Below are 144,179 nucleotides of genomic sequence, written 5' to 3'. Positions count from 1 at the left end.
TAGAGGAGAAAAGCTGAATGAATGATTCACTGGTGTTTTCAGTGATATACCGTTTTCTGATTTAACTTAGTTTGAACACTTTTGGACACAGAGATAGTGCCGTTAAAGAAAACACAGGAATGATCAGAGAGAGCAACATCAGTCACCACAACCTTGGAAATGTTCAGACCCTTGGAGATAATCAAGTCCAGTGTGTGCCCCTTATTGTGCGTGGGCTGTGTCACATGCTGAGTCAGTCCATAGCTCTCAAAAACACAACACAGTTCTTTGGTCCCTCGGTCCTGGGGGTTGTCAACATGAATGTTAAAATCACCAGCAATAATTACACGGTCAAAGTTAATACAGGTAACAGACAGCAGTTCATTAAAATCGTCAAAGAAGTTTGCACAGTATTTAGGTGGTCTGTAGATATTTAGAAGTATAGCTTGAGGGGAGGATCTTAGCTGAAGAGCCACATATTCAAAAGAAGCAAAATAAGATAATTGCGTACATCGGAATGAGTCATTAAACAAAATGGCGACTCCACCTCCTTTCTTATTCACTCTATTCTCACTCATACAACTGAAGTTAGGGGGGGCTGACTCAATGAGAACAGCAGCACTGTTGTTATGGTCCAACCAGGTTTCAGTTAAAAACATAAAATCAAGATTGTGCTTAATAATAAAATCATTGATTAAAAATGATTTTCCCGCCAAAGACCTAACGTTTAGTAGTGTTTTCATTTTTTGGGATAGACTGTGGCTGATGAGGAATGGATGCTAAATTTGCAAAGTTTGCAGTTACGTGCTTATTCCCCATTCTTTTTCGAATACCTATCACAACATAAATTCTGGTAGAATCTAATAAGCAGGGCCCATATCCGTTAATGCTTGCTGCATTTTGCACATAAGCATCCTTATCCGTTTGGGGAGAAGGAGTTACAGTAACTGCCGTCCTTGAGGGGGGATAGGTGCCTGGCGTTTTACAATGGGAGAAGGAAGGGGGGCATACTTGGTTCCAGCATTTACCAGCTGCTTCATCTGGTCAGTGAACTCCAACATGGGGATGGGGGAAAGAGGGGAGAGCGATGTATCCTTAAAGAGGTCCTCAAAGCTTTCGTGGTCGTCAGAGGGGTTTGAGGAGTGTTGGACGGGTGAGATGGGGGGTTGAGATTTCTCATCTCCGCTCTGTAGTCTCCCATGGTCAAATCTTTGCTCAGTGGGGGGCTGTAGTGGATCACTGCCGCACTTTGTTGTGTCTTCCTCTTGTTTTGGTTCATCTTGTCTCGTGTCCTTTGCAAAGGGGGCAGATGTGTGGCGCAGAAAGTAAAGTAGGCTAGAGGTGAACAGCTTTACTCCTGGCTTGTTAAGGAAGAGTCCATCTGCTTTAAAAAGATGTCTGCAGCCCCAGAAAATATTAAAATTGTCAATGAACTGCAGAGAATGGTTGGTACATGCATTTGAAAGCCATCTGTTCAGTGCCAGCAGTCTGCCGAATCTCTCAGCTCCTCCTCTGACTGGCGGTATAGGGCCACTGATAAACACCTTTGCGTTTAGGGAGCTGACTGCGTTCAGCAGATTCATAAAGTCACGATTCAGCACTTCAGACTCTTGCTTTACCACATCATTTGACCCTATATGCAGTATAATTTTCTTCACAGTTGGGTGTGCTGCTATGATATCCTTGATTCTTTGGGTCAAGTCAGACACCATGTCTTTGGGAAAACAGAGTATTTTGGTGTTTTTACTGCTTTTTATATCTTTCACAGCAGAGTCACCCACAATCAGAGTTTGGGGCCCAGTCATTAGCTTTCCCTGTAGCTTTTTACTTTTAGAATTGTTCTCAGTCCTTACCCTGCTGTGTGACGAGACGTAATCCAGGTCATGTCCAGGGTCCTGCAGCAGAGGAGCAAATCTGTTCTTCACCTGCACACTCATTTGTTGGGGAGGCATTTTGTTGGTGGTTTTCCCTTTTTGCAGTTGTCCACGGCTGTGTCCTAAGTACAGGGGTTGAAGAGGCACTCTGCCTGGGTGGTAATGCAGGCCAGCCGGTCATATCACTAATATCAGGGCGCTGTTCCCTGCCCGTTAGTCGTCCTCCCATTTCCCAGGAAAATGATTTACTCTTTGGCTTTGCACCAAAAGAGGTCCAGGGAGGACTACCGCTTGTAGATTTATTATCCGTTCCACAGCCCTCCTGTTTCTTTGTGGTCTTGCTGGTGCTAGTTAGCCGTGTGTTAGCATGCTTTTGTCCATTGTTTTGGTTCAGTGGTAAAGTGGTGTCATTTCCACATGATCCGTTCACTTCCATATTTACTTCTAACCGGTACATTTTGGTTTCCAGAACTGCAATCTTCTGAAGGAGTTTGTAGTAGTCCTCTATGGAGAAGGGTGGCATCTTGCTGCTAATTAGCTTTAGCTACAGTCACTTTAGGACAGGCTTGAGCTATTGGTAGGCCACGCTCACGCAGAAAAATGTTCAAATATGAAAATAGCCTACTATGTCTACAAAAAATGTATAGTGCAGTGATTTATAAGTATCCAAGAGCCGCTGCTCATAGTTTCTCTCAGAGGAAAAGCAAGATTATCAGCAGAAATATGCAAGCAGAAGCAGGAGCAAGCAGTAGAGCGTCTGCACTGTAAGAAGCAGGAAGCAACGGATTGTTGTACCTCAAGATAGAAAATGTCCTACGTTCCGGGGTGGATCAGGTATAGGGCTCACAGAGTGGCTTGATGAGGTGCAGGCCTGCATGAGGGCATGCCACCTGTCTGTTTCCGATCAGGTCTTTTTTTGTTTGATCATTTGGAGGGGGAAGCGCGTGAAGAAATAAAGCATCGGCCTAGTACAGAGCAAGGTGACCCAACCAAAATTTTAGTGGCATTACAGGAGTTATATAGCTGTTATGAGTCCTACATAGCCCTCCAGGAAGCTTTCTTTTCTAGACGGCAGCAGGAGGGAGAGACACTGCAAGAGTTTTCCCTTGCCCTGATGAGTCTTAAGGCATCCGTAAAACAGAGTGCCCCTAGTGGCATGCCAAATTCAGAAGTATTGTTGCGCGACCAGTTTGTGGAGCATGTGGTTGAAGGTGCTCTCCGCCGCAAGTTAAAACAGTTGGTGCGCCGGAAGCCTACTGCGGTTCTACTCAAGGTTAGGGGCGAGGCCATCCGGTGGCAGTGCGACGGTTTGCCTGGGGGTGCTAGGGGCCGAAGTCATTCCATCCCCTCTGCCGTAGGCATGCAGTTTGGAGTCAAGTGTGGTCCTCAGTGTTTGAGTACTTCCACCCAAGCGTCTGATCTGAGTGAGATGAGAGAAATGTTGAAGCTGCAGCAAGAGCAACTAAACCAGGTTACTCAAAGCATTTGACTCCTTCAAAATTCCCAGGCGCGCAACCAGCCATCCTATAAGGGCCCTGTTATATGTCGGCGCTGTCAGCAACCGGGTCACATTGCTAGGAAGTGTGAGGGGATCCGTGCCCCACCTCACACTCACCCTCTCTTGCCTGCCCACCAACAGTCTAGTAGGCAATTCTGTCATCTTCCGGCTTCAGAAAACTAGCGCCCGCCGAATTTTAGAGTCACAATTTGGAGGGGGCAGCCACTGGCTCTGAGGTTATCCCAAGTGTTTTGGAGTTCCTAAGTTGATTTCCTCTTGTACACATCTGGATGTAACTATGGGAGGGGTTGATGTTCCTTGCTTGGTGGACACATGGTGTCTACAGTTACAGAGAGCTTTTTCCTCCAGCATTTTGAGCCTTGGGGTAGAGAGAAACACTAATCTTGCCACTGGCTGCAGCTCAGAGCAGCCAATGGGCTGGCCATCATTTATATTGGTTACGTGGAGTTGGATGTTAAACTCTGTAGTAAGTCAATGGCAAGGTGCGGTGTACTGGTGGTTAAATATCCCCCCGGTGAGATGTCACTTCACGTCCCAGGTGCGTTGGGAATGAATATCATCCGTAGGTGCTACAGAGAGCTCTTCGGCCAGCATGGTTTGGCCTTGTTCAATCTGCCCTCCGTATTTAGGGCTCCAGAGCCTGTTGTGAAGGCATTGCAACAGTGTCGCCAGGCTAGCGAGTAGGCTCCCCAGGACGTTTCAGGCAAGGTGAAGGTTCGGGGCAGGAAGTCCTGCCGTATTCCTGGTGGCATGATGAAGACCATCGCTGCAACCTGTTCAGAGCAGTATTCTGGTTGTACTGTACTGTTCGAGCCTTTGGATTCTGGTTTGACTGATGGACTGCTGGCTTCTCCGGCCCCGGTTCAGGTGGTCGGGGGCACTGCTTACATACCCATTGTGAATGTTGGGGCCATCGATCTGATACTGTACACTCGCACTGTCGTGGGTACCCTGGCTAAGGTCTGTGTTGTCAGCTTGATTGTAGGGGTCACTGAAGTGCCATCTGTGGTTGCCATGGTGAGGTCCCAAGCTGTTCCTCCTGGGGTGCAAGACCAGATTGAGGCCATGAACTTGTCCTCACTGCGTGCTGAAGAGCAGAGTCGGGTTTGGTCCTTCTTACAGGACTATACCCCTTTTTTTGCCACCCATGATGGTGACCTGGGTTGTACAAATCTGATTGCTCACGACATCCCTCTTTTGGACGATGTCCCTGTCCGGCAACGCCATAGGCGTATCCCTCCTTCTGAATATGACCTGGTCAAGGATAAGGTAATAAGGGAGAGCAGCAGTCCCTATGCCAGTCCCATTGTGTTGGTAAAGAAAAAGGATGGGAGCCTGCGTATGTGTGTCGATTACAGGCAACTTAACAACAAAACGAGGAAAGATGCTTTTCCTCTTCTTCGTATTGAAGAGTCCTTGGATGCCTTGACGGGTGCCCGCTGGTTTTCCACTTCGGATCTGGCCAGCGGCTATAACCAGGTCCAAAACGGCATTTTACTCCCCATTTGGCCTCTTCGAGTGGAATCGTATGCCGTTTGGGCTTTGCAATGCTCCGAGCACTTTTCAGAGGCTGATGCAACACATATTTGGTGACCACCAGTGCCAGTCATTGCTTATGTATCTTGACGACATTTTGGGTTTCTCTTCCACTGTCGAACAGCATCTGGAGAGGTTGGAGTGCTGTAGTGCTGTGGAGGCTTCAGCAGCAAGGCCTGAAGGCAAAGCTTAGCAAATGTGCGTTTTTCCAACACTAAGTGCGCTACTTGTGCCATGTCATTTCTGACAAAGGTGTCTCCACAGATCCCAGTAAGTTGCAGGTAGTGGCGAACTGGCCGCCACCTACCACCATCCCGGAGCTGCGGTCGTTTCTTGGTTTTGCCAGTTACTATTGCCGCTTTGTGGAGTGGTTCGCCAAGTTGGCGGCCCCGCTGCATAGGCTGGTTGCTGAACTGGGAGGTACAAAGTCAAAGAGAAGAGCTGAGCTGTCTGTGAGGGGACATTGGACAGAGCCGGGCCAGTGCAATTTTGAGGCACTTAAGATCAAACTTGTTACGGCACCTGTGCTTGCTTATGCCGACTTCACTCTGCCATTCATTCTTGAGGTTGATGCAAGCTCCGAGGGACTTGGGGTAGTGCTTTCCAAGGAGCAGTCAGGCAAGGTTAGACCAGTGGCTTATGCCAGCCGAGGTCTGAGGTCCACTGAGCGCACACATGCAAAACTACAGCTCCATGAAGCTGGAGTTTTTGGCCCTCAAGTGGGCTATGACCGAGAAGTTTAGGTAGTACCTACTGGGCCACAAATGTGTTATCTTCATAGACGACAACCCCTTTAGCCTCTTGTTTGTTAAAGCTTGGTGCTACCGAACAATGTTGGGCAGCACAGCTGGCTTCCTTCGATTTTGAAATCAAATATCGATCCGGGAGGAGTAATGGAAATGCAGATCAGAATAAGAATCAGAAAGGGTTTTTATTGCCAAGTACATTTTTTAACACATACAAGGAATTTGTTTTGGTGTTGTTGGTGCACATCACACATTCGCTAAATGTAATAAACAATATAAGTATATGTACACAGTATGTATTAAATAAAAAATAAAGATAGAAATAAAATTAAATGAATAAAGAGCAAAGAACATTACAGCAGAGAGAACAGTGATAGAGTCAGGGTGGTTTCCGGGCCTTGTTAATAAGGCTAGTGGCGGAGGGGAAAAAGCTGTTCATGTGGGTGCCGTTTTGGTCCTGATGGACCTCAGACTCCGGCCAGAGGGGAGTGGCTCAAAGAGTTTGTGTCTGGGGTGGGAGGGGTCAGCCACAATCTTTCCAGCATGCTTCAGAGTCCTGGTGGCGTAAAGGTCCTGGAGGTTTCTTCAGCTGCCGCAGGAAGTACATCCTCTGTTGTGCTTTCTTGACAAGGGAGCTGATGTTCAGCTCCCATTTGAGGTCTTGGGAGATGGTAGTTCCCAGGATGCGGAAAGACTCCACAGTGTCAATTGTGGAGCCACAGAGGGTGATTGGGGCAGGTGGGGCTGGGTTCTTCCTGAAGTCCACAACCATCTCCACTGTCTTTAGAGCGTTGAGATTGTTTTGGTTGCACCACTTCACCAGGTGGTCAGCCTGCGACCTGTAGGCGGACTCGTCTCCATCAGAGATGAGTCCGATGAGGGAGGTGCTTGACAGACTTGTGACTGGAGGTGCAGTTGTTGGTGTACAGGGAGAAGAGCAGAGGTGAAAGAACACAGCCCTGAGGGGATCTGGTGCTGATGGTCTGAGAGTTGGAGACGTGTTTCCCCAGCTTGACATGCTGCTTCCTGTCAGTGATCCACCTGCAGGTGGAGTCAGGCACACCAAGCTGGGAGAGCTTTTCCTGGAGCAGAGCCGGGATGATGGTGTTGAAGGCAGAGCTGAAGTCCAAAAACAGGATCCTGGCGTAGATTCCTGCAGAGTCCAGGTGCCGGAGGATGTAGTGTAGGGCCAGGTTTACTGCATCGTCTACAGACCTGTTGGCTCTGTAGGCAAACTGCAGGGGTCCAGGAGGGGGTTGGTGATGGCTTTGAGGTGTGAAAGCACAAGGCGCTCAAAGGATTTCATAACCACAGAGGACATGGGCGACGGGTCTGAAGTCATTAAGTCCTGTGGTCCTTGGCTTCTTGGGGACAGGGATGATGGTTGAGGTCTTGAAACAGGCTGGCACGTGACATGTCTCCAGTGAGGTGTTAAAAATGTCTGAACACTGGGGTGGGTAGGGGGTTGGAGGTGGAGACCTTAAGGAGGGCATTGGTCGGGGGGGCCCTGGACCCTGCTGAGGTGAGGGAGGTGGAGGTGATGCACAGTGGCGTCTCCGTGAAGTACAAAACAGCAGATGAAGAAAAGTCCCTGTTTCTAACCAACAGCAGTTGTAGTTCCTCCAGTTGGTTGGGCAGTGAGCGCACGTTAGAGAGGAATATTCCCGGTAATGGTGTGCGTAATCCTCGCTGGCGGAGACGCACAAGCACACCGGCCCGTTTCCCTCTCCTCCGGCGTTTTGCTGCATGAGCAAAGGTGAGCGCACCTTTTAACCAGAAAGTCCGATGGTGTTTTTCCCCTGAAGTTCACGAGCTCTTCACTGGTGAAGGAGATATGGGTACCATCACAAGAAACAAAGTTAAAACACAAAACAAAACAGAGCGCACCAACACACCGTGTCACCATTCTGCGGCGCCATCTTGGTTTTTATGCTCTGTCCCGTTAACACAAACCCAGCAGACAGGAACTAAAAGGCCGTGGTAAGTTAATCCCAGATTCCTTACAGCATGCCCAAGTGAACCAAGTTGAAGCAGTTCAATCTGCTATTTTTGCCCTGCCAGAATATACACCTTCAGATCTCAGTGTTTCGCAACAGGCAGATCCGGTCATTAAAGAGGCCCTGGTCTTTTGGCGGAGAGGGAATCGTCCCAGTGGTGAGGAGCAAAAGGCAGTCTCACACCCTGCCTTGGCATTGCTGCGCCAGTCGGACCGGTTGATTGAAAGGGATGGGTCTTGTATCGCCAGGCCTTCCGCCCTGATGGCCTTGAGGCGGTGTCTCAGCTAATTTTGCCAGCTTCCTTAAGGAAAGAGGTGTTGACCAAGGTTCACCAAGACCATGGTCATCAGGGTGTGGAAAGAACATTAGAGCTTTAGCGACGGCGGTGTTACTGGCCAGGTATGTCCTCTGCAGTCGCACAATGGTGTCGGCCTGAGAGAGGTGCCAAGTGGCTAAGGACACCCAGCCAGCTGCTCGCAGCTTTATGGGGTATTTGCTGGCTTTAAGGCCAAATGAGATCGTAGCTATGGATTTCACAGTGTTAGAACCGACTTATAACAGGTTGGAAAATGTCCTTATGACTGATGTTTTTAGCAAGTATACGCGTGCTGTCGCCACCCGTGACCAGAGAGCCTCCACTGTGGCTCAGGTTTTGGTGACAGAATGGTTCTCAAAGTTTGGTGTTCCTACTCGTATACACTCGGACCAGGGCCGCAACTTTGAGACTTCTCTGATCCAGCAGCTCCGTGGGCTCTATAGCATCAAGAAGTCTCGTACCACCCCGTACCATCCAGCTGGTATTGGTCAGTGTGAACGCTTTAATCGAACCCTGCACAACTTGTTGCGCACCTTTCCGGTGTCTCGGAAGAGGGACTGGAGTTCCTGTCTGCCACAGGTGCTGTAACACCACCCCTCATCAGGCCACTGGGGAATCCCCTTTTGATGTTTGGGCAAGAGCCCAGACTACCGCTTGATTTCCTGCTAGGAAGAGTACAAGATCCTCTCTGTGGCAGTACCTATGAATGGATCCAGAAATATCAGACCTGCTTACGGATAGCTGTGTTGGCCCTCTTTAGACCATGGGATTAGTTGAGGCCAAACCTGATGTGTTTGCTCAATCGTTCGGGCGACGATCCAAAAGTTGGGGTAGATTGTAGCAGGTTTATTGGTAGCAGGTGGTTGCAATCACACTTATTCTCTCTGGACCAATTAGGAAGTAACTGCATGCTATATAGGCAGGAGGTTGACCTCTTGACACTCCTTAGTCTTTGTTGCTGCAGGCACATTTCCGCTCTTTGGGTCCGTTTGTGTCCGCGGTGCGGTCAGGGTTGTGCAACAGGTAATGCAATGTGCTAATTTGTTTATTACCTAAAGGCCTCGTTTGTGTTAGGATGGGCGTTACAGAGTGTATTGACTTTTGCAGTGTCTCCCTGTCAGCCCAGCCCAGTTTTGCTGCTGTTAGGTTGGTCAAATCTTTCTCCTCTTAGGATATTTTTCTGAATGGTGTTTAAGTAATCGTCTGTTTTATTGTAGGCTCCATGTAGCTTTACTATCGGCACTATTGGTGTATTGGTGCGAAGCTCTCTGACGGGTATGTATGTAGACCAGTTGGCATCGGGTGTATATTGTTTAATCATAAACCATTACTGAATTTGGTTTGTTTGTGCACGCCAGGGTTGTAAACCTCTTTGCTTGTGCTGGTATCTGCACTAGCCCCTCTCTTCCCTGCCACCTGCTGTTTTGTCTCAACTGACTTCTGTTTCAACCATAGACTGTCAACAGGTTGTAGCTAGATGAGCTCACTCCAGGCTTTGAACTCCTCTACGCGCCTTTTGCGCCAGGATCTGTGGCCCAAAGTGTCAGACAGGGCTGTTTTTGAGTGATTGTGACACGGATGATAGCTTTGCCTTTCTTTGGCTTGCCCGTGCTTACTAATATGTGTATGGAGATTGGGGGTTTATGTTTATGCGTTTATTTGAAAATTTATGATTAATTGATTTTTGGTTAATTTATATTTCTTTTTGTTTAAGTTCTGATAAAATACTTTCATTTCTGTTGAAACCTTTATGGTTTATTTGTTAATTTTGGTTATTTGTTAGGCTCTAGGCAGCTATTAAGACCGCTTTGCTGCCTAGATTCGCCTGAGATTGAAGTTTTTTTTCATTTATTTTTGGTTGATGGATTCATTTCCCCCCCCTTTAACTGAATGTTCTTCTCCCATAGGAGTGCCAAAGGTAGCGGTGTCGGTGTACCCAGTGGTGGTGTCTCCCTCCTGTGTGCTGTGTTTTCCCCCTTGGTTTATTTTGAGTGTGTGTGTGTGTGTGTGTGCTCACGTGTGATTGGGGTGATCCTTCCCTGAGACCCCACACCCCTTGACCCTGTCCCTCCACCGTTAAGGCCTCAGCACTTATTTCCCATATTTAGTGTGTCTGGTATTTTATATTTGATGTTTTAGTAATTGTATTAATAAAATCATTGTTTTTAATGCAACTACGTCTCTGGCTTCGTGCATAAATCAAACCTGTGTGCTTTCTGTATTGGTGGTTTAACTATTGAGCTAGTCAAATCCTATTCTCGGGGTGAAATTCCCCGGGTGGCGTTGCCGGTGTTTTCCTTGGGTCTGGGCGTTGAGCGGGCCAAAAAGGCGCTCCACACCAATACGTCCCACTCACCACACTCAGTTGTTGGGGAGGCATTTTGTTGCTGATTTTCCCTTCTGCAGCTGTCCAAGGCTGTGTTCTACTTAGAATAGGGGTTGAAAAGGCGCTCTGCCTGGATGGTAATGCAGGCCAGCCGGTCGTATCACAAATCTCAGGACGCTGTGACCTGCCCGTTAGTCATCCTCCCATTTCCCAGGAAAATGATTTACTCTTAGGCTTTGCACCAAACGAGTTCCAGGGAGGTATACCACTTGTTGATTTATCACCCTTTCCACAGCCCTCCTGTTTCTTTGTGGTCTTGCTAGTGCTAGTTACCCGTGTGTTGGCATGCTTTTGTCCATTGTTTTGGGTCACTGGTAAAGTGGTGTCATTTCCACATGATCTGTTCACTTCCACATTTACTTCTAACCGGTAAATTTTGGTTTCCAAAATTGCAATCTTCTTGAGGAGTTTGTAGTAGTCCTCCATGGAGAAGGGATGCATCTTGCTGCTAATTAGCTTTAGCTACAGTCACTTTAGGACAGGCTTGACCTATTGGTAGGCCACGCTCACGCAGAAATTTTTTAAAATATGGCAATAGCCTACTATGTCTACAAAAAATGTATAGTCCAGTGATTTATAAGTATCCAAGAGCCGCTGGTCATAGTTTCTCTCAAAGGAAAAGCAAGATAATCAGCAGCAATATGCAAGCAGAGGCAGGAGCAATAAGTAGAGCGTCTGCACTGTAAGAAGCAGGAAGTAAAAGTAGCCACCCTTTGCTTTTTTGATAGCACTGCAAACCCTTGGTGTTCTCTCAGTGAGCTTCATGAGGTAGTCACCTGAAATGGTTTTCACTTCACAGGTGTGCCTTGTCAGGGTAAATTAGTGGAATTTTTACCTTTTATTAATGGGGTTGGGAACATCAGTTGTGTTGTGCTTAGGAAGACGCAACAAAGTGCGGCAGTGAGCCACCACAGTCCCCACCTGAAATCTCAACCCCCCTTCTCACCCGTCCAACACTCCTCAAACCCCTTTGACAACCACGAAAGCTTTGAGGACCTCTTTAAGGATACGTCGCTCTCCCCTCTTTCCCCCATCCCCATGTTGGAGTTCACTGACCAGATGCAGCAGCTGGTAAATGCTGGAACCAAGTATGCCCCCCTTCCTTCTCCCATCGTAAAACGCCAGGCACCTCTGCCCCCTCAAGGACAGCAGTTAACTCCTTCTCCCCAAACTGATAAGGATGCTTGTGTGCAAAATGCAGTAAGCTTTAACTGATATGGGCCAGGTCCAGGCTGCATGCCTAGTAGCACTCATGACTCTTTCCAAGACAAGCCTGGGCCCTGCGTATTAGATTCTTCCACAATTTATGTTGTGATAGGTAATAGAAAAAGAATGGTGAATAAGCACGTAACTGCAAACTTTGCAAATTTAGCATCCATTCCTCGTCAGCCACAGTCTGTCCCAAAAAATGAAAACACACTAACACTAGCACTACTAAACGTTAGGTCTTTGGCAGGAAAATCATTTTTAATCAATGATTTTATTATCAACCACAATCTTGATTTTATGTTTTTAACTGAAACCTGGTTGGACCATAATAACAGTGCTGCTGTTCTCATTGAGTCAGCCCCCCCTAACTTCAGTTTTATGAGTGAGAATAGAGTGAATAAGAAAGGAGGTGGAGTCGCCATTTTGTTTAATGACTCATTCCAATGTACGCAAATATCTTACGAAAATTTTTCTTCTTTTGAATATGTGGCTCTTCAGCTAAGATCCTCCCCTCAAGCTCTACTTCTAAATATCTACAGGCCACCTAAATACTGTGCAAACTTCTTCGACGACTTTACTGAACTGTTGTCTGTAATCTGTATTAACTTTGACCGTGTAATTATTGCTGGTGATTTTAACATTCATGTTGACAACCCCCAGGACCGAGGGACCAAAGAACTGTGTTGTGTTTTTGAGAGCTATGGACTGACTCAGCATGTGACACAGCCCACGCACAATAAGGGGCACACTCTGGACTTGATTATCTCCAAGGGTCTGAACATTTCCAAGGTTGTGGTAACTGATGTTGCTCTCTCTGATCATTCCTGTGTTTTCTTTAACGGAACTATCTCTCTGCCCATAATGTTCAAACAAAGTTAATCAGAAAACGGTATATCACTGAAAACACCAGTGAATCATTCATTCAGCTTTTCTCCTCTACACCCACCCTCACTGGGGCCTCAGTCACTGAGCTTGTAGATAATTTCAACTGTAAAATTACGAATGTTATTGATGCTATTGCTCCCACTAAGGTCAAAGCTTTCTCTGGTAAGGAAAGATCTCCATGGAGAAATTTTATAGTTGTGAGAACAGAAAAAAAGAGTGTCGAAAAGCTGAACGCAGTTGGCGAAAATCTAATCTCCAGGTCCATTATAACACTTATAAAGAGAGACTTCACATTTATAATCTGGATCTAAGGAATGCAAGGCGGTCCTTTTTCTCTGACATTATTGCCAGAAACAATAATAATTCACGTGCTTTGTTTGCTACTGTTGATAGATTAACAAACCCTCCAGTACCAATAGCATCTGAACGGTTGTCTACCAAGGCTTGCAATGACTTTGCGTCCTTCTTCAGACAACATTCAGAAAATTTGACAAACAGTCAGTGCTTCCATATCAAGTACCAAGTATCAAGATATGTGTTGTCACAGTGTGCATGCAAAACAAATTCCAACATGACATAATTTCATACGATCAACCTTAAAAACCTGGAGGACATTATACAACATCTGAAAACCTCCTCCTGTTGCCTTGATATTCTACCAACGGGTGTTTTCAAAAATGTTTCGAATTGTTTGGCTTCTGATCTTCTACAGATTGTAAACATGTCTCTGCTCTCAGGTATCTTACCACAGGCCCTGAAAATGGCAGTCATCAAGCCACTCCTAAAAAAGAACAATCTAGACACGACACTAATGAGCAACTATAGGCCAATATCAAACCTTCCATTTTTAAGTAAAATCATAGAAAAAGTGGTTTTTCAACAACTCAACCTTTTCTTATCGCTAAACAACAGTTTTGATGCCTTCCAGTCAGGTTTTCGACCAAACCACAGCACTGAGACAGCTCTTGTTAAAGTCTTTAATGACATCCACTTAAACACAGATAGTGGCAAAACTTCAGTCTTAGTATTACTTGATCTCAGTGCTGCATTTGATACGGTAGACCATTACATATTGCTTGACCGATTGTAAAACTGGGTTGGTCTTTCTGGCTCAGTACTAAAGTGGTTTGAATCCTATTTAAAGAATAGGGACTACTTTGTGTCTATAGGTAATTATACATCTGAGCATACAAATATGACGTGCAGAGTTCCCCAAGGCTCAGTTCTGGGGCCTCTTCTGTTCAAAATCTACATGCTTCCACTGGCTCAGATTATGGAAAACAACAAAATAAGTTACCATAGTTATGCGGATGACACACAAATTTACATAACCTTCTCGCCAGGGAACTATAGCCCAATACAACAATTAAATATGTGCATTGAACAGATTTATGATTGGATGTGCCAGAACTTTCTTAATTAAATGAAAAAAAAACGGAGGTGGTTGTTTTTGGAGCAAAAGAGGAACGATTGAAAGTCAGCGCTCAGCTTCGACAATGTTAAAAACAACAGACAAAGCCAGAAATCTTGGTGTAGTCATGGACTCAGACCTAAATTTTAAAAGCCACATTAACATAATTAAAAAATCAGCCTATTATCACCTTAAAAATGTATCAAGGGTTAAAGGACTTATGTCTCAGCAGGATCTGGAAAAACTTGTCCATGCTTTTATCTTCAGTAGACTTGACTACTGTAACGGTGTCTTTACAGGTCTCCCTAAAAAATCAATCAGACACCTGCAGCTGATTCAGAACGCTGCTGCTCGAGTCCTCACTAAAACCAAGAAAGTGGATCACATCACTCCAGTACTGAAGTCTCTACACTGGCTTCCAGTGCCTCAAGGAATTGATTTCAAAATACTTTTACTGGTTTATAAATCACTAAACGGTTTAGGGCCAAAATACATTACTGATCTGTTACTACATTATGACCCACCCAGACCTCTCAGGTGCTCTGGGACAGGTCTTGTTGTCCCCAGAGTCAGAACTAAACAAGGGGAAGCAGCGTTCAGTTTTTATCCTCCACATATCTGGAACAAACTCCCAGAAACCTGTAGGTTTGCTGTAACTCTCAGTTCTTTTAAATCTAAGCTAAAGACCTATCTTTTTGATGTTGCTTTTCTTTAAATAATCTATTTTATTAACTTTAATTTCTTATACTGCACCGTAACTTTTATTCTTATACTGCACTATCAATTTTATATTCTCAGACAGGCTTGCTGCGAGCATATCATTCCGCCCAAGTACTATATTCTTCCACCTGAGAATATAGTTCCCGGTTTGTTTACAGTTAGAAGACGGCTGTGCCTCATGTTACGTTGTGTTTTGTACACGCTGTGACTCTATAAATCACAACATGTAAATAGGAACATGTTGGCGTTATTTTGTCACTTATTCGGAGCAGTAGGATTACTGGAACCTATTTCCTGCATGTTCTTTGCTGGCCTGATGCCGCTGGAGCTGTCAGACAGCATTACAGCACGCACGGAAATGAGAAGGGTATGTATCGACTTGTCTTACTCTGGGGGTTACGGTGAATAAGCTAAATTCCCAATAAGTCGGCGTGTTCCTTTAAGGCCAACATAAATGACTCTCTCCTCTACAACGCTGTCAGATCCAAATATGGTCATTTCCTTTTTATCAGCAACCAATCGTGAAAGTAAAAGGGGGGATTTAACTCTAAATGCGCAATCTCATTGGCTGATGACAATTCCTGACAACGTGATTCACTTAGAATGGTCACGTGACGTGCTCTGACATTTCCGCGGTAGTTCAGAATGTCAAAATAAATGCGTCAAACGGTCGAAAATCTCCTCAGAGAAGACGAAAACAGTTGTTATCAGCAAGAAGACCCAGGGGATTACACACTGAGACAGCAGATGATGAAATACCTTCACATAGTACGTCAATGTCTAAATAGGAGTTTTCAGACAGCGGAGGTAATCAGACTGACTCTCTCTCTCTCCCTCTCTCCAAGCAGTTTACAGAAATTCATAGCCTACATGTCATATATTAAATATGTACTGTAGGTGTCATATATATACTATTTTACTATAATTACTATAAAATACTAAACAAATCTGTAATTTTGGGATCCTAAGTGGTTGTGAGTCCCTCAGGCTGTGGCAGACAGACACATAGTTAGCTGTCAGAAGAGCTGCTGTTCCCTCTCCTAGGAGGCTATTTTTCCAAGGTGTAAATCTCGTAATGAAGATAGTTTTTCCCAGTGGAGGAGGATGTGCATCTCTGTCTGACCCAGCTGGTGGATGAAATTGTGGCTTCAGAGCACAGACTGTTAATGCAATAAAGGATGATGACATGGTTAGGATCTCAAAAGCCAATAGTGTCCATTCCACCAGTGGAAAGCAGAGCAGTAAAAGTGTAAGCACAGCCAGAATAGTGAAAATACATCAGCAGGAGATGGTGGAGTGCCCTACATATGGTGCCGGCATGGATATGTAGACTGTAAACTAACTTGGGGGAACTAGGCTGTGTAATGGTTGTTTTCTGTCAGTTTGAAGTTTGTGATGTAATGGTCTTCAGTTGAAGGCCATGTTGATGTGTTGTTTTGGATGTTATGATCAGTGATGGATGAAGCAATAATGAGTTTTGGATGTTAAACAGTGTGATACATGGATTTTACTTGGACCTGAAGGGATATGTGTCTGTAATTCATGGCTTTCATTAGAAATTAGTGGAATTTTGCTATAAAAATCTTTAAAGCCCGTTTTCTCAAAATGACTTTTCTCTCATACTCCAAGAACAAAATCTCCACTTCAGTAGCACCTTTATACACCAAACTTCCCAGTCTTGTACCTAGTTATATTCAGAGGTGTCAAGTAACGAAGTACAAATACTTCGTTACCTTACTTAAGTAGAAAATTTTGGGTATCTATACTTTACTGGAGTAATTATTTTACAGCATACTTTTTACTTCTACTCCTTACATTTTCACGCAATTATCTGTACTTTCTACTCCCTACATTTTAAAAATAGCCTCGTTACTCATATTTCAGTTCGGCTTGTTTTCATTCCAGCTCGTCCGTCATCGTTCAAAAAAACACACACACAAAAACCCTATCCAGATCGCTCCATCCGGAGAGAGTGAATGTGATTGTGTTTGGATGAGAAGTATAAACATAGCTATTCCGACACCCTATTGGTTTGTACGCGATCCATAACACCTGTACAGACCCGGTGCTAATACGCCACCGGTGCCTTAACAACCGTTATCTACCGGACCGAATAGCAACACGGATTTCGGTGCCTTAGGTGCCTGCGCGATGCTCCGAAAACGGACGTTAGAGGGAACTGATCGCCGCACGGGACGCTAGTCAACACTACAGTTGGAAGCAGGTTAGCCTAGCGTTAGCTAGAAGATGGAGTAAACATGATAAAATGCTGAGAGCTAAACGGTGTAAAAGTGTGTCTATGTTTCACTGGAGAGGAGTCTGACACCAGACTGTAGCTGTAGAAGAGATGTAGCCTACGTGTGACCTTTTTCAGCCCTTCTGAGTTTGCAGGTATGATTTTAATATACTGTAACATTATTATAGTCATATGATTTTGTCCCCGCGTTTTAGAGATAAGCTGTTGTCCTTAATGGCATTTCCCACCCTTACATCAGGGGTCTTGAACGTTTTTTAAGCCAAGGACCCCTTAACTTAAAGTGAGATGTAGCAGGGACCCCCTACATATTGTATGAAATTAAGTTGCATATTAAACTGGGCCTACAATAACTGTCAGGGTAACCTAAAGCCTTCTTACATACCTTTTTTCATAAGCTATTAAAATATTAATTGTTGGCATGATTTTATAAATCATATTTTAATGTTACATACTGTATGTTACATACTGTATGTGGCACAGTAAATCTAGGATTAACTGTATCTGTGGGCTGATATCTTAGTGACTACCTTACCTATAGGCCAGTAAGCCTATCATCAGTGTGAATTTATATTTGCTAATAATATGTTGGAATTATGTTAAGGCATTTTTTTTTTATTTTTTTTAAAGACTCAAAAATCTACAATAATTTGGAGGCCCCCCTGCAATGACTCTGAGGACCCCTTGTTGAAGATCTCTGCCTTACATTACTTTTACTTTTATACTTTAAGTAGTTTTGAAACCAGTACTTTTACACTTTTACTTAAGTAAAAAGCTTGAGTTGATACTTCAACTTCTACAAAAGTCTTTTCAAACCCTAGTATCTATACTTCTACTTGAGTAATGAATGTGAATACTTTTGACACCTCTGGTTATATTATGAAGACAATTACAGAGGGATTTGTAAATATATTATTCCTAGCCTGATTTATAACATTGTATTCCGAAAAACATGGCGAAAATCGTTTTTTTAAGGCTATTGACAGTATATTCTGATTTACAGGATAACAAAAGTTGATATCCATAAATCCCTCTGTAATTTTTTCCCCATCTAATATGTGAACACAATGAAAAAATAATTTTGAACGTGGCTTTATCCAATGCTCAGATTTCGTTTTTAAAATATATGCAAATGAGCGCATATTTCATTAGATAATGCCTAATTTGCATATTTAAACATTAAATTACAGAAAACTTGTAATACATTTCTTTCTCATCTTAATGTAAGTAATCAACTGGCAGAGTTTCATGGTGATAATTGCTAGTTAAAAAAACTTCCCTATTCACCTATAGTGTCTCGCCTTAAAAATGACACATATAATGCTTAATTCCACCTTAGAAGTTGTACATTTGCATGTATATACATAAAAAAGGCAGTGAGCCTCCACTATATCCTTGCTCTGACCCTTGACTATCGATCTAGAACAAGGGTCGGCAACCTTTTTGATATGAAGTGCCCTTTTCAAAATTTCTTGTTTATTAGTGTGCCATGTTAAAATTAATTTTTTGATTGAATCATCGCTTTATACATGTTGATGCCGGTCTACACAGCTGAGTGCACTGATAAGTATTGACTTTTAACTAACGAAGGTTTAATTGTAGCCTCCTTACATTAACAAGACGTTAGTTCATCTGCCCCAGCGGCTGTTGGTAATCCTCTTTGTATTGTTCCCAGTCAGAGAAATGGACAGCGGCCGACACGAACACACACGCCGTAAAGTAAGCTAGCTTTCAACTCAGGACAGCGCCACTTCTCACAGATAGGATTGGAGATGAGAAGTTTAATCAGCTTCGTGGGTAATTAGAAATCAATGCCACCGACATGACCAATCACACTATGACAGACGCTCCACTTAGCACCACCTGCAATGTTTAATATTAAATTAATATAAAAATGAACTGGCAGTCTGGCACACGTGGGTGCTCAGTATTTTTCTCCGGAGCACCCATGGTATCGGCACCTATGAGGTCGGCAACTGTGAACGTTGTAATTTGGCATGCGGATGAGAGAGTGCTTCAGCATTTCAACCATGATTTCAACACATCAATAACTCTCTTGCACACATATTGCCAGCGTGCCATTGGTTAAGGTCCCGCGTGCCCATGGTGGCATGCGTGCCTAAGGTTGCCGACCCCTGATCTAAAAACTTAATTTCCTCATCTTTGATTGCCTACTTACAAAAAAACTAGGGGAAAACGGTCCAACGACTGAACAATATAGGCAATTTGGCGGCCATTTTTATATGCAAATTAGAAGGTCAAAACTCAAAATTTTGCTTGGGTACCATTTTTTTGGGACTCAGCACCCTTGAAATATGTAAAGTAGGCCGGTTCCCGACTTGTACCCATAAATGCTCCTCACTTCTTATAGAAGGCCTTTTTTCTGAAATCCGTATAGACTAATATACATAAAAAAGGCAGTGAGCCTCCACTATATCCTTGCTCTGACCCTTGACTATTGATCTAGAAACTTAATTTCCTCATCTTTGATTGCCTACTTACAAAAAAACTAGGGGAAAATGGTCCAACGACTGAGCAAGATAGGCAATTTGGCGGCCATTTTTATATGCAAATTAGAAGGTCAAAAACTCAAAATTTTGCTTCGGTACCAGTTATTTTGGATTCAGCACCCTTGAAATATGTAAAGTAGGCCGGTTCCCGACTTGTACCCATAAATGCTCCTCACTTTCACTTTTTGGGTACATCCCGTCTAGACTATATTGTTGGCTAGTTTAATTTAGAATCAAACATCAGATTTTATTAACTACATGTGTTCTGTGTGCATAAATCTTAATGTGTAAAGTAACTAGTAACTAAAGCTGTAATGGATGAATATAGTTGAGTAACTAGTAAATAAAGCTGTCAGATGAATGAAGTGGAGTAAAATTACAATATTTCTCTCTGAAATGTAGCAGAGTAGAAGTAGAAAGTGGGATAAAAAGAAAAGACTCAAGTAAAGCACAAGTAACTCAACATTTGGACAGTACAGTACTGGAGTAAATGTACTTAGTTCCATTCCACCACTGGTCTAGACAAAGACATTCTAATAAATTACTAGTGTTTCATTAATTTTTGACAGTATTATTAATATTATTATAATATATATATATATTACAATCCTGCATTTGCTTTGCAATTCCATTGACCGGGGTCGACTTAATACAATAACGGAGTGTCTATTTGCACCCCCGGTACGAATAGCCTCGGCCACACAGCTGAGCTATTCACACCCTGTAACGTAACAACAAAAACACGTTAATCACGTGCACCGAATTCATGGAGGACGTTCATCTTCCATGACCGCAGAAACTGGCAAGAAAGGAAAGTTTTGTCTCTAAAGTTTATAAGAATTGAATTTCTAGCGGAAAATTGATACTACAGTTGCGCTTTCTGTCTTCAGTGAAAGCATACAATCGTTTGTTAGTTAGTAACTATTTTTTGTATACAGTATGGTTATATTAGTTTATTTTAAGAGTAAAGTTTGTAAAAGTATTGCGGTCTTGTATAAAGTTAAAGATGTTTTTGATTATTCAACGTTGCTTATGTTGTACAATTCCTCAATACTCCCATATTTTGGATACTACACAGAAGTCTGGAGTAATACATACCCTACTAACACAAAACTTCTGTTTTTGTTACAGATAAAAGCATTAAGGATTATCAACAAGACAGGCTACAGAGAACACGCTAATAGTTTATTTATAAAATCTGGACTTCTAAAATTCAAAGATTTGGTTAATTGGAAGATTTTGATTTTTATGTGGAAAGCTAAGCAGAGTTTTGCCTATGGTTTTACAAAATTAATTTACTCCTGTATCAGATGAAGATGGCCATAGAAGGCAATATCATTTTAAAACTTTTTTCGCACGTACTACACAAAAACAGAGGTGTTTGTCCATTTACAGAGTTAAATTGTGGAACACCTTGGACTATAAACTGAAGTGCTGCAAAAGTGTTTGTAAATTTAAGAATTTGTATAAGAAAAAAATAAGGAATGTTATAAGAAAAATGATGACTAACACACTTAAAATGACGATAATTAAATGTAAAGATAGGTAGTACTGATAATTTTTGGTGTTTGGGGTGAGGATTGGGGTTGATCCACTCATGAAGCAGCAGTTTTTTGTTTCTTATTTATTCATTTTTTTTTTTTGATATGCACAAATAAGTAACATACGATTTTTCTTCTTCCCGTTTTTATGAATGAATGAATAAACTACATACTGAATAAACGCCTGGTTACCTAGCAACCAAGGCTTGAAGACAGCTGTCTGACTTTCTGTATGAACTGCTAGGTGAGTGGTTATAACACTGTGCTTTGGTTTGGGAGACTGGAGTTTGATTCCCCTGTGAGGTGATCTTGTTTTTTAAATTTTGGATTGGATAATTTGCATGCGATTGTGCAAGTCAGAGTGCAAGTTTTTTGCAGGGTGGTAGCGGAAGACCATCGACTGCATATTATTATTAATATTAACAGTCAATGGGGAATATGCCTGCTCTGATTGGGTTGGTTAGGTTTAGGCAAGATGAGTGGGATTGGTTATGGTTAGGGTAAGAAAGTCAGGGTGATAATATTCCAAAAAGGTGTAATACATGAGTAGTATGGATAACTGTGTGTTAATATATGCCAAGGTACTGTAAATACACAGGGGTGCAAATAGCATATATTGATATTTGTACCAGACAGGGTATTAATAGAACAGATGCTGTGTGCACCGGCGGGGTACGAATAACATTCATTTCTAATTGCACCATAGTACGAATAGCATACACAGCTAATTGTACACTTTAAATAATTACACACCCATTTAGTTGTGTCCACTTATTTCTTATTTTTAACTGAACAAGCTTATACAAGTTGTGGATTTTGAACTAAACTTTAAGAGTTTTTGAAAGGTAAACTTGCCCTCGACTATTTGAATTTTTTGTCATATATGTGTTGATTGAACTTGGGTATAACTTAAAACCAACATCTACAAGTAAAAAATACTTGTGACTATTTAGCTATTTACCATAGACGGTATACTTATAGGCTGAGACAGCCAGTCGTTCCTCCCTTTACCAGCGTTGTGTGTGTTCACAATAGCAGCATAGAGAGCGACTTTGAGTATGAAAAGCGCTATATAAATTCAATTTATTAGAGAGGATGACAAAGGTGAGCATCATAGATGCCACGTACAGCAGTAGGCATAGTAGCACTGTATGCTTAGACTCTACATCAAGGAGATAGTATAGGAATGATAGGGTTAGGCAACTATTGTACAGCTAGAGATTGTAGTCTAGACATTGAACATTCATCTTTGAGACAGTTCTTTTGGTGATACTGTTCTGTATTTTGTCTAGTTTATAATGTAATACAATTAAATAAGAATCAACAGTTTGCAAGAAAAAAAAGCAGCTACACTAACATAACTAAACCCAAACTGAACATTTTAATAATCATAAAGATCATAATTTGAGCCGAGTAGTTGCTTTATATATTTTCAAAAATATTCTGCACACTTTGGCCACAAGACATCAACTGATGTTGGCATATTATTTAGAGATGCCATCTATTTTCAAGCTAAGCATTGGGACTGGGAGAGTATCAGTTGTGTATGTGGGCATCTTAGATCCTGCTATCAGAGAAGCTATATGGAATAAGTTTGAAAGTGTTTCACTCACCTGCATTGCTTATTTAAATGGCACAAAATATTCGGTAACACTTTACTTGACAGTACCAACATAACCATGACATGACACTGTCATAACTATGACATGACACTGTCGTGAATGTGTCATAAACCTTATTAACAAGTCATAAACATTTATGACTTCTGTAATTAAGTGTAATTCGGTTTTTGTCATGACAAGTTGACATTAAATTAGTTTGGGATGTCTTTGTAATGACAACTTGACATTAACCAGGATGACATTACCAGAGGATGTCTTTGTCATGACAACTTGACATAAACAGAAATTCACCTCTTTTTGTATTCATGACATTTTGACCTAATGATTATTATAATTAGATGTGCAAGATTAGAGACCAATTCTAGCACTTTTTCAGATAGATGTCTGACAGGAAATTTCACACAACTGGGTGTCATGACACTGTTATGACAGTGTAACTAATACATATTTTGACCTCAAGTAGTGGTACCAATTGTATTTGTCATTAAGATATCATAGATAAGACTTGCTGTCATTACCACATTATGACACTGTAACTAATGCATATTTTGACCTCAAGTAAAGTGGTACCTATTGTATTTGTCATTAAGATATCATAGATAAGACTTGCTGTCATTACCACATTATGACAGTGTAACGAAAACATTCTTTGACCTCAAGTAAAGTGGTAACATTTTTATTTGTCATTAAGATATCATAGAAAAGACTTGCTTTCATTACCACATTATGACAGTGTAACAAATACATTCTTTTACCTCAAGTAAAGTGGTACCAATAGTATTTGTCATTAAGATATTATAGATAAGACTTGCTGTCATTACCACATCATGACAGTGTAACAAATACATTCTTTGACCTCAAGTAAAGTGGTATTAATATACACAGAAATATGGCATACATACAGATAAACTAACTAAAAATAAAGTGTGCACACAAAAGAAACCCTTTTTAGTTCTATGAGCTCAATTGTTCTTTGATGACAAGAGTTCAGAGGTGTTCAACATTGGGGCCCATATGAGTTTGGTTTCCGTTTGTCCTTCCACCATGAAGAATGAATCAAGGGAAATCCATCTACGTTCAGAGTATCGATCCTGAACTGGGAATCTCTAAACCCTGGAAGTCTCTGGGATGTGAAGAATCGATGTGATTCAATATCCCTGTGTGGACTGGGCCTCCCCTGCGTAGCCTTTTCACCTCCTCCACCTGTAGATAAGGCCAAAAATGTCTCTCAATTACTATTCAGTAATAAAATCTATTGCTTAGGCTACAATGAAAATAAAATGAGGTCATATTTCAGTTAACCCCTATTGAAATATCTAAACCTCTATTCAGTTTGTACAACCGTTCTTAAATTTCTTCTCTTAGGTATCAAACATATATAAATCCCTTTCATGTACCAAAAGCACATTTATATTAAACCTTAGTAACATTAACACTATCCTAAATATAATTGCATAAATTGCATGTAAACATCTCTCAAATTGTATTATTTTCCCATAACTTAAGCTACAGTGTTGTAATCTCGAGGCATTAAGACTTGCGTGCTTATTTATCCCTCCCTGCACCAGTAACTGTAGAAAGAATGCACTAAAAATTAGCCTCTTTAAGTTAGCTACTTCACCATGAACTCCAGTTAAACAGTTAAACTAACAATTTGTACTAACATTCATTCAACAAAATACCCACAGCTAGCAATAGTGTTGAAGGGCAACATTACTTTCCATAACAAATAGATATAATCATTAGCCTTTTCACAGGCAATATGCAGTAGCTAGTCTGCTAGCCTTTTGTGGCTAATTACCCTATTAACATATGAATACAGCACCTTAGCTAACCCGTTAGCTTAATGCTATTAGCACCGATTAGCATGGATGCTAGCAAACTCTAGTGTTAAGGAATGACTCACCATTTTGCTGCCTATAACTCCGTGACGATAGTTGATTCAGGCACACTTTATGTTGAAATGTGATTCAGGTAAAATCACACTAATTCATACTACAATACTGAAATTATTTCTCAAAATAATCCCTGTGATAATAATACACATACTGTGTGTGTGTGTGTATATGTATATATATATATATATATATATATATATATATATATATATATATATATATATATATATATAGTTTTGCCATAGAATACTGACATTGACAGGATTTCCATAGGCCTTTAAAACGTCAAATGTAAAAATCTCTAGAACACATACCTGCAAACTTAGTTGCTTTTCGGCGAAAATCGCCGTTTTGAATTGGAAAATGTCATCCATGTGAATTGTTTAGATCCGGAGAGTTTTTATTTAGGGGGGAGGGGTCCGAGGCCCAGTGACTTAATGATCGTTATCTACCGGACCGAATAGTAACACAGATTTCGGTGCCTTATTTAGGTGCCACTTAAATGCCTGCACTTCTCTCTGATGCTCTGAAAACGGATGTTACAGGCAACAGAAACATCGCTGCACGTGACGCTAGTTAACACTATACTCGACAGCAGCTAACGTTAGCCTAATGCTAGCTAGTAGCTGGAGTAAACACGGTTACAATGATGACATCTAACGCTAAACGGTGTAAAGACTGTATTTCACTGTAGAGGATTCTGACACCGGGATATAACAATCTGCAGCTGCTGTTCTACGAAATTGGTAATTTACAGCCTTTTGGTTTATTCAAAGTTGTTGTTAAATTCAAATGTGTGACTAGATTAAATATATAATAAACAAATACAAATCTTAAAATCAAGTTCATAAAGTCACTTTCTTTGCATTCATTTGATTCCCAATATAGATACACTGGTAAGAATGGCTTTCCATTGTGTATATTCCAATATGTACTTCAAAACTGTTCTGAAATGCAAAATAATAGAATTTTAATCATGTGATAAAACATGCAATTAATCGCAATTAACTATAGAAATATATATACTATTAATCTGTCCTGACACCATGTTGCTCAATGCAGAGGAAAAAAAATCAGAAAAGAGTGTCTCATGTTGCGTAGTGTGTGTGTGTGTGTGTATATATATATATATATATATATATATATATATATATATATATATATATATATATATATATATATACACACACACACACACAATGAAGCGACTGTATATAGGCTAGTGCAGAGATCTTCAACAAGGGGTCTGCGACCCATAGGGGTCTTGTGTTCATCAATGTTTAAAACGTGTAAACCTGTTTGCATCTGTCTTCAATTAACCTAGTTAATAAGTTAAATATAGTAAATGCACGTTCATTTCTCCAGCATGTCAGGAACAACTCAAGACCACATATCACATGGATTATGGCCTGTAAAATGTCATGTTTATGTTAAACAGCTATTTAGGTGTGCCAAACCCTGATAATGCTGTGTACTATGTCTTCAAAATAAATGTTATGAACTGCAAGAATTCAGTGTGATGATTAAAACAAACTTGCAACTATTAGTCAAGATAGCTAATACATGTAAATTGAAACAAATTTGGAATTTAACTCTTCTCAAATTGAAATGGAAAGTAGTATAAATGTGGTAATGCTGTTTTAACTTGAAACTGTGAGTTGCAATAAAGCAGAAATGTATGTCTGTTATACTAGGCAAGGAAGGTTTCTTGCATTATTAAAGAAAAAAATGATTTGTTTTAACTTAAAGTATGAAGTTAAAACAAGTAATAAATAGTAAAATCAACTAAAAGAACAACTTTAACAAAACTAGAACACTGTAGTTGCAACCTCATTAACTTCAATTTCTAAGTTTATACAAAGGCAGTCCTAAAGTTGAGTGAACTTCGATTTTCAAGGCAGCAATTTCCAAGTTAAACTAATGTAATGGAGTTAAAAATGCACTTTATTAATTCTAATTTCCAATTTATGTTTAATTTAATTGTAATCATTTAAATTATTATTTAATGATTAGTTGGGTATTTGTGAATTTTATCTTATTGAGTTTAATTTATTTATCAAATGGTATTGTTTCCGGCGGAGTTGTTCCTCATTGCGCCTCTTTTGTACCTCCGAAGCTGCCGTAGCTTCCGTCTTCTCCTCACAATACCGTCCTGTATTGTTGAGGTAGGTTGTGTGTGAAGTGCAGCTGCGCTATTTTGTTGTTTTTTTTTAGAATTGTGTTGTGACCCTTTTACTATTTAGTGCTTCTAAGCTAATACAATATTAATTTAGCTTTTTAGTGCCGTTGTGCGGATAGATATGGGTTTTAATGATACATTGTTTAAGTTTTTCTTTTCGCGCCATTTTTGCGCTGTTTCTGTGCAGTATAAGTAACGGAGGCTCAGCGGTCCAGTTTGAGTGTGTAAATTCTGTTATTTAATGTTTAGGAGCAGATGTGCAGATACAGAGGAAACAATAGACCAGAAGCCAATCAGTGTTTTATTGTCTTCTGCAGGTATGTGAATTTCTTTGTTACACTTTTTTTTTTTTTTTTTTTGTTATCTGTGCAGTCCCCAAACCCACGTACTGTTCAACTTTTCCCACTGAAACTTTTAAAGTATAAAATGTTGGTTCTCATGTTTGTCACATTACCTGTTACAATCCAAGTAAGGTTTCTAAGTGTGTTTTAGTTGCCCCTGTTGGCTGGTGGTGTACATGTTTGGAGTTGAGTGTGATATATATATATATATATATATATATATATATATATATATATATATATATATATATATATATATATATATATATATATATTATACCATGTGGTTTTTGTGTATGTGTCACTCACACAATACCGTCCTGTATTGCTGAGGAGCAGATGTGCAGATACAGAGGAAACAATAGACCAGAAGCCAATCAGTGTTTTATTGTCTTCTGCAGAATAAATCTTGGAAAATCATCAGCTGTGGTTGTCCTTCCCTTCACGCCCTGACCATGTCTGTTACACTAACATGAAATTTATTAGTGTACCAGGGGTGCAAATAGCCTCATACAATACAATACAATACACACCCATACAATACATAACAGAACTTACTAGACAAAGTGAAATTAGTGACAGTATTACAATATCAACATTTTGAAGCAGTCCTACACATTGTCTATTTGATGTCATGAAGCCAGTTGTCTCATCACCTGGCCAATACCTCACTGAGATCAGCTCTTGGCTTTAGACCCAAAGGTTGGGAGTTCAAGCCCCCAGGGTAAATATTAATGATGTGTCCCTTTTAGAAAACAAAAAAAGACCAGACACTGTTTTTGTGACAATATGTCTTTTATTTTTAAATGCTTAGTTGATTATATAGTAAAGGAAATCAGCTGAATAAAGAACACAACACATCAGTTTTAAGAATTAAAAGTAAACAGTTCATTAAACCAGTGGACTATATGAATTATTAATAGTTATTATGAAGTGTTATTACAGTTACATTCTCCTCTTGTATCACAGAAAGGTCCAACCAAATATACACTTTTATTTTCTATCTAGACATTTTGGATTAAAAGATCATCACCACCCATGTCTGACAGGTTTACCTTTGGACGGAGTCCGGCTAGCTGTTTCTAGTCTTTATGCTAAGCTAAGCCAGCTGTTTCCCCCTATTTCCAGTCTTTATGCTAAGGTAGGCTTACGCCCAGTCGAGGGAACTACATATTTAGCGTACACACATGAGAGTTGTATCGATCTGAACAATAACTCTCAGAGAGAAATCTAATTAATACATAAATATTTTATGAGATGAGGGGGCACTGTTTATAAAAGATAATATTCAGTAAATTAAAATGGAAAAGATGTGCGAGTATTCAAATGTTTTCTGTATTTCATTTTGTGCTATTTACTATATATTAAAAGTCCAATTACTGATTAGTTTTTGTCCAGCTCAGTGAGCCAGTTTCTGTCTAATTTTAAACCCAAATGTGAACTGTTCCCTAACTCTTCAGATAATAAACAAGTGAAAGTGAGTCATCTGTCAGCAGAGAGCTGTTTCTGTCTGCTGAACAAACTGAAAGTGAATCAATGATAGAGATTATAGATGATCTGGAGAGGCATCATGATGGTGTGGTAGAGTTACACACACAGGTTCTTGGAGGACAAGAAAGAAGCCTAGTTGGCACAAGCCCAGTTGTTCCAGTTTGCTGTAGAGAGCATTTACAACCAATTAATTACATTTAATTTCAATCCTTTTATTGAGACTGCAACATACGACAAGATGTTTTAAATATATTATTTACCTTCAAATTTCATCTCAAGACAGTTATCGGCTCCACTGGCGTTGTCAGGCTGCCCTGCATTGAAGAATGTGCTCTTGGAGCACACGAAAGAAGCCTGGTAGATACAACCTGCGTCGTTCCAGTTTTCTGGAGAGAGAGTTTCCAACTTAGATTAAAAGTCCCATTACTGATTAGTTTTTGTCCAGCTCAGTGAGCCAGTTTCTGTCTAATTTTAAACCCAAATGTGAACTGTTCCCTAACTCTTCAGATAATAAACAAGTGAAAGTGAGTCATCTGTCAGCAGAGAGCTGTTTCTGTCTGCTGAACAAACTGAAAGTGAATCAATGATAGAGATTATAGATGAGCTGGAGAGGCATCATGATGGTGTGGTAGAGTTACACACACAGGTTCTTGGAGCAGACAAAAGAAGCCTGGCTGGTACAATGCCCGTCATTCCAGTTTTCTGTAGAGAGAGTTTAAAACCAATGTAAATGATTACATTTAACTTTCATATTTAAAAGTGCAACATACGATAAGATGATTTAAATGTGTTTCTTACCTCCACCCCAGTTCATCTCAAGACAGTTCTCCTCTCCGAGGTTGTTAGGCTCCCCCCCATTCCAGCTTGTGTAGTCTAAGTTGGATCCATCAGACCAGAACCACGTACCCTCCTGGAGGAGAAAGATTGTTTTAATGTCAAAGTGACATCAAGAGTTCTTGTTGTAATACTCATTCAGGCCATAAGTGGATCCTCCTTGTTTTCTATAACAACATGAGAGACGCAACGCATTCTCATGAACGGGTTTGGATGATATCATATGAAAACTTATGCACAACAATTTGTATGATATTGAATGAAATTAGGTGACCGCCGGCCGGTCACATGACAGTTAAGGTTAGTTGTGTTTATAGTTAAATTTAGCAGAGAAAAGCTGACTAGAGCCAGCTACAGAGCACCATGAGGTTTCGGTTCTTTCAGAGGCCGTCAGGGCTGAGTTTAGCTGAGCGTCAAGTAACTACGAAAGTTAAATTTAGACATCAAAAGGATTAAGATTAGAAAAAAGATCATTGGGTTAAAACACTCCAGGACATGAACACACACTTCCTGGGTGAAGGTCTTGTGTTTTCTCCTTAACTTCTTCCGGGACATGAACTCTGCTTCCCTGCTTGAAAGCCCTGTGTTTTAGGAGCCAAACATCTCCCCGACCTCCTCCCTATGGGGATCTTCACGCTCTCATACAGCAGCAGTCAATGTGCTGCTGACAGTAATACATATGGAATATATACAGATTACAGAGATTTACTTTTCACAAATATACTGTATGTATGAATGCTTCATAGAACAGGCTGAGAGACGGACGACATCACTTCCTGTGTGATGATAAAAGTCTTACCTTCATTGTCTGTATGAACCGGTCACTTGCTTAATGTAGTTTCTGATAAATATATGTTCTTCATCTGAGTGGATGGAAGCCAGATTCCCACCAGCAGTCTGGCATAAGGTCTAATGGAGAAAATATCATCAGTTTAAAAACATTTAGAAAGAAACTAAAACATAATCACATTATTAACAGATCTCAGGGCAGTTTTACAGTTACAGGGAAAATGTTCATACTTTTAATCAGTGGTGTAGAAAAAGTATTCACATCCTGTACTGCAGTAAAACTACTAACACCACACAATAAAAAATACTAAATTCCTGCAGTAAAAATGTTACTTCACTAAAAGTATGTAAGTATCATCAGGACATGTAGTTAAAGTATTAAAACATTTTAGAAAGTGTAACGGATCCAAATAGTTGTGTGTTTACAGTTTTTCACGATCGATATGATACTTTTTTCAATACTTTTAACAACTTTCCTAAACTCTTAACACAGTTAGCACAACATCCGTCTGTGTAGGCTATACAATTAACACATTTCTTGTTGCTTTGACACAAAATGCATACAGTTAACACAAATTTAAAGTGCTTAAATTTCTTTTACACACAAGCTCCACCAAGACCAAAACAATGGATCTTTACGGCCAAATTTCCAAATGCTTTCACACTGTATGTCAGAACAGATAACATCATGTTCTAAAGCTAACTTGAAGTCAAAGTCAAAGTGAACAGCTGTTCAAATTGTAAATTGAAACACAAATATATCCCCTGCATTTTATACATGCATTTATTGTAAACAGCTGATTGAAGTTATGGAAATACGTAGATCAATCCCAGCTGATTCCCTTCTAGTAAACACACTCAGGTGTTGAGGTTCTTTCAATCACATTATCATATGGTAGTAGAGTAAAAGAGGACCTATTTGAACAATATACTGTAGATGAACACAGAAAATAAGAAAAATGCCTTCACGAGGGAGAGGAAGAGGAGTACCAGGACAATTCTGTCTCTGTCTCCTTTTTTTCATAAACCGTACATTCTATAAAGCTACTCTGAGATGGGTCATTCATTTTTTGTATTGAATCTCTGCAGCAAAAGAAACAAAATGGTGGCCGGGTTGGTTCAGTGGGTAGAGCAGGCGCACATATACTTGGAGGTTTATGCCTTGACGCAGATATCCAGGGTTCAGATCTGGCTTGTGATGATTTCCTGCATGTCTTCCCCTCTCTCTCTCTCTCTCTCCCCTTTCTCAACTAGCTGTCCTGTCAAATAAAGGTGGAAAAGCCCAAAAAAAATTATCTTTACAGTAAAAGAAAATATGCATGCATTTACTACAGTTTTTCACAATCGCTATGACACTTTTGTCAATACTTTTAACAACTTTCCTAAACTCTGTGTAGGCTATACCATTAACACATTTCTTGTTGCTTTGACACAAAATGCATTCAGTTAACACAAATTTAAAATGCTTGAACTTCTTTTACGCACAAGCTCCACCAAGACCAAAACAATGGATCTTTACTGCCAAATTTACAAATGCTTTCACACTGTATGTCAGAACAGATAACATCATGTTCTTTATGCCTTGACGCAGATATCCAGGGTTCAAATCCGACTTGTGACTATTTCCTGCATGTCTTCCCCCTCTCTCTCTCTGCCCTTTCTCAACTAGCTGTCCTGTCGAATAAAGGCAGAAAACCCCAAAAAATAATCTTTAAAAAAATTTGCTAAACCCAACAAAACAAAGATGTAGAGGCTTCAACAGAAACTGCAGTCCAAAACACAATCTATGATCAATACAGTCACTTTTGTCTGTTGTATAAGGGCAGACCTGATACATAAATAATGCAGTTTCTGTTATTCCATGGGATGTTAGTGTTTTTTATGACATTGTGCTATGATTGACTAAATGTTCCTGTTGGGAGAGAACATGTGTTAGTGTTTTGGAAGAATTATTTTATTTTGAGACATGATTACATTGTTTTGGTAAACACAGTGTATTGTGTTAGTGAATTATTGTATTTTGAAAATTGGTGTTGGAGTTTAGTTTACAATGTGTGATTTTGAGCATGAAATTAACTGTTTTGCCAATCGTGTGTTGTAGGTGTGTTGGTGCGTTAAGAGTTTAGGAAAGTTGTTAAAAGTATTGAAAAAAGTGTCATAGCGATTGTGAAAGACTGTAAACCCAACAAAACAAAAATGCAGAGAGACTTCAAGAGAAACCGCAGCACAAAACACAATCTATGATCAATATAATATACTATTGTCTGTTGTCAGACCTGACTGACACATTTAAAATGATGCAGTTTCTGTAATTCCATCTGATGTTAGTGTTTTTTATGTCATTGTGCAGTGATTGACTAAATATTCCTGTTGGGAGAGAACATGTGTTAGTATGTGTGTTGGTGCATTAAGAGTTTAGGAAAGTATCAAAAAAAGTGTCATAGCGATCGTGAAAAACTGTAATGGTCTAATCATCTCAGCTGGACTTGTAGCCACTATATTGTTGGCTAGTTTACTTTATAATAAAACATCCAATTTTATAAACTACATGTGTTTTGTGTGCAGAAATCTTAGTGTGTAAAGTAACTAGTAACTAAAGCTGTAACTGATGAATGTAGTGGAGTAAAAAGTCCAATATTTCTCTCTGAAATATATCGGAGTAGAAGTAGAAATTGGCATGAAAAGAAAAGACTCAAGTAAAGTACAAGTACCTCAATATTTGGTACTGAAGTACAGTACTGGAGTGAATGTACTTAGTTAAATTCCCCTGCTGGTATTAAAACTTTAACTAGCTACATTTCCTGCAGTAGCGTATCCAGGATATTTTTACTGGGGTGACCAAGATGGGACACAAAGCTAGTGTGGGGTGGCCATGGCATAGTGAAGTTTAATGCGTATATGTTTGAATCCCGGTCCTTTGCTGCATGTCACATCCCCTCTCTCTCCCATGATTTCCTGTCTCGTAACTGTCAAATAAAGGTGTCTATGCTGTTTGTTTTTTTAAAGTCATTTTTTTATTCCATTTCCACCAATCACAGTCTTCAAGTATCTCTGATTATTTTAACATGTATATTTTTAATCAGTAATTATGTTCAGAATAGGGTAACAATTTTCTACGAGCTATTTCCTTGTAGTGGATTAAAGTCCTTGTCTCTTCACAAGTTAGATTAGAGTAGCAAAATTCAACTGCTCTCAACTCATTCTATAGAATAACATTTATCAGTCATCAGCTCATCATCTGTGTCACCTGTATTGTTACCTGTGTTTGCTTTACTAATTGAGGCGCCATCTTGTGGTTACATAAAAACAGCAATCCAGGCAACAGAACAAACCAAAATGCTTACAGATAGGACCTTATTAAAAAGTGTATCTGTAAGCAAAAGATAAACTAAGCTTGTAAGGAAAAAACAGAATTATTTGTTGTTGTTTACATGCTTAGTTTGTTATTATTTAGCTTAGATATAATTTGTTGGAGATACTGGAATTTGATTATTTTTTTTTTTTGCCAGGTGTGTTTTTATTTAACCACAAGATGGCACTTGAATTAGTATAGCAAAAATAGGTAACAATACAGGTAACACAGATGATGGCCTGATGACTGAATAATGTCATTCTATAGGATGCCTTGTGATGTATGAAAATGTGCAAAAAGTGGTTTTCAACCCAGAGAGTATTCATGTCCAAGGCCCTGATGAAGGTATAAATGGAAACGTTGGCTTGCTTTGATTCAGCATACATTAAGAAGTTTATTTAAATCAAACAGTTAAGACATAGAATCATAAATGGTTAAGATGCTTCTTCATAAATTAACTTATGATAAATATACATAAACAATTGTAACATAAACCAAACAAATCTTAACTCCAAACAAAGTATATACTATAAAGTAATGTTATGTAAACCTTCAAACTCTCATGAATAATAGGCAAGGCAAGGCAGCTTTATATGTATAGCACATTTCAGCAACAAAGCAATTCAAAGTGCTTTACATGAAAAATTAAAAACAGTTAGAAAACAATTAAAAACTATTTCAAAGCATTAAAACAATTAACAACAATTTAAGATCATTAAAAGACAAGAATAAAATGTACAGTGCAGTATAAGAATTTTAAAGAAAGAGCAGTTAAAAATAGGTTTTTTAAAGAAAGGCAACATTAAAAAGATGTGTCTTCAGCCTGGATTTAAAAGAACTGAGAGTTGCAGCGGACCTGCAGGTTTCTGGGAGTTTGTTCCAGATATGTGGAGCATAAAAACTGAACGCTGCTTTCCCCTGTTTAGTTCTGACTCTGGGAACAACAAGTAGACCTGTCCCAGACCACCTGAGAGGTCTGGTTGGGTCATAATGTAGTAGCAGATCAGAAATGTATTTTGGCCCTAAACCATTTAGTGATTTGTAAACCAGCAAAAGTATTTTAAAATCAATTATTTGAGGCACTGTGCAAAGACTTTAGAGGATTCTAATAATAGTAACAAAGTGCAATAGAGGTAGCTAGTTCTTGCTTTTGCTCATTCTCCTGCTTCAAAATGCATTCACATAGGGCCATAAGACCACAAGACAAGACTTAAAGTCCAATGCAATGCCACCAGACCAAATATAACTTAAGGGTTAAGGTTCTTCTTCATAATATAACTTGTGAAAAGTGCACATAAAAAGTTGTAACATAAACCGAACAAACCTTAACTACAAAAAAACAAGACCATTAGACAAATTCTGTGTTCATCCATCTTACATCAGATGAATTCTCATGTTTCGTTGATTGCTATCAAAAAGTTTAATAAACTTGTCCATGTCAAGTGACTTTGCTCTTCTAACTTCAATACTGAGAACACCCAGGTCTGTCATCTGTCATTGTTGTGCGCAAATGGATCTTGATGAGTTTGAGAGCTGAGAAGCTGCACTGAGGTGCTGCACTGCTTACCAGGAGGGTTATGGCTATCTTGCACAGATGAAAAAGCTCGTGAAAAACATCCTCATGAGGTTCAAAGAACATTACCGTTCAAGTTTGGCATTCCACTAACCCAAAAGCCTCCTTGTCTGGTGGAGTTCATGACTGAGATCCTCAGAGTCACTTTCATAAATTTCTCCCAGGCAAAAGAGTGTTTCCTCTTGAAGGAAACATGTGCTTTTGGGGTCCAAAGCTTGTATTCCTCTCATTATTTCACAATTGTCTTTTGAGAAGCGCCTGTCTAACTCTCCAAGTATGATGTCCACAATGGGGTAGAAGATTGCCCTCCTAAAGGAATCCTTGTCACCATCGTTATATTTGCGCTGACCCAATGTAGAGGTTATGACAGACCCACCAAGTCTGGACTTAACTTTTTGAGACCTCTTTTTCTCTGCATTTTCAATGGCTATATTGCACTTTGTGGCAGTGTCTACAATACTTTTCCATAGATTGTCAACAAATGTTTCACTTCTGTACTCCTGAAATTAGTCTTTGAGTGCACTTACTAAATCCACTGCCATGGTAAGGTCAAGTGAAGGAGATTGGAGGATGTCAGACAGCACCTTTGCATCCCCAAGGAGCCTTCAAAAGGTTGCAAGAAGACTTAGCAAAGCTTAGGTCTAGCTGAGTCAGCAAACCTCGAGCATCTTTCCCCACTATTTTCTGTAGCAATGTCATGCAGAACACGAAGTACAGCAGGTAATCGGTCCATTAGATTCCTGCAGGCCAAGTATCTACATGCCCATCTCGTGTCACTGAGCTTCTGCAACTCCCTCGGCTGACCTTAATACATTTCCTTTGGCACATCCAGCCACTTCTGGTGAACATAGGACCCAGACATATAAACATGAAGCTTCTGCAGTAGTGCAAAAAGCAATCAGCCTCTGGGACTGCCTTCACGCTATCAATGAGTACCAAGTTCCAGCAATGTGCATTACAGTGTACATAAACTGCATGTTTTGTGTCAGTCTTTATTCTGGCTGCCACTCCAAAGTGTTTCCCGCTCATTACCGATGCTCCGTCATAACCTTGTCCAACAAGATTGTATCTGTACTCAAGTCCAAATCTTTCAAAAAGAGTGGCCGATTTTGTCCTTGAGTCCTTCTGCATCTAATCGTGTGGCTTGTCAAAGTCAAGAAAACTTTCGTGCACTGCCCCATTGTAGTAGTACCTAAGTACCAGTGAGAGCTGCTCCTTCTTTTTCAGGTCTTTGGTTTCATCAGCAATCACAAAGAACACTTCACTTTCCTTCACTTCCTGAATTATCTCCTCACGGACCATATTTGCATTCTAGGATTTCATTTTGTATTACATTGCTTGTGTACTTGGCATTCTGCTTTCCCTTATTTTTTTCTGTACCACTGGGTCATGCTCTTCAATCAATTCCAAAATTTCTAAAACGTTTTCTCTGTTATCTGCCTCTTCTGTCTCATGGTGACCTCGTTGTGCAATGTTTTGTGTTGCCGTCAAAAGAAGTACTTCAGCCACTGTTTTAATATATTTTTGATTCTCTTGGACTTTCTTGTTGTATGCTTCATTAATGGCATCACGTATGGAAGAATCTGTTAGTATTGCCTTCTTGTGCTCACCCCATGCAAACATCGCATTGACATGACCCTCTGACCTTTCATGTACTTTAAATCCACCATCTTTGTACATTGCCTTTTTCCAATGAGAGAATCCCAGTTGTGATGTGAATACAGATGCTGGGGTGTTTGGCAAAGAGAAGTGTCGACATGCAAAACAGTAGGCAGAGTTTTGGCTTTGGGAGTACTCGAGCCATGGGTGGTGTTTATACCACTCGCTGTTGAAGGACCTCTTACTGTTGCCTTGCAGGGTTCGTGGAAATACCTTAAGTTGAGGCTGTGTAAGACCTGCTGCTCTGGACTTTGAAATGTCTGTGAATTATACAGTAAATAATCGTGATCAGTCCTTACTTCAGTTTTTATGAAGTTTCATTCAAAATGATTAGTTACAAAGTGAATTTGTGGTCAGTATTACAACTTCCATGTTATTTAAATGGAAGGCACTCATTATGTCGTGTAAACTGAAAGATAAAATGTCATAACATACCGTGAGGTCCAGGTGGGGGAGCATGTACTTGTGCAACATGAGGAGCCTCTCTGTCATCCTGTGTCACATCACCTACTGACATGCCCTCTGAATCCCTTTACTCACTAGATCAAGTACCTGAAGTAGTAAAAACAAACAAACAGGGACAGATTTGACAGCGACACTGCCTTCTCAGCTGCGCGTTCACAATCTCTATGCGGTACATGACAGAGGCTGGTAGTAGCGGTGCAATGCTGCAGCCAACACTAACTTTTGAGAGCGTTGTAAGCTTCATGGCTTTTTACTGGACGGCGCTCTGAGCGGAGAGGTATGTGACACATGCCACTACATCGCTGAGGACTGGCGGTTAAATCAGCCGTCCTACAAACAGAGCATGCCAGGCAGACACAAAGCTGACAACCTCACCGATGGATGCCGTGGAGATGGGCTCATACATAGACTAGGCTACACTCTAACTCAGCGGCGGGACGGGTTAGCTTACAGTCGCAGCAAAACAAAAATGACAATGTCAGAATCAACCGTCGGCAATGCAGACAGGAACACGCCAGAGGCCAGATCAACATGGCCTGGATCTCTTTCAGTTCCCCGGCTTCACCTAACCTAACCACCGCGGTGCCTCAAGCTGTGTCACGACAGTGGTTAACAACTAGTTCAGTCAACCAATCGGGGTATCCCAATCCAGCGGCGCGTGTTCACATAAAAGAGGCGATGATTGCACAGCATGACCAACAATAGCCACATATTTTACATAAGAAGAGCAAACTATAATTCTACATAAATATGAAGAACACAGACACGGTTTTACAGGCAAAACGCAATACAGTAGCTGCTTCCTAAAACAGGAGGACAGCTGGCAAAAGAAAACTAGCCGACGCTGTAGATGCGTAAATCACAAGTCTTATCAATATCACTTCCCCACCAGTCAGGACCAAGATCTGACCATAATTACACTGGTGCTTTCCATAAACTGCCGTTGCTTTAGCCTTTTATTTCAGTTGCAACCCTGGCAGAGGTAGCGATCGTGAGAGCAAATAAAAAATATAAAAAACATAATTCAAACCGCTGAAGCCGAGAAATAGCCGATATGTAATACAGAAAACCCTGGGTTGAACCAGAAGTTACCTCGTTAACCCCAAATGTTGCTTCGTAGTACAGGCCTCTGGCCTCATAATGAAGGCATGGTTACTTTAGTAAAAGTGCCAAACAGCAGCAACATTACCTTGTTCTAGTTCTGTCTGCAGAGTCTGGTAAAAAAAGTATAAAGGTTTGGCAATTTGTGTTACTTGTGCTTATTTATTTTTTATGTATTATTATTTTATTGATTTTATTTAAGTACTTGAATTGACCTGGATTATTTTAATTTAAGCTATTTTGTAATTAATTAATTAATCTTAATTTATTTAATTGATTGGATGAACTATAATTTGCCTAAAGATGATTATTTTGTATTTTTGTCCATCTGATTGAATGCTTGTGTTAAAAAATAAATCAGACGTTACTCAACAGTTACTCAGTACTTGAGTAGTTTTTTCACCAAGTAGTTTTTTACTCTTACTCAAGTAATTATTTGGATGACTACTTTTTACTTTTACTTGAGTCATATTATTCTGAAGTAACAGTACTTTTACTTGAGTACAATTTTTGGCTACTCTACCGACTTCTGCTTTCCATCCTGTGCAGGAGGAGCTGACTGCTCTTCATCTCTACTGCTGTACCAGGCTGCTGACTTGACTGAGCCTTTTCACTGCCGCTGGTAAAAGCTGTGGCTGGCTCTCACTCTTTTCTTTTTTGAAGACGAAGAAGCTCTGAATAACTCTGCTTCTCTTTATAACTATTGTCTTAACCCTAACCCTGGGGGAAATGTAATTCAATCACTCAATCAATCAATCAGTCAGTCAATTAACTTTAAAGTATAACTACAAATGTTAAGCAGGATCATTGTCAAATTGGGTTAGAATCAGTGTACAAAATACAGGTGTTCGTGGGGCTCTGGAATCCCTTAAATAACAGATTTGAGTCCATTAAAATGTCAAAAACAAAGGAGGTGTCAACAATGTGTCTAATTATAGGATCTACAAAAGGTTTATTTTTACATGATTACCACTCACTTTTAATAAAACAATTAACACATATTGCATCTCAAGCATTTGTGGCATTTGAATGCAATTTGCTCTGCCTCTGCCTATTTAAACATATAAAAATATGTGAACTGTGAAAAGAACAAAAAGACCTTTATCTCCAAGACAAAAAAAAGTCTTTAAACTTGTTCTTGTGTTATAGCTACTTAAATCTCTCTATATTTCACACACTGGTTGGCCGAAAATATAGCATTAGCTCTATTTAACACGCACATTTGCAAAAAACACCCTCAGTCTTCAGTCCAGAAATTACTTTTCATATTTCATGGCGGTATCCAAATAACAATTAAAAAAACAAAATGCTAATGTTCAATACTTAACTTGGTTTGTAGGCTGCTAAGCTAGCAAGTGCAGTGTAGTTCAACTTTTAGCTGCTACGAAGTGCTCGATAAAGTTTTCCTACACATTCAGAGGGAACTACGATATAACTAAACATTAAATTACCATACTTCTCAATCAACAGATTCCAGCATTTTTATCGTTGTTGTATTGTTGCTGTTGTAACTGTGACTGTCCTCCTGTTTCACAGACCAGCAGCAGGTGCAGCGTGTTCATCTCATGGGTCACCTGACCTTCGTGGCCAAACGTCCGCTGAGCAGCTCTCACAGCCTCAGTACGACCATTACTGTGTAATGTAAAACTGGCCCTAAATCAGTTGATCAGCTGTCATCATTGATTGACAGCATTTCTCTTCTTTCTTGTGTTGACGAACTTGACCAACTACCTATCAGATCTGGGGTGGCCACCCCAGATCTGATAGGTAGTGAGCTTTCACGGGTGGCCCCAGCCACCCCCCAGAATTGCCATTGATTTCCTGATGATACTCACATACTTTTACAGAAGGAACATTCTCAATGCAGGACTTTTACTGTAAATGTATTTTTTCACATGATATGGATTTAGCATTTTTACTGCAGTTAAGTATGAGTACACTGTTATTAAGCATACATATCTAATGATAGATACGACGGCTGTACCTCTGCATCGGGCCAGGTCTTTGGCCCGATGTTGAAATTGAAACTGCGAGAGCCAAACTGACTCCAATCAGGAGGGCAGGAAGCTTGACCCTGTATGAACAAACACACCAATAACAATCAGATTAGTCTATATCGATGACTGGTCATTTACATCAGTGGTTCTCAACCTGTTTGGGGTCAGCACCCCCCTTGTCCATTATCCAGGTCCCTCCCCACATCATATACAAACCCCAATACAAATGAAGTTGGGATGATGTTTACAAATTACATAAAAACATAATAAATTGATTTACAAATCCTTTTCAGCCTACATTCAATTGCATACACTACAAAGACAAGATATATAATGGTTAAACTGATCAACTTTATTGTTTGTTTGCAGATATTCACTCATTGGAATTTGATGCCTGCAACAGAAGCTGGGACAGGGGTGTGTTTATCACTGTTACATCATCTTTCCTTTCTAACAACACTCAATAAGTGTTTGGGAAGCCAGCAGCGTTTCTGGGCGTAGTTGATATATAGCTTCCCTTTGCATGGTAGATGTAGAGACGAACTGTGTTAAGGTTTTCTGAAGTGCTCCTGAACCCACGTGGTACTAACCTTTACATAATGACGTTGGTTTATAATGCAGTGCCACCTGAGGGATCAAAGGTCATGGGCATTTAATGTTGGTTCTCTGCCTTGCCGCTGATGTGCAGAGATTTCTCCAGAGTCTCTGAATCTTTTGATGATATTATGGTCTGTAGATGATGAAATCCCTAAATTCCTTGCAATTGTACGTTGAGAAACGTTCTTAAACTGTTGGCCTATTTGCTCACACAGTTATTAACAAACTGGTGGACCTCGCCCCATCCTTGCTTGTGAATGACTGAGCCTTTTGGCAATGCTCCTTTTATACCCAACCATGACCCAACCAGGCCCTATTATCATATAATTGAATGAAAATGTTCCATGACTATGTTGATAGACTTATTATAATGCAAAATAAAACAAGTTAATGTTTAATGACGACTTTAAAGTGCAGGACAAGACCGATTTATAACACTGCAGTACGGAGTTCATATAAGATGATACTCTGATGACCCACTCTCGTGAAGGCAGCACCTTGACTTTAATGTACTACAAACAGCAAAACCAAGACGTAAACAAAACCATGAGTAAATAGCATTATTATATGAGCATTTGTATTTATATATGCAATAACATCTGCTGAACATTTACTCAAAAGTGAAGATTGTTAACTGTTTATTATAAACTTTATTGTTTATAATAACAGAAAATGTATTTTTACTTTAGCTACACACCAAATTCCATTTTTAATTACAGGACAAAGTCTGGGTAATGAGCAGCCAGAATCTTTTACTGTTATTTTAGGAATTCATTTCTTAAGAGTGTACTTACATATGCAGTCAACAGTCCACTGGACAAACAGAGCAACATAGCTAACGGAAATAGTGACGTCATCTGTGGAAAGAAGTTAAACAAAGTCAACAAACTGCAGACAAGGAAATAATGTCAGACAATTAATGACTGCAATTGATCATTAATGAGCCATTAAAGCATCCAGCTATTTATTAGTGTATTGTAAAATATAGATATGGTTTAATATTTGATACATTATCAAATATTTAAAATTTAAATGTTTAAATACACCAAGTTTTCTCAAAATATAAAATGTCCTCTCAATAAAGACAGGAATAGTTATTATTAAAAGTAAAACTATATCAAACTGTGATAATACATTTAAATATAAATACCTTTGCTGAGATGGTGATTGGCTGACACAGAGGAGAAGAACAAGCTGATGACTGTCACTGAAAGAAAATGTCTAGTATAATCTAGTGTAAACAAAATATATCAAATTTTCAGGCAAAACATGGATTGGTAATGATAACAGTACAGATTGAAATATCCATTATACTCACATCAATACTATTTGTTCTGCCTGGTTTGGTTTGGAGGGAAAGGAGAGTCACAGGCTCTTTAATACCTTGAAAAGGGGAGTGGTCTTAGTCATGATTGACAGTCCAGTGTCCACCTTTGGAATGGCCTTTAACTACATGTTTAAAAAAGTCAACTGATATTAAACACACACACACACACAAACACACACAGACACACACACACATACCCCACACACAATGGGATTGAAAACCCACCTCTACTCATTACACTATAGCCCACCATAACACACCATTCTTTCTGCGTCCTTCCCTAACAAACCTTTTCACTTATTCTCTTATGTTGTGGTTCTGTATTTGTTTATTATTAGGGACTGTTCGTTATTTATGTCAGGGGCCACCGGAGGAGTTTTGGGATCTTTAGTCAAAATAGACCTGACCCACTCTTCACCTGCAATAAATTTAGATGACCCTCCAAAATGATTAGGGAAAAAGGGATGACCCACCTCAACAATGTATTGATGCCTTCTGTACTGGTTTGTGCTTGGCAAAGATGTTTGATTTGATTTGATTTGATTTATTAGACAGTAACAGAAATAAATGCATAACAAGATGCCATCACAGTGACATTGCACATTTAACCGAACTTTCGAGGATAACACAAGAAAGTTACAAACTTATTTCCATTATGGTCCTCGTTGTAGTCTGATAAAGATGTCCAGGCAAGCTACAGCTGACTAAAAGGTACCTTGTGTACACTCAACCATATCCAAATACAAATATATACATTGGAATAATAAATAAAATCAAATCTAATTAGCATTTAAAAACCATTCACCACATGCTCGATTAAAACAACGATCTGACTGGCTTAACTAAATCCATTCCATTGCCGCCATGTACAAAAAAGTATTTTGCCCAGAACAGGTCTTAAATCTACACGGAACTATGTCTGTGGCACTACCTCTAGTTGAGTAGCTATGAGAGTTTCTAATAAGCTTAAAATAATCTTTAAAATACCTTGGCTCATTCTTATACAAAATCTTTCTCGTTAATCTTAGTTTCAACTGTCTCACCCTGTTTTCAACTGTCAGCCATTTTAATTTCTTAAGTTCAGAAGAGCCAACATGATCTCTATAGTTGAGATTTAAAATCAACCTGACTAATTTATTCTGTGCCGTTTGAAGTTGAACTTTTATCCTCTTGGGTGTGCTACTGTACCAAGTAGTACAGGCATAATCGAAGTGTGGCTGAATTAAAGCATTTGCCAACATTTTTAAAGTTTCTTTATTTAGAAACTGAGCCTTACGAGCCAGAAATTTAATTCTTTGGTTCACTTTTTTGATAACCTTTTGACCCATACTTTCTCCACTCACAGAACTGTCCAAATCACAGCCCAAATATTATTAACACAATTTTTTGCTTCAATCTGGATACCACCCAAAGAAATGTTAAGCTCAGGAGTCCTACTCAACCTTATTTTAGAACCAAATAAAATAGATTCAGTTTTCCCCAGATGCAAAGACAGTTTGTTCTCTATCAGCCATTCACTTATATTTTGTAACTCATCACTCAAATGATTCTCAATAACTTTTATGTCCTTATTGGAGAACACCAAGGCTGAATCATCCGCATAGAGAAAAAGATTACAATTGCCCATATCGTTGATATACAAGAGAAACAACAATGGACCCAGGACACTACCCTGTGGCACCCCACACGTTATTTCTCTTGCCTCAGATAGAGTGCAGTTAATATTACCTCTTTGATGCCTTTCAGTCAAATAGGATCGAATCCAATTACATGCCATACTGTTAAAACCTAGGGCTTTTAGTTTAATCAGCAAGATCTGATGGTCAACGGTGTCAAATGCTTTCTGGAGGTCTAGCAATACCATGCCACAAAGTTTACCCAAATCAATCTCTCTTCTTAAATAATCTGTTAGATATAATAAACAGGTATCCGTAGAATAAGATGTTCTAAAACCAGATTGCAAATCATAAAACAAATCAGAATTACTAATGTAATTATATATTTGCTCTTGTATTATTTTCTCCAAGACTTTTGAAACGACTCCCAAAATCGAAATTGGTCTATAATTACCCTCTTCTAGTTTGCTCCCTTTTTTATATAGAGGAACAACCCTAGCAAGCTTCAGATCTTTCGTAAATCTACCTGACATAATTGAAAGATTAAAAATATGAGTAAGATATGGAGAAATGAATTCTGCAGCATCTTCTAAAAATCTGGCTGGTATTTCATCTAGACCAATTGCCTTTGAACCCTTAAGTTCATTCAATAACTTTAATACCTCATCCTGTGAAACCATAGAGAGGCAAAAAGAGTCTGCTACAACTCCAAGGTTAGAGTAATACTTAGACATGACCTCACCATCATATAACCCTGGTTTACTTGGTAGATTTTCAACTAAGTGCCCAGCTATAGAAGTAAAAAAGGAGATAAATTTATCTACAACCTTTAGTTGATTTGAAGAGAGCTCCCCATTAATATTAAGGCAAATATTATTTGACTTTGTCTTAAGTCTATTACTGAACCCCATTTGTTTCAATGACTGCCAAAGTTTCTTTGGATTACCTTTATGCTCAGTTAATTTATCATGAAAAAAGTCTCTTTTACACATTTTAATCATCTTTTGCACTATATTCCTTAACTTCTTATAATTATCCAAGTCAATTTGCTCTTTACTCTTCCTAAAAACCGAAAAGGCTTTATTTCTATTACTAATTGCTTCTAAAATATCACCATTCATCCATGGTCTGACCTCAGTTTTACTCGAATCGTTTTTATAGGAGCAACTTTATCTAAAGCCTCTAAGAACACATTTTTAAACTGCTCCCATGCCTCATAACCATCCAGACATAACACTGGAGGCCAATTCAGTGATTTTAAACACTCAATAAAAACCTCACGACTATATTTTTTTAATGACCTGATCTTAATTGTGTTTTGTTTCTTCAATGCAACTTTACAATGTACAGATGCCCATTGTTTTTTTTTACAGCCATGACATATGTGACTAAACCTCTGCATTCCCATCTTACACATCACACTCCTCTGTTATGGTGTGGTGGCCATTTCAGTAGATATACTCTCTAACAGTGCTTAATTTGTAAAGTGGGAAATCCCGGATCTTCTCCGTGAACCATCACCTTATCGTGGTGGAGAGGTTTGTGTGTCTCTATGAACCTGAGGGCTGTGTTGTCTGGAGCTTTGTGCTCCTGGTAGGGTCTCCCAAGGCAAAGTGGTCTCAGGTGAGGGGCCAGACAAAGAATGGTTCAAAAACCCTATGAGTGATCGAGGTAGAGATGGAGTGACCCTGCCCGGAGGAAGCCCGGGGCCCCCGTCTGGAGCCAGGCCCAGACGGGGGGCTCGTCGGCAAGCGCCTGGTGGCCGGGTTTGCCACGGAGCCCGGCCGGGCACACCCCGAACAAGCTACGTGGCTCCCATCTCTCCAGCCCATGGGCCCACCACCTGTGGGAGGAACCGCTGGGGTCGGGTGCGCTGCCACATGGGTGGCAGTGAAGGTCAGGGGCCTCGACGGACCAGACCTGGGCTGCAGACGCTGGCTCTGGGGACGTGGAACGTCACCTCTCTGTGGGGGAAGGAGCCGGAACTAGTGCAGGAGGTGGAGCGCTACCGGTTAGATCTGGTGGGCCTTACCTCTACGCACAGTCTCAGTTCTGGAACCGTACTCCTGGATAGGGGTTGGACTGTTTTCTTCTCCGGAGTTGCCCAGGGTGTGAGGCGCCGGGCCGGTGTGGGGATACTAACAAGCCCCCGGCTGAGCGCCGCTACGTTGGAGTTTACCCCGGTGGACGAGAGGGTCGCCTCCCTACGCCTGCGGGTTGAGGGGGGGAAAACTCTGACTGTTGTTTGTGCAAATGCACCAAACAGGAGTTCGGAGTATTCGGCCTTCTTGGAGATCTTGACTGGAGTCCTGCATGGGGCGCCAGTGGGGGACTCCATTGTTCTGCTGGGGGACTTCAACGCACACGTGGGCAATGATGGAGACACCTGGAGAGGCGTGATTGGGAGGAACGGCCTCCCTGATCTAAACCAGAGTGGTTGTTTGTTGTTGGACTTCTGTGCTAGTCATGGATTGTCTATAACGAACACCATGTTTGAACATAGGGATGCTCATAAGTGTACCTGTTACCAGAGCACCCTAGGCCGAAGGTCAATGATCGATTTTGTAATCGTTTCATCTGATCTGAGGCCGTATGTTTTGGACACTAGGGTGAAGAGAGGGGCAGAGCTGTCAACCGATCACCATCTGGTGGTGAGTTGGGTCAGGGGGTGGGGGAAGACTCTGGACAGACCTGGTAAGCCCAAACGTGTAGTGCGGGTAAATTGGGAACGTCTGGAGGAGGCCCCTGTCCGACAGACTTTCAACTCACACCTCCGGCGGAGCTTTTCGTGCATCCCTGTGGAGGCTGGGGGCATTGAACCCGAGTGGACAATGTTCAAAGTTTCCATTGCTGAAGCTGCGGCGAGGAGCTGTGGTCTTAGGGTCTTAGGTGCCTCAAGGGGCGGTAACCCACGAACACCGTGGTGGACACCGGTGGTCAGGGAAGCCGTCCGACTCAAGGAGGAGTCTTTCCGGGATATGTTCTCGGAGGACTCCGGAGGCAGTTGCAGGGTACCGAAGGGCCCGAAGGGCTGCAGCCGCTGCGTTGAAAGAGGCAAAGCAGCGGGTGTGGGAGTTTGGAGAAGACATGGAGAAGGACTTTCGGTCGGCACCAAAGTGCTTCTGGAAAACTTTTCGCCACCTCAGGAGGGGGAAGCGGGCTGTTATGGAAGTTTCCTTTGCAGCAGGGGGGGAAATTTCAGAGTTTAGTAAATTGAAACAAATAAGACAGACTGAGACTAAAACCAAGTTGGGTTTTTGTATTTTATTAAAAAAGATATATTTGCAAATATAGGATCAACATGATTTCACAAAAGGCCGCAGCCCAGTGTGGAGTCAGTTTCTCCCATGAGTGAACAGAAACACTAGGCTTATGTGCATCTTCAGAGTGACAGCACATACGCACTTGGCTTAGTATGACGCTACAATTTTGACAGGCAATCTGATACACATGAAGACAATCAGAGAAATGCAAGAGACATCTTGGAGTCATCTCACCTCCTCCTCCCTGTATGACTTTCACCCCCCCGTTACATCTTAACTGGCATGAGAAAAGTAGAGATAGTTTTAGGGTGACCTTGTACCTTTATCGGTTGAGGCTCATATAATGTTCCAGACTGGATGTCTCACAAAGTTAGAATCAAAATCTGCATGTGGGAATGAGAGACTCTTTCAGCATTTATGAGAGCAGTAAAGTAGAAATAAAACATAAAAATATAAGGAATTGTGCTTAAATGTAATTTTGCCATTACAGGGCAACCATCCAAGCTGTGTACAGTAAGGATGGGACACTGTTGACCTCAACTGAGGAGGTAATAGGGCGGTGGAAGGAGCACTTTGAGGAACTCCTGAATCCGACTAATACGCCCTCTATGTTAGAGGCAGAGCTGGAGGATAATGGGGGATTGTCGTCGATTTCCCAGGCGGAAGTCACTGATGTAGTCAAACAACTCCACAGTGGCAAAGCCCCGGGGATTGATGAGCTCCGTCCAGAAATGCTCAATGCTCTGGGTGTGGAGGGGCTGTCCTGGTTGACACGCCTCTTCAACATTGCGTGGAAGTCTGGAACAGTGCCAAAGGAGTGGCAGACTGGGGTGGTGGTTCCCCTTTTTAAAAAGGGGGACCAGAGGGTGTGTGCCAATTACAGGGGTATCACACTTCTCAGCCTCCCTGGTAAAGTCTACTCCAAGGTGCTGGAAAGGAGGGTTCGGCCGATAGTCGAACCTCGGGTTGAGGAGGAACAATGCGGATTCCGTCCTGGTCGTGGAACAACGGACCAGCTCTTCACTCTCGCAAAGATCCTGGAGGGAGCCTGGGAGTATGCCCAACCGGTCTACATGTGTTTTGTGGATTTGGAGAAGGCGTATGACCGGGTCCCCCGGGAGATACTGTGGGAGGTGCTGCGGGAGTATGGGGTGAGGGGGTCTCTACTCAGGGCCATCCAATCTCTGTATGACCAAAGTGAGAGCTGTGTCCGGGTTCTCGGCAGTAAGTTGGACTCGTTTCAGGTGAGGGTTGGTAATATTTATGGACAGGATATCGAGGCGTAGTCGGGGTGGGGAGGGGTTGCAGTTCAGTGGGCTGGGGATCTCATCGCTGCTCTTTGCAGATGATGTGGTCCTGATGGCATCATCAGCCTGTGACCTTCAGCACTCACTGGGTCGGTTCGCAGCCGAATGTGAAGCGGTTGGGATGAGGATCAGCACCTCTAAATCGGAGGCCATGGTTCTCAGCAGGAAACCGATGGAATGCCTTCTCCAGGTAGGGAATGAGTCCTTACCCCAAGTGAAGGAGTTCAAGTACCTTGGGGTTTTGTTCGCGAGTGAGGGATAATGGAGGCGGGAATTTGGTCGGGGAATGGGCGCAGCGGGTGCGGTATTACATTCAATCTATCGCACCGTTGTGACAAAAAGAGAGCTGAGCCAGAAGGCAAAGCTCTCGATCTACCGTCCAGTTTTCGTTCCTACCCTCACATATGGTCATGAAGGCTGGGTCATGACCGAAAGAACAAGATCCAGGGTACAAGCGGCCGAAATGGGTTTCCTCAGGAGGGTGACTGGCGTCTCCCTTAGAGATAGGGTGAGAAGCTCAGTCATCCGTGAGGAGCTCGGAGTAGAGCCGCTGCTCCTTTGGGTCGAAAGGAGCCAGTTGAGGTGGTTCGGGCATCTGGTAAGGATGCCCCCTGGGCGCCTCCCTAGGGAGGTGTTCCAGGCACGTCCAGCTGGGAGGAGGCCTCGGGGAAGACCCAGGACTAGGTGGAGGGATTATATCTCCAACCTGGCCTGGGAACGCCTCGATCCCCCCAGTCGGAGCTGGTTAATGTTGCTCGGGAAAGGGAAGTTTGGGGTCCCCTGCTGGAGCTGCTCCCCCCGCAACCCGACACCGGATAAGCGGACGAAGATGGATGGATGGATGGATGGAAGTCCCGGATCGCAGAGGGGGGGTGGATCCGGCAACTCAAAAAGGGGGTTGGAGCTAACACAAGAAATTACACTGCCTACGTAGCTTCTCTGACAAAAAAAAACTAAACAACGCTTTGTGCACACCAGGGCAATGTTTATTTTAATTTCAGAACATTTCACTGCATCGGTGCGAAATGTAAAAAAAAATATACATACACTGCAACAATCGTTTTCGCAAGCAGCAATTATCCATCAGACTGTTAAATTATTTAAAAAACCCACCGTGGTCTCCACATTCTTGATTGGCAGAAACGTTTTTTCCTTGTTTGGGATCCGACTGGCCAGCGTATTTGAAAAAGTTAAGCAAACTTTGTTTTCTTTGTGACATTGTTCTGAGTGAAATGAGGCTTTAACAGCAATCTCAACCAGCACAAGGGCTTGTATCACCTGAAGTGCAGCGCTGGGCTGTTGAAGTGCCTCCCCTCCCTCCATCCCTCTCCCCCCTCCGTCTACCCTGAAAATTCACCTGAAAATGCATTGAAAATGCAAACACAAGATTTTTGTGGAACTTCAATGGGGAATAAAGACTAACAAGACAGATAACAACATTGAACACTACACAAACAGTAGTTTATTTTTTTCATTTAGGTGATTAATATATCCAACGCTCAAATTAAGCCCTGCTCACGAACGTTGTGGAAACACAATAAGCATGGAAACTAAAGGCACACTTCCTGCATTACTGCATTACTTTATATATATATATATATATCATTGCAGCTGCTGTTTTCCACAACTTTTCACTTCAGGCTCTTTGACAGTGACACAATTTTACCTGACAACAGGTCTATCTTTCTTCAAGCATTTTCCACCAAATGCACCACTGATTACGTTTCAGTAATCAAAACTTTAACCATCACTCCTCAGTGAACTGCCCCCCTAATCTGAGATCATTTTCTAGTTAAGTAGCCTATCTAGTTATCATTATGGATTTTTCATGTTTTTAGGGGTTTGCTTCGACTAATACAGTCTGGCCCCTGGAGTGTCTGCTTAAAAAAATTCTGGCCCTTGGAAAAATGTAGTTGATGACCCCTGGTCTAGCATTGCTGCTAATGGCACAACATCCAGTGGCAGGGGCTAGCTGGGTTATAACCATTTTCTGAAGCTTCATGGTAGGCGCGGGGTATATTTTCCTGCTTTTTTGTCCTTTGCCAATCACACGTATGATATTTCTTTCTGGGCCAGTAAAAATGTAGAAGGGGCCAGCAAAACTCTGAAATACTGGCCCCGAGTGTCAGTGGGGATATATTTTTTATGTTGATCCCTGAACTTTATATAAATGACATTTGCACCATAAATTGTTGCATCAAAATTCACCATAATGCAGGAAATGAAGAGTTTGACAGACAATATTTTATGAAGGATGACCCCCAGACTCCCCAGTTATAATGTTTCCCCCCATCAATGTGTAAACCAAACCTCCACCCTTGACTGAGAGGCAGAACCATCATCAGATCCAGAGGTTCAGCAGCTGGATCTATAAAACAACATGTCTGCCCTCTGCTGGAGACCCTGAGCTAACACATCACCATCTGTCTGTTGGCTTTTAAACAGTGTTGGGGAGTAACTAGTTACATGTACCAGAGTTAGTAAAGGTAAATGTAATCTGTTACAGTTACTGGGAAAAAAAAGTCTGGTTAAATTGCAGTTAACTGTAGACATGTTCATGATTACATTGGGAGTTAGATGTGAATATTTTCTATAAAAGGCTAGGCCATATTTTGTTGCTTTTCATGTTTTTCATGTGCACAATATCTTCTTTTGCCATTTCCAGCCACAGCTGTTCAGTAAAGTTAGATGCTATTATTCTGATGCTTTGGATTGTTTTTCACTCTTTTGACAGTTAAATCACCTCTCAAGCTGTCTGAGAGTTTCCACTATATGTAGGGTAAGTTTGTGAAAAAAACAGAGGGGGGATAGATCAGGCACAACAAAACAAAACATGCAAAACATGCAAAACATTAAACATTAAACATTAAATCCCTCTCCTTAAACCATGGATTAATTAAATGCCACTTGGCCGTGAATGCCAAAACACTTATTCATGAAAATAATCTCAAAATGAAATAGTGTGGTGTAAACATGAAACACAACACTTACAAGCCAGAGGCAAGGCAAGGCAGCTTTATTTGTATAGCACATTTCAGCAACAGGGCAATTCAAAGTGCTTTACATAAAACATTAAAGAGCAGTTAGAAAACAATTAAAAAACAATAATAAACAAATTAAAAACATTAAAAGACAAAAATAAAATTGATAGTGCAGTATAAGAATAAAAGTTTCAGTGCAGTATAAGAAATTAAAGTTACTAAAATTGATTATTTAAAGAAAGGCAACATCAAAAAGACAGGTCTTCAGCTTAGATTTACAAAGAACAAAGTTGCAGCAGACCTACAGGTTTCTGGGAGTTTGTTCCAGATATGTGGTACTGGTGTGATGTGATCCACATTCTTGGTCATCTTGAGGACTCGAGCAGCAGCGTTCTGAATCAGCTGCAGGTGTCTGATTGATTTTTTAGGGAGACCTGTAAAGACACCGTTACAGTAGTCAAGTCTACTGAAGATAAAAGCATGGACAAGTTTTTCCTGCTGAGACATAAGTCCTTTAACCCTTGATATATTTTTAAGGTGATAATAGGCAGATTTTTTAATTATGTTAATGTGGCTTTAAAAATTCAGGTCTGAGTCCATGACTACACCAAGATTTCTGGCTTTGTCTGTTGTTTTAAACATTGTCGTTTGAAGCTGAGAGCAGAGAGCACAGTTGACAAAATACGTTCACCCACGGGTGGCTTGTGGCCCGGAGGTAAAATGGTTGCCCCCCAACCACAAGGTTGGTGAATCAATCCCAGGTCATCTGACCATATGTAAAAGCCCAAGTTGCTCCCTGGATGCATCCAGTTAAATGCAGTAACAGAATTTCACTATGTTGTACTGTGTTTATGTGACAATTAAGAATCAAGTTTTATTAGGGCCCGAGCGCCGACAGCGGCGAAGGCCCTATTGAAACTGAAGGAATTCTTTATTTTTTATTTTTCCCGTCAAATGAATTGCCTTTTTGAGGGGCTTAACATATTAAAAAACTCATCAAATTTGGCGGTTGCATCAAGTCTGGTGAAAATTTACGTATTTTAAGGGTTTCGGGAATAGGCGCACGAAAATGGCTCACTAGCGCCCCCTAGAAAGTTAAGAAAATTTAGCCCCTGCAGTGCGTTTAACGTAGACTCACGAACCTTGGTACACGTGTTTCCGCCTGACTTCCTGTTTCTTGTTGCAGACGACAACGGCAGACGCTGAACGTATTGCGATTTAAAGTCCTCCACAACGAAATACAGTCACTAATTACACCATTTCGCTGTATTTTAACCGGACCTGTCTGGCCGCAGTTTCTCCGTTGTTTGCAAAACTTTCCTGCGCTCCGTTAGCTAACGTCTAGGTATTTGTTGTGCTAACGGCTAGTTAGCCTGCCCGCTAGCGGGAGTTAAAGCGAACCACTCAGGATTTTGCCTCCTGGGAAATCTATTGTATATTTTGGTAGCAGTAACGGGCTATCCACAGCTTGCTAAACACAAGCAGGAGCACTTGCATTGTATTTTGACTTGTGAAGGTTTTTAGGTTTTAGGAGAAGGCCTCCATCAACATTGCTACTAGCTAAACTAGCAAGCTACACGATGCCCCCCCTCAGCTGTTCACCTGGCTGTGACTCGTGCCTCCTGTTCAGCCAGAAGATAGTGGAACTTGAAGCCAGAATATTGTCTCTCCACCAGATCAAGGCAAGTGAAGAGTTCCTTGACTCCATTATCATTGGAAGTTCCCCCCACACACAGACTGATGGATGTTTTGATTCCACTGTGCCCTGCAATACTCTCACCCCACCACGCACTAATACAACCTCTGTCCCTGATGTCTCTCCTCAGCTTCTGCCGAGGACCCAGCCAGCTCTGCTGACCAGCTCCACTCCACACCAACCTGAGCCATGGCGTGTAAACAAGCACCAGAGCAGGCGGTCAGGACAACGCTCAGCCCCAGCCTAACCCCTACAACTAGAAAACCGCTACAGCCTTCTGATGAACGACGAGGAGTTCTCTTCTCTGCCACGTCCCCACGCAGCTCATCCTGGTCCATCCACACAGTCGACGCGCCCATTGAGGGCGGACTCTCCCCCCTCGGACTCATCAATCTCCACGCTGGTCATCGGAAGCTCCATGGTAAGGGATCTCCACATTCCCCCTTTACCTAGCGGTCCCTCCAAGGTCTACTGCTTCCCCGGTGCCAAGGTCCGTGACATCCAGCACAAACTTCCCGGCATCCTCGCCCGCCACGCCAAGGTCGACAACATCATCGTGCATGTGGGCACAAACGACATCAGAGAGAGACGGTCGATAGCACTCCAGGAAGACTTCACCACTCTCATCACCATCCTGATGGGCACAGGTAAGCGGATTGTCATCTCTGGGCCTCTACCTACCTACAGGAAGGGTGCGGAGAGATGGTCCAGACTGTTCTGGCTCCACACCTGGCTGGAACCACTCTGCACTTCCCTGAGCATTCCCTATGTCGACAACTTCAACCTGTTCTGGGAGATGCCCAACCTGCTGAAGCGTGATGGTCTCCATCCAAACCGACACGGAGCCAGGCTGCTATCTGACAACATAACGACCACACTGACAGAAGGCAAGTATTGACATTATGTTGAAAATATCACAGATTCATGTCCCCCAGGTATCGACCCTGATAGCACTATACAAGTGGATGAATCTGAAAATGTTTTCTGTAGGATAACATGTAGTACTAGTATTACTCCAGTAACATGTGGTACTAGTATTATTCCAGTAATTATCAACAACAGACCACAAAAAGTGGTGAATAGAGGGGCAATACTTAAGAACCTAATTGGAATTAAAACTACCACTGCAATGATAGAAAAGGATAGGAAAATTAGATGTGGATTACTAAATATCAGATCTTTGTCTTCTAAAGCAGTACTCGTAAATGAATTGATATCTGATAATCAAATTGATCTATTCTGTCTTACTGAAACCTGGCTGGGCCATGAAGAATATGTTAGTCTAAATGAAGCCACCCCTCCCAGTCATATTAATACTCAAATTCCTAGAGGCTCAGGCCGAGGAGGGGGAGTTGCAGCCATATTTGATTCAAGCCTGTTAATTAACCCTAAACCCAAACTAAATTATAACTCTTTTGAAAGCCTTGTTCTTAATCTTCAACATCCAACACGGAAATCAGAACAGCCAATTATATTTGTTGTTGTCTACCGAGCTCCAGGTCCGTATTCTGAATTTTTATCTGAATTCTCAGAGTTTTTATCATGTGTAGTCCTTAAATCAGACAAAGTACTTATTGTTGGTGATTTTAATATCCATGTGGACGTTGACAGCAATAGCCTTACTACTGCTTTCAACTCATTACTGGATTCAATCGGTTTCAGTCAGAGTGTGCACAAGGCGACGCACTGTTTTAACCACACCCTCGACCTTGTGCTGGCATATGGTATTGAAATTGAGGATTTAATAATATTTCCGCAGAATCTGGTATTATCAGATCATTTTTTAATTACTTTTGAATTCTTGTTACCTGACCATACTAAACCAGATAGCAGCTTCTACACTAGATGCCTATCTGACAGTGCTATAGCTAAATATAAGGAAAATATTCCTACAGCATTCCAGTCTATGTCGTGCCTTAACATAACAGAGGACCTCTATGCTAACCTCAGTCCCTCTCAAATTGATACATTTGTAGAAGGTGCTACAACTTGCCTACGGACGACCTTAGACTCTGTCGCTCCTCTCATAAAGAAGATGATAAAGCAAAGGAAATTAGCTCCTTGGTATAACTCCCAAACTCGCAAATTAAAACAAATCTCACGAAACATCGAAAGTAAGTGGCGCTCCACCAAAGTGGAGGAATCCCGTTTGGAATGGCAAGACAGTCTGAAAACCTATAGGAAGGCCCTAAGAAAGGCCAGATCAGACTATTACTCATCATTAATAGAAGAAAACAAGAACAACCCCAGGTTTCTTTTCAGCACTGTAGCCAGGCTGACAGATAGCCACAGCTCTACTGAGCCATCTATTCCTCTACCTCTGAGTAGTGATGACTTCATGAGCTTCTTTAATGATAGAATTATAACAATTAGAGATAAAATTCATCATCTTTTGCCCTTAACTTCTAACAGTTCATCTTTAAATGCAGGACCGCTAGAAAGAACGACGACTCCCGACATATACTTGGACTGCTTTTATCCTATAGACCTTCAACAATTAATGTTAAAGATATCCTCAGCTAAGCCGTCTACCTGTCTCTTAGACCCCATCCCAACGAGGCTACTCAAAGAAGCGTTACCCGTGGTAAACACTTCATTATTAGATATGATCAATATGTCTTTATTAACAGGTTATGTACTGCAGTCATTTAAAGTAGCTGTGATAAAACCTCTTCTGAAAAAACCCACCCTAGATCCTGAGGTCTTAGCAAACTATAGACCTATATCTAACCTTCCCTTTCTATCCAAGATCCTTGAGAAGGTGGTTGCTAATCAGTTATGTGATTTTCTACATAGCAACAGTTTATTTGATGATTTTCAATCAGGATTTAGAAAGAATCATAGCACAGAGACGGCACTGGTGAAAATTACTAACGACCTTCTAACTGCTGCAGACAAAGGATTTGTTTCCATTCTTGTTCTACTAGATCTTAGTGCTGCATTTGACACTATTGACCATACAATCCTGTTACAGAGATTGGAACACTTAGTTGGCATTAAAGGAATCGCACTAAGCTGGTTTAAGTCCTATTTCTCTGAACGATCCCAATTTGTTAATGTTAATGATAAACCCTCCAAGCACGCTAAAGTTAGCCATGGCGTTCCTCAAGGCTCAGTGCTTGGACCAATTCTATTCTCCTTATATATGCTTCCTCTAGGTAATATTATTAGGAAACACTCGATTAACTATCACTGTTACGCAGACGATACCCAATTATATCTGTCAATTAAGCCAGATGAAAGTGGTCAGTTAGCAAGACTTCAAACGTGTATTGAGGATATAAAATCCTGGATGACCCACAATTTCCTGATGTTAAACTCAGACAAAACTGAAGTTATTGTGATAGGACCAACGCACCGCCGAACTTCGTTTTCGAAAGATATAGTTACTCTGGATGGTATTACCCTGGCCTCCAGCACTGCTGTCAGAAATCTAGGAGTTATTTTTGATCAGGATATATCCTTCAACGCCCACTTAAAACAAACCTCAAGAACAGCCTTTTTCCATCTTCGTAACATTGCCAAAATTAGGAATATCCTGTCTCAAAACGATGCTGAAAAACTTGTCCATGCATTCGTTACTTCTAGACCAGATTACTGCAATTCCTTATTATCAGGTTGCCCAAATAAGTCCATTAAGACTCTCCAACTGATCCAGAATGCTGCAGCACATGTTCTGACGAGAACTAAGAGAAGAGATCATATTTCTCCTGTATTAGCTTCTCTGCATTGGCTTCCAGTGAAATATAGGATTGAATTTAAAATCCTCCTCCTGACTTACAAAGCTCTAAATGGTCAAGCACCATCATACTTAGAAGAGCTCATAGTACCTTATTGTCCCACTAGAGCACTGCGCTCCCAGAATGCGGGGCTACTTATGGTTCCTAGAGTCTCTGGAAGTAGACTGGGGGCCAGGGCCTTCAGCTATCAGGCTCCAGTATTGTGGAACCAGCTCCCAGTCTGGGTTTGAGGAGCAGACACCGTCACCACATTTAAGTGTAAACTGAAAACTCTCCTCTTTGATAAAGCTTATAGTTAGGGAGTGAGGAGTTGAAGGGTCCACCTAACCCGGCCCACTGCTTCTCCTCGTAGTCATCAGTTTTATATACTGTATAACTAATAATCTAGCGAGAGTAGAGGGAGGCAGGCCAGTACAGCCCGATCCGGTTGGGGAGAGTTCTAGCCCGACCAGGCACCTCTCTTTAACCTGCCTCTCTTAAGTTATGCTATTACAACTCTAGACTGCCGGGGAGGCTGTTCCTCCCTAAGACACACTGAGCTGCTCTCTCATCTCTACTTGTTACTTTTGTATGCATCCTGTCCCAGAAATGCTTGTTACTAATCTAGCTCTGGGGAGTTTACTCCCCGGAGTCCTTATGTTTCTTCTTCTCTGCATTTCCCGGCCGCATCCTGCTGCGTCCTGCTGCATCCGCAGCATCCACCCGTGCTCTGCAGCGCCACGTCACATCCCGCAACGCCCTGCTGTGATGTTCATATGCACAGAGTAGTCAGGATCCGGTATAGGAGACTGCACTACTCAGTATGACACGATGTGCCCTGCTATGACATGAACTTCCACGATAACCTTTGAAGTCACTGTGACTTCTAATGTGACTGTTATCACCACTGTTCATCACGCCCCCAACCGGCCCGTCAGACACCGCCTACCAAGAGTCTGGGTCTGCCGAGGTTTCTTCCTAAAAGGGAGTTTTTTCTTGCCACTGTCGCAATAGCCACTGCTAATGCTTGCTCTTGAGGGAATTACTGTAATTGTTGGGGTTTTGGAATTTATAGAGTGTGGTCTAGACCTACTCTGTCTGTAAAGTGTCTCGAGATAACTTTTGTTATGATTTGATACTATAAATAAAATTGAATTGAATTGAATTAACATGTCAAGATGTACAAAAAACTTCATTAGAGCCATACCCTAAACCCAACAGGAAGTCCGCCACTTTGATTTCAACGTTCAAAATTAGTGCGATTTTGGCCATTTCCTACGGTGGCCGAGAAGGGTCACAACACATACAAACGCCACAACAACTACATATTCAGAAAACACATACAAATTCAGAAAACAACTTCGTCGATTTCACATCACGTACGCTGCAAATATTCACAGCACGAGTAAATAGGGAAAAAAACTGCAAGCTGCAAAGACGACAACGGAAATGTTTCCAGGGGGGCCATAATCAGTGACGGACCCGCATCCATCCGGTTGTCTTCTCGCTATCTGCCGTTTCTCATTGTCAAAGATCCTTCAGAGGGCTAGGTCAGACTCCTCCTGAGCATTCGGACAACATGTACATTGGAACAGGCTAGCAAGTGCACGTCATTTCGTGCTTGCGTCATTGAAAGTGTTTCGCCACCTTCACTTCCGCGCTGCATTTCAAAACACTGGACGACATTGATGTGGAACTGTGAACTGTGCTGTTCAATGTTCTTGTTAAAATGAAGAATATGAATCAGCGTCAGTCTGCTTGCAGGAGGAGAATAATCTGTCCGCAACTTTGCCGCAACGTGCTAAGGTAGGTAACGTTACCGACACTGTTAGGCTTTAATGTAAGCAATAGTCGTTTTCTCTTATTTATCCCATGTCAGTAAATTAAAAAAAAAATTGTGAGAGTTCATGTTTGCAATTGCATTAATCTTAATTACCTTATCCTTACAGTAGAAGTATACATTAGCTCGTAGTTTACTAAATGTATGTAACATTAGCCCATTGTCCAGTAGCTTCTAGCTTTCAAACAAATGCAGTGCAAAATATGATCAGCATCTACAAGGTAAACACTACCAGCTAATGACCTACCACAGGCAGTATGATATGCAGTATGCTTAAATATATTTGTGTTACAATTCTAATCTTACCAGGACAGGTTGGATAACTACTGGACTAACCTAAAGCTTTCTCCTTCTGTCTGCAGTCTTGAAGCAACCCCATCATCAGCTACTGAGTCTGGTCGCCGCTTCATGTTGAATATACTTGTGTACAGTTTAGTAATGTTTGAATAAATGTTATAATAAAGATACACGTTTCGTTAATGTCTTTTTAGAGCTTATATACCTTACAAGTTATTGAAACAGGTACCATCTGAATATAATTATTCAGTTAGAAATAGAAATTGAAATACGTTTATATTATATACACACCCAAAAACGAAATGACAAAGACAAACCAGTTAAGTTAATGCATTTATTTTCAGAATGGCAAATAATCTAGCTATTCAACATCTCTCTTTGGCCTCTGTCTCCCTGCTTGTCTTTTGCTTTCCCATCATCAGCGACCGCCTCCGTTTGTCCCTGTTAAAAGACAGCAAACACAAGAAAAATATGTTTACCATTATGAATGCCAGAACGTAACGTTATATGCAACGTTATACTTGTTACATGGGAAACTACTATATTTTAGCCTTCATGTAACGTTGATAGTGAAGTAAATAAGGTGCAGCGTTACCTGCCATCCTGCAGCTACAACTGATAAACACACATTTCTAAATCTCGGCTAACGTTATATAAAAGAGATGAAAATGCCACCGGACAAACTTTAAAAACACAAATGGTACAAAAAGACAGCAACCTAGCTAGCTAACAGCCTACTGTTAATGATAGCTTAATGTCAGCTCGGGTGTATCTACCTAATTACTATAGCAATTTGTACCATCATTGAAGCGTTAAGTATTACATTGATGTAAAACATCAACGGTGATAACACATGTACGACACACTAAAGATACTTCTTCAGTCGGTCAGAGAACGGTCCTTCGACGGACGTCGATGACGTAGCATCCTCCAAATTCTGGCTTCGAAGGATTCTTCCTTACACCCCGGACGCGATATTACGAATCCCACTATGGCCACGCCAAGACCCGCCCTTCAATAGCGTTCACACACTACTATTGGCCAGGCACCATGCTTACATGTACAGGTCCTATCCCCTGACCAATCCCCTAACCCTAACCTTAACCACTCGAGGTGAAATGCCTAACCCCAACCAATCGAGCTGCTTCGTAGGGCGGCTCTTGGCGTGGCCATAGTTGGATTCGTAATTTTGCACCCCGGGATGGATGCGGGTCCGTCACTGATTATGGCCCCCCTGGAAACATTTCCGTTGTCGTCTTTGCAGCTTGCAGTTCGTTTCCCTATTTACTCGTGCTGTCAATAGGCTCCTTGGAGATGAGCCAGAATCGATCACCGGCGATCGGCGCCGAATGCGTGCCGGTTAGATTCTTGTCCGACTTGATCCCGACTCGCTCTGACGTCATGCACACGTGGGCAACGATGACCTCACGAGACCAAGGCGGCCGCAGTTCTGAGACGCAGGCAGCGCAGTTGCTTTTCACCAACTGCAGGAACCAGGCGGACGCAGGTGGACCCAGTGCATGCTGGGAAACGCCGGCCTCTCAGCTGATCGAACAGCTGATTGGTTCAGAATCGACTCAACTTTTTTATTGATTTTTAATCGGAGGGATTTTAACTGCGATTTGTCTGATTTAAAAGCTGATTCTGTACAGAACACCTGTAGTGAGGCTGATAGTTATGTTTAGAAGTCAGAGAGACTAAATCTGAGATTACAGATCATCTAAGTCTGTTGGTAATTAAAATCAGCAACAGATCACATGTAGAGAATTTTGACAGCTACTCTGTCATAATAAAATCAACTGGAGACTATGTACGTAAGCTGATATATGGGTCTGATAACATTTTATTAAATCGGAATCAAACCACAGTGTTTGTGTCACTTCCTGTTCAGCCTGAATGCTGCTGGAATCAGCTGGAAAACTGTCCGACCTGAGAGCGGACTTTCTTCACCGCCCCCCCGCTGCTGCCGCCTGCTCTCGTCTACTTTACAGGCGAGGAGCAGCTCATCTCCAACAGGCCGAGTATTTGCAGCGTACGTGATATGAATTTGACGAAGTTGTTTTCAGAATTTGGTGGTGTTTTCTGAATATGTAGTTGTTGTGGCGTTTGTATGTGTTGTGACCCTTCTCGGCCACCGTAATTTCCACATCTCGTACTTTAACAAACTCCTCCTAGAGATTTCATCCGATCAACTTCAAACTCGGTCTGTGCCATCTTAAGACGGTAAAGATGAAAAGTTGTTAAAAGAAAAACTTTTCGTCATAGGGCGTGTCCGTGGCCATTTTGTGCGTTTTGCCGCCGAAACAGGAAGTGGGTGTAACTCGAGTGTACGTTGTCCGATTACCTCGAAACTTTTCAGGATTCATAAGAGTCCAACCCTGAGGACAAATAAAGGCCGATATTTACTTAAAGTCATAGCGCCCCCTGGTGGCAACAGGAAGTAGGCCTAAAAGTCAAGGTGCTATACTTTAACCAACTCCTCCTAGAGATTTCATCCGATGGACTTCAAACTTGGTCTGTACCATCCCAACACCTTAACGATGAAAAGTTATTAAAAGAAAAACTTTTCGTCAGACGGTGTAGGCGTGGCGTGGCGGCCATTGTGAGTGTTTAGCGATGAACAAAGAAGTTGTTGTAACTTGAGTGTACGTTGTCGTATCTGCCCGAAATTTCTCACGATTGACAAAGGTCCAGGCCTGAGGACACCTACAGGCCAAAATGGAATTTTGGTCATAGCGCCCCCCGCTGGCAAGAGGAAATGCGCCTTATATGACAAACATCATCCGATTTACATGAAACTTAGAATGTGTGGTCTACATGTGATACTGAGCCGCCCCCTATAATATGGCCACGCCCACTTACTCAGGCCACGTCATTGAACTCAGCAGAGAGTTCTTTTTTAATTGGTGATGGTTTGACCCGCCCCCTATGCTTAAGCCCCCCCGTTTTCTTAAAATTTGAACCGTTTAAGATAGACCCTTGTGTGAGGTATCAATGAACTCAGCAGAGACTTCCTTCTTCATCGGTGATGGTTTGGCCCGCCCCCTATGTTGAACCACGCCCCCTTTAATAAATGCTGACCCATCTAAGGTAGAGTCTTGTGTGAGGTATCATTGAACTCAGTAGAGAATTCCTTTTTAATTGGTGATGGTTTGGCCCGCCCCCTATGCTTTAGCCACGCCCCTTTTCACAGCTAAGGAACTGTATGACGTAGAGTCTTGTGTGAGGTATCGTTGAACTCGGCAGGGATTTCCCTTTTCATTGTTGACGATTTGTGGTGTCTGAGTGCCGCGCAAATGCACAGTCACAAGGAGCGGCGTCCGCCGGTAACCCCGACGCACGCAGAGGCGCGAGGGACCGTCCATCGCTGCTCGCAGCTTTAATTGTTTCTGAAATGCTAAGTAATGCGTTACTTTACTTAGTTACCCCCTATGGAAAGTAACTTTTTACGTTACTTGTTACTTTTACGTTACTTTTATATTGCCTGATTTTGGGCAGAACCCAATATTTTTTTCTAAATGTGTAGGCCTAAATAAAGTTATACTATGGAAAACATAACAGGTATTTCTTCTGTGCTCTTTCTTATAACAAATATTATCAATAGGCTCCTTAGGAACAACATGATTACCTCAAAATGGGTCATATGTCTCAAAATAAAACATGCCTCATCTAAATCGAACAGAAAAAAGAACTTAAAAATGGCTTGATGTCAATGTTGCTTGTGTAAATAAAATCAAATGGCATAATACAGCTTAGAGGCAAAGACATTTTTGCCAAAATAAAATCAAGCACAACTTAAAGCATGACTAACCTCAGAATTCAAAGGCTATGTTAAGTGAATATGCTGGCCCTTCTTCACAGTATGATGGCAGATAAAAAAAGAGGATATTAGGCTTAGGCTTGAGCTACGGCATGGGTGGCAGGCAACCTATTCCACATCAGCACAAAATGTGATTATACCTCATCAGGAGAGTTCTTTCAAAACATTTATCTGAAAGTCTGTTTCTTCTGGGGGTAAGCACGAGACCCCCCAGGCTGAATAGCCTTGCAGTGTTGTATTTCATGAACACAGCTTTCACTCGGGGGAAACGGTTGAGAACTTCTAACTCTGAGCCTGATCTTATGTACTCAAGTACCTCTGAGTCTGCGCTAAAGGACATTGCGTCTTCTTCCTCCTCATCAAAAGAAAAAAAATCCTTCTCAGTGACGCTGCTGTGTGTCCAACTTCTCCGTTTTTATTCTCAGCCGGCTCTGCATCATGGGTAGAGTGTGACACTCTGCGATGAGCGGTGCACGCGCCTCTTCTCTCCGCTTCTCTTCTCTCCGCTTCTCTTCCCCTAGCCATCGAACTTTAAATTTTGGCAACGTCAAGGCAGCCAATAAAGCTTCCCTGCTCTTCAACAATATAAATGAATGAATAAAAATGTATTAATTTAAAGTAAGTGCTGTAGTATAACTAGCAGGAGACAAGTAATAATTGAGGTAAGTTTGGAGACACTACCTTATTTAATCATTAAATTAATAAATATTTTTGTTGCATCTCTTTTCGGTGTTGTAATTTGTAGACGTCCCTAAGCTCTCTTACTGCCCGGTAGTAACAGCAGCAGCAGCAGAGAGCAGAAGCCAGCAGGCAAGTGTTATTTATACACACTTGTGGTGTACTTACAAACTTTACAATCCATCAATTTATGAGTACATAACCTATTTGTACTAGTGTAGAAGTTTGGTTTCATTTTGGGCATTATTAGTGGGGTAACTTACCAGATACAAACGTGGGTCCATTAGCCCCTGCGCTAAGCTATTCAGCTGATAACGCTGCTACGCTAACTCTCCCAATGTTCGACCCAGGTCAAAAAAGCTTCTGGGTGGGGGGTGTTTGGCTCGAGGACATGGTGCAAAGGACCCTAGGGTGAAATTGTTTTCTTCTAATAGTTATCATAAAACGAGGAAGGGACATAGCATCTTTTTTTAAACCAGTAAACAAAAAAGTGAAAAAAAAAACAGCATTTTTCCTTTTTTATTGCCCTACTTGTCTTGGACCTGCATTCACTCTTGTACAAAATAAATGTTTATATGATTTTAAAGTAAAATAAAGTGTATAATCTTTAAATATAATTTGTTGTTATTTTTTAATGTGCCACTCTGGTTAAACACTAGCCCCTCCTTGGCCCCCCTAGTAAAATGTGTCTAGAACCGCCACTGCGTCCCGGAGCTCTGTAGCAGCTGAATAAAACCAGCACCTGCTGCTCAGAGTTTATCGTTCTCTGCATAGACTGTTCATGTTACAGCACTTCACTTAGTTTAAAACACTTATTATTTAGCCTATAATTAATATAGGGTCTAGGCTATTGGTGACGTAACATTGATCACTTTGAGGTGTGGGGTGGAGGGGGTACATGTTGTCTCCACCAGGGAATAGTTCAAGCCCCCAGGTGAATAATTAATGATGTGTCCCTTTTAGAAAACAAAAAAGACCAGACACTGTTTATGTGACAATATGTCTTTTATTTTTGAATGTTTAGTTGATTATATAGTAAAGGAAATCAGATGAATAAAGAACACAACACATCAGTTTTAAGAATAAAAAGGAACCAGTTCATTAAACCAGTGGACTATATGAATTATTAATAGTTATTATGAAGTGTTATTACAGTTGCATTCTCCTCTTGCATCACAGAAAGTTTTGACAAAATATACACTTTTATTTTCTATCTGGACATTTTGGATAAAAAGATCATCACCACTCATGTCTGGTAGGTTTACCTTTGGACGGAGTCATTCTAGCTGTTTCCAGTCTTTATGCTAAGCTAGGCTAGCTGTTTCCAATCTTTATGCTAAGCTAATGTTTGCTTGATGGAACTTCATATTTAGCGTACGCTAAAATGTAAAAGATGTGTCTGAGTATTCAAATGTTTCCTGTATTTCATTTTGTGTTATTTACTGTAGATTAAAAGTCCAATTACTGATTAGTTTTTGTCCAGCTCAGTGAGCCAGTTTCTGTCTAATTTTAAACCCAAATGTGAACTGTTCCCTAACTCTTCAGATAATAAACAAGTGAAAGTGAGTCATCTGTCAGCAGAGAGCTGTTTCTGTCTGCTGAACCAACTGAAAGTGAATCAATGATAGAGATTATAGATGAGCTGGAGAGGCATCATGATGGTGTGGTAGAGTTACACACACAGGTTCTTGGAGCAGACAAAAGAAGCCTGGCTGGTACAAGACAAGTCGTTCCAGTTTGCTGTAGAGAGAGTTTACAACCAATGTAACTGATTACATTTAACTTTTATATTTAAAAGTGCAACATACAACAAGATGTTTTAATTTTTACCTCCACCCCAGTTCATCGTAAGACAGTTCTCCCCTCCGAGGTTGTTAGGCTCCCCCTTATTCCAGCTTGCGTAGTCGAATTTGGATCCATCAGACCAGAACCACGTAAACAGCTGGAGGAGAAAGATTGTTTTAATGTCAAAGTGAAATCAAGAGTTTTTGTTGTAATACTCATTCAGGCCAAAAGACTTCTTATTTTCTACAACAACCCATGAGACCCAACGCATTCTCATGAACAGGTTTGTAAGATATTGTATGAAAACGTATGGTAATTATGTAAGAAATCCTACGAAATTAGTCGACCGTCTGCCGGTCACATGACAGTTAAATTTAGCTGAGAAAAGGTGACAGTGAGCCGGGTACTGTGCATCATGCAGCGACGACAGTTACATTTAGACACCAAAACAACTAGTTAAGATCAGGATCCAGGACATGAACACTCGTTTACAGGCTGATAGTCTTTTGTTTTCTTCTTCACTTCTTCAGGACATGAACTCTGCTCCCAGGCTTCAGAGCCCTGTGTTTTAGGAGCCAAAGATCCCCCCCATCCTCCTCCCTATGAGGATCTTCATGCTCTTATACAGCAGCAGTCAATGTGCTGCTGACAGTAATAAATATGTGGAATACATACAGATTACAGAGCTTTACTTTTCACAGCTATATGTACGAATGCTTCATAGAACAGGCTGAGAGACAGGTGACATCACTTCCTGTGTGATGATAAAAGTCTCACCTTCACTGCGTCGGTGCCTCCGATCCAGGCAGTTGTCTGTGCACCGGTCGCTTGGTTAATGAAGTCTTTGAGGAATCCATGTTCCGCATCTGAGTGGATGGAAGCCAGATTCCCACCAGCAGCGATGCAGAAGGTCTAATGGAGACAATATCATCAGTTTAAAACATTTAGAAAGAAACTAAAACATAATCACATTATTAACAGATCTCAGGGCAGTTTTATAGTCATATGGAACATTTTTATACTTTTAAACAGTAGTGGAAGAAGTATTCATATCCTTTACTTAATACTAATACCACACTGTAAAAATACTCTGTTACAGTAAATTTTCTGCAATGAAAGTGTTACTTAAATAAAAGTATGTAAGTATCATTGGTATTAACGGGTGTTCATGTGTCGGGAGAGTTTGATCATTTTCTTAATTATGTGGTATTAGTAGTTTTACTGCAGTAAAGTATTACAGTACATTGGTATTTAGCATACATGTGTTATGATAGATAATAACTGCTGTACCTCTGCATCGATCCAGGTCTTTGTCTGGATGTAGAAAGCGAAACAGCGAGAGCCTAACTGAGTCCAACCAGAAGGGCAGCAAGGTGCACCCTGTATGAACAAATAAGCCAAAAACAATCAGACTAGTTTATATTTATGATTATTCATTTACTGATTGTTCCTCCTCTGTGCTGTGGAGATAGAGCTGGCAATGCAAGACTACAATCAGAGCAACCCAACGAGTCAGAGATACTGTTCTGACCTGTTTATTATAAGTTACACAAGACTTTAACAGCCTCTAACTCAGCCAGTTAAGAGCTACATTTAGCTTTACATGTTATATGAATATGGTCCCTGGAGCACAAGTTTTATCAGCACACAATTTTCAATGCACATTAAAGAATGCAATTATTATTAACAAACATTTAAAAATTAAAAAGAATAAACTGCTTGTTAAAAAATGTGTATAACAGAAAGTGTATTTTTACTGTATCTACACACCAAATTTCCACTTTTAATTATTTTAGTTATTTTAGTGATTTATTTCTTAAGAGTGTACTTACATATGCAGTCAACAGTCCGCTGGACAAACAGAGCAACAAAGCAAATGGAAAGACTGATGTCATCTGTGGAAAGAAGTTAAACAAAGTCAACATACATCAGACAAGGAAAGAATGTCAGACAATTAATGACTGCAATTTATTATTAATGAGCCATTTATCAAATTAAAGTCTCCAGATTAGTTAATAGTATATTAGAAAATATAGATATGGTTTAATATTTGATAGATTATTCATTCTCATCCGCTGACTGCAACTCTGATTGCCCAGGGGCATCTTGACCAGACGTCTAACTGGGGGATCCCGAGGTGTTCCCAGGCCAGGTTGGAGATATAATCCCTCCACCTAGTCCTGGGTCTTCCCCGAGGCCTCCTCCCAGCTGGACGTGCCTGGAACACCTCCCTAGGGAGGCGCCCAGGGGGCATCCTTACCAGATGGCCAAACCACCTCAATGAGCTCCAGTCATTACCCAGCCTTCATGACCATAGGTGAGGGTAGAAACTCAAACAGGCTGGTAGATCGAGAACTTTGCCTTTTGGCTCAGAACACACAAATTGTGTATGTAATAGTGCCCCCGCTGAGCTGATTCTCCAGTCAACCTCCTGCTCTGTTGTCCCTTCACTCAGAAACAAGTCTAGATGAACTTAAACTGCTGCACTTGGGGTAAGGACTCATTCCCTCCCCCAAAAATATCCTCTCAACACAGACAGGATTATTTATTAATAAAAGTAAAATAGATGAAATTGTGATAATACATTGAAATATAAATACCTTTGCTGAGGTGGTGATTGGCTGACACAGAGGAGAAGAACAAGCTGATGACTGTCACTGAAAGAAAATGTCACAGATCTGAATATTAAACACTCAATAATAACAAATTAGGTCAAACTTCACCTGATTTACATCATTAATGCATTCACTACCTGCACTCATTTGTATCTTTACTCAACAGAATAAACTCTGCAATCTAGCATAAACAACATTTATACATTTTTCAGGCAAATCTTTCTTTCAATGATAATGATAATACAATGTGAAAACGTCCATTAAACTCACATCAGTAATCTTTGTACTGCCTGTTTTGGTTTGGTTTGGAGGGAAAAGAGAGTCACTTATATACCTTAGAAAGGGGAGTGGTCTTAATCATGATTGACAGTTCATGCAATGATGCAGGTAAAGACTTGATATTCAACAGGGTGTTAAAGTCAGGGTCAGTGATAGGCCTGGCAAACTCGATTCCTTTTAAGGATTCGGGTTATTCTGAGTCACTCACTAAACTGATCCGGGTTGTGCGAGTCACTTGAGTCACTTGAGTCAGTATTGCTAAATCCTAGTCCTACTTGCCACCTCATGTAGCTGCCCACAGGAGAGCCATTTAGTCACGGGAAAGAAAGCATTTTGACTTAACTTAGTGTAGCCTAAGCAATATATAGGCTTTCAATGTTGAAATAGAAACAGAAACAGTGAATACTTTTTTATTTTTAAATCGATCGACCTAATTTTTATATAGTACATCTATACACCAAACCTATAATCTATAAGCATTTTATTTGAGAAATTAAAGAATGGCTTTTGTTGTGGATTTGCTTTTCACCCTGACTCGAGGAGAGACTTCACTCGCTCGTCTGCTAAAGATCAACTCATGACAACGTAGTCGGCTAATTCTCGTGGGGACTCTCGAGGACTCATGAGTCATGATGACTCAAGGTGTCCCATGGTCTGCGAGGCAAGCTTACAATGTTTTGTCTGCTCAACCTAACTGCATTTTAATATACTAAATGTATACACCAAACCTACTGTAGGCCTAGACTACGTGCAGAACATGGTATGTTATTTCAGAAGTGAGAGGATGGCTTTTGTTGTGGATCTGCTTTTCACCCTGACTCGAGGAGAGACTTCACTCACTCTACAGATCCACTCATGACAACATAGCTGGCTGATTCACGAGACTGACTGACTGACTCGAGGACTCAAGAGTCCCATGGTCTGTGAGCTTGCAATGGTTCTGGCTCTGAGTCTGTGGGTCGGGAAGTTCCTATAACCTGTCTTGGACTGTCTCTGCTCACTCAGTTGCTTGAGTTGACATGTGGAGTTGTGGTTGCCTATGAAATTGTAAGTTATAAAGCTTTTGGCAGCTAAGATGGCTAGGACTAGTAACAGCTATTGTTGCAAGAGGTTTGTGTGTGGTGCTGTTATCATTTTAGATTGAATTGTAGTAGGACTCAACTGATCTGAGTTAATGATACTAGAGACTCGCGACTCATGAGTTAATTTAAAGACACGGGTGAAAGATCAGAGCGAGTCACTGCTCAACCAGGTTTAGTCAGTGGTGTATGACGGTGTCTGGATGTGATGAATAATGTGTGTTTAACCGGTGGACTTCTGCGTTGTGTTTGATTTATTAATCCCACTGTGACACAGGATCTCTTTATGATGATATCAATTTATGCTCTCTGGTGACAAACACAAATAAACAGGACCTCATTATTCAGCTTCAACAATACTGTTAGAAAGATGATGCTTAGAACAGCTTTTGCTTCAGTTGCTGTTAAACCATTGGCATCCAAACTTTGTTTGTTTGTTTTAGGAATTCTGTCTTTCATGGGCTAATCATGAAAGCTGAGTGACCTTGCAAAGAGCACAGGCTGTATCCTAAGGGCAGAGCACATAATGTGGAGGAGATGTGGGGCATGACCGGAGATAAGAAGAAAATCTACTGATTGCATGAACCGAATAACGATCTTGACTCCCAACTCCTTCAAAAAGACACTGTTGTGAAAAACCTTCAGTCATTTTCTGTACTTATGCTGTGAGTGCTATAAACTGACTCTACTAGCTTGTTAAGATAAATCCAGTGATTTTGTCCATTCTTTGATAAATAATTATCCTAACAAATCCACACATTAACACATATACAAAACGGAAGATAACTTTGTCTACCACAAATGTAAGCTAGCTACACTAACTCTACAAACTTGTAAAACAACATAGTCATGTAGTGACATTAGGATGTTGAAATCGATACGTAGATAAGTTTGGACAGATAAAACATTGTGTGGAACAAAATAATAATAAAGATAATAAAATAATAAAGATTGTTCACGAGGCTCGCATCTTGAGTCCGAGATAAGTCTGAAGTCACTGTGTGCGACTCAAGCGTGACTCGAGTCAGAGTCTTGAACTTGAGTCCCCATCTCTGGTCCAGTGTGGTTGGATGGGTCATAAAACACAAGACTGTCCTAGGAAAACAAAATACTTTCACCCAGAAAAAGCATGTTCATTGTGTGTTTTAATCCCAACCACGATCTTTTTCTTAAACTTAACTAGTCATTTTGGCGCCTAAATTTAACTTTTGTCGCCACAATCATTCACTTTTTGTAATGTCTGCCCAAAACGACTGGCAGCTCGCATGCTCTGTTACCGGCTCACAGTCCCCTTTTATCGGGTTAACTGAACCACCAACTACTGGAGCACAATGCGGAGCACCATGCGGAGCACCATGAGGAGCACCATGAGGAGCACCATGCGCAGCACCATGCGCAGCACCATGCGGAGCACCATGCAGAGCACTGTTTCTGACATAGCAGAGCTCTGTAGCAGCTAAAAGCATTCACCAACTACTGCTGACCTGACTGAACTGTGAATAGCACTCCGGGCTGTGTTCCTCTTTGCCTTTAACACGTGTAGAAAATCACAATGTTCCCCGTCATTACAACGTTGGAATAGCCATCTTGGGCCTTTGTACGATAAGAGACGTGCCTTCAAACACTTTGTCAACAGGCTATAACAATGTTGCAGACTTTTTCTGCCGTATATAGGGTCCCCACTGCCAGCAACAGTTGTGGTTTAGGTACCTTAAACGTGCACAAACATTCTCAGGGTCATCACTGCAACCAGGAGAACAAGGAGAGCTGAGATCCACAACACCGAGCACATCTTTGTCTCGGCCACCGCAGGATGCTAGCGTGGTTAGCGTGGTTAGCGCGGCCAGTGAGACCAGCGCCGGTGCTAATGCCTCTGCCTCGCGAGTGGATGATATAGCCCCTATGGATATAGTCCTGTGGATCGGTCTTCCGTGGATGAGCCCGCAACTCAACCAGTGCTAAAGTATCCGCTCACTTCTTCTGCTGAGTTTAATTGTGTAGGACCGCCAGAGGATAACAGTAAGGTATTTGGCTACTCTGCCTGTATTGTATTATGTCGTTGTATGAGATATATGGATTAAAATAATCAATTCATAACCCCCTACAGAGCTGCAGGCGGAGATCGATTTCTATAACAGCTTGTTACTGTTGTCCAGTTGTTGTTCCCTCATGGTTTTCTCTTGTTATGGCCAATAATGCTTTAGGGCTTGTTAATGCAATTTTGTTTTTTGTTAAACATGTTTATAACATGAATCATCACACTAAAGTAAGGAAATAATATGAGTCTTGTTTTACATGACAGATGACGTTGTCAATGAACACGTTCTGTGGCCGAGTATTGATTGAAACTGTCGGGCAGTGTTGTTGATCTGTATATTGTTGAAAACTTAAAACAATTGAAAAGAATTGTGAAATATTCGGCCTCATGTTATACGAGCAGAACTAAACTATGTTTTGGGGAAATATTAGATTCCTGACCACTTTTACAGTCTATAGGCCTTAGGTTAGGAGAGATGCGCTATAGCACAGCCAGGTATGGTGGTAATGGAGAGTCCAAAGCGCTCTTCTTTTGGGCAGAAGAGCGATCACGGATAGGTCCGTCCTTTGCACCGAAACTTTTTACAATGCATATAACATATAAATAGCATCAAGCTATTACAATCTGTATTATTTAAGCACATATAATATAACAGTATATTAGCCATAGTCATTTGTATTAGGTTAAACAGGGATTTGATAACGTTTTTAATTTAAGGCCCACCCACAATTGGTCTGGCCCATCCAAAACTGGAATCCTGGCGCCATGCCTGCCCCCCGCTGATGCGAGCCATCTGCCCTTAAACACGTTGAAATTGATAAATGGCGAGCTTTGTGTAGGAATCCGGGTACGCCCGTCCTACGCCTGTTTTAGGTCGTACGCACGTTTCATAAATGAGGGCCATTATTTCTTTTATTTCTGAATGCTAAGTTGATTATATAGTAAAGAAAATCTGCTGAATAAAGAACACAACACATCAGTTTTATGAATAAAAAGGAACTAGTTCAGTAAACAACTGGACTATATGAATTATTAATAGTTATTATGAACTGTTGTTACAGTTGCATTCTCCTCTTGTATCACAGAAAGGTCCGACAAAATATACACTTTTATTTTCTATCTGGACATTTTGGATAAAAAGATCATCACCACTCATGTCTGGCTAGCTATTTCCAGTATTTACATTACAGGCCAAAAGTTTGGACACACCTTCTCATTCAATGTGTTTCTTTATTTTCATGACTATTTACATTGTAGATTCTCACTGAAGGCATCAAAACTATGAATGAACACATATGGAATTATGTACTTAACAAAAAAGTGTGAAATAACTGAAAACATGTCTTATATTTTAGATTCTTCAAAGTAGCCACCCTTTGCTTTTTTTGATAACTCTGCAAACCCTTGGTGTTCTCTCAATGAGCTTCATGAGGTAGTCACCTGAAATGGTTTTACCTTCACAGGTGTGCTTTGTCAGGGTTAATTAGTGGAATTTTAAACCATCAGTTGTGTTGTGACCATCAGTTGTGTCACTGTCCAGCTGAGGTGAGGGGATGACGGTGTGAGTATCGCGAGATTTCGAGCAGAGGTGAGATCCAACATGGCGGCGCACAGTTGCTGACAAGCGCAACAAAACGAGCCCAAGACTTTTTTCCCAGATTTAAACAAATTAACATCACATCGACTACCTTGTACTTCATAAGAGCTACAATCCGACTGCACCCTGGAGGAATTAACGGACTTGGAGGCCTATATTGACGACCACTATCACCACCTGCATTCAACCATGGAGAATCTGGACGCAAACAAACCTGACTCCCAAGAGGAGAAAGAGAGACTCCGCAACGGATACGGATGATCTACACACCACCGAAGTTGAGGTTAGTGTGCTGACAAGCATCAACAAAAAACTGGATATGTTGGTCACAATACACGAGGAGTTAAATGACACGCGAAAAAGCCTTGAATATGCCTACAGTCAAATCGAAACACTACAGCAATCAAATCAGGAGTTCAAAACTTCACAGCAAATGAAAAACGTCATGTTCGAAAACTAAACATTCAAACACGCTCGATGCGCGATAACCTCATCTTCTCAGGCATTCCAGAAACCTCACCCGATAATCCAGAGTTACGGATTCAAAACTTCATGACATCTCAACTCAAACTACCCGTTGACGTTGTACAAAACATTATTTTCCACCGAGTTCACCGCCTCGGCAAACAACAGCAGGATAAAACCAGGCCCAAGGAAACCAACTTTGGAATGAATGATCAATTCCAAAGGGAGATAAATGAACAAAGAAAAGTTCTCTACCCCATACTAATGAAAAACCGAGGAAACAACACACGTGCAGTATTGGCAGTCGACAAACTATATTTAAATGGACAATCATTCCGAAGCCCTGAAATAACACCTTGGCTTTTCTGAATAAATGCACAACTATGCTATATTTTCTTACACCTCTGTAAGCCCATCGTCTACATTTTGCTGAGCCCACACTCTCTCTTTATTTTGCCCTCCACTTTATTGTTCTCTCTTGATCTTTTTCTCTCTCTCTCTCTCTCTCTCTCTCTGTCTCTCCCTACTATCATGTGCAGAATATGTGCCTTTCTTTGCATATTGTTTGTTTGTTTGTATATGTCTTATATTTTTGTCTATCCTTGTCTATATGTGTAAAAGTCCCCTTGTCTGTCTGTTAGTTTTGTATTTATGTTTTACATCACTTCTACCTCTCAGCTCAACCCCAAGCAAAAACACTGGAAAACATGTTATGCAAGATATGACAAACATCCACTCAAAAGTGACGATCAAAAACACACACACGCAATATTCCCTCAACCAAACCCCTCTATCCCTCTCTCCCCTCACACTCTCTCTTTCTTTATCACTTCACACGTCTCATAACCCATGTACTAGCCCACAACTCTGATATACCTGACATACACACATGCAACCACTTAACTTGATAACATGGAATATACGCAGCTTCTGAACCCATCCAAAAGACTTAAAGTAATAAATCATCTAATAAAACTAAAGGCTTATATTTACTTCCTACAAGAAACACATTTAACAGACACAGACCTACAGCATCTTAAATTCAGACAATTTGACAAAATATACTCTTCAACTTATAACAGCAAACAAAGAGGTGTCTCAATCTTAATAAATAAAGATATTCAGTTTTCACTTAACCAATCCATTACAGACCCAGACGGAAGATTAATCATCATTAATGCTACTTTTAACCATACAACATTTACACTGGCAAACATTTATGGCCCTAACAATGATGATCCATCTTTCTTCCACAATCTTTTCTCCATATTATCAAATTCAAATAATCTCATCATAGCAGGAGATTTCACTACTGTCATCAATCCCACAATTGACCACTCAAGCACCTCTGGCAACTTAAGAAACTGGCATTCCACTGACACAATAAAGCAATATATGGGGGACTATGGACTTAGCGACAGTTGGAGAATGAAAAACCCGTCTTTAAGGGAATATTCATATTTCTCAACAGTTCACCAATGTTCATCTAGAATCGACCTATTTATCATCAGTAACTCGCTAATACCCAAGATATCAGATAACACAATCCACCCAATTGTAATCAGTGATCATGCCCCTGTCTCTATGTCTATAAACACTGAAACATATGCCAAAACTTCAACTACGTGGCGCTTCAATACCTCACTGTTAGAAGACCCCAACTTTAAACTCTTATAAGGCAAGAGTGGGCATTCTTTCTGGAAATGAACGACTCCACAGACACCTCACCTTCACTGCTGTGGGAAACTGGGAAGGCTGTAATCAGAGGAAAAATTATATCATACTCTTCATATAGGAAAAAACAGCAACAACAATTAGAAAATACATTAGAACAAAAAATCAAACAATTAACAAATGAAATATCCCACCATCCCAGTGAACCAAGAAAAAAGGAATTAAAAGAACTTAGAATACAACTTGATGATATTATACAGAAAAAAACACAATTTCAAATCCAGCAACTGAAATATAATGGTTTTCAGTAAAGTAATAAAGTAAACAGTAAATATTTAGCAAATCAACTCCAACACAAGAAAGAGAAATCAATCATCCCAGCCATCTGGGACTCCACAGGAAACATTAATCAAAACCCAAAGGATATAAACAACATATTTTGGAATTTCTACAGCAACCTCTATTCCCCTACTCATCAACCTACACAATCAGAAATCGATACCTTCTTAAACAGTGTGACATTACCAAAATTAACTGCAGAACAAACCAAAATTCTAGGTGAACCTCTTAGCCTCAATGAACTTACCAAAGCCCTCAATAAAATTCCTGGTAACAAATCTCCCGGACCAGATGGACTGCCAGCCGAATTCTACAAACACTTTTGGGACATATTATCACAATTATTCAACAGAGTAATCACTGAAATAAAAACTTCCTCCACCATAACGACACACATGAATACAGCAGCCATCACATTGCTGTTAAAACCCAACAAAGACCCACCTCACCCTTCTAGCTACCGTCCTCTCTCGCTATTGAATACAGACTTGAAAATGATCACCAAAGCACTAGCAACCAGAATAGAAACAGTCTCTTCCACACTCATTCATCCAGATCAGACAGGCTTATTAAAAGATAGACATGCTACAGATAATGTACACAGATGTTTCAACTTATTTAATATATCACAAGAAACACAACAGAAAACCATTATCATCTCACTTGATGCAGAAAAAGCTTTCGATAAAGTAAACTGGTCATTTTTATTCAATACACTTCACAGTTTTGGGTTTGGAGAGTCATTCATCCACTGGATTAAAACACTGTACAGATCACCCAGGGCCACCATTACCACTAACAGAATCACGTCACAGAGCTTCACACTGCATCAGGGCACCAGACAAGGATGCCCTCTCTCACCTTCCCTCTTTGCCATTTTCATTGAACCACTCGCAGCAGCAATACGACAAAACAGTATAATCAAAGGAATTCAGGTAGCCAACGTACAACACAAAATGAGTTTATATGCAGATGATCTTTTACTTTATTTACAGAACCCACAGGTATCACTTAAAGAAACTTTCAATATCATCAACAGATTCTCGCATTACACTTTGTTGAGCAATTTGATTTTTGTCCTAATCTTGTTGGTTGGATCCTGGATTTTTTAACAAACAGGACACCGAGAGTAAAGGTGAACGGATCTCTGTCTGGTCAGCTTTGCTCCTCTACAGGTTCACCTCAGGGGTGCGTACTTTCTCCCCTTCTGTTCATTTTATATACAAACATGTGTCAGAGCAAATTTGTAAATAGGACCATTATTAAATATGCAGACGACTCCGTCATAGTGAGTCTGCTCCATAAAAATGATAAAGGCCATGGTCCCATAATTGAAGACTTTGTCCAGTGGTGCGAGGAGTCACACCTTCAATTGAACATATCCAAAACAAAGGATATGTACATTGATTTTGGAAAAACTCCAGGATATGAGGCTATAACTATAAATGGTCAACCAGTGGATCAAGTACAATCCTATAGATATCTAGGGACAATTATTGATGACAAATTAAATTTCCAGGAGAATTGTGAGGCTGTCTGTAAAAAAGGACAACAGCGTCTATACTGTTTGAGAAAATTGTACCATTTTCATATAGACAAGACCATGATGACATTATTCTATCATGCTTTTATCGAAACTATTATGTCTTTCTCCCTAGTGGCGTGGTTTGGTTGTGTCTCAGTCAAGCACAAAAATCGCCTAAACCAAATTGTAAAATGGGCAAGTAAGCTGATTGGGGAGTCCCAGCTGCACCCCACATCCCTATATGCTAAACAACTACAGCGGCTAGCTATGGCTATCAAAGAGGATAGTCTACATCCTCTGAATAGGGAATTACAGTATCTTCCCTCTGGACGGAGGCTAAAAGTTCTTGGTTGCAGAACTACAAGATTTAAAAATAGTTTTGTACCAGCAGCAATCACTCTGTTAAACAAACGGTAAAATTATTTTTACAAAACGCAAAAGCACAAACACTTTGGTCTTGTCATGTACTGTTTTTTATTCCTCTTTTTTTCTTCTTTTACGCTTCATTACCTGTTTTATATGTTTTAATGTTTTATGTGTTGTATGTTATGTTGTGTTCTACAAAGTTTTAAGGATGTCCTGCCTCTTAGACTGTAAAACTAGTTTACCTATGGGTACCAATAAAGTAACCTAACACTATCAACTGGAACAAATCAATCTTACTACCCCTCTCAGATGACGCATGGGATTTTGGAGCTCAGGACACTTCCCTCCACCTTCACACAGGCAACATCAAGTACCTAGGGATTCAGATTTCCCCCAAGCTATCAGAACTTTTTACCCTCAACTATACTCTCCTTCTCAGGAAAATCAAAGACGAATATAAACGCTGGTCTAAACACCCACTCACACTCATTGGAAGAATAGCTGCAGTCAAAATGAAAATCTTACCCCAGATTAACTACCGTTTTTCTATGATCCCCATCGCTCTTACAGACAAATGGTTCAAAACTCTCAATTCATTAACAACACAATTGTATTTTAAAAACAAAAAAACGAGAATATCACTCTCAACACTACAAAATAAAAAATCACATGGTGGGCTTGAGGCACCAAACTTCTATCACTACTTCCTGGCAAATCAATTACAGTACATGGTTAAATGGATCAATATACATAAGCACAATTACCCATGGCTGGAACTGGAACAAAACCAATGCACAAACATCCCAATTGCAGATCTCCCCTTCTTCTCACAATCAATCAAGAAATCCAACTTCTGCCAACACAATACCATCTATTCAACTCTGACAGCCTGGTGGAAAACAAACCAAATCACAAAATCATAACTAGAATTAAACAAGTTTACCCCACTCTGGCACAATCCAATGTTCATGTTACAGAACAAACCTTTTTACTTCTCCATATGGGCACAAAAAGGAATCACACACCTTCACCACCTGTTTGAGAACAACCACTTCATGTAATTTAACACACTCGCAGAGAAATATGGGGTTGGGAGAGAACAGTTCCTTCAATATCAACAACTTAGACTTAAAATAAAAGATAAAATCACAATCACCAATAACATTACAACCCTCTCAGCTCACAGAACAATGATTTCTAACCTAAACACAACAATAACAATCCCAACAAACAATTGGGAAGCTGATCTGGGGCCTGTTGCACAAAAGTAGAATAAAGAAATCCAGGATAAATGAAAAAGCGCAGCTTGACTTAGTGTGATCTAACCATCGCGGCTTAATCGGTTGCACGTTTGCCGAGCCAGGATAAAAAGGTGAAACTATGTCAATCCAGGAGTAGATAGCTGGGATAAGTGCACGTTCACGGCACCCTTATTCATAATGCAAGAATATGTTTTACAACCATATGCACAAATCTCCATAAGCTATGTCTAATTCTAAATATCTTTCTACAATTAATGATCATACAGAACAAACATGACTGGGCAAAAACTCGAAAAATAAGTAAGTAACTTCAATACACACTTTAAGCATATCTGTAAAACAATGTATCCTGTTATTATTCATGTTTTTTTAATCTCACTCCCAAGCTCGAAGATGACAAGTGACCGCACCGAAATAAAATGATTAAGAAGCTTTGTAGCGTTCCAACACATTCTCACTCCCATTTGGTAAAAAAGGACGTTTGATCAGGTGCCATTGTTGTCGGTATTGACGCTGAAAGTCCACTGCACGGTGTGGGAGGATCCCCCCGCCTCCCCACGTTGCACAGGCGGGGGCATATTTCACGGGGACAGCACGGGACAGCAGCATCGTCCTACTTTTTACCATTACCATCTCAACAACTGCAGTAGTAGGATTTAAATCAAACTCGTGACAGTAATAGTGACAAGTAATTTATGTTAATAAAATGAAGCAGAACACATTCAGAAGACAACGGAATAACTGTTAAACACGTTTATTTCGAGAGCAGCAGCTGATTTAACACATCAGACTCCAGGATTAATCTTAGCCTGCCTGTTAGCCTGCTCTGGACCAGGCTAGCTGCAAAGAATAAATCGCCATGGTTACTTGGCTGGGTTTAATTCAACCTGCTTTTGTGCAACCAAGTCAAAGCTAAATTCATCCAGGATAACCTGAATATCCCGGCTTAATCCCTTATCTTGGTTTTGTGCAACAGGCCCCTGGTCTTCTCTCCCAACCCTGAATACTGGGAACAAATCTGTAAGAATACCTTCTCCATGACCGCTAACACAAACCTGCAGCTTATACAATATAAAGTCATTCAGAGGACTCACATCACCTAAAGTAAAATGTTCAAAATGGGCCTAGCAAACACAGGTACTTGTTCACAATGCACCTTAGATAGCACAGACGATTATCTACACGCCATGTGGCTGTGTCAACCAGTTCATTCATTTTGGATCACAGTCACCGAGACACTGTCCACCACCCTGAGCTACAGAATCCCATCTTCTCCAACACTCTGTGTCCTTGGTGATATCTCCGAAATCCACATCCTGCAAAAAATTCAGGAATCCGTTGTTCATTTCTCTAGCTGTTGCTAAAAAAGTAGTCCTCCAAAACTGGAAATCAAAGAATTCTTGCCACATCAATCACTGCACAATTTAATCTCAGAATACATCTCAATGGAAAAACACAATGCACACAGAGAGAAGCAAATATCAGCCTTTGAAGATACCTGGTCCCCATTTCTAACGTTTCTAAATTCAACAAAAATATAACTACAAGCTGTATATTATTTATATAATTTAATTATTCTAACTTTTTTTTCCTTACAGTTATCACTTTACTCATACACACATACACACACTAGCAACACCAGCCACACTTATGCATAACATGTTTTTTCCAACTCCCTTCAAACATGAAAACCGTGATCACCGAAATGTGAATTGTAGATCATTCTACACAATTATTAATACTACATTCTGATGTTTGGCAACTGTCCTGTCCAGTCCTGTCTTGTCAGTTCTGTTATTGTCCCGTCTCACTTCCTTCTGTTGTTCTGTTTGCCACTTTGTCGCGTTTTATGTGTTATGTGTTACACTTCGTATGTGGTGCTTTAAATCCCCCCTGCCCTTATATGGATCCAGGGTCTCACTACAACAGGGTGAATGGTCACGGTGGGGCAACCGTTAATGCACTGAATGTAATTCTAAAACTGAATGTAAGAAAAAAAAGAAAAAGAAAAAAAAAGATAATGTAACAATAACACTTTTGCTTTTACATAGAGAAAAAGAAAAGACGTAGAATAAACAATCAACAATTTAACATGACATAAAAATAAACAATCAACAATCAGACTCACAATCAAGGCACTTGAGTATTTAAAATAAATAGGATAAATAAAAAGTATTTAAAACATTTAAACAGGTGAGGTAGAGCTGTGTAGTGCAATAATAAACAAGCATGGGGAAGTGAAATGTGCAGTCCCTGAGTTCAGAGTGTATGAGTGTTGAGTGTTCAGTGTGATGGTGCTGGAGGTGTTGCTGCCGACCCAAACTGCCTGTGGTCTCCCTGTCAGGAAGTCCAACAGCCAGTTGCACAGGGAGGTGTTGAGCCCCAGCTGGTCCAGTTTGTGGATGAGCTCCTGGGGGATGATTGTGTTGAATGCTGAGCTGAAGTCGATGAACAGCATTCTGACGTAGGAGCCTTTAGTCTCCAGGTGGGTGAGGGCTGAGTGGAGGGCAGCGGAGATGGCATCATCGGTTGAGCGGTTAGACCAATATGCAAACTGGAAAGGGTCCAGGGCGGTGGGGAGGACAGACTTGATGTGCTGCATGACTAGCTACTCAAAGCACTTCATGAGGATGGGAGTGAGAATGACAGGGCGGTAGTCATTGTAGCAGAAGGGAGACGACTTCTTCGGGACCGGGATGATGGTGGTGGCTTTGAGGCACGTGGGGAATGTTGTCAGGACCCTGGGCTTTCCATGGGTTTGTCCTTCTGAGGGATTGCCTCACGCTATCTGGGGATAGCGTCAACACCTGGTCGCTGGGAGGTGGTGGGGTCTTCTGTGCCGGGGTGCTGTTGTCTGCCTCAAAGCGAGCGAAGAAGTCGTTAAACTGGGAGTGGGCTTATAGTCCGTGATGGTCTGCATCCCTCGCCACAGGTTCCTGGTGTCTCTGCTGTCGTTGAAACAGTCGGCGATCCTCCTGGAGTACTGTCTCTTGGCTTTTCTGATGCCTTGTGACAGGTTGGCCCTGGCTGTCCTCAGACCCACTACGTCGCCAGCTTTGAAGGCAGCGTTCCGAGCCCTCAGGAGCCTGTGGACTTCCCCGGTCAGCCATGGCTTCTGGTTGGCCTGAATGGCGATGGTTCTGGTGACCATGACATCGTCCATGCACTTCCTCATGTAGGAAGTGACGGTGTCCGTGTACTCCTGGAGGTCCGTGATGTTGTTGTAGGTGGCTGCCTGTCTGACCATGCTCCAGTCGGCGGTGGAGAAGCAGTCCTGGAGTGCCTCTGAAGAACCATCAGGCCACACGCGTATCTGCTTTGTAGCTGGTTTGATGACTTTAACCAGCGGCCTGTATGCTGGCATTAGCATAACAGTGGTGTGGTCTGAGGCCCCAAAGTGGGGGAGGGGACGGGCTTTGTAGGCACCAAAATCCCCAGCCAGGATGAGGAAAGCATCTGGGTGGGCTGTCTGCTGGTCACTGATGTGCTGATGGAGTTCATACAGTGCTTCGCTCCTGTTGTCGTTGGAGCCAGGGGGGATGTATATTGCTACCAGCAATATGGCACTAAATTCCCTCGGCAGGTAGAATGGCCGGCATTTTATTACCATAAACTCCACTCCTGGATAGGGGTTGGACTCTTTTCTTCTCCGGAGTTGCCCAGGGTGTGAGGCGCCGGGCGGGTGTGGGGATACTCACAAGCCCCCGGCTGAGCGCCGCTGTGTTGGAGTTTACCCCGGTGGACGAGAGGGTCGCCTCCCTACGCCTGCGGGTTGTGGGGGGGAAAACTCTGACTGTTGTTTGTGCATATGCACCAAACAGGAGTTCGGAGTATTCGGCCTTCTTGGAGACCTTGACTGGAGTCCTGCATGGGGCTCCAGTGGGGGACTCCATTGTTCTGCTGGGGGACTTCAACGCACACGTGGGCAATGATGGAGACACCTGGAGGCGTGATTGGGAGGAACGGCCTCCCTGATCTAAACCAGAGTGGTTGTTTGTTGTTGGACTTCTGTGCTAGTCATGGATTGTCTATAACGAACACCATGTTTGAACATAGGGATGCTCATAAGTGTACCTGGTACCAGAGCACCCTAGGGCCAAGGTCAATGATCGATTTCATAATCGTTTCATCTGATCTGAGGCCGTATGTTTTGGACACTGGGTGAAGAGAGGGGCAGAGCTGTCAACCGATCACCATCTGGTGGTGAGTTGGGTCAGGGGTGGGGAAGACTCTGGACAGACCTGGTAAGCCCAAACGTGTAGTGCGGGTAAATTGGGAACGTCTGGAGGAGGCCCCTGTCCGACAGACTTTCAACTCACACCTCCGGGCGGAGCTTTTCGTGCATCCCTGTGGAGGCTGGGGGCATTGAACCCGAGTGGACAATGTTCAAAGTTTCCATTGCTGAAGCTGCGGCGAGGAGCTGTGGTCTTAGGATCTTAGGTGCCTCAAGGGGCGGTAACCCACGAACACCGTGGTGGACACCAGTGGTCAGGGAAGCCGTCCGACTGAAGGAGTCCTTCCGGGATATGTTATCTCGGAGGACTCCGGAGGCAGTTGCAGGGTACCGAAGGGCCGAAGGGCTGCAGCCTCTGCCGTGAAAGAGGCAAAGCAGCGGGTGTGGGAGAAGTTTGGAGAAGACATGGAGAAGGACTTTCGGTCGGCACCAAAGTGTTTCTGGAAAACTGTTCGCCACCTCAGGAGGGGAAGGGGAACCATCCAAGCTGTGTACAGTAAGGATGGGACACTGTTGACCTCCACTGAGGAAGTAATAGGGCGGTGGAGGGAGCACTTTGAGGAACTCCTGAATCCGACTAATACGCCCTCTATGTTAGAGGCAGAGCTGGAGGATAACGGGGATTGTCGCCGATTTCCCAGGCGGAAGTCACTGATGTAGTCAAACAACTACACAGTGGCAAAGCCCCGGGATTGATGAGATCCGTCCAGAAATGCTCAAGGCTCTGGGTGTGGAGGGGCTGTCCTGGTTGACACGCCTCTTCAACATTGCGTGGAAGTCTGGAACGGTGCCAAAGGAGTGGCAGACTGGGGTGGTGGTTCCTCTTTTTAAAAAGGGGGACCAGAGGGTGTGTGCCAATTATAGGGGTATCACACTTCTCAGCCTCCCTGGTAAAGTCTACTCCAAGGTGCTGGAAAGGAGGGTTCGGCCGATAGTCGAACCTCGGGTTGAGGAGGAACAATGCGGATTCCGTCCTGGTCGTGGAACAACGGACCAGCTCTTCACTCTCGCAAGGATCCTGGAGGGAGCCTGGGAGTATGCCCAACCGGTCTACATGTGTTTTGTGGATTTGGAGAAGGCGTATGACCGGGTCCCCCGGGAGATACTGTGGGAGGTGCTGCGGGAGTATGGGGTGAGGGGGTCTACTCAGGGCCATCCAATCTCTGTATGACCAAAGTGAGAGCTGTGTCCGGGTTCTCGGTAGTAAGTCGGACTCGTTTCAGGTGAGGGTTGGCCTCCGCCAGGGCTGCGCTTTGTCACCAATCCTGTTTGTAATATTTATGGACAGGATATCGAGGCGTAGTCGGGGTGGGGAGGGGTGCAGTTTGGTGGGCTGGGGATCTCATCGCTGCTCTTTGCAGATGATGTGGTCCTGATGGCATCATCGGCCTGCGACCTTCAGCACTCACTGGATCGGTTCGCAACCGAGTGTGAAGCGGTTGGGATGAGGATCAGCACCACCTCTAAATCGGAGGCCATGGTTCTCAGCAGGAAACCGATGGAATGCCTTCTCCAGGTAGGGAATGAGTCCTTACCCCAAGTGAAGGAGTTCAAGTACCTTGGGGTTTTGTTCGCGAGTGAGGGACAATGGAGCGGGAGATTGGTCGGAGAATCGGGCGCAGCGGGTGCGGTATTGCATTCAATCTATCGCACCGCCAGTGACGAAAAGAGAGCTGAGCCAGAAGGCAAAGCTCTCGATCTACCGGGCAGTTTTCGCCCTACCCTCACCTATGGTCATGAAGGCTGGGTCATGACCGAAAGAACGAGATCCAGGGTACAAGCGGCGAAATGGGTTTCCTCAGGAGGGTGGCTGGCGTCTCCCTTAGAGATAGGGTGAGAAGCTCAGTCATCCGTGAGGAGCTCGGAGAGAGCCGCTGCTCCTTGCGTCCGAAAGGAGCCAGTTGAGGTGGTTCGGGCATCTGGTAAGGATGCCCCCTGGGCGCCTCCCTAGGGAGGTGTTCCAGGCACGTCCAGCTGGGAGGAGGCCTCGGGGAAGACCCAGGACTAGGTGGAGGGATTATATCTCCAACCTGGCCTGGGAACGCCTCGGGATCCCCCAGTCGGAGCTGGTTAATGTTGCTCGGGAAAGGGAAGTTTGGGGTCCCCTGCTGGAGCTGCTCCCCCCGCGACCCGACACCGGATAAGCGGACGAAGATGGATGGAGATGGATGGATGGAAACTCCACCAGTGATGAGCAGTGTTTGTAGACCACAACAGCGTCGCGGCACCAGGCATCATTAATGTAGACACAGAGTCCCCCGCCGCGAGTCTTACCCCTCTCGACGAACGCTCCGTCCGCCCAGTAGCTTGTTAGCTGGTCTAGCTGAATGGCACAGTCCGGGACGCCGTCATTAAGCCATGTTTCCACGAACACAAGGACACCACACTTACTCACAGTCTTAGAAGTTGTGCAAAGTAGGCGGATTTATGGTGCGTTCTATTATTCTCAATGAACCGACTCGGCTTCATTCAATATTGCACTCACAACAAGACCGATTCCCATACCAACAGGCAGAGAAACGGACGCAGTAAGGTATTGCAGTAATACGAGTGATTCAAATCTTCATTTAAACAGCCAAAGCGGTCCAAAAATAATAACAATTCATACTACAAGTCACACAGGGCGCTGCCATCTTGGAATCCATATCGGTGTCCTCACGGTTGTCCGAGTTCCGAGCTCGGAAATCCGAGGAAAGGTGGCGTGTTGGTGCTTGTTGCTAGGCAACGTCTGTTTTCCTAGTCGGATAAATAATAGAACGCACCAATAGTCCAGTTTATTTTCCAGCGAGCGTACTTTGGCCAGTGTGATGGTAGGGATAGCCGGCCGGTGAGGGCTAGCCACTAGCCTAGCCTGGATACCTCCGCGCTTCCCCCTCTTCTGCTTCCTCATACACCGCCTGTGGCACTTCCACTGTGGGCTGGTTGCAGTAGTGGGGGTCGGTAGTTGAGCAGGCCTCTGGAACAGACTGCATTTGCGTAGCTCTTCCGCGTCCGCTGGATTTATGTCCGTGAAAATGGTTCTGCCGATGGCGAGCAAAAACTCACGGGAGTATGTGCGCCTTGGGTTTAATGGACGTGACGATGACGAACAGATACACATAGGTAAGCAACACGAAAAACATAAAAACACCGATCTGCCGGGAGAGGAGGGAGGGAGAGGAGCCGCTGCTTGTGTATGTGCCACCATCTTAATTGAGACTGCAACATACGACAATATCTTTTTAATGTATTATTTACCTTCAAAGTTCATCTCAAAACACTTCTCCACTCCACCGGCGTTGTCAGGCTGCCCACCATTGAAGATTTTGTAGTCGAATTTGGATCCATCAGTACACAACCATGTGCCCTCTTGGAGGAGAAAGATTGGTTTAAAGTCAAACTGAAATCAAGAGTTATTTATTTATTTATTTATTTATTCGGGTCAGTGCACATTAATGAACAATCTAACATTTCTGTTCGGACTGTAAATGAGCCAGGTTATAGCATAAATGCTAATTTCCACCTGTAGTCCCGAGGCAGGAAAACAACAACATACAAGATAATGCAAAACAGAAAAATATTAAAATATACAATATCAAACAAGAAACACATTAGCACGCATTCAGACAGATTACATTACATCAATAAAATTAGTCAAAATGATGACATAACTGGGAACTTTTAAGAAATTGTTTAAAGTGCTTTTTAAATGTGCAGTAAGTTTGACATTCTCTAATGTTTGTTGGGATGCTGTTCCAGAAAAGACCTCCTCTGATAGACACAACAGTTTGTCCAAAGGTAGTTTTTCTATGGGGGATCTCTATTTCTCCTCTAAACGAAGCTCTGGTACAATGACCTCTGTCAGACTTAATGTATGTAGAAAGCGAAGGTGGAGCAAGTCCATGAAAAATTTTATAAATTAAACAACAATTTTTAAAATGAATTAAATTTTCAATATTAAGCATATTGTATTTACCCAAAATATTACATTGATGGAATGACATCATGTTTTTTTTATAAAAGTATATTTACAGATTTTTTGAATAATATTTCTATGGGTTTTAAAATTGTATTTCCAGTAAGTGACCAGGTTGTGATGCAGTAATCTATGTGGGAAAATATCATTGAATGTAAGAACATTTTAAGTAATTGTCATTGATGATCTGATTTGTTTAAAGTTTTGTAAATTGAATTTGATTCGGTTTGCTGAAAGTTTGATGTGTTTTTTAAATGAAAGTGTTGGGTCCAGTGTGACGCTGAGGTACTTGAACTCCTCAACAATGTCAAGTTTTATTCCCCCCAGGAACACATTGGACCGCTCCAGTTTTATCGGTTTTTTTGTGAAAATCATAGCAACAGTTTTCTTTTTGTTCAATAACAGGCAGGATTCAAGCAGCCAATGCTGTATATTCTCCAGTGCTATAGTAAGGGTGGATGATGCTTCCTGTGTGCTTTTAGAAGATGTAAAAATAACCGCATCATCAGCATACATTTGAAAGTGGACTGTTTGACAAACATTTGACAAATCATTTATATATACAGAGAACAATACTGGTCCCAAAATAGAGCCTTGTGGGACCCCTGCTGAACATTCAAGGAAAGACGAGTTAGGGCCACCAACACTCACAGATTGTCTTCTGTTGGACAAGTAAGATTGAAACCAAACTAGCGCATGTTCTGCAAAATTGAAGTGAGTTAGTTTAGACAGAAGGGCTTGATGATCTACTGTATCGAACGCCTTCTTTAAATCCAGAAAGACTTCACCAACACAGGTGGTTTTATCAAGCAAGGATTTCACTGTTTCTATGAAGACACAGTTTGCCGTCTCTGTGGAGTGGTGCTGGCGAAAACTAAATTGAATCGGATGCAGAAGAGGATGGGCGTTGTTGAGGTGTTTATTCAGAAGCTTGGCGATCCACTTTTCTGCAACCTTAGATACAACAGGGAGGATGCTGATGGGGCAATAATTTGAAATGTTTGATTTGTCTCCAGATTTAAAAATTGGTGAGACTATAGCCACCTTCCATCCTGATGGAACAACTGCCGTTTTAATTGATACATTTATCAGATGAGTTATCGGGCATACCAGCACGTCTTTGTGTATTTTTAAAAAATGTGTATCAAGGCCATACGCATCTTTGGCTTTTGAGGGTTTCATAGACTTAATAATGTTAGCCACTTCCAGATCAGTTATTTGCTCTAACCTGAAAACTGGCTGTCCAGGATTAATAGGCTTACAGGCTATCTCTGAGGGACTTAACATTTGTGTTATTTCATTGACAGAGTTAATAAAGAAATTATTGAATTCAGTTGCTAATTCTTTTGGATTATTTATCAGCTCGTTAACTTTTATTGCCAGTCTATCATTGTCCATTTTATTTTGCTTTCCAATTAGTTTATTAATATTTTGCCATATTAGTTTGCCATTTCCATTTGCACTTGTAATAACATCCAAGAAAAAATTTGCCTTGGCTTTATGTAAGGTTTGAGTTGTTTTATTTCTCATGGAAGTAAATCTTTGCCTATGAATGGTAAAACCAGATTTTAAAAACACTTTAAGTAAGATGTCTCTTTCTTTCATAAGTATTTTGCAGTGATTATTCAGCCAGGGTAAATGATTTCCCCTTTTTTTACCTTTTCCTCTTTTTATAAATGGTTCCATAACATCTGTAATTTTAGCATTAAGTATCTGAGAATTGGTTTCAATATCATTATCAGAAAACAATTCAAACCAATTTACTTCATTTAGAATAATATCAAGATTTTGATGTAGATGTTTTGGAATAAAATTGTAATGATTATTAAATGTAGATGGATTAAATCGTTATTTATTTAATTTTCAGGAAACAAATACAATATTATGATCAGAAAGCCCTGTAATGAGATTGTATGTTTTACCAATCCTTTCAACATGGTTTGTAAATAACAAATCTATTAAAGTTTCCGAGCGATCTGTTATTCTAGTTGGTGTTTTTATCATTTGTCTTAAATTGAAATAGTCAGTAATTTGTTTAAGAGTTGTTTTTTCCCTCTTTACATTCCAGTTAATATTCCAATATAATCACCCATTAAAATAATTTCCTTGGTTTTATCACAGTGATTAAGAAGAAGTTTAAGTTGTTCATAAAAATCATTTTTGCAGTGGTCTTTCTATATATACACACTATAACAAAAGACATTGTTGCAGAAAGTGATATGTCAACACCTATGCATTCCAACACGATTTCACTTGGCCATTTAATCATTGTGCACTTTAGAGTGTTTCTAACATACATTATTACTCCCCCACCCCTCCCATTATCTCTGTCCCTTCTAAATACATTATACCCAGGCATATTTACAACAGCCTCAGGTGAAGAATGGGTTAACCATGTCTCTGAAAGTCCTAGAAAGTAAATATTGGAACTGCACAGCAAATGTTCCAGTTGTTCACGTTTTGGTTTCATACTGCGTATTTTAAGTGTCCGCCAAATAGTCCCTTTACTTTTGACAACTGATCCCAAACTACCTAGTTCTTGTTGTTGTGATACTCATTCAGGCCACAAGAGGATCCTTCCACCTTGTTTGCTACAGGTCACATGACAGTTAAGGTTACCGGTCTTTATAGTTAAGTTTAGCAGAGAAAAGGTGACGGAGAGCCAGGTACAGAGCACCGTGATGTTAAGGTCCTTTCAGAGTTACAGTTGAGTTTAGCAGACAAAAAGTGAGCGTCATGCAGCGACGACAGTATGTTTAGAAAAACCAAAACAACTAGTTAAGATTAGAAAAAAGATGGCGGTTTGGATTAAAACACTTCTGGGACATGAACACCTGTTTCCTGTGTGAAACATCCCCCCCCCGACCTCATCCCTATGAGGACCTTCACACTCTCATACAGCAGCAGTCAATGTGCTGCTGACAGTAATAAATACGTGGAATACATACAGATTAGAGATATTTACTTTTCACAACTATATGTACGAATGCTTCATGAGAACTGAGGCCTGTACTATGAATCCAGATCAACATGTCCTGGATCTCTTTCAGTTACCTGGCTTCTCCAACCCTAACCACCGCGGTCCCGCATAAGCTGTGTCACGACGGTGGTTATCAACTAGTTCAATCAACCATCAGGGTTTCCCAATCCAGCGGCGCGCGTTCACATAAGAGGCGGTGTTTGCGTAGCATGACCAATCGCAAACATCTACCACAGCCGCATATTTTATATAAAAAGAGGAAATTATAATTCTATATAAATATGAAGAACACAGACACGGTTTTGCAGGCTAAATGCAATACAGTTGCTGCTTCCTAAAAAAGGAGGAAAGCTGGCCAAAAAATAGCCGACGCTGTAGATGCGTAAATCACAACGCTTATCAATACTTATCAAACATTTCTTGCAAGTAACCAGTAACAAAGATGCTTGAGCGAAATGTAGTGGAGTTAAAGTATACATTTTATTAAGGAAATATAGTGGAGTAAAAGTATACATTTTATCAAGGAAATGTAGTGGAGTTAAAGTATACATTTTATTAAGGAAATGTAGTGGAGTAAAAGTATACATTTTATTAAGGAAATGTAGTGGAGTTAAAGTAAAAGTCTCCAGAAATATAAATAATAAAGTAAAGTTCAGATAGGTACAAATTCTACTGAAGTACAGTAACAAATAGAGGTGTGACGAGATTTCGTCCCACGAGATCTCATCACATGCGTCCACAGTGTGAAGTTCCCTGTGGTGCTGTCTCGAGCAGACCACTCTCTTTCTCTGTTCAAATGAGTCGGTAAGCAGACAGCAAAACCTAACTTTACCTTTTATGATATTAATCAAAGAGAGATGTTCTCCCTTCATCCTATAATGGTCATAAATCAATACTAGCCTACTTCTTTGGTTAGTGCTGCAATTAATAAAATGCAGAGGAGGAGAAAAGAGCGTCTGTCTTCACAAAAATCATCTGTTGAGTGTTTGATGGAAATACATTTGTTTCTTAGAACGTAATCACTGTGTTAGGTTATTATTTCGGTCTATTTCAGCCAGAGAAGCCGGGTTGGTTTGTTTTTTATTGATATTTTTAAACTATAACGCTACATCTATAAATATTTATTTAGATGTTATCATGGTATTCATTTCTTTATTTTAATATTATTTCAGTCTTATTACCGGGGAAATATTACAGTATTCTGTGAAACAGAAGAGTAAGATATTATGAGCTGTGCTGGGTGCTTTCAAAGCCGATATCCCACAATGCAAAGCATTCAGATCAGAGATTTGGACAACGATCAGCAGGCTTTTAACGACAATATCGCTTCACATATGTATATACAGTACATATATTTAATCAGTGGTTTAGTCACCAGCAACAACATGTTGGTAAGTTATGCACCGTAATAACATTTAAAAACAATTTGCGGAATACTCCGGAAGTGACGTAGTAATTACTGCTCTGCTGCGTAAACTAGTGTTTTATACTAAGCACTTTGATTTGCCTTTGACAGAAAAATACTATACAAAAGTGTTTAGAAATACAGCCCAATGGCCTGTCTGACTAATTTGCATATATAATATGCAATAATAAATTATATACAAATAGAAGCTTTATTTTATTTTGCATGCATAATTATTTAAAAACGCAATTGTGTGTTACTTAGTTTGATTTAACATCACACTGCATTGTTAGTTGTTGAAATAACAATTTATGGTAGGCCTAACATAGTAATTATTATATTCAAAAAATGATCCTCATGTCAATCACCGTGGTTACAGTTGTAATGGCAAATTTACATTTAAGCATGATTCTTTATATTTTTGTCTTATTTCTGTTTAAGTTTCTCTCACAATGCTGAAAGGGAGTTTATGTAGATTCTGATTCTGATTAAGTGAGAATCACAAAGTCTGGAACATGATGTGAGCACTGTTGATCTGAACTGATAAAGGTACAAGGTCACAGTAAACTATCTTCCTCTGCCTATTCACTCCTCCCTTACCAGTTGAGATGTACGGGTCAGGTGACCTCAGGGTGAAAGTAGGGCAGAGGGGAAAGAACAAAATGGCTCCGAGATGTCTCTTGTGTTTTTCAATTGTCTTCATGTGTATCAGACTGCCTGTGAGAAATGTAGAAACTTTTCCACACTGGGCTGCTGTCTTTTGTGAAATTAATGTTCTTCCTTTATTTGCAAATATATTTTTAATACAATACAAAAAACTAACTTGATTTAGTTTGCAATTGTCTTTATTTAGTTTCATTCTTTAACTTTCTAAACCCACTCCTGCTACACAGAAACTTCCACAACAATTTGGCCCCCCAGATGGGACCGGTTGGAAGCAGGGAGAGAACTCCGTGGGTTGTTGATGACTTGCTATCCAGGGATCGAACTGCAGGACCGGTGAAAAACTGTACCAAAAGATTGACCATCACAGCACCTCAGACCACAGCACAGCTAGACACGATAAAGGATCATGGTCTGGCTACAGTTCTCGGCCCAGAGGGAAAGGGATGGTGGACCAGTGCTAGCTGTCTGGTTGTGACTTCAGCATCTGGAGATGCACTATGCCAAACCAAAGAGCCAGCAGCAAACCACACACCCAAAGCCTGGAGGAACATTCTGTGATGAACTGATGACGTCTATGTGGAGGTACGGGACAACAGCCAGCAGATGGACTGAGAGAAGGAGGGGGGACTAGAGACCGTCCTGACCTGACACATCTGACACATTGTGAAGTTAAGTAGCACACAGACTCACATTCTGAAAATACACACATTATTAGGAGAAGATAATTAGAGTACTTATTTTTACTTTTAAGATAAGTATTCAGTTGGTGTGTCAGGAAATGTTTAAAGTCCATTTCACTGTTCAAATTTGAATTGGATTGATGAAGAGTTGATAAAAATTATCCATTCAAAGACTTCCTACAAACCTTAAATTGTATTTTTCTAGTTTTTTGCAGTTGCTGCATCTTTCCTGGTGACCTGTGGAAGTTGTGTGAGGTTTAGTGCTGAGATGCTTTGAAACCATGACAATTAAATGTATCAACAACTTTAACACGAGATATGATTAAGACTAACATCTAAATGAAAATGTTTAATGATGTACATCATGAGTAACGTAATAAGACAATGGTATACACATAATTCATTTAATATTTACTCTCTTATAGAAGTCACAACACGTTTAATCATTAAAATATATTGTATTTTTGATGAAGCAAAAGTAATTCAGGAGGGAAGTTAAAGATAAAACTTACACGAAAAGTAAGATATAATATAAGTTAAAGGTAAATCTTATAAACAGTAAAACATAATACCTTTATACTATAAAGATAATAATATCATTTACTAATATAATTTGTATATAAAAGGGATGACAATTCAGTCAGGAAAAGCTTAGAGGAAACAAGAGCTTTAGAGAGAAGTGCACTGGATGACTGGCTCAGGTTACAGCAGGCGTGTCCAGTGAGGAGGAGTCTGACACAAGGCCTTGTGTCTCGGAGCTTTCAGCACACCAACATCAAAACTGGAATTGACTCAAATGCCTCGTAGGAAAAAGTTTAGAAAAACCAAGAGGTTGCCTTCCAGGCCAGTTCCTGCTGGTGCCAGAGAGCTTAAAGGAATATTTCACTGCTGGAAAGCTGAATATATCTTTAAATTGTGTCACTTATGTAGTAGAAATGTGAAGAAAAAAAATTGAAATTGGTGCCTTCTAGGCCGAGAAAAGCCAGAAAATGTGTTTTTGTCTTATATGGATGAAAAACACCAAATCCCAGAATGCACCTGCTTCGCTGCTTTGAGTCCACTCCCAAACCACGCCTACCGCTTGACAGACAGACAGAGGCATTGAACTCAACTTAAGCGTGTTTTATTATCATTTCAACCATATACACGAAACAACGTTTCATCGTGCCTCAACTCACATTGGGAGTTTCGTTGAAGGAGGATTCCAGCTTGTTGTTTAATGAGCAGACAAGTAGTCCTTGCCTCTGGCCCAAAAATCTTCCAATGACGCAAAAATTGTCATTTTACGTCATCGGAAGATTTTTTCCAGACCAACACAGTCTCACTCCCTACTCGTCAAATGTATGACGCATGGTCAAGGACCCTGGCGTCAAGTTTCAACCAAATAGGGGTACCCTTGACGTTATTTTTCGACGAGGGGGGTCCGTCAGATAGACATTCATGTTATTCCCTCACCGTCGGATATCGACGAAAGAAAAAAACACGCCCCCCGCCCCTTAACTCGAAATCTGTGACAGTTATTGGTATTTTTAGCCCAATAACCGCTGTTTTAATCAACATTATTCACGAGATATTATCATGGTTTATATGTATTTCTTTTTATGTTATTATTTCGGTATATTTCGGCCAGGGAAGCTGGATTGCTTTTTTGTTTATTTATATTTTTTAAACTATAATGCTACATCTATCAACATTTATTTAGATGTTATCATTGTATTCATTTCTTTACTTTAATAATATTATTTCGGTCTTATTACCGGTGAAATATTACAGTATATGCTGTAATATAGAACATTACGATATGATCCGAGCAGGAAGCATTCAAAGCCGATAGGCCTATCCCACAATGCAATGCAGCCATTCATTTCAAAGAATCGGGCAGCGATCAGCTGGTCTTTAACGCCAGGATCGCTTCAATATACATATATACAGTCAGTGGTCAGTATCACTACAATATACATATATACAGTCAGTGGTCAGTATCTCTTCAATATACATATATACAGTCAGTGGTCAGTGGTTACTCTTCAATATACATATATACAGTCAGTGGTCAGTATCACTTCAATATACATATATACAGTCAGTGGTCAGTATCACTACAATATACATATATACAGTCAGTGGTCAGTATCTCTTCAATATACATATATACAGTCAGTGGTCAGTATTACTACAATATACATATATACAGTCAGTGGTCAGTATCACTTCAATATACATATATACAGTCAGTGGTCAGTATCACTTCAATATACATATATACAGTCAGTGGTCAGTATTACTACAATATACATATATACAGTCAGTGATTGTGTCACCAGCAACAACACGTTGCTCAGTTTTGTTCCAGTAAGTTATGAACCATAATAACGTTTAAACGAATCCGCGGAAAACTCCGAAGTGACGATTACTTCCCGCTCAGCGGATACGAAGATAAAAATATATAATATTCGTAATATTGATGTTTTTTTTTAACGTTGTATTTGAGGAGTTAAACAATAAAGATAGTTATAATAATAAATACAGTTTCATGTATTTGTCTCATATATTGTGTGCTCGGCCGGCCGGCGGGCCATTTCACGGCAGACAGCAGAAAGAGGAGCCGAACGAGTCCCCCCACCCACCCCGGAAGAACTACAAGTGCTCAAGCTTTGTAACAGCTTCTGTGGCGTTTCTTATGGGAGTTGTAGTTTTAAAGTATATTGGTATATTTCTCATAAGTAGAAGTTGGCAGTGTATAATTTTGGATACACCCTGGGGTTTTTTGGGATGGAGAACACACTGGTGTCTTCAGATTTTAAAAATCGAATCGTTAAATAGGTGAAAATAGCTTATTACCATATTTTATAGTGCTTACAGTAGGTAATTTGGTGACCATATCTACATGACAGCTGAGGTCCAGAGCTTTCTATAACAGCTGGTTTTATGTGTGTAGAACCTTCTGTTGCTAAATGACAGGCCTTCATACATGTACTGGGTTCAAGGTTCAGAGGTCAATATTTCAAAGCAGGAGTAATGTATGCTCTTCAGACTGACATATGTTCCTCTCCATGTTGAGACCTTTCCAACGATGTGTTTGCTATAGTCCTACGACAACGTTTTAATTTTTACACATCATGGAGACCACTTAGCAGGAGATAGCCTACTTTATTGTCCCCAGAGGAATATTTGCCTTGAGTTCAAATGCTTCACAAATAAGACTTGACATATTGTTTTATCATACAGCTGACATACTGAAAATAAAAAAGAACATGAACAAAGTGATATAGGCTAGACTGAAGCACATCACACAGCAACAATCTATAGCTCATCTTTCACAAACAGTGACAAGAGCAACACAACCTTGCTTCATATCATGAAGCTATTGCACACCCTCAATCTCAAGCAACATTATTTAAAGTTTTAATTGAGGTAGGTCCAAATTAGGCATATATCATCATCAACGTTTTTATAGTTTAGAAATGTTAAGATTACCCATATCTTCTGCCAGAGGATAAGAGCTCATACTTGGCATGGAGAATAAAGATAGAGCAGACCATATTCTGTGTGCTTGCCTGGAGAGACTGGTTTCTATTCCTCTACACAACCTTCATGAGAGTCATAATAAAATTCTCGGTAATGCAGCCTTGTATAACATAAACCATCTGATTCACTGTGGGTGTCTGCTCTAAATGATAACACACACTTTCAACACGGGCCTTCCAGCCAAAGGTGCATGTTGTCCATATGAACACCATTGGGCCTATAGGAGCAGAGCCGATGGATTGGTTCATCATTTATGATCTCTGATATCCTCTGACCCAGCTCTATCTCCAGAGTTACCTCAACTTCAGTTTCAAAGGTGTGTGTGTGTGTGTGTGTGTGTGGGGGGGGGGGCAAAACAAAAACAAAAACCTCGGTAACAATCTGCTTATCCTTTTAATTTCCTGAAAATGCTTCTTAAAACTAGTCCCTTCTTAATTTTGAAAAGGTAGTCTCAGTAAAGGCTACAAAGGTTAGGATGGCTACAAGCTGTAACCACGGTGATTGATATGAGGATCATCTTCTGAATATAATAATGAATATGTTAGGCCTACCATAAATTGATATTTCAAAAAAGTAATTTATTAAAAACACCTAATAATGCAGTGTGATTTTAAATCAAACTAAGTCCCACACATAAATATATTCATGTGTTTCCCCTTTAGTCTTTGCTATTAATATTCATCAACTGCAAAATTAGAAAATTGCGTTTTTAAATAACTATGTATGGAAAATAAAATAAAAAAATGCTTCTCTTTGTATATTGTTTTTCACAACAGTACAATTCAAAACAAATGCAAATTAGTCAAACAAGCCATTAGGCTGTATTTCTAAACACTCAACTGTAGGTTTTTTATATAGTGTATATAAGGCAAATCAAAGTGCTAAATATAAAACACAATTTTTTCATTATTAGTATTTTATTGTGTAAATTCTCACGTACAACGTGGAACATTCTTTCACAGACGAGATGTGGAATTTCCACGTCACTTCCGCGGATTCGTTTAAATGTAGACAAATACATGAAACTGTATTTTAATATTATAACAATCTTTATTGTTTAACTACTCAAATACAACATTAGAAAAAAACATTAATATTACGAATGTTAGGCCTATATATTTTTATCTTCGTATCCGCCGAGGACGACGTACTCACGCCACTTCCGGAGTTTTCCATGGATTCGTTTAAACGTTATTATGATTCATAATTTACTGGAACAAAACTGAGCAACGTGTTGTTGCTGGTGACACAATCACTGACTGTATATATGTATATTGAAGTGATACTGACCACTGACTGTATATATGTATATTGAAGTAATACTGACCACTGACTGTATATATGTATATTGAAGTGATACTGACCACTGACTGTATATATGTATATTGAAGTGATACTGACCACTGACTGTATATATGTATATTGAAGTGATACTGACCACTGACTGTATATATGTATATTGAAGTGATACTGACCACTGACTGTATATATGTATATTGAAGTGATACTGACCACTGACTGTATATATGTATATTGAAGTGATACTGACCACTGACTGTATATATGTATATTGAAGTGATACTGACCACTGACTGTATATATGTATATTGAAGTGATACTGACCACTGACTGTATATATGTATATTGTAGTGATACTGACCCCTGACTGTATATATGTATATTGAAGTAATACTGACCACTGACTGTATATATGTATATTGAAGTGATACTGACCACTGACTGTATATATGTATATTGAAGTGATACTGACCACTGACTGTATATATGTATATTGAAGTGATACTGACCACTGACTGTATATATGTATATTGAAGTGATACTGACCACTGACTGTATATATGTATATTGATACTGACCACTGACTGTATATATGTATATTGAAGCGATCCTGGCGTTAAAGACCAGCTGATCGCTGCCCGATTCTTTGAAATGAATGGCCGCATTGCATTGTGGGATAGGCCTATCAGCTTTGAATGCTTCCTGCTCGGATCATATCGTAATGTTCTGTATTAGCCTATACTGTAATATTTCACCGGTAATAAGACCGAAATTATATTATTAAAGTAAAGAAATGAATACCATGATAACATCTAAATAAATGTTGATAGATGTAGCATTATAGTTTAAAAATATAAATCAACAAAAAGCAATCCAGCTTCCCTGGCGAAATATACCGAAATAATAACATAAAAAGAAATACATATAAACCATGATAATATCTCGTGAATAATGTTGATTAAAACAGCGGTTATTGGGCTAAAAATACCAATAATAACTGTCACAGATTTCGAGTTAAGGGGCGGGGGGCGTGTTTTTTTCTTTCGTCGATATCCGACGGTGAGGGAATAACATGAATGTCTATCTGACGGACCCCCCTCGTCGAAAAATAACGTCAAGGGTACCCCTATTTGGTTGAAACTTGACGCCAGGGTCCTTGACCATGCGTCATACATTTGACGAGTAGGGAGTGAGACTGTGTTGTCCAGACCCCCAAATGCAGAGATCTCTCGTCTCAGGGGGACATGAGGGAGGGAAGCATGGTCATTCAGAAATACTATCGGGTTTCTACTGATACAAAGCTGAATGCTAAATCGGTGAAGTATCCTTTTAATGTACTTTGGAAATAGGATAATTGTTTTCCTATTGAATTCAAATTCAATTAAAATTTTATTTATAGTATCAAATCATAACAAGAGTTATCTCAAGACACTTTACAGATAGAGTAGGTCTAGACCACAATCTATAATTTACAGAGCCCCAACAATTCTAATAATTCCCCCAAGAGCAAGCAGTGCGACAGTGGTGAGAAAAACTCCCTATAAGGAAGAAACCTGGGACAGATCGGGACAGACCCAGGCTCTTGGTAGGCGGTGTCTGACGGTGCCGGTTGGGATGTGGTGAACAGTGGTAATAATAGTCACTTTAAAGATAATGGAACAGTGACTTCAAACCTGAGCTAAACATGTTTGCTAACCTATCAGAATACTTTTTCCCACGGGTAAAAAAACAGTTTTTTTGAAAAAAATGTTTTATTAGACTTTGCTCCCAAAAATCTAATTCAGATTTGTCCCCCGGAAATCTGCAAAGCAAAAGTCACTCCCGTGTGGATTTAATCTCTGGTGTAAAAATACTGCACAATTATGTATTTACACAAATTATGAAGACCATCAACATTTTTACAAACAACCCCAAAATGGTTACCCTATTTCAGTGTCCAACGTCAATATTTGTTTCTGGAAGTTTACTACAGCCAATTCAAATTACTCTGAATTTATTCACAATTATATAAATACATTTTATTATGTGTGTTTCTGGCTCCAAGCTGATGCTAAATTAAGTTGAGATTGTTAATTTGTCTATAGCATATAGAATAGATATAAATTTAGGTATGATGCAAATTAGCGACAACAGGCATTCATGGTAAAATTCTTTACAAAATGGTAAAATTAAAACACATTTTCCCATGTCACATATGTAGATTTTATTCATGTCACAAAGTAATTGACAAATAAATGAATCTTGACAACAGCGAGAAAGAAAACACTCTCCTACTCCCTAACATTGACAGTAGTCTTTTTAGGGTTAGGGTTAGGGTTAAGGTTAGGGTTAGTGGCCCGGCTAAAGCCCAACTGCTGCTTGAAATCACATGCTACTTTGAACTATAGACATGAAAAAGAACATCAGGAGGAAATTAGATTAATAAAATGTTAATATTAGCATGGCAAGATGCAAAATTTGATGGTACAGCTAGGAAGGGACTCAATGTGACTAACCTGATGTAGACAGAGAGTCAGAGGAAGGCAGGGAGAGAGGGTAATAAATAAATGTGACATTATGAAATAAAAGTCCCTCTAAGCATTATATAAACTATAGGTTTCCAAAGTAATTTTAGCCTGGGCTGAAAGCAACACTGGCAGTGGTAGCCTACACTGGTGCTGTTGCATTGGAAATGACAACATCCGGTCTCTGAATATGAAAAAACAGGAAATTGAAAAACGGGTCAAAAGGGGATGGGAGAAATTTAAAATATGCTTTGATTTTCTATTTCATATAAATCTAAAATAAAATCACTCGGAAATAGAAATGAAAAAAGGCTTGTTTTTTCATATTCAGAGACCGGATGTTGTCATTTCCAAGGCAACAGCGCCAGCGTAGCCTACCAGTGTTGCTTTCAGCCCAGGCTAAAATTACTTTGGAAACCTAGCGTATACTCTTGATAATGCTTGGGGGGAATTTTATTTCATAATGTCACATGTATTTATTACCCTCTCTCCCTGCCTCCTTCTGACTCTCTGTCTCTACCCGCCGCAGACAACTTCGGCCAAAGAGAGTCGAACCAGCTGAGGAAACAGAATTTCAGTTCACGGCTGTAACGTTACCGTTATATTACCGTTACCAATCCCAGCAAACGTTCTGTTGCTGCCGTTAAGCTTGCTGATCTGGCAGAGTCACCGGGGGTTTGGGATTAGATCATGGGGATCAGAACTCCGGTGCTGGGTCTAATATTCTAATATTAGCTGCTGCAGCTAGCTAGAAGCTAGCCGCCCGCCCTGTGACCTGAGTCCCCGGTTCGCTCCCCCGGTGCTGACTATTTCATAGCCATATTTACATTCATATTGACATTCTAACGCTTAACGTGAAAAAAGCTTAACGTGTTTAATGTACCTAAATTAAAAAACAAAACCAACTTGTCCTTAATGTGAGTTTTGGTTCAAACACACCAACACAGATGTGATATATAAAATGCAAAACAGCCGTTAAGACAGAAAATGGCCATAAAGACACAAAATGACCTTAAGGAGATGAAAAATGACTACAAAGACAATGGAAATGCACATAAAGACACAAAACAGCAGCAAAGAGACACAAAATGACTACCAAATAGGGCTGAACAATATGAGGAAAATATTGCGATAACTCAGTTTGGATGCTTTCAGTATAATGCTAAAATACAACACACTGCTGGTTGAATTTCCTTTACTTAACAAATTGAACATTGAATTGAATATAAAAGGCAGCACTAAAGAAATAATGACAATAATAATAATAATAATAATAATAATAATAATAATAATAATAATAATAATAATAATGAAGTTAAATTTTAAAGCGCAGTTTTCTGCTGATATTTTCTTTGAAATAACTAAAAAGTCTCTGATTGTCTTTTACAGTGTGTTTTGTTAGACCAGTTTCTCTTACCCCCATCATTGCCAGGTGTTTTGAAAGACTGATCCTTCCCAGCATAAAGGCTGCTGATCTTGATAAAAATTAATCAGTTTGCATATTGCACCAACAGATGAACAGATGATGCAGCTGTCCACTGAACGCTAACACATCTGGAACATCAGAACACATACAGTATGTAAGGATACCGTTTGTTGACTTTGGGCTTACAACACACACACCACGTCTGAGTTGATTTGAACGCACCATAAGCAGTCATGTGTGCATGTTACTCAGGTTGCGTCAGTGAATTGATAGACTCATATATCAGAGATGTTCACAAGTCATTTTTTGGAAGTCCAAGTTGAGTCTCAAGTCTTTGAGCTTGAGTCCAAGTCAAGTCTCAAGTCTTTGAGGTGCAAGTCCAAGTCAAGTCTCCAGGCTCTGCCCATCTGATCTGTCCCTTACACCATCCATCCATCTTCGTCCGCTTATACGGTGTCGGGTCGCGGGGGGAGCAGCTCCAGCTGTCCCTTACACTGTATTGTTAAATCTTATGAATTCAAAGCATGTTGAAATTGAAGATCCGGCAGAATTTATCTTGGTGCCACACACCTTGCATGTAGCTGTTGGCTTACTGCCACTGTTTACTGAAAGCAAAACTAATGACAAAAGGCACAACTCCAGGAGGACTTGGTGTCACCATCGTCAATGCATTGTAAATGAACCCTCATAGGCATAGCGCATGCGTTACATTGCATATTATGGCAAAAGGCACGGGGCATGCAGCTCGTTGTACGTTTCCCCAATGTATATGCGCCAATAGAAGAAAATAAAAATACATGAATGAATTTAGATTTAAAAAGCAATAATTGTATGAAAACAGGTTGTTGACGAGTCTTGAAGCTCGAGTCCGAGTCGAGTCTGAAGTCTTTTGGGTCGAGTTGCAAGTCAAGTCTGTCCAAGTCTCAGACTCAAGACCCCATCTCTGTCATGTAATGTATATAGGCAATAATAAAATAATATATAATAAAAATGTATAGAAAAATATAAAGAGGAAAACTTATTTAAATATGCAATAATAAAGATCAGTGTATATGATGGAATAGTGGCATTAGAATGTGCCCGAGGCCACCAAATTTGGGCTATTACGGCCAAACCTTTCTCCGGGGAGGCGTGCCTCTGGATCCCCCTACACTACTTAAATATTAGCAGGTCGCCCATTTGGCCAGTTTTATGGAAATGTCTTTGTTTACATCTGTCATAAATGAAATGTAGGCTAGTTGGAATATGTGTTTTGAAGAGACAAATGGTAGAGGATCGTTCAACAAAAAACCTCCTCCTGAACAATCTGTCCCCCTTGTTTCTACGCCCCTGGCTCCAATACATTTATCAAATTTGTTGACGACATCACCGTAGTCATAAGTAGGGTTGGGTACCGAAACCCGGTTCCACTATGGAACCGGTTCCTACGCAAACAGTAGTATTTGGACCGGATTAGAACGCAAATTTCGGTTCCACTTAATGTGCAGCCCAGTCTCACGGCAGTTCGTGAAATGGTGAAGTTATTTAATCTATTGACTCATGTACAAGGACACAATGTTCTTGTTTTTTTCGTGGTGGTGAGCAAGGAATTTTAAACTGATGTATTGCAATGGGAAGCATCTTTCGTGATAACAGCACGATAACGGTAGCGAGTAGTATTGAAAAGCCGAAAATCTGCATAAGGAGGTTGGCTGGGGTGGTGGATGGGTCAAACAACACAGGACTTTCCCCCCCGGAGACCAGGATTTGCACCCCGCGTGTGGCAGTTCCTTTCCCCGTTGTTGTGTCCCCCAGAGACCGAGAAAATCATGTCCATGTTGACGAATCAATAGATAAAAATAACGGGACCATTTCACGAACTGCTGTGAGACCGGGTTAGAATGACATGCAGTTAGACACCTACCATGGCCCTGATTGGTGCATCTGAACAGTTACACACTCCCCCAGGGAGTGTTGGGTTTTTGCAAATCGCACTACAGGCTGGAGGTGGTGCCAGAAGATCTGGATTATTTTTTTTTTTTATTACCTGCTTCATGTAGTTCTACTGGAACGTAGGGTCAGTTTCAGCAAATATGACTTACCTACTGCACCTTTGACAGATCTCAGGGCACTTATACCGTCACAGGGCACATTTTAATACTTTTATCACTGGTGTGGAAAAAGCTTTACTTCAATTTACTTCAGTAAAACTAAAACCACACTGTAAAAATACTATCTTACACTAAAAGTAAATGTAGGCTACTTAGTTACTGGTATTAATACTTTAACTAGCTACATTTTCTTTATGATACTGACATACTTTCAATGCAGGACTTTTACTGTGACAGAGTATTGTAACTGTGGGATATTAGTACTTGTACTGCAGTAAAGTATAAGAGTACATTGGTATTAAGCATATATGTGTTATGATAGATGGAACTGCTGTACCTCTGCATCGATGCAGGTCTTTGCCTGGATGTAGAAAGCGAAACAGCGAGAGCCAAACTGAGTCCTGTAATGGAAAATTACATTTAAGCATGATTCTTTATATTCTTGTCTTATTTCTGTTTTAGTTTCTCTCACAATGCTGAAGGTCATTCTCACATGTTGATTCTGATTCTCACTAAACTAAGTGGAGCCACAAAGTCTGGGAACGTAATGTGTACACTGAACAGACAAGGTACAACAGTGGTTCCCAACCTTTTTTCCTTGGCGCCCCCCCTACTCATGTCTAAGAAAAGCTGAGCCCCCCCCAGCCCTGTTTCACTTTTTGGTGCTCTGGGTCGGATGTACGTTTAACTGACATGCGGCACAAGAACTGGCAACTCTCCGCAGTTTACGAAACCGACACCATTTCCCGGTTGCTGAATATTTGAATATTATGTATTTTCATGAACGGCATTACTATGGATGAAAAGTTATTTGACTGACAGAAGACAATTAGTTTACTTTAATGGAATAGTTCAAATGTAGGGATTGTGCAACTTGGCCTGTCTCAAGGAAGTTGTCTTGGGCCTCTACACAATCTTTATTAACGATCTACCCTCTGTTTTAGATATAGCAAGCATTTCAATGTTTTACTGATGATTCCACTACATATTTATCAGAAACTGAGATTGGTGATTTAAATACAAAACTACAGAGAGAGTTACAGTCAGTTGTGGACTGGATCAGTAATAACAAACTTTTTGAATGTATCTAAAACTACCAGTTTAGTTCCAAACCGAAAATTGAACTCAGTATAAATCAAACTTCTGTAGAGCAAGGAGAAGAGGCTAAACTTTTGGGAGTTATGATTGACAATAAATTGTGTTGGGACAAACATGTTCAGAAACTGGTAACTAAAAGGGGCAACACCTCTTCAGTTATTAAAAGCTGTGGAAAAAACACCACAAACCGTTAAACAAGTACTTGTTTTTTTCACACCTGATTACTGTGTGTGGCTCTCTCGAAAGCCTCTCCTGGTTTAAAGTTAAAAAAATAGACTTGTGTATTAACTAATTGTCTTTTTACAGAATGTTATAACAACTAAAACACCTTTTATTTCATATAAAGAACTATCCTTTAGTATTACATTATCCAGCGAGGCATGCAGTGGGAGGTTGTTTTATTTTACCTAAAGTGAAAACCGTATCAATTCAACGTTACATACAGAGCAATGTGTGAATTGAACTTTCTTTCAAATAATATTTAACAACAACAATAATATTTAACAACAAAGCACTCAGTACAGTTTTAAAAAAGCACTTAAGAAATATTACCTTTAAAGACACTTCAATATCTAATACCAATTTGGTAGTGAATTGGTTATGGGCTTTTTGTTATCTCTTATTCCTTAAAATAGATTCATTCGGAGTAGCGTAATATCTTTTTCTTTTATTTTGATCAATTGCATTAGACTCCAGGAATAATAGCTTTTAGCTCATGCTGAAGCTAATGGGGATCCAAATATCATGATAGACTGGATTGCACACTGGCGCTGTAATGCGAGGCAGCAGAGTGCAGAGTGAGAGTGTTGTCTTTAATGTTGAACCTGGTTTTAGCGTCCCTACTTACTTGGATTTTTAACTGATCTCATAACAATGACTCACCTCAGTTTGATGGGATGTTTTATCCTTTTTATGCTCTTATGCAAACTTTTGGGTGTATTCTGCGAACAGAAGGAGTCCCCCCAATATACCCGCGAGTTTCTCCTGTTCCTGCGTAGCTCCGATGCGGGAATCGTGAGCTCCCAGGCGGCTCTTCCACCTGAGATCATCCGGTCGGCAGCCCCCGCAGAGAACCGGAGTTGGGCACCCAGGACAGGAGTGAGGAAAAGGGGGAGACGTGGCGGGGTACGGCAAAGATTGAAGCGACAAGGCCATCGTCGGATACCCCTTCCTTCAATTATCCTCGCCAATGTCCAGTCCCTTCGAAATAAAGCGGACGAGCTTCAGGCAAAAGTAAAGTTCCTTCCAGAATACAGATCCACCTGTCTCCTGGCCTTGACAGAGACGTGGCTCAAAGATCAGGATCCACTCTCTGATTTTGAGTTGGACTGTTTTGGGGAACCCGTCCGTCTTGACAGAAACTCCACAGTAACGGGAAAATCACTTGGTGGAGGCTTATGTCTTTATATAAACAAGAAATGGTGCAATACGGTGATTGTCAAAGAAAAACTGTGTGCTCCTGATATTGAACTTTTATCTGTATCTCTACACCCCTTTTATCTGCCCAGGGAATTCCCACAAATATTTGTAACACTTGTTTATATTCACCTGAAGGCTAATGCCGACTCGGGCGATGGTGAAGTGTGTGCAGCGGCTTCAGGGGATTTCACCTGAAGCACCAAACTTCGTCATGGGCGATTTTAATAACTGTAAGCCAAGGAGGTCCCTGTGTAATTTTTATCAATATGTCACCTGTGTAACACGGCGGACCAAAAAGCTGGACCTCTGTTATGGATCCGTCAAAGGTGCTTATAAATCCTACAGCAGAGCTCCACTTGGCATGTCCAATCACAACTCTGTTTATTTGGTTCCGTCCTACAAAGCAGTACTGAAAGAAACAAGCCGGAAGAAACAAGTTGGTTCCGGTTTGGTCAGAGGACTCAATCCAGTGTCTATAGGAATGCTACTGCTGTACTGATTGGGATTTATTTAAAAATGAATGTAAGGACATTGATGAGCTTACAGAGACTGTTTCTGCATACATCACCTTCTGTGAGGAGTTAGTCATTCCTAGAAAACTCATTTCCATATATCCAAATAATAAACCTTGGGTCTCCAAATCTGTTAAAAGCATAATTAATCAACGAAATATTAGCTACAACCAAGGTAACATGACTTAATATAGAGTATTTCAAAAACAAGCTAAAAAGGAACTTAAGCTTGCAAAACTTAACTATAAGGACAAAGTTGAGAAATTGTTGAGCACAAGCAACTCACATCCTGCATGGGAGGGTGTGAAAGCCATGATGGGGGTGCAGTCTTAGAAAGGGCCGATTTCCCTCAATGGCATGTCAGACCTTGCCCTCTCAAATGAACTGAACACTTTCTATAATCGTTTTAATATTTATGACTTTAGTGAGGAGTTGTCAGTTTTTCATAACGTTGCCCCTGGGCAGAGCAATGTCCAGGTTGACAGAATTAAGGTCCTGACACTCTTCAGAGGTCTTAAGGAAATGAAAAGTCCCGGCCCTGACGGCATTGGAGGCCGTATACTGAAGAACTGTGCTGACATTTTTTGTTTTATTTTCAAAATGTCCTTACATCTCCACACCGTTCCTAATCTTTGGAAAGACTCAATTATTGTTCCGGTGCCTAAAAATAAGACTCCAGAGTCTTTTAATGACTTTAAGCCTGTGGCCCTCAGGTCCCTGGTCATGAAGACGTTAGAGAAGATCGTGAAAGATGAACTATTGAACTCTGTACAGGATCTACTAGACCCGCTTCAATTCGCCTACAGACCAAAACGGGGAGTGGAAGATGCAGCATGTTCTCTTTTTAACTTGATCTATACCCATCTTGAGGGTGCAAAGAGCTTTGTTTATTGATTTTTCTTCAGCCTTTAATTGCATTCAACCACATATTTTGGCAGGGATCTTAAAGAATGCTTTTAATATTGATCATAGTCTTATTTGTTGGCTGATGGACTTTTTAACTGACAAGTCTCAACGTGTGAGAGTGAATAGCATCTTATCCGATGTTCTCTTTTCCTCCACTGGTTCCCCCCAGGGCTGCGTCCTCTCCGCCATTTTATTTATTTGATATACAAATGCATGCCAAAGCCAGCACGCCAGGCGTCACATCATTAAGTTTGCTGATGACTCGGTAATAGTGTCACTGATACGACCCAGAGTATGGCGCTATTTTAAATGATTTTACAGCGTGGTGCAAGTCATCTTTTATGAACATCAACGCGGCAAAAACTAAAGAAAGTCTGATCGACTTTAGGAAGAATCCCCCCACCCTCTCTCCGACCCTTATTAATGATCAAGCTATCGAAGTGGTGAAGCAATACAAATACCTCGGTATTATAATAGACGACAAACTCACCTTCGAGCCTCAGGTTGGTGCTGTCTGTAAAAAAGCACACCAGCGTATGTTTTTTTATCGTAAACTTCGCAATTTTAATGTCGATAAGACCTTTATGAGGATGTTTTATTGTTGTTTAATTGAAACTATTCTTTCCTTTGCCTTTGTGAGCTGGTTTGAGTCCCTCACTCCTAAAAACAAAAACAGGCTGCAATACATTACTAAAGTGTGTGGAAAAATTTCCCAGAACTCTCTGACTGACTTAAAATCTCTATACGAGACAAGGACCCTGAAGAAGGCCCAGTCAGTCCTGGCTGATATAAGAACAGCTACTTCATGTTGTTGCCGTCTGGACACAGATTCTGTCTGCCTAAATGCAGGACAAACAGACACAAAAACTCTTTTGTTCCTGCTGCTATAGGTTTTGTTAATGATTCAATGTGAGATGTGGACTTTTGTGTAGTATGTATTTACTTGGGTTAGGGTTAGGGTTAACAGTGTTTTTGTTCCTTTGGCTCTGCTAATGCCCGTTACGATCCTGGGAAGAGCTTTCCTCAAAGAACATACATCTGAACTTTTAGACTGGGACCCACCTCTCCCAGCAGATTAATTAAGTAGATGGGAATCCTGGAGAGATTCGCTGCAAGACCTAAAACATTCATGTTTCTGGTATGTACACAACAACCTCACTCACAAAAGCAGTGCACACAGAATCGTGTGTGTTCTGAAAGCAGTTAAAGAAGATGACAAACTGGCACAGACCTTTTGGTTGACCGGACAGACCTTTTAGCTCTATGTCTAATTTCGTGCATGCACAGAATTAGACACAAAAACAAGGAAACAAAGACATAAAAACTTTGCCATGAAACACTCACAGTCTGTAATTGTATCAATACCAACTTGTCCTCAATGTCAGTTTTGTTTGGCACCTTTGATGTTTAAACACGCCAACACGGATATCATATCCAATATCATATCCCTGTTGGCCAGACAAAACTCGTATGTGTGTCCCTGCTGAACACATGACTGGTTTGTGTGGTTTGCCAACTGAGGTGAAGGAAGGTGGATTCAACACACACATAGACAATGATAAAAGAAGCACTTTGAGGGTTTGTGGGTGGATGGGTCAAACAACACAGGACTTTCCCAGAGTAGACCAGGTTTCGTGTCCTGTTCTTGTCCCATTTGTCACTGAAACGTACATTTTTTAACCCGATCTCCCCATCCATAACCATGGGCGTCAGTTTGGTTTGAAATGTGCTGGGGACAGAGACGCATTCGGAAGTGCATTTCCAGAAGTGCTGGGTACAGTGATGCATACATTTATTTATTTTTTCTCTTTCAGAAATGTTTTGAAAGACGCTGTCCTGTAGCTTACTAATATGGAGCTAAATCGGGGCCAAATGTTTTGTTCATTCGAAAAAAATATATATAGTTGAAAAAATAAAGCTTGAAATTGAAAATTTAAGTTTTGGTCAAAACTTGGAAAAAATAAAACCATGTATTTGAACTAAAAATAAGTGTACCAATTTTTCTTTCAGTTTGAATAAAATATAGATTCAATTCTGGAATTATTTTGAATAAATTATAAATTTTCATTTTTCACTTTTATATTTGTTTTCAGTTCCACATTTCATGTTTTCAGATTCAAAAGTTATTTTTTTTACGGCTTCAAATCTTTTTTTTTCGGTTTCAGATCTGTTTTTCACTTTCAGATAAATTTTTTTCGGTTTGAGACTTTTGGCCCTGATTTGGCGTGGGGGCGTGGCTTCAACTCAGAGGGGCGTGGCATTATGAGTGACAGCCTATCAAAGAAGGCAGAAGACTCCTCTGTCATGTTGCCTTCAGGAAATGGTGTTACTGTGAGAACTATGACTGAATGCTTTCTATCCACTATATACACATGTGATGTTTACTTAAACTGATGCCAGTGACAAAGTTCCATTTAAAAAAATGTTTTGGACAACAAATGGTACCAATTACATTATAAGAGCAATACACTGTGCCAGATTGTGCAGTTCAGCAGGAACAATGACTTCTCCCCCTTCCATGTATGACTTATAGCACCACAGTATTCACTGGCACCAGCCCACAGGTAGGACATGTGAAAGATATTAGCATTTTTGAACAGATACTTTGCGACGTTATCCCCTCAGTGGCATTTTTTTGTGATTAACACATAAAAGGAAAATAGGTGGACAGCTGGACAAAGCTGGCAATCAAGCATCGCTAGCACTAAAGTTAGCATTAACTAACGTTAGCTTCACACTAGCTGGTGTTTTTACACTAATTTCAGTGTCCAGCTCAAGTTTTTTTTTACTTTAACGTGTATTGGTCTTTGTTAACCTCGGTTTGTCAGAATGACCATAACTCGACACTGGCTGCAGTGAAGAAGGTCTCCTTTTATAGAGTAGACAAATATGACTTTACATTAATGCTCTGGCCTGATAAATTACGTTTTACACTATAACGTTACATGTAACAGCATGACAGTTATGCCTTACAAAATATGCCAAGTGGGCAAACTTTGAAGGCTTCTACCACAGCCTAACTTAAGTATCAGAATACACTAACTTGTCTTTTTGTATTTGTATGTCTTACTGTCTGTTTTCTGGACCGTGTGTGTCCGTAATAAAAGCTTTGACTGATTGATTAACAAAGCGGACCAGGACAAGTTATGTTGTTTAAACTAACCATGAAAAGGTAACACTAGCAATGTTAGTTATCTATAATGTTTTACATTTATAAGGCTGTACGGCTGCAGGCAGCCACTGTCGAGTTATGGTCATTGTGACAAACAGAGGTTAACAAAGACCACTACACGTTAAAGTCAAAAAACTTGAGCTGGACACTAAAATTGGTGTAAAAACACCAGCTAGTGTGAAGCTAACGTTAGTTAATGCTAACTTTTGTGCTAGCGATGCTTCATTTCCAGCTGTCCACCTATTTTCCCTTTATGTGTTAATGACAAAAAAAATGCCACTGCGGGGATAATGTCCCAAAGTATCTATTCAAAAAGGCTAATATCTTTCACATGTCTTACCTGTGGGCTGCGCCAGCAGGTTGCCTTGGCGGAGCGGACGTTATGCTGACTGCCGAGTGAATACTGTGGTGCTACATTCAATGTCATACATGGAAGTGGGAGAAGTCATTGTTCCTGCCGAACTGCACAATCAGTTTATTGCTCTTATAGTGTAATTGGTACCATCCATCCATCCATCTTCGTCCGCTTATCCGGTGTCGGGTCGCGGGGGGAGCAGCTCCAGCAGGGGACCCCAAACTTCCCTTTCCCGAGCAACATTAACCAGCTCCGACTGGGGGATCCCGAGGCGTTCCCAGGCCAGGTTGGAGATATAATCCCTCCACCTAGTCCTGGGTCTTCCCCGAGGCCTCCTCCCAGCTGGACGTGCCTGGAACACCTCCCTAGGGAGGCGCCCAGGGGGCATCCTTACCAGATGCCCGAACCACCTCAACTGGCTCCTTCGACGCAAAGGAGCAGCGGCTCTCTCCGAGCTCCTCACGGATGAGTGAGCTTCTCACCCTATCTCTAAGGGAGACGCCAGCCACCCTCCTGAGGAAACCCATTTCAGCCGCTTGTACCCTGGATCTCGTTCTTTCGGTCATGACCCAGCCTTCATGACCATAGGTGAGGGTAGGAACGAAAACTGACCGGTAGATCGAGAGCTTTGCCTTCTGGCTAAGCTCTCTTTTTCGTCCTAACGGTGCGATAGATTGAATGCAATACCGCACCCGCTGCGCCCGATTCTCCGACCAATCTCCCGCTCCATTGTCCCCTCACTCGCAAACACAACCCCAAGGTACTTGAACTCCTTCACTTGGGGTAAGGACTCATTCCCTACCTGGAGAAGGCATTCCATCGGTTTCCTGCTGAGAACCATGGCCTCAGATTTAGAGGTGCTGATCCTCATCCCAACCGCTTCACACTCGGTTGCGAACCCGATCCAGTGAGTGCTGAAGGTCGCAGGCCGATGATGCCATCAGGACCACATCATCTGCAAAGAGCAGCGATGAGATCCCCAGCCCACCAAACTGCAACCCCTCCCCACCCCGACTACGCCTCGATATCCTGTCCATAAATACTACAAACAGGATTGGTGACAAAGCGCGCAGCCTGGCGGAGGCCAACCCTCACCTGAAACGAGTCCGACTTACTACCGAGAACCCGGACACAGCTCTCGCTTTGGTTGTACAGAGATTGGATGGCCCTGAGAAGAGACCCCTCACCCCATACTCCCGCAGCACCTCCCACAGTATCTCCCGGGGACCCGGTCATACGCCTTCTCCAAATCCACAAAACACATGTAGACCGGTTGGGCATACTCCCAGGCTCCCTCCAGGATCCTTGCGAGAGTGAAGAGCTGGTCCGTTGTTCCACGACCAGGACGGAATCCGCATTGTTCCTCCTCAACCCGAGGTTCGACTATTGGCCGAACCCTCCTTTCCAGCACCTTGGAGTAGACTTTACCAGGGAGGCTGAGAAGTGTGATACCCCTATATTTGGCACACACCCTCTGGTCCCCCTTTTTAAAGGGGAACCACCACCCCAGTCTGCCACTCCTTTGGCACCGTCCCAGACTTCCACGCAATGTTGAAAAGGCGTGTCAACCAGGACAGCCCCTCCACACCCAGAGCCTTGAGCATTTCTGGACGGATCTCATCAATCCCGGGCTTTGCCACTGTGTAGTTGTTTGACTACATCAGTGACTTCCGCCTGGGAAATCGACGACAATCCCCCATTATCCTCCAGCTCTGCCTCTAACATAGAGGGCGTATTAGTCGGATTCAGGAGTTCCTCAAAGTGCTCCTTCCACCGCCCTATTACCTCCTCAGTTGAGGTCAACAGTGTCCCATCCTTACTGTACACAGCTTGGATGGTTCCCCTTCCCCCCTGAGGTGGCGAACAGTTTTCCAGAAGCACTTTGGTGCCGACCGAAAGTCCTTCTCCATGTCTTCTCAAACTTCTCCCACACCCGCTGCTTTGCCTCTTTCACGGCAGAGGCTGCAGCCCTTCGGGCCCTTCGGTGCCCTGCAACTGCCTCCGAGTCCTCCGGGATAACATATCCCGGAAAGACTCCTTCTTCAGTCGGACGGCTTCCCTGACCACCGTTGTCCACCACGGTGTTCGTGGGTTACCGCCCCTTGAAGCACCTAAGACCCTAAGACCACAGCTCCTCGCTGCAGCTTCAGCAATGGAAACTTTGAACATTGTCCACTCGGGTTCAATGCCCCCAGCCTCCACAGGGATGCACGAAAAGCTCCGCCGGAGGTGTGAGTTGAAAGTCTGTTGGACAGGGGCCTCCTCCAGACGTTCCCAATTTACCCGCACTACACGTTTGGGCTTACCAGGTCTGTCCAGAGTCTTCCCCACCCTCTGACCCAACTCACCACCAGATGGTGATCGGTTGACAGCTCTGCCCCTCTCTTCACCCGAGTGTCCAAAACATACGGCCTCAGATCAGATGAAACGATTATGAAATCGATCATTGACCTTCGGCCTAGGGTGCTCTGGTACCAGGTACACTTATGAGCATCCCTATGTTCGAACATGGTGTTCGTTATAGACAATCCATGACTAGCACAGAAGTCCAACAACAAACAACCACTCTGGTTTAGATCAGGGAGGCCGTTCCTCCCAATCACGCCTCTCAGGTGTCTCCATCATTGCCCACGTGTGCGTTAAAGTCCCCCAGCAGAACAATGGAGTCCCCCACTGGAGCCCCATGCAGGACTCCAGTCAAGGTCTCCAAGAAGGCCGAATACTCCGAACTCCTGTTTGGTGCATATGCACAAACAACAGTCAGAGTTTTCCCCCACAACCCGCAGGCGTGGGGAGGCGACCCTCTCGTCCACCGGGTAACTCCAACACAGCGGCGTTCAGCCGGGGCTTGTGAGTATCCCCACACCCGCCCGGCGCCTCACACCCTGGGCAACTCCGGAGAAGAAAAGAGTCCAACCCCTATCCAGGAGTATGGTTCCAGAACCAAGACTGTGCGTAGAGGTAAGCCCCACCAGATCTAACCGGTAGCGCTCCACCTCCCGCACCAGTTCCGGCTCCTTCCCCCACAGAGAGGTGACGTTCCACGTCCCCAGAGCCAGCGTCTGCTGCCCGGGTCTGGTCCGTCGAGGCCCCTGACCTTCACTGCCACCCATGTGGCATCGCACCCGACCCCAACGGTTCCTCCCACAGGTGGTGGGCCCATGGGATGGAGAGGGAGTTGCCACGTAGCTTGTTCGGGCTGTGCCCGGCCGGGCTCCGTGGCAAACCCGCCACCAGGCGCTTCGCCGACGAGCCCACCGCCTGGGCCTGGCTCCAGACGGGGCCCCGGGCTTCCTCCGGGCAGGGTCACTCCATCTCTGCTTAGCTTTTTCATTGGGGTTTTTGAACCATTCTTTGTCTGGCCCCTCACCTGAGACCACTTTGCCTTGGGAGACCCTACCAGGAGCACAAAGCTCCAGACAACACAGCCCTCAGGTTCACAGAGACACACAAACCTCTCCACCACGATAAGGTGATGGTTCACGGAGAGGAATTGGTACCATGTGTTGTCCAAAACATTTTTTTAAATGGAACTTTGTCACTTGCATCAGTTTATTAAGTAAACATCACATGTATATAGTGGATAGAAAGCATTCAGTCATAGTTCTCACAGTAACACCATTTCCTGAAGTCAACATGACAGAGGAGTCTTCTGCCTTCTTTGATAGGCTGTCACTCATAATACCACGCCCCTCTGAGTTGAAGCCACGCCCCCCACGCAAAATCAGGGCCAAAAGTCTGAAACCGAAAAAAAATTATCTGAAAGTGAAAAACAGATCTGAAACCGAAAAAAAAAGATTTGAAACCGAAAAAAAAAGATTTGAAGGCGTAAAAAAAATAAGTTTTGAATCTGAAAACATGAAATGTGGAACTGAAAACAAATATTAAAGTGAAAAATGAAAATTTATAATTTATTCAAAATAATTCCAGAATTTAATCTATATTTTATTCAAACTGAAAGAAAAATTGGTACACTTATTTTAAGTTTGAATACATGGTTTTATTTTTTCCAAGTTTTGACCAAAACTTAAATTTTCAATTTCAAGCTTTATTTTTTCAACTATATATATTTTTTTCAAATGAACAAAACATTTGGCCCTGATTTAGCTCCATAACTAATGGATAAAAATGTGGTTTAATGTACCTAAACAATGATCAATGATTACCAAATTTCTCTCTCATATTGCTCCTTATAACCACTGAAAACTCAAAAAAATCTAACCAAAAGTCCAATTATTATGGCGTTATCTGAAATTAAATGTTTCTGCTTCACATTTTCAACAGGGCAGCGGAGCGGCTGTGGGTTGACTTCCCACGGTTCTCATGGACTTAAGTGTTCATGACAAGATATTGCCATGAAATTTGGTGATAATTGATTGTTGTTTAGACACATTAAACCATGTTAAGCATTTTAGAATGTCCCGACAGGCAGGGTTGTGAACAGAGGAGCGTGTAACTAGCGCAGCAGCAGAACGGCTGTGTCTGTGCCTTCGGTAATAGAGATTTTTGTGGATTTGTTGGAATATGTTGATCCATAATTATATGTGTAGTGGCAATCTGTCCACAGAAAATGCCACTGCAGGAAATTTGAACCCATTTCCAACTCTTGCTGTTGCAAAAAATGAGGTCCGCCATCGCCGTATAGTTAATTCTTTATTGTAGAAATGTATTTAAAAACACATACAAAAAACTGACTTGCAAGATTAAAAACGAACAGACAAGATCTAAAAACCATCACTATCGCACAGCTGAGGTTGAAAAACTGTGTGGCTTCCCAGACTAGATTCTCCCTCTGGCTCACCTGTGATTCCCTTACTACCCTGGCTAATTAGCACATACACACAGGTGCGCAGGTGATGTAAAGATCAAACCATTCACACAAACCTACCACCCACACACACACACTATCCATGCACACACACACATCCAAATTGGCTGCAACACACCGGCCCCTAATTGTTATTGTATAATAACACAACAATTCACAAAATTAATAATGGAGCCAATGACAAATCAATCAATAATGTTCATAGTACAAGTGTGCATTTTCAGTCAATAATGTCCATGTTGAGTAAATATCCATGGAATAGGTAACCTCAATGTTGAGATTTCAGCATTACAAAAGTCTTAATCAGCCTCCAGCAGAAGACAGATCTTTGTGATCGGTCTCTCAAGTATGTTACATTTGGTCAGAGCTTTGACAGACCATACCAGTCCCTGCTTGTCTGGAAAGGTCTGCAACACCTTTCCTAACAGCCAGGATCCACGAGGAGCAGTAGAGTCCGCCACAAGACTGATAATGGAGATCCTATTTGACACAAAGGTATGAAAGCGTTTCGTTTCATTCCTGATGTACTTTAGCACAGTTGTGCTGTCCGTCCAGAAGATTGAACTTTACAGCTCTAGTTGCAACTCTGCTTTCAACATTCTGTCAACTCTAACAGCAAGCACAGCAGCCTTTAATTCCATCCTTGCGATTGTCACTTTCTTTACTGGAGCAACTCGTGCCTTCCCTAAAATGAAGGCTAGGTGAATCTTGTCCCAGTGGTTTTTCAGCGTCAGATATGAAACTGTGCCATAACCATCCTCACTAGCATCGGAGAAGTGATGTAGTTGGACACTTATGAGTTTTCCGAAATCTTTTGGTTTGATGCATCTTGGCACGCTGAATACGCTAAGCCCTTTTAGGTCTTCTAGCCACCTGACCCACTGCAGCTGGTAGTGTGGAGGAACAAGGTCATCCCAACTGTAGCTCAACCTACAGAGGTTTTGCAGCATCAACTTGGCAGGTAAGGTAAAAGGTGCCAGAAATCCAATGGGATCGTATACTGAGCTCACAACAGACAAGATGCCTCTTCTTGTAAATGGTCTTTCTTGGACTGCCATCTTGAATCTGAAAGTGTCGGTTTCTGCACACCATTGCAGTCCCAATGTTCTCTCCACAGGGAGATTGTCCCTGTCGAAATCCAGTCCTTTCATTTCTTTGGCTCTTTCTCTACATCAATGGACTCCAACACTGATCGACTGATCGACCCATTTTAACAACTGAAACCCTCCCGACTGGCATACAGCTGTCAGGTTCCCGACTGGCATACAGCTGTCAGGTTTCCCACCAATGCCATGGCTTCTGCCTCTAAAGGCATGGATTTCAAGCAGTCATTTACATAAAAGTTCTGCTTGATGGTGTTGATCACATGTGCTGGGAATTATTCTCTGTTGTCGTCAGCAGTCTTTCTTAAAGGCAAAACTGGCACAGCTGGGCGATGATATTGTACCAAACAAATGAACAGTCATTCTGTATTCATTGAGATGTTGTGTCAGTTCACCATTTGGCCACCAGAGGAAACGAAGAAAATCTGTATCCTGTTCTGCCACTTTGACTTGGTGATACATTGCCTGTATATCCGCCATCACTGCTATACTTTCTTGACAACACTTTATGAGAACTCCAAGCAAAAGAATTTGTCAAGTCAGGTCCCTGGGTTAGTTGACTGTTGAGGGAGATCCCTTTGAAACTTGCAGCTCAGTCAAACACCACTCTCAAGGTTCCCTTTTCAGGATGGTGCACGCCATGGTGCGGGATGTACCAGACTTTTCCTTCTTTTCCTTCCAATTGGTGTTCTGCCACTCTCTCTGCATAGCCCTTGTCTATGACGTCACTAAGGAAATGAACATATTCCTCCTTAAATGTTGCATTTTTCTCCAATTTCCTTTTCAGGCAAAGGACTCTTTGCTCAGCAACGTGGCGGTTATTAGGCATGACAACATTATCCTCTCTGAAAGGTAATCTCAAGCAGTAATGTCCATTGTTAAGTTCAGCTGAAATGTTCATGATTGCCATAAAATAAAGATCTTCTCAGGACATTTCTGGCTTGTCATCTGATGATTTTTCATTGAAGTCATGGTTATATTGCTTCACCAGCAGTTCCTCTATGTGAGCAATCGTTATTCTGTTAGCTGCGATAGTGGGACAGCTGATTTCATTGCCTCTTCTCACTGGTCCATTGATAACCCAGCCGAGTATGGTTCTGACAGCATAAGGTCCTTCATTGTTGCTGAGTACCACTTGCCATGGTTCCATTACCTTTGGCACATTGGTCCCAATTAACAGCTCCACATCAGCATCAATTACAGGAATTTCCACAGAGCTAAAGTGTGGCCAAGCACTTAACTCTTCCTGTCGTGGAATGTTGTCCCGAGTCACAGGCATCTTACACTGGGTGTAGACTTCTGGCAATTCAAAGTAGATGTTACCATTAAGTGCAGCTGTCTCCAGTCCTGAGATAACATGACTGTCAACAAACTTTTCTTGATTCATAGTCCTTAACAGGATTTTGGCACTCCTTCCTCTGACCTTTAGCTCCCTCATGAGTCGCTCAGAGCAGAAAGTGGCAGTGCTGCCAGGATCTAAAAATGCATATGTGGTTAGCATTTTGCTGCCTTTCTTAGCCTTAATCTGTACAGGCACAATTGCCAAGATGCTGTCCTGTGCTCCGGCCCCTATATGGCCACATGTCATGGGAGAAACTGCATGACTGGTTCCTGATATTTCCTGCTGTGTGTCCTCTGAATTGATTTTCTTCTCTCTTGAATGGATGTGAAGGATGGTAGGATGTTTTAAATTACACACTTTGCAAGACAGACACCTATGACCGTCCTTGCTTATGTGTCCAACAGATAAACACCCAAAACAAACACCTTTCTCCTTCAAGAAGTTCATTTTTACACTGTGTAACTTCTTCTCCATTTTGGGACACGACTCCAATTTGTGACTCTCTTCACACAGCAGACAAAACACCCTTGTTGGTTTATCAGGTAACTTTCTCTCATTTTGCATTTGAGTCACAGGTTGAGCATTGACAGCTGCCACAGAAGTAGCGAAACTGCTTCCTTTTCCTTTAAAGCATCCTTGTGAGACTTTATTTCTCTCTTTATACTAAGGTGTTGAGGTGAATGTGTCCTGAATGTTTCCAAAGAGTGGACTGGAAGCAATGGGCACTTGCCTTTCAATTAAGTTGACAATATCACTGAATCCTGCTTTGCAACTATGCTTCTCCTGCAGCTCATAAGCAGTGTTTCTCCATTTTTCCCTCAATTTATATGGTAACTTCAAGACAATAGCACGCATGTTGGATGGCATATTCATCTCTGACATATAGCTGATGTCCTCCATAGCATGTGAGACAGACACGTAAAAACAAAGCAAAAGCTTGCAAAGCTTCAATGTCTTCTGATTTTACTGATGGCCATCCAAAAGCTTTCTCCATGTATGCAATGTCTATTTTTTGTTCATTTCCAAAGCGTTCCTTTGAAAGGGTCCTTGCTCTTTGATATCCTCTGTCTGGTGGCATTTGTTGACAGCTCTTAACCATGTCCCTTGGGTGCCCTTTGGTATACTGCTCCAAAAAGTATAAACAGTCTATGCTGCTAGCAGCCGTTCCTTCCACTCCATGCTCAAATGCTCTGATAAATGTGCTATACTCAAGAGGGTCTCCATCAAAACTTGGTATATCCCTTGGAGGTAATGATAATAAAGAATGTTGTTGCACTAGCAGAGCAGTTATTTCATTTTGTCGTTGCATGATGGAAAGAAGATTGACTTGGTCAAGATTAGTTTGCATCAGGTCAACACGTTGAATGGGTTCCTTTGTGTCATGTATTGCATGAGATGTTTCCTGAAATATTTGAGGAATGCTTGGTTGGGGATTCAGAGCATAAACATTTGGTCCAACATGCTTTGAAAATGTCTCCTGGTGTCGTGCTCCCACTGATATGGCAGTTTTGTTGCCTCCTATTGGTGGAAGATTCAACTGATGATTGGAATAGTTAGGCTGTGCCTCCATTAGCTCTGCCATATTACTGCCTCCTGTTGGTGGATGATTGAATTGATGCTTTGAACTTTGTGGAACAAATTCCATAGCAGAGAGTCTGAGAGAAGATTTAGAACTTTAGAACTTCTCAGATAAGAATTCATTCCATCTGAATGAGCTCTCGAGCTCTGCCCATCAGATGCTCTGTACACATTAACCTTTGCAGTTTGAACAGCAATTTGACTTTGCAATTCCAGCAATTCCTTTTTCTGTCGGATTTGCTCCTCCTGAGCGTCCAGCTCATGTCTTTCTTTAAGGGCAGCTGCCTTTGCAATGAGAGCAGCCCTTTCCGCCTCTGCTTTTAGGCACGCAGAGGAAATTGAAGACCTTGAAGACCTTTGACTGTAACGGCCAGTTGATGAGCCTGTTTTACCACCAACATTAGAAATGCTGTCCCCTGGACCAATGTCATCAGTGACAACAGTTGTGGCAGGTGCAGTTTTGAGCACAGTTTTGTTTAGTGCAGCATCATCGTCATCATCATCATCATCATCATCATCATCATCATCATTGTCCCTTTTGTCAAGCAACCACTTGTCCATGTTTTGTATTATTGCTTTATTGCTGTGCATTTGTGTTTCAACCCATTCATTTTGTTTTGACATTTCATCCTCAGGTAGCTTTTGTTTCAATGATTCATGAAACTGTTCAATTTCCACACAAAGTTTCAAACACATTTCATCTTTGTTTGTACCTCAGACACATTTCCCTTTGAAAGCATCAGTTGCTTAACTTCCTTTGTTAATTTGAGTAGTTTCTTTATCCTAGAATTCCTTTCCTTTTGATTTGATATTATTTTTAATTCCAATGCTTTGGCCGTTAGTTTGACCAATCTTTTACCACGTTCATTTTCCGTTTCACTTTGATTGACAGCTGCAGACATATCACTCATTTTGATATTGATTTAGCAGAACTGCTGAAGACTATTAAGAATTGTAGTAGGATGTACCTGTATCCCTTTTGTGAGAAGGCCAATCTCTTCCACACAGCGTAACAATTCTTGTTTTGTCCTACCGTGATTCTTCTGCGAAGCTTTTGCGCAGGCTGTATCTGTGTCCAAGTGAGTGGATTCAGCTGGCACGAACTGAGTGAAGCGCGGCGCTGTCCTTCCTCCTGCAGATCCAACCGTTCCGTCCTTTGAAGCTAAGTTTTTCAACAAAATGTAGTGGCAATCTGTCCACAAAAAATGCCACTGCAGGGAATTTCAAGCCATTTCCAACTCTTGCTGTTGCCAAAAAATGAGGTCCGCCATCGCCGTATAGTTAATTCTTTATTGTAGAAATGTAAGTGATTAAAAACGAACAGACGAGATCTAAAAACCATCACTATGGCACAGCTGAGGTTGAAAAACTGTGTGGCTTCCCAGACTAGATTTTCCCTCTGGCTCACCTGTGATTCCCTTACTACCCTGGCTAATTAGGGCATACACACAGGTGTGCAGGTGACGTAACGATCAAACCATTCACAAAAACCTACCTTGAGGACTGTACTGTAAAGTGCCTCCTGACCTATCCAAACACCTGAAGCGCATTTTCAGTAATATTTTTCCTTGAAAAATGGGAACTGCTGTGTCCGTGTAGATGAGAGAAGCAAAGTGTATGCGCGTTGTGCACACGTAACGTTATGGCCAAGCATGCGCCCCTAAAATATCATCTGAATAACGCGCCACTGACTTTAGACTAGGTTTTTCCTGGTCTGTGGCGGAATTGTTTTCTGAAACTGCAAGATAGCACCAGGGAACGTTTGTGCCTGAATAGGCCTCCTCTTTTCGCTGAACCGCCCCCGGGAGCGCAAATACATTCCCTAATTTACAGACATGTGTCTGTGGAGGGAAAAGTCCGCTGTGCGTCGGGTGCAAAATAGGAATGATACATGCGTCGGTGTACAAAGGCAATTGCGCTGAGTGCAAAATAGGGCCCCTAGTAACTCGATAATTTAGCTGTAAAGTATGCTTTCAACTCAGGACAGCGCCACTTCTCACAAATACAGATAGGATTGGAGATGAAAATTATCTGGAGATGCTACGTACCAGGTTTTGTGCAGATCGTTTGCACGGCCTAGGACTAGTTCGAAAAAGTTGGTTTTGCGCATTGCACGATATTGCAAAAATATTCTAAACAGAAATGGGCGTGGCCTATATCATGTGATTCAGCTTGATTCAAGGAACACGTGGATGTATGGTTTTCTAATTTGTGATATGTAATGTGGGAGTTAAAGGCAACAAATAATTATAGCGCCACCTAGTGGTCCACATGTGTAATTTTTGGTAGGTGTGGTCCATGACCCATTGTCCATCTACCCTGTAAATTTAAAGTTGTTCACATTAGTGTAAGTGGTGAATCTAGACTTGGGTCCCTTAGGCCACGCCCACTTTGACCCCTCAGTACCCCCACTCTAGAGTCGGTCTGAAGATGCTACGGTCCACGTTTCATGCAGATCTGTCACACGGTCTAGGAGGATATTGAAAAAGTGATTCAGTTGGATCCAGGGAACGCATGGATGTATGTTTTTTGAATGTGTACGGTGTGGGAGTTATAGGGCCAAACGCGCTATAGCGCCACCTAGTGGTGGAAGTGGGTCATTTCTTGCGCCTGAGGTCCTTGCGGAGTTTCGGACCAGTCCTGAAAATGGCAACCCCCCACCATGTACGGTTTAGGCTGTAGTCTGAGTTTCAGGCGGAGAAGAATAATGATGATGGAGGAAAATAATCTTTAGAAAAACAATAGGGTTCAACAGCCCTGCTATGCGAATGGTGTAGCTCTGCTACCGCCGGTTCTTCCACACTCGGGCTTGGACCCCTAATAAAGATGCAAAAGAGCCCAACAATTACCATAAAGACACAAAACAACAGCAAAGAGACACAAATTGAATGTGATGAAGTTGTTGAATATCACATATTCAATTTGTGTCTCTTCAGTATTCAGTATTCTGCTTAAATACAACAAATTGCTTGTTGAAATTAAAGCAAGTGAAAGGAAATTATTTCCAACTTTCTTTTATTGAACAAATTATACATTGAATATAAAAACCACTAAAAAATGAATGACAATTGAAAATTACAATTTACAGTGCAGTTTTCTGTTGATATTTTCTTTACAATAACTAAATGTCTCTTGGTGTCTTTTACGATGTGTTTGTTTTTAGACCAGTTGCTCTTACCACCATCATTGCCAAGTGTTTTGAAAGATAAATATATACTCCCATAGAAACTGATCCAAAAACTGGGCGACTTGAGCTTGAGCAGTTCACTATGCTTCTGAATATTGGACTTTCTTTCCCAATATCCTCAACTCTCATCCTCAGCCCCCTCCTCTACACCCTTTTCACACACCACTGCTCCTGAATTTACACCTCCAATCAAAGACGTAGCAGACATGGGGTACGCGGTGTGTCCAATACCATCATCAAATTTATGGACGACAACACCGTTGATGTCCTTATAACAGACAATGACGAAACACATCTTTCTCACCCCCCCACACACACACACACACACACTTCCAAAGACTGAAAGAACTTGAATCACTGTTTTGCACAATCGTTTCATGCTGCTAACTTGAATGCTTTTTAAAAACTTGTTTTACTATTTAAGATAACTTGTATATATTTTGCCTTTATTCATACATTTTCTAGTTGCGTTTGTGTTCTGTTTACTTAAGCATGAAAAAGATGAATAAATAATGATGATAAAGTTGTATTGATCATCAGAGGTCTCCAGCTGTGAGCAGTGTGACAGAGTTGATCCACTGAGATCATAGGTATCAGAGGTGTCAAGTAACGAAGTACAAATACTTCGTTACCTTACTTAAGTAGAAATTTTGGGTATCTATACTTTACTGGAGTAATTATTTTACAGCATACTTTTTACTTCTACTCCTTACATTTTAAAAATAGCCTCGTTACTCATATTTCAGTTCGGCTTGTTTTCATTCCGGCTCGTCATCGTTCAAAAAAAACACACTCAAAAAACCCTATCCAGATCGCTCCATCCTGAGAGAATGAATGTGATTGTGGTTGGATGAGTATAAACATAGTCATTCCGACACCCTATTGATTTGTACGCAATCCATCAAACCTGCACAGACCCGGTGGCGATATTACGAATCCCACTATGGCCACGCAAAGACCCGCCCTTCAATGGCGTTCACACACTACTACTGGCCAGGCGTCCATGCTTACATGTACAGGTCCTATCCCCTGACCAATCCCCTAACCCTAACCTTAACCACTTGAGGTGAAATGCCTAACCCCAACCAATCGAGCTGCTTCGTAGGGCGGGTCTTGGCGTGGCCATAGTGGGATTCGTAATTTTGCGACCCGGTGCTAATACGCCACCGGTGCTTTAACGACCATTATCTACCGGACCGAATAGCAACGCTGATTTCGGTGCCTTATTTAGATGACACTTAGATGACTACGCTTCTCTCTGATGCTCCGAAAACGGACGTTAGAGGGAACTGAAACATCACCGCACGGGACGCTAGTTAACACTACAGTTGGCAGCAGCTAACGTTAGCCTACAGTTAGTTAGCAGCTGGAGTAAACACGGTTAAAATGCTGACAGCTAAACGGTGTAAAGTGTGTCTGTATTTCACTGGAGAGGATTGTAACACCAGACTGTAGCTGCCGTTGTTTTCAGCCCTTCTGAGTTTGCAGGTATGATTTTAATATTACATTATTATAGTCATATGATTTTGTCCTAACGTTTTGGGGTTAAGCTGTTGTCCTTAATGGCATTGTTTCCCCCTTACATCAGGGGTCTTCAACGTTTTTTAAACCAAGGACCCCTTAACTTAAAGTGAGATGTAGCAAGGACCCACTACTACATATTGTATGAAATTAAGTTGCCTATTAAACTGGGCCTACAATAACAGTTAGGGCAACCTAAAGCCTTCTTACATACCCTTTTTTCATAAGCTATTAAAATATTAATTGTTGGCATGATTTTATAATATTTTAATGTTACATACTGTATGTGGCACAGTAAATCTAGGATTAACTGTATCTCTGGGCTGATATCTTAGGGACTCCCTTACCTATAGGCCAGTAAGCCTATCATCAGTGGGAATTGATTTAGGCAAGCCTAAACTGAACAACCGTGATTTCCGATCCCTCAGGCGGCACTGCATCAAGAATCGTCATTCATCTATAAGCGATATCACCACACGGGCTCAGTACTACTTTGGCAAACCTTTGTCAAGTACCACAATATGTAGTTACATCCACAAATGCCAGTTAAAACTGTACGGTGCCAAAAGGAAGCCCTATGTTAACGGTGTCCAGAAGCGCCGTCGACTTCTATGGGCTCGGAGGCATCTGGGATGGACCATCACACAGTGGAAACGTGTACTGTGGTCAGATGAATCAGTATTTCAGGTATTTTTAGGGAGAAATGGATGCCGTGTGCTCCGGACCAAAGAAGAAAAGGATCATCCAGACTGTTACCAGCAACAAGTCCAAAAGCCAGGGTCTGTCATGGTATGGGGTTGTGTCAGTGCCCTTCGTGAGCTTAGAATTATAAGGTTCTATCTCCACTTTTGATCGAAATTGAGTTTTTGACATAATCTGATCCATTAGGTGTTTATTAATGCCTGTGTGGTTTTATTTTTTTAATTAAATATTTTGTTAGTTAGTTATTAATAAAATAAAAAGGTTCCTTCTCACAAAACATAAACCAAGTTGGGATTATACGGTTCTATCTCCAGTAGATTCAATATCCAATCAAAACCCTGAATGAACACGGACGGACCAATCAAAACCCCCCTCTTAACTCTTTAGCCTGGACAAAGACCTAAGGGCTGGACATTAGCCTGGACATTTGAAGCCGGCGATGGCGCCCAAAAGGTGTAAATGTATAGAAGCCACTGAAAGAGATCGGTAAGTAGAAGCACACTTCATCATTAGCTAGCTAATGTAAACCAGCTTGTTTGCCAAGGTAGCTAGCTAGCTAGTTTAGCATTAGCGAACGTTAGCATTAGCTTGCTAGCGAACGTTAGCATTAGCTTGCTATCGAACATTAGCATTAGCTTGCTAGCGAACGTTAGCATTAGCTTGCTATCGAACATTAGCATTAGCTTGCTAGCGAACGTTAGCATTAGCTTGCTATCGAACATTAGCATTAGCTTGCTAGCGAACGTTAGCATTAGCTTACTAGCTCACCAACAGCTCGCTTACAGTTTTGCACCTGTAAATCTATGTATGTGACAAATAAACATCCTTGTATCCTTGTAGATGGGCAACTGCAGCTTAACTAACATAAAACCAATTTCTAACTTTACTCCCCTTCCATAAATGCAAGCTGCTAGCTTTTTAAGCTTGCTAGATTATTGGTGTCTTGATGACTGCAGCCTAATTTAGCGCCAATTTCTCACTTACTCCCCTTCCATAAATGCAAGCTAACTAGCTTTTTAAGCTTGCTAGATTATTGGTGTCTTGATAAAAGTTGCCCCATTTATATCAGGATAATAATTAAATAGTTTTTTGTTACAGAAATGATGATAATGGTGAAAGTCCTCCAAAGGGAGTGAGAGTGGCATAGAGGACAGGAGAATCTAATGGTGGGTACTTCTATAGATGGGTGGACTTTCTGTTGTATTTACCGTGCCTTTGTTTGTCCAATACCCAAACTATGTTCTCAGTGTCATAAAACAAAATGATAAACTGACACATTATTATAATATTGGATCATTTAATAATAAAGAATCTTTAGCTTCTCTTGGCTACTGCTGGGGTTATGTTTTTGCAGATTTGATGGGCAGTGAATGCTCGAGTTGCACAGATGTTTTCAGACACTACAATGTAGGCAAACATGCCACTGGCAGTGTGTACACTAAGAAGTACATTATTCACAAGGCCTATTTGACTGTTTATCCTGTTGAGTCTTTGTAAGGAAAATGATGGTAGTAGTCCTGGACAGTGCCTCAGTGGGTCCCATTGTCTAATCTTTATCCATGTTAAGCCGGTACCAGTTAAGGGTGAGAATTTAAAAACGAATCTAATGAATTACAACAATACATTATTGATTAGAAGTGTGTTTAGAATGTTTTTAATGTAATAAATGAACACTGTTTTTAAAACAGTGTTCCGTGAACCATCACCTTATCGTGGTGGAGAGGTTTGTGTGTCTCTGTGAACCTGAGGGCTGTGTTGTCTGGAGCTTTATGCTCCTGGTAGGGTCTCCCAAGGCAAAGTGGTCTCAGGTGAGGGGCCAGACAAAGAATGGTTCAAAAACTCCAATGAAAAAGCTAAGCAGAGATGGAGTGACCCTGCCCGGAGGAAGCCCGGGGCCCCCGTCTGGAGCCAGGCCCAGACGGTGGGCTCGTCGGCGAGCGCCTGGTGGCCGGGTTTGCCACAGAGCCCGGCCGGGCACAGCCCGAACAAGCTACGTGGCAACTCCCTCTCCATCCCATGGGCCCACCACCTGTGGGAGGAACCGTTGGGGTCGGGTGCGATGCCACATGGGTGGCAGTGAAGGTCAGGGGCCTCGACGGACCAGACCCGGGCGGCAGACGCTGGCTCTGGGGACGGGAACGTCACCTCTCTGGGGGAAAGGAGCCGGAACTGGTGCGGGAGGTGGAGCGCTACCGGTTAGATCTGGTGGGGCTTACCTCTACGCACAGTCTTGGTTCTGGAACCATACTCCTGGATAGGGGTTGGACTCTTTTCTTCTCCGGAGTTGCCCAGGGTGTGAGGCGCCGGGCGGGTGTGGGGATACTCAGAAGCCCCCGGCTGAGCGCCGCTGTGTTGGAGTTTACCCCGGTGGACGAGAGGGTCGCCTCCCACGCCTGCGGGTTGTGGGGGGAAAACTCTGACTGTTGTTTGTGCATATGCACCAAACAGGAGTTCGGAGTATTCGGCCTTCTTGAGACCTTGACTGGAGTCCTGCATGGGGCTCCAGTGGGGGACTCCATTGTTCTGCTGGGGACTTCAACGCACACGTGGGCAATGATGGAGACACCTGGAGAGGCGTGATTGGGAGGAACGGCCTCCCTGATCTAAACCAGAGTGGTTGTTTGTTCTTGGACTTCTGTGCTAGTCATGGATTGTCTATAACGAACACCATGTTCGAACATAGGGATGCTCATAAGTGTACCTGGTACCAGAGCACCCTAGGGCCAAGGTCAATGATCGATTTCATAATCGTTTCATCTGATCTGAGGCCATATGTTTTGGACACTCGGGTGAAGAGAGGGGCAGAGCTGTCAACCGATCACCATCTGGTGGTGAGTTGGGTCAGAGGGTGGGGGAAGACTCTGGACAGACCTGGTAAGCCCAAACGTGTAGTGCGGGTAAATTGGGAACGTCTGGAGGAGGCCCCTGTCCAACAGACTTTCAACTCACACCTCCGGCGGAGCTTTTCGTGCATCCCTGTGGAGGCTGGGGGCATTGAACCCGAGTGGAGAATGTTCAAAGTTTCCATTGCTGAAGCTGCGGCGAGGAGCTGTGGTCTTAGGGTCTTAGGTGCCTCAAGGGGCGGTAACCCACGAACACCGTGGTGGACACCGGTGGTCAGGGAAGCCGTCCGACTGAAGAAGGAGTCTTTCCGGGATATGTTATCCCGGAGGACTCCGGAGGCAGTTGCAGGGTACCAAAGGGCCCGAAGGGCTGCAGCCTCTGCCGTGAAAGAGGCAAAGCAGCGGGTGTGGGAGAAGTTTGGAGAAGACATGGAGAAGGACTTTCGGTCGGCACCAAAGTGCTTCTGGAAAACTGTTTGCCACCTCAGGAGGGGAAGGGGAACCATCCAAGCTGTGTACAGTAAGGATGGGACACTGTTGACCTCAACTGAGGAGGTAATAGGGCGGTGGAAGGAGCACTTTGAGGAACTCCTGAATCCGACTAATACGCCCTCTATGTTAGAGGCAGAGCTGGAGGATAATGGGGGATTGTCGTCGATTTCCCAGGCGGAAGTCATTGATGTAGTCAAACAACTCCACAGTGGCAAAGCCCCAGGGATTGATGAGATCCGTCCAGAAATGCTCAAGGCTCTGGGTGTGGAGGGGCTGTCCTGGTTGACACGCCTCTTCAACATTGCGTGGAAGTCTGGGACGGTGCCAAAGGAGTGGCAGACTGGGGTGGTGGTTCCCCTTTTTAAAAAGGGGGACCAGAGGGTGTGTGCCAATTATAGGGGTATCACACTTCTCAGCCTCCCTGGTAAAGTCTACTCCAAGGTGCTGGAAAGGAGGGTTCGGCCGATAGTCGAACCTCGGGTTGAGGAGGAACAATGCGGATTCCGTCCTGGTCGTGGAACAACGGACCAGCTCATCACTCTCGCAAGGATCCTGGAGGGAGCCTGGGAGTATGCCCAACCGGTCTACATGTGTTTTGTGGATTTGGAGATACTGTGGGAGGTGCTGCGGGAGTATGGGGTGAGGGGGTCTCTTCTCAGGGCCATCCAATCTCTGTACAACCAAAGCGAGAGCTGTGTCCGGGTTCTCGATAGTAAGTCGGACTTGTTTCAGGTGAGGGTTGGCCTCCGCCAGGGCTGCGCTTTGTCACCAATCCTGTTTGTAGTATTTATGGACAGGATATCGAGGCGTAGTCGGGGTGGGGAGGGGTTGCAGTTTGGTGGGCTGGGGATCTCATCGCTGCTCTTTGCAGATGATGTGGTCCTGATGGCATCATCGGCCTGCGACCTTCAGCACTCACTGGATCGGTTCGCAACCGAGTGTGAAGCGGTTGGGATGAGGATCAGCACCTCTAAATCTGAGGCCATGGTTCTCAGCAGGAAACCGATGGAATGCCTTCTCCAGGTAGGGAATGAGTCCTTACCCCAAGTGAAGGAGTTCAAGTACCTTGGGGTTGTGTTCGTGAGTGAGGGCACAATGGAGCGGGAGATTGGTCGGAGAATCGGCGCAGCGGGTGCGGTATTGCATTCAATCTATCGCACCGTTGTGACGAAAAGAGAGCTTAGCCAGAAGGCAAAGCTCTCGATCTACCGGTCAGTTTTCGTTCCTACCCTCACCTATGGTCATGAAGGCTGGGTCATGACCGAAAGAACGAGATCCAGGGTACAAGCGGCTGAAATGGGTTTCCTCAGGAGGGTGGCTGGCGTCTCCGTTAGAGATAGGAAGCTCAGTCATCCGTGAGGAACTCGGAGTAGAGCCGCTGCTCCTTTGCGTCGAAAGGAGCCAGTTGAGGTGGTTCGGGCATCTGGTAAGGATGCCCCCCTGGGCGCCTCCCTAGGGAGGTGTTCCAGGCACGCCCAGCTGGGAGGAGGCCTCGGGAAGACCCAGGACTAGGTGGAGGGATTATATCTCCAACCTGGCCTGGGAACGCCGATCCCCAGTCGGAGCTGGTTAATGTTGCTCGGGAAAGGGAAGTTTGGGGTCCCCTGCTGGAGCTGCTCCCCCCGCGACCCGACACCGGATAAGCGGACGAAGATGGATGGATGGATGGATGTTTTTAAAATGTTTCAGAGCACAGAGTGGTGGAAAGGGATGAAAACATAACTTTCATGATGTTACACAATATTTTGTATGTTTTAATCTACTAAATTAACCGTTTTTAATGTATGTAATATGCTTCCTAAATGTTTTACAGTACAGAGGAGTGAGGTGTAGTATGTAAAGAAAACATAGCTGTAATTTTTCCATGTCCATGTTCTTTAAAAATAAAAATATTTTTTTTTTTACAAACTTGCTTGGCTTTGATTCATACTATACTATTATATATTATATTATATACTACAAGCTTTGTGCTTGTATTATAAATATATAAATTGATTAAAATCAATGGTTATATACATTTATTCTTTGAAATGTGGGGTTTTATTTGTAAAAGTGGAGATAGAACCTTATAATTCCAAACAGAATCAGAGCTTTCAGAATTATAAGGGTCTATCTCCATTTGGGCCATCTTAAAAAATCCCATTTCCAAATGTGCCAGGATTTTGATATTCTATCCTCAAAGTACCTGTAGGGTGATGGTCTTGTTGAGCTATAATAGTAGATTATACTACATAACAGTTTTGCCAGCTGGGATGTAAAAACTTTGATGCTCAATATCTCAGAACTACCCTAAACGGAGATAGAACCTTATAATTCTAAACTCACGCCTTGGCAAAGGTAACTTGCACTTCTGTGATGGCACCATTAATGCTGAAAAGTACATAGAGATTTTGGAGCACAATATGCTGCCTTCAAGAAGACATCTTTTCCAGGGACGTTCATAACCAAGATAATGCAAAACCACATTCTGCACACATTACAAAGTCCTGGCTGCGGAGGAAGAGGATATGGGTACTTGACTGGCCTGCCTGCAGTCCCGACCTGTCAACAATAGAGAATGTGTGGCGCATTTTGAAGCGCAAAATGCGACAACGAAGACGCCGTACTGTTGCCCACCTTCAGACTTGTTTGCAGCAAGAATGGTAAAAATTACACCTTCATCACTTGGTGTCTTCAGTCTCTAAACATCTTTCAAGTGTTAAAAGGAATGGCAACGTTACAAAGTGGTAAATGGTTTACTGTTCCAACTTTTTTTGAAATGTGTTGTAAGAACCAAAATAGGAATTTTTTTTTTTTGAAAAAAAACAACAAAAGTCATGAGAAACACGTTAAAGTATGTGCTGTTGTATTGTCTGCAATGAAATGCAAGTCAAAGTACATTTAGAAATCACTACTTTCTTTTTTTATTTGTGTTTTCCATACTGTCCCAACTTTTTCTGATTTGGGGTTGTAAAAATAGAACTGTGTGTAATTAAAGAACACAACAGGAAGTGAAAAATAAAGATTCATGTAGATTTAAACTTTGGAGGTCATTGTCTAACAGATTAGCTGTTTAGATGGACATGATTCCTAAAAAGTAACACATCCTGTAACAAGTGTAATGTTTTGAATGTGAAGAATGTTTTGAACAATAAAGGAGAATTTCCTTTAAATAAATAAAGAAATTTGCACCAAAAATTGTTGCTTAAAAATTGACCAGAATGCAGGAAATGAAGAGTTTGACAGACAATATTTTATTAAGGACGATCCCCAGACCCCCCAGTTATAATGTGTCCCCCCATCAATGTGTAAACCAAACCTCCACCCTTGACTGAGAGGCAGAACCATCATCAGATCCAGAGGTTCAGCAGCTGGATCTATAAAACAACATGTCTGCCCTCTGCTGGAGACCCTGAGCTAACACATCACCGTCTGTCTGTTGGCTTTTAAACAGTGTTGGGGAGGAACTAGTTACATGTAACAGAGGTAATAAAGGTACATGTAATCTGTTACAGTTACTGGGAAAAAAATGTGTGGTTGAATTGCAGTTAACTGTGAAAATATTCATGATTACATTGGGAGTTAGATGTGAATATTATCTGTAAAAGGCTAGGCCATATTTTGTTGCTTTGCATGTTTTTCATGTGCACAATATCTTCTTTTGACATTTCCAGCCACAGCTGTTCAGTAAAGTTAGATGCTATTATTCTGATGCTTTGGATTGGTTCTCACCTTTCTGACAGTTAAATCACCTCTCAAGCTGTCTGAGAGTTTCCACTATATGTAGGGTGTGTGACAAAAAGCAGAGGGGGGGGCGTTGATCATCCACAACAAAATAAAACATTAAACATTAAATCCCTCTCCTTAAACTATGGATTAATTAAATGCCACTTGGCCGTGAATGTCAAAACACTTATTCATGCAAATAATCTCAAAATGAAATAGCACAACGTGGTGTAAACATGAAACGCAACACTTACAAGCCAGAGAGCACAGTTGACAAAATACTTTCACCCACGGGTGGCTTGTGGCCCGGAGGTAAAATGGTTGCCCACAACCACAAGGTTGGTGAATCAATCCCAGGTCATTTGACCATATGTAAAAGAGTCCCTGAGCAAGACACTGAACCCCAAGTTGCTCCCTGGATGCATCCAGTTAAATGCAGTAATAGAATTTCACTATGTTGTACTGTGTGTATGTGACAATTAAGAATCAAGTTTTATCATTTCTGAAATGCTCGTTCGTTCCTTGGGAGTGTTTGTGCCTAAAATTAACTGTCATCGCTGCATTACGCTCACTTTTTCTGGCTTGACTCCACTACCATGGCCCCTACCATGGTCATCTGGTGATGTCTGTAGCCAGCTCACAGTCACCTTTTGCTGGCTAAACAACTGCTGCTGGTAGCCGGCGTCCCGGAGCTCTGTAGCAGCTGAATAAAACCAGCACCTGCTGCTCGGAGTTTATCGTTCTCTGCATAGACTGTTCATGTTACAGCACTTCACTTAGTTTAAAACACTTATTATTTAGCCTATAATTAATATAGGGTCTAGGCTATTGGTCACTTTGAGGTGTAGGAGGGGGGGTACATTTTGTCTCCACCGGGGGATAACAATAATTGAGCAGAAGCAGGGATATGTATGTGAGTTCAAGCCCCCAGGGGAAATATTAATGATGTGTCCCTTTTAGAAAACAACAACAGGACCAGACACTGTTTTTGTGACAATATGTCTTTTATTTTTGAATGCTTAGTTGATTATATAGTAAAGGAAATCAGATGAAAAAAGAACACAACACATCAGTTTTAAGAATAAAAAGGAACCAGTTCATTAAACCAGTGGACTATATGAATTATTAATAGTTATTATGAAGTGTTATTACAGTTGCATTCTCCTCTTGTATCACAGAAAGTTCTGACAAAATATACACTTTTATATTCTATCTGGACATTTTGGATAAAAAGATCATAACCACTCATGTCTGGTAGGTTTACCTTTGGACGGAGTCATTCTAGCTTCTTTATGCTAAGCTAGGCTAGCTGTTTCCCCTGTTTCCAATCTTTATGCTAAGCTAAGCAAACGTCTGCTTCAGGGAACTTCATATTTACCGTACGCTAAAATGTAAAAGATGTCTGAGTATTCAAATGTTTCTGTATTTCATTTTGTGTTATTTAACTGTAGTTTAAAAGTCCAATTACTGATTAGTTTTTGTCCAGCTCATGAGCCAGTTTCTGTCTATTTTTAAACCCAAATGTGAACTGTTCCCTAACTCTTCAGATAATAAACAAGTGAAAGTGAGTCATCTGTCAGCAGAGAGCTGTTTCTGTCTGCTGAACCAACTGAAAGTGAATCAATGATAGAGATTATAGATGATCTGGAGAGGCATCATGATGGTGTGGTAGAGTTACACACACAGGTTCTTGGAGCAGACAAAAGAAACCTTGCTGGTACAAGCCAAGTCGTTCCAGTTTGCTGTAGAGAGAGTTTACAACCAATGTAAATGATTAAATTAACTTTTATATTTGAAAGTGCAACATACAACAAGATTTTTTAAATATTTTTTTACCTCCAGCCCAGTTCATCGTAAGACAGTTCTCCCCTCCGAGGTTGTTAGGCTCCCCCTTATTCCAGCTTGCGTAGTCAAATTTGGATCCATCAGACCAGAACCACATACCCTCCTGGAGGAGAAAGATTGTTTTAATGTCAAAGTGAAATCAAGAGTTTTTGTTGTAATACTCATTCAGGCCAAAAGACTTCTTATTTTCTACAACAACTCATGAGACCCAACACATTCTCATCAACAGGTTTGTAAGATATTGTATGAAAACGTATGATAATTATGTGAAAAATCCTACGAAATTAGTCAACCGCCTGCGGGTCACATGACAGTTAAATTTAGCTGAGAAAAGGTGACAGTGAGCCGGGTACTGTGCATCATGCAGCGACGACAGTTACATTTAGACACCAAAACAACTAGTTAAGATCAGGATCCAGGACATGAACACTCGTTTACAGGCTGATAGTCTTTTGTTTTCTTCTTCACTTCTTCAGGACATGAACTCTGCTCCCAGGCTTCAGAGCCCTGTGTTTTAGGAGCCAAAGATCCCCCCCATCCTCCTCCCTATGAGGATCTTCATGCTCTTATACAGCAGCAGTCAATGTGCTGCTGACAGTAATAAAGATGTGGAATACATACAGATTACAGAGATTTACTTTTCACAGCTATATGTACGAATGCTTCATAGAACAGGCTGAGAGACAGGTGACATCACTTCCTGTGTGATGATAAAAGTCTCACCTTCGCTGCGTCGGTGCCTCCGATCCAGGCAGTTGTCTGTGCACCGGTCAATTGTAAAATGTAGTTTTTGATGAATCCATGTTCCTTATCTGAGTGGATGGAAGCCAGATTCCCACCAGCAGAGACGCAGAAGGTCTAATGGAGACAATATCATCAGTTTAAAACATTTAGAAAGAAACTAAAACATAATCACATTATTAACAGATCTCAGGGCAGTTTTATAGTCATATGGAACATTTTTATACTTTTAATCAGTAGTGGAAGAAGTATTCATATCCTTTACTTAATACTAATACCACACTGTAAAAATACTCTGTTACAGTAAATCTTATGAAATGAAAATGTTACTTAAATAAAAGTATGTAAGTATCATTGGTATTAACGGGTGTTCATGTGTTGGGAGAGTTTGATCATTTTCTTAATTATGTGGTATTAGTAGTTTTACTGCAGTAAAGTATTACAGTACATTGGTATTAAGCATACATGTGTTATGATGGATGGAACTGCTGTACCTCTGCATCAGACCAGGTCTTTGTCTGGATGTAGAAAGCGAAACAGCGAGAGTCTAACTGAGTCCAACCAGAAGGGCAGCAAGGTGCACCCTGTATGAACAAATAAGCCAAAAACAATCAGACTAGTTTATATTTATGATTATTCATTTACTGATTGTTCCTCCTCTGTGCTGTGGAGATAGAGCTGGCAATGCAAGACTACAATCAGAGCAACCCAACGAGTCAGAGATACTGTTCTGACCTGTTTATTATAAGTTACACAAGACTTTAACAGCCTCTAACTCAGCCAGTTAAGAGCTACATTTAGCTTTACATGTTATATGAATATGGTCCCTGGAGCACAAGTTTTATCAGCCCACAGTTTTCAATGCACATTAAAGAGTGCAACTATTATTAACAAACATTTAAAAATTAAAAAGAATAAACTGCTTGTTAAAAAATGTGTATAATAACAGAAAATGTATTTTTACTGTATCCACACAGCAAATTTGTATTTTTAATTATTTTAGTTATTTTAGTGATTTATTTCTTAAGAGTGTACTTACATATGCAGTCAACAGTCCGCTGGACAAACAGAGCAACAAAGCTAATGGAAAGACTGATGTCATCTGTGGAAAGAAGTTAAACAAAGTCAACATACATCAGACAAGGAAAGAATTTCAGACAATTAATGACTGCAATTGGTTATTAATGAGTCATTCATCAAATTAAAGTATCCAGATTAGTTAATAGTGTATTATAAAATATAGATATGGTTTAATATTTGATAGATTATTCATTGTCATCCGCTGACCGCAACTCTGATTGCCCAGGGGCATCTTTACCAGATGTCTAACTGGGGGATCCCGAGGTGTTCCCAGGCCAGGTTGGAGATATAATCCCTCCACCTAGTCCTGGGTCTTCCCCGAGGCCTCCTCCCAGCTGGACGTGCCTGGAACACCTCCCTAGGGAGTCGCCCAGGGGGCATCCTTACCAGATGGCCAAACCACCTCAATGAGCTCCAGTCATTACCCAGCCTTCATGACCATAGGTGAGGGTAGAAACTCAAACAGGCTGGTAGATCGAGAACTTTGCCTTTTGGCTCAGAACACACAAATTGTGTATGTAATAGTGCCCCCGCTGAGCTGATTCTCCAGTCAACCTCCTGCTCTGTTGTCCCTTCACTCTCAAACAAGTTTAGATGAACTTAAACTGCTGCACTTGGGGTAAGGACTCATTCCCTCCCCCAAAATGTCCTCTTGATACAGACAGGATTATTTATTAATAAAAGTAAAATAGATGAAATTGTGATAATACATTGAAATATAAATACCTTTGCTGAGGTGGTGATTGGCTGACACAGAGGAGAAGAACAAGCTGATGACTGTCACTGAAAGAAAATGTCACAGATCTGAATATTAAACACTCAATAATAACAAATTAGGTCAAACTTCACCTGATTTACATCATTAATGCATTCACTATCTGCACTCATTTGTATCTTTACTCAACAGAATAAACTCTGCAATCTAGCATAAACAACATTTATACATTTTTCAGGCAAATCTTTCTTTCAATGATAATGATAATACAATGTGAAAATTTCCATTAAACTCACATCAGTAATCTTTGTACTGCCTGGTTTGGTTTGGTTTGGAGGGAAAAGAGAGTCACTTATATACCTTAGAAAGGGGAGTGGTCTTAATCATGATTGACAGTTCATGCAATGACGCAGGTAAAGACTTGATATTTAACAGGGTGTTAAAGTCAGGGTCAGTGATAGGCCTGGCAAACTAGATTCCTTTTAAGGATTCGGGTTATTCTGAGTCACTCACTAAACTGATAAGGGTTGTGCGAGTCACTTGAGTCACTTGAGTCACTTGAGTCAGTATTGCTAAATCCTAGTCCTACTTGCCACCTCATGTAGCTGCCCACAGGAGAGCCATTTAGTCACGGGAAAGAAAGCATTTTGACTTAACTTAGTGTAGCCTAGGCAATATATAGGCTTTCAATGTTGAAATAGAAACAGAAACAGTGAATACTTTTTTATTTTAAATCGATTGACCTAATTTTGATATGCTACATCTATACACCAAACCTATAATCTATAAGCATTTTATTTCAGAAATTAAAGAATGGCTTTTGTTGTGGATCTGCTTTTCACCCTGACTCGAGGAGAGACTTCACTCACTCTACAGATCCACTCATGACAACATAGCTGGCTGATTCACGAGACTGACTGACTGACTCGTGGACTCAAGAGTCCCATGGTCTGCGAGCTTCCAATGGTTCTGGCTCTGAGTCTGTGGGTCAGGAAGTTCCTATAACCTGTCTTGGACTGTCTCTGCTCACTCAGTCACTTGAGTTGACATGTGGAGTTGTGATTGCAAGAGGTTTGTGTGTGGTGCTGTTATCATTTTAGATTGAATTGTAGTAGGACTCAACTGATCTGAGTTAATGATACTAGAGACTCGCGACTCATGAGTTAATTTAAAGACAAGGGTGAAAGATCCAAGCGAGTCACAGCTCAACCAGGTTTAGTCAGTGGTGTATGACGGTGTCTGGATGTGATGAATAATGTGTGTTTAACCGGTGGACTTCTGCGTTGTGTTTGATTTATTAATCCCACTGTGACACAGGATCTCTTTATGATGATATCAATGTATTCTCTCTGGTGACAAACACAAATAAACAGGACCTCATTATTCAGCTTCAACAATACTGTTAGAAAAATGATGCTTAGAACGGCTTTTGCTTCAGTTGCTCTGTTAAACCATTGGCATCCAAACTTTGTTTGTTTGTTTTAGGAATTCTGTCTTTCATGGGCTAATCATGAAAGCTGAGTGACCTTGCAAAGAGCACAGGCTGTATCCTAAGGGCAGAGCACATAATGTGGAGGAGATGTGGGGCATGACCGGAGATAAGAAGAAAATCTACTGATTGCATGAACCGAATAACGATCTTGACTCCCAACTCCTTCAAAAAGACACTGTTGTGAAAAACCTTCAGTCATTTTCTGTACTTATGCTGTGAGTGCTATAAACTGACTCTACTAGCTTGTTAAGATAAATCCAGTGATTTTGTCCATTCTTTTATAAATAATTATCCTAACAAATCCACACATTAACACATATACAAAACGGAAGATAACTTTGTCTACCACAAATGTAAGCTAGCTACACTAACTCTACAAACTTGTAAAACAACATAGTCATGTAGTGACATTAGGATGTTGAAATCGATACGTAGATAAGTTTGGACAGACAAAACATTGTGTGGAACAAAATAATACATGAAATAAATGGGATGAATTCAGATAAATAAATTACACTCACCTCTCCCAAACGGTATTACAAAAAGGGGAGAGGGCAAGGGGCACAAGGGATTCATAATCGCAGGACCACCGAAGAAGATTTATTTATTTATTTCCTAAACATAAAGATTGTTCACGAGGCTCGCATCTTGAGTCCGAGTTAAGTCTGAAGTCACTGAGTGCGACTTAAGTGTGACTCGAGTCAGAGTCTTGAACTTGAGTCCCCATCTCTGGTCCAGTGTGGTTGGATGGGTCATAAAACACAGGACTGTCCCAGGAAAAAGAAAAATACTTTCACCCAGAAAAAGCATGTTCATTGTGTGTTTTAATCCCAACCACGATCTTTTTCCTAAACTTAACTAGTCATTTTGGCGCCTAAATTTAACTTTTGTCGCCACAATCATTCACTTTTTGTAATGTCTGCCCAAAACGACTGGGAGCTCGCGGTGCTCTGTTACCGGCTCACAGTCCCCTTTTATCGGGTTAACTGAACCACCAACTACCGGAGCACCATGAGGAGCACCATGGGGAGCACCATGAGGAGCACCATGAGGAGCACCATGCGGAGCACCATGCGGAGCACCATGCGGAGCACTGTTTCTGACAAAGCAGAGCTCTGTAGCAGCTAAAAGCATTTACCAACTACTGCTGACCTGACTGAACTGTGAAAAATAGCACTCCGGGCTGTGTTCCTCTTTGCCTGTAACACGTGTAGAAAATCACAATGTTCCCCGTCATTGCAACGTTGGAATAGCCATCTTGGGCCTTTGTACGATAAGAGACGTGCCTTCAAACACTTTGTCAACAGGCTATAACAATGTTGCAGACTTTTTCTGCCGTATATAGGGTCCCCACCGCCAGGCACGGCGTTATGGGTGGGCCTGACGGGCCTAGGCCCACCCACTTTTCAACAGGCCCACCCGAAACATTTCCTCAAAAAACATTAATTAATGAATATATTATAATTTGGTGAAGAATTATTAAAAAATGGGAAATAATCTCATAATTTGTGCTAAAATTTTCTAAATTTAGTTTTCAAAAACAATTAAAAAAAACTGGTCATGTCTATTTTTATGTTTCTGAGCAAGTTCAGGAGACTGAGGTTCGGATCGGCTGTAGCTTGTAGGTATGCTAGGCTAGCTCCCAGTGATCTGAGAGTGTGAAAATCATTTCCAGTAAAGGACAAGGTTGCAACAGTCGTTGTTTAGGTACCTTAGACGTGCGCGAACGTTCTCAGAGTCATCGCTGCAACCAGGAGATGAAGGAGATGATCCACAACGCCGAGCACATCTTTGTCTCGGCCACCGCAGGATGCTAGCGCGGTTAGCGCGGTTAGCGCGACCAGCGCCGGTGCTAGTGCCTTTGCCTCTGCCTCGCGAGTGGATGATACAGCCCCTATGGATATAGCCCTGTGGATCGGTCTTCCGTGGATGAGCCTGCAACTCAACCAGTGCTAAAGTATCCGGTCACTTCTTCTTCTTTAGGGAGTTTAATTGTGTAGGACCGCCAGAGGATAACAGTAAGGTATGTGGCTACTCCGCCTGTATTGTGTTATGTCGTTATATGAGATATATGGATTAAAATAATCAATTCATAACCCCCTACAGAGCTGCAGGCGGAGATCGATTTCTATAGCAGCTTGTTACTGTTGTCAAGTTGTTGTTCCCTCATGGTTTTCTCAATGCATATATATATATTTAACATATAAATAGCATTAAGCTATTACAATCTGTATTATGTAAGCACATATAATATAAGCCATATATTATATATATTAGCCATAGTCATTTGTATTAGGTTAAACAGGGATTTGATAACGTTTTTAATTTAAGGCCCACCCACAATTGGTCTGGCCCATCCAAAACTGGAATCCTGGCGCCATGCCTGCCCCCCGCTGATGCAAGCCATCTGCCCTTAAACAATCCGATGGAGCGCTCCACCATGGCACGTGCGCTTACGTGTGCACTGTTGTACCGGCGCATAGAGGTCTTCTAAAAGAGCCAGATTGCTGATAAGAGATCAACTGATGACTTCTCCTTCTCCTGTTAAACTGATTATATGCTGCACCGCACGTCCACACTGACTCGAAAACTTGCGTACACGAGTTCAGACCAGACATGAGATTTTATCGCAGCCTACGCTCACATTGAAATTGATAAATGGCGAGCTTTGCGTAGGAATCGGGGTACGCCCGTCCTACGCCTGTTTTAGGTTGTACGCACGTTTCATAAATGAGGGCCATTATTTCTTTTATTTCTGAATGCTAAGTTGATTATATAGTAAAGAAAATCTGCTGAATAAAGAACACAACATATCAGTTTTATGAATAAAAAGGAACTAGTTCAGTAAACAACTGGACTATATCAATTATTAATAGTTATTATGAACTGTTGTTACAGTTGCATTCTCCTCTTGTATCACAGAAAGGTCCGACAAAATATACACTTTTATTTTCTATCTGGACATTTTGGATAAAAAGATCATCACCACTCATGTCTGGCTAGCTGTTTCCAGTATTTACAGTAGAGGCCAAAAGTTTGGACACACCTTCTCATTCAATGTGTTTCTTTATTTTCATGACTATTTACATTGTAGATTCTCACTGAAGGTATCAAAACTATGAATGAACACATATGGAATTATGTACTTAACAAAAAAGTGTGAAATAACTGAAAACATGTCTTATATTTTAGATTCTTCAAAGTAGCCACCCTTTGCTTTTTTTGATAACTCTGCAAACCCTTGGTGTTCTCTCAATGAGCTTCATGAGGTAGTCACCTGAAATGGTTTTACCTTCACAGGTGTGCTTTGTCAGGGTTAATTAGTGGAATTTTAAACCATCAGTTGTGTTGTGACCATCAGTTGTGTCACTGTCCAGCTGAGGTGAGGGGATGACGGTGTGAGTATCGCGAGATTTCGAGCAGAGGTGAGATCCAACATGGCGGCGCACAGTTGCTGACAAGCGCAACAAAACAAGCCCAATACTTTTTCCCGGATTTAAACAAATTAACATCACATTGACTACCTTATACTTCATAAGAGCTACAATCCGACTGCACCCTGGAGGAATTAACGGACTGGGAGGCCTATATAGACGACCACTATCACCACCTGCATTCAACCATGGAGAATACAAGAAACACATTTAACAGACACAGACTTACAGCATCTTAAATTCAGACAATTTGACAAAATATACTCTTCAACTTATAACAGCAAACAAAGAGGTGTCTCAATCTTAAATAAAGATATTCAGTTTTCACTTAACCAATCCATTACAGACCCAGACGGATGATTAATCATCATTAATGCTACTTTTAACCATACAACATTTACACTGGCAAACATTTATGGCCCTAACAATGATGATCCATCTTTCTTCCACAATCTTTTCTCCATATTATCAAATTCAAATAATCTCATCATAGCAGGAGACTTCAATACTGTCATCAATCCCACAATTGACCACTCAAGCACCTGTGGCAACTTAAGAAACTGGCATTCCACTGACACAATAAAGCAATATATGGGGGACTATGGACTTAGCGACAGTTGGAGAATGAAAAACCCGTCTTTAAGGGAATATTCATATTTCTAGAATCGACCTATTTATCATCAGTAACTCGCCACCCACCCAATTGTAATCAGTGATCATGCCCCTGTCTCTATGTCTATAAACACTGAAACATATGCCAAAACTTCAACTACGTGGCGCTTCAATACCTCACTGTTAGAAGACCCCAACTTTACAACTCTTATAAGGCAAGAGTGGACATTCTTTCTGGAAATGAACGACTCTACAGACACCTCACCTTCACTGCTGTGGGAAACTGGGAAGGCTGTAATCAGAGGAAAAATTATATCATACTCTTCATATAGGAAAAAACAGCAACAACAATTGGAAAATACAAAAAAATCAAACAATTAACAAATGAAATATCCCACCATCCCAGTGAACCAAGAAAAAAGGAATTAAAAGAACTTAGAATACAACTTGATGATATTATACAGAAAAAAACACAATTTCAAATCCAGCAACTGAAATATAATGGTTTTCAGTAAAGTAATAAAGTAAACAGTAAATATTTAGCAAATCTACTCCAACACAAGAAAGAGAAATCAATCATCCCAGCCATCTGGGACTCCACAGGAAACATTAATCAAAACCCAAAGGATATAAACAACATATTTTGGAATTTCTACAGCAACCTCTATTCCCCTACTCATCAACCTACACAATCAGAAATCAATACCTTCTTAAACAGTGTGACATTACCAAAATTAACTGCAGAACAAACCAAAATTCTAGATGAACCTCTTAGCCTAAATGAACTTACCAAAGCCCTCAATAAAATTCCTGATAACAAATCTCCCGGACCAGATGGACAGCCAGCCAAATTCTACAAACACTTTTGGGACATATTATCACCATTATTCAACAGAGTAATCACTGAAATAAAAACTTCCTCCACCATAACGACACACATGAATACAGCAGCCATCACATTGCTGTTAAAACCCAACAAAGACCCACCTCACCCTTCTAGCTACCGTCCTCTCTCGCTATTGAATACAGACTTGAAAATGATCACCAAAGCACTAGCAACCAGAATAGAAACAGTCTCTTCCACACTCATTCATCCAGATCAGACAGGCTTATTAAAAGATAGACATGCTACAGATAATGTACACAGATGTTTCAACTTATTTAATATATCACAAGAAACACAACAGAAAACCATTATCATCTCACTTGATGCAGAAAAAGCTTTCGATAAAGTAAACTGGTCATTTTATTCAATACACTTCACAGGTTTGGGTTTGGAGAGTCATTCATCCACTGGATTAAAACACTGTACAGATCACCCAGGGCCACCATTACCACTAACAGAATCACGTCACAGAGCTTCACACTGCATCAGGGCACCAGACAAGGATGCCCTCTCTCACCTTCCCTCTTTGCCATTTTCATTGAACCACTCGCAGCAGCAATACGACAAAACAGTATAATCAAAGGAATTCAGGTAGCCAACGTACAACACAAAATGAGTTTATATGCAGATGATCTTTTACTTTATTTACAGAACCCACAGGTATCACTTAAAGAAACTTTCAATATCATCAACAGATTCTTGCATGTCTCGCATTACACTTTGTTGAGCAATTTGATTTTTGTCCTAATCTTGTTGGTTGGATCCTGGATTTTTTAACAAACAGGACACAGAGAATAAAGGTGAACGGAGCTCTGTCTGGTCAGCTTTGCTCCTCTACAGGTCCACCTCAGGGGTGCGTACTTTCTCCCCTTCTGTTCATTTTATATACAAACATGTGTCAGAGCAAATATGTAAATAGGACCATTATTAAATATGCAGACGACTCCGTCAAAGTGAGTCTGCTCCATAAAAATGATAGAGGCCATGGTCCCATAATTGAAGACTTTGTCCAGTGGTGCGAGGAGTCACACCTTCAATTGAACATATCCAAAACAAAGGATATGTACATTGATTTTGGAAAAACTCCAGGATATGAGGCTATAACTATAAATGGTCAACCAATGGATCAAGTACAATCCTATAAATACCTAGGGACAATTATTGATGACAAACTAAATTTCCAGGAGAATTGTGAGGCTGTCTGTAAAAAAGGACAACAGCGTCTATACTGTTTGAGAAAATTGTACCATTTTCAATTCAATTCAATTCAATTTTATTTATAGTATCAAATCATAAAAAAAGTTATCTCGAGACACTTTACAGATAGAGTAGGTCTAGACCACACTCTATAAATTCCAAAACCCCAACAATTACAGTAATTCCCTCAAGAGCAAGCATTAGCAGTGGCTATTGCGACAGTGGCAAGAAAAAACTCCCTTTTAGGAAGAAACCTCGGCAGACCCAGACTCTTGGTAGGCGGTGTCTGACGGGCCAG

The 144,179-nt window shown here is 41.4% G+C and overlaps 1 protein-coding gene across 1 annotated transcript; it reads right to left on the bottom strand.

Moving 5' to 3' along the window:
• Nucleotides 1-28,546: 28,546 nt before the first annotated feature.
• Nucleotides 28,547-136,703, bottom strand: LOC114564295 (galactose-specific lectin nattectin-like). Its single transcript, XM_028591553.1, has 8 exons — nucleotides 136,557-136,703; nucleotides 136,272-136,328; nucleotides 135,505-135,567; nucleotides 134,960-135,049; nucleotides 65,888-66,022; nucleotides 29,213-29,324; nucleotides 28,675-28,800; nucleotides 28,547-28,578 (listed from the first exon to the last, which is right to left on the bottom strand). The coding sequence occupies exons 3-8, from the start codon at nucleotides 135,565-135,567 to the stop codon at nucleotides 28,547-28,549; spliced, it is 558 nt and encodes a 185-aa protein (XP_028447354.1). The 5' UTR covers nucleotides 136,272-136,328; nucleotides 136,557-136,703.
• Between the last annotated feature and the right edge of the window lie 7,476 nt (nucleotides 136,704-144,179).

The sequence above is a fragment of the Perca flavescens genome, chromosome 11 (genome assembly GCF_004354835.1).
Source record: "Perca flavescens isolate YP-PL-M2 chromosome 11, PFLA_1.0, whole genome shotgun sequence".
Lineage (NCBI taxonomy): Eukaryota > Metazoa > Chordata > Actinopteri > Perciformes > Percidae > Perca > Perca flavescens.
This window is presented reverse-complemented; position numbering and strand designations above follow the sequence as displayed.

Bases quoted from the DNA above. Each gene is read 5' to 3' on its own strand.
- LOC114564295 (XM_028591553.1), bottom strand. From the start codon at position 135,567: ATGACATCAGTCTTTCCATTAGCTTTGTTGCTCTGTTTGTCCAGCGGA. The intron at 135,050-135,504 runs GTAAGTACACTC...TTGTTCATACAG, and splicing joins GCGGACTGTTGACTGCATAT to GGTGCACCTTGCTGCCCTTC. The intron at 28,579-28,674 runs GTAAATAATATA...TGCTCTCTACAG, and splicing joins TCTTGAGATGAAATTTGAAG to CAAACTGGAACAACTGGGCT.